Genomic DNA, 119,728 nt, shown 5'->3' with positions numbered 1-119,728 from the left:
CAATCCTCTGTCTTCCCACTAATTTTTGCTTCCTTGTATACCCTCTCCTCTGCTTTAACTTTGGCTTTGACTTCTCTTGTCAACCACGGTTGCATGCTTTTTCCATTCGAAAATTTCTTCTTTTTTGGAATATACCTGTCTTGCACCATCCTCACTTATCGCATAAACTCCAGCCACTGCTGCTCTGCCGTCTTTCCCGCCAGTGTCCCTTTCTAGTCAACTTTGGCCAGTTCCTCTCTTATGCCACTGTAATTTCCTTTACTCCACTGAAATACTGACACATCAGGTTTTGGCTTCTCTTTTTCTAATTTCATAGTGAACTCAATCATGTTATGATCACTGCCTCCTAAGGGTTCCTTCACCTCAATCTCTCCAATCACCTCCGGTTCATTACACAATACCCAATCCAGTACAGCCGATCCCCTAGTGGGCTCAACAACAAGCTATTCTAAAAAGCCATCTCGCAGACATTCTGCAAATTCTCTCCCTTGAGATTCAGTGCCGACCTGATTTTCCCAATCCACTTGCATGTTAAAATCCCCCACAATTATCATAACACTGCCCTTCTGACAAGCCTTTTCTATTTCCTGTTGTAATTTGTAGTCCACATCACTGCAGCTGTTTGGAGGCCTGTATATAACTGCCATCAGGGTCCTTTTACCCCTGCAATTTCTTAGCTCAACCCATAAAGATGCTGCACCTTCCGATCCTATATCACCTCTTTCTAATGATTTAATATCATTTCTTACCAATAAAGCCACGCCTCCCCCTCTGCCTACCTTCCTATACACTGTGTATCCTTGGACGTTCAGCTCCCAGAGACATGCATCCTTTAGCCACGTCTCATTGATGGCCACAATATCTGTAGCTGTACGACAAGATCATCCACCTTATTCCTTATGCTGCATGCATTTAAGTATAACACCTTTAGACCAGTATTTGGCACTTTTCGCTTTGATTTCACTGCAACTCATCCCAATGGCTACAAATTTGCCCCGTCACTGCCTGTCTTTCCTAATATCTTTACTGCTCACTATACAGAGCCAATCAGTGATCTACTGATTCCGAGAGTTTTTAATTTTAATTTAGGCCCGTTAATGATGGATAAATATATACGGCGCGATCTCTATGAGTCTGAAGGCGATCAAGCTATGAATTCTAATCCTGCAAAGAAACAGAAACTACTGAAAGTGCGTCAATACAATGTTACATACCTGAAATATTCCACGTGGAGATACCTAGCCAATCTGTTTGACAAAATGAACACTCTAAATATGAAACTGCAGGGTGAGAATTTCAATTTAATCCGGGCAAAAAATGCAGTGTCCTCTTTTATTGGAAAATTGGAAATATATTAGCAAAAGATTGGGAGAAGACAGTTTTCAGTTTCCCTGCAAGGAAAGTATGGCACTCTCTTTCACAGATGGTGATTTGCAAGTGAACTGCTTACATCTGCAGTCACTGAAGGAGGATTTTCAGGATTGATTCAATGATTTGAAAGATCTGGAGATTCCAGACTGGGTAATTAACCCATTTCTTTCCAAGGTGGAAGAACAGGAAGAGAGCTTGCAAGAAGAAATTATGAAATTTCAGAATGATGAAGAAGCAAAAATGCTTTTCAAAAACGTTAGCTTTTGTGGTATTTGAGTGCACCCTCATATGAAGTTTCCTGGTCTTCATTGCATTTCCATCCTCCAACCTTGTTGAAAGAGGTTTCACTGCAGTGAATGAACCGCATACTCAAAAAACAGAACCCACTTGGACATTGCTGTCAAAACTTGAACCAAAGAAACCTCTTGCTAAAAACCATTAAGCTCAGGGATCATATTGATATCAAAGTTGTTGTACAGCTCACAGGTACTGTGTAAGCTAGGTTTAAAGACAAATAAAAATTTAAAGCAGAATCATTTTAGCATATGGTAGACATGTTTTTACACTATGGGGGCGTCAGAAAGTATATTGTGCCTACAAGAGGCATGGCAAGTATGAAGATGTTTTAGGGGGGCATTGGGCTAAAAAATGTTGGGAAGCACTGGTCTATATGTTACTAAAACCCTCCATGTTTCCAAACTATGTACCCATAATGGTTAATCATTCTCTTCTTTTAATAGCTTCCCTTGATCCACAAATTTTACCCCATCACTTACCCATAAATGCACAGGCCCATTGCTTCTGTTCATATCAGTATACAATGTGATCTGCAGCACTACTCTTCTTAACAGTATAGAATTTCTTTTTGCCTAAGTCATTAGTCCCTTCTTTCCACCACTGATTTTTTTGATAGTAGTTTACAACTTCATGATAAAATTATAATGTAAGATTTTGGTATCATTTTTAGCAAAGTTTTAGAAGCTGAATTCTGTACCTATCAATGCTTCTGGAAAAAAAAAGTAAATCAGGGATAATATTTATCCTTAGTATTTACATTTTCATCTCTTACATCATGTTGATTGAAGTTAAAAGTATTTGTGGCTGATACAATAGAAAAATCTGAATGTTTTCAGGGTTTTATTTTCACAATCATTTACAAGGTGAGAACCAAAATAGATATGGTCAATAGATTGATTCATTTGAATGAAAATACAAAATTATCTTGCTTAAGGTAACAAACAATTTGCAGGCAAAACCATGTCTCTGCACTGTACTGCAAACTGTCTTGGTTTGAATTTAATTTATATGTCACTTCTACCAAGCTTAACTAAAGCAGCTTTGTCATCTTATAGCACAGTTGTTCCAGAAGCAAATTCCTGAAATATTTACCTCATGGAGCAAATTTCACATTCACAGCAGTGAAGAACGAGGGCAGGCAAAACTCATAAATATTGATGAGCTCAAACTGCCCACCCGGAGAATTAGCAGCCTACAACCATCAACTCCATTAATTATCATAATTTGCTTATTAGTTTCTGGATATCCTGCACTGTACTGCTTCTTACTATGAACTTGGAAGCATTTCAAAACCTCAAAATTCAGACTGTTTTTATATCCAATGAAATAATGGGAAGTACCATCAATATTATGGGTGCAAGAACCACAGCAGTCAATTATACTGTTAGATCTCTAACTTAGTGGGCAAATGTGGTGGGGAAAGGGGTTTTTAATTATCACTGCATTCAAAAGATGGCACCAAAGTCTATCACTGTAGACTCTGTTCCTTAGAGTGGGGTTTGAACGCAAAACCTTCTAGAAAAAAAGTGTGGTATAATTGAGCCATGCTTGACATTATTACGGGACTAACTTGATGCGAGTAAAGGCAAGTTAAAATTCCTTTCTTCCTACAACTATAATAACTTGATAAAACCACTCTGGCAAATATATTCTCAATAGCTGCACTTCATTGATTATGATCAGCTACACAATAATAAATTGGGCAAGAATCAAGGTACAGAGGGTAGGGCAGGGCAGGACAAGGCAGGATTGGTGGGGTGGGAAAATATTAAAATTATGTTTCATACCTGAGTCAATATAAATTAGTGTGTGGTGTGGTGAACTCACTTTCCTTGCTCACGCTGTAAACAGGGTGCAGACTCATTGCTGCCTGCAATCCACAGCATAAGTGTTAAAAAGAAAAAAAAAAAATCCTTGCATGCTCTATTTATCTTTTAGGCTGGTACAACTGCCTGCATTTCTAAAACAGCTCAATTTATTAAACATCCGTGGTACTGATATGGCAAGTGGATTTACTTGTCGAGAGCAATGTTCTATTTGTTGGCCTAATAGTGCAATTCTCTCCTACAGTACAATCTCCTTGGTTTAGGGAGGACACAAGCTCTTTAATGTTACTGCAGCAGGAAACATTTAACCTTCTCTACTTTAAGAAACAATCAGAAATAAGTTATGAATCCACTCTTTTGGATGTAAACAAAAGAAAATCAATTACATTTCTGTGACAAAATAAAACACAGTTATTGTCAAAACCAATAACAGTTTTTTGTTTTACAAAAAATCTGTTTAATAGTAGTAATTTAAGCGATTGCATATAATCTGCAAATTAAATGTCATTTTCAGATGATAAATTAATTTTATACAGACATTGCTAATTACATTGAATCAATTTTAAGCCTCTTCATAGATTCGTCACCATTGTATGGCTCGCTGCACAGAAATACATTCAGATCTCAATAAAATACTTTGGTCAGTCTCTGGGGTCAAGATTTGCAAGTTGTCCTTGATTGGGGACATTGGATCAAACTTTTCACTGGGTTGAAACATCTTAGATTTCCTGTGGAAAACAAAATAGCCAAATCGTTAGTAGCCAAAAGTCAAATGTACATATAACTTTCTCCTCTGAATTAATCTACATCCTTGACAAGGTATAGAGTTGAACATTTCTTGGTATCAAATTCAGAAGATTGTAAGCTATCAAAATCTAATGCACAATGTAGGTGTAAGCACAACACACATACAGGAAACACCTTTGAAATTATGCGAGTCTTTAATTCTCCCCTTCCTCACGGCTTTTCCTTTGTACATACAGTCAGCCCTCCGTATCCGCGGGTTCCGCATCTGCGGATTCAACCAACCGCGGATCGGGAAAACCTGGAAGTTCTCTCTCCAGCACTCGTTTGAGCATTGTTCGCCTCACGTCTTGTTCGGTCGCTACTTGTGTTGTGTGTTTCAGTGAAAAAATGGCTCCTAAAGAGCAATTAACTAACCGCAGATCAAAAATACTGTACAAGTATCCCCCACTATCCGAAAGTAGAGCGTTCCTATGAAACCTTTCATAAGCCGAAATGGCGTAAAGTGAAGAAGCAATTACCATTAATTTATATAGGAAAAATTTTTGAGCGCTCCCAGACCCAAAAAATAACCTACTAAATCATACCAAATAACACATAAAACCTAAAATAACACTATCATATAGTAAAAGCAGGAATGATATGCTACTAGCAGAACCAATAGTAACATAGACAGCTTTCAAGATTCTTTCTCTCGGCGCGTAAGTAGTATGAATGGTGGACGCAGGCAAGTTCAATGCACGCACAATGTCTTATTTTGTTCACCACGATCAAAACGTTTAATTATGTCCAGTTTTACGCCAAGTGTTACACCCTTATGAGCTCTCTTAGGCTTTTCTGATATATTAGGACACATCTTGCTAACAGATGCACAAAATAAATGGAGATAAAGCACTCTGGCTGCTCCGGGTGCGCACTGCCTCTATAACGGCTTGCTGCAAAACAACTGTTGAACGCTATTTTCGCTTTTTGTAACACCCTTATGAGCTCTCTTAGGCTTTTACATAAGGGACTTGAGCATCCGCGAACTTTGGTATCTGCGGGGCGTGGTGGGTGGGGGAAGAGTCCTGGAACCAATCCCCCATGGATACGGAGGGCCGACTGTACTGGAAGTTTCATAAGCAAACACACTAATGTGTACCCCAGTATATGTAAAATGCAAAAAAAAGCCTCAAATATCATAATCATGAAAACAGGCAGTTGCCAAGCAGACCATCACCTTCTCAGCATTCTAATTAACCATACTTACCGCTTATACTCAAATTTCTTCCATAAGTCATTGATTGTGGCCTGTATTTCAGGCTTGTTCTCATTGTTTGGAGCAGATTTCAGTGATCTTTTCGTTAATCCACTGGCTTTAGCTGGTCCTGGAAGCTTCAGTTTAGTGTACTTTCTAGCTGATCCAGAGTTCAGTCTTTGTAATCCAGGAACCTGAACAGCAAGTGCATTTGGTAATTCCACCAAATCCCTGTCTATAATTCTGTGTTAAAACTATTAATACTGCTCAACACTAAAAAAAATTCTTGATTTAACAACAGTCATCTTTGAAGACAATTTATTTACTTGAGAATATTAAGCACATTTTCCATCCCAACGTAATTGGATCAATTCCCATTTGTTGTTTGAATTAGCTTAGACAGCTGACACTCTCACTAACTCAGCGGATGAAGATAATGGATTACAGACGCTGGGTTTGACAACCGAAACCAAATCATATGAAATAAGAACAAAAAACACCTGGGACTAAAGAGAAGAAATGGGCTTCCAATGCACATGTATTAAGATCTTTAATGTATTCGTCGCTGTTAACTTCAATCTGGAGTTTTTGCCAATACTTCTTTTCTAAGAGGTTAATACCTTGCTACGCCACAGATCTCCAGTAACATTCCTTCATAAAGTGACCATTGAGAGCCATGATTGTGAGAAAAGACATCAGCTGTATTGTCAGTCAATCCCATTCCCACTAATGACTAGATATTTCCAGTTAAGATAGAGACACAAGAGACCCCAGATACTGGAAAGTGAAGTAACAAATAATTTGCTGGAGGAATTCAGAGGGCCAAGCAGCATTTGTGGGACGAAAGTAACTGTCAACATTTTGTATAATCAGTCCTGATGCAGTATTTTGACCAGAAATGCCAACAATTCCTTTCCTCCCTTCGATGCATTGCAACCCATGAAGGCCTCCAGTAGATTGCTTAATACTAGTGAAATGTTGTTAAATAAATAAGTTAAGAATTCAGATTTACAAATTTTAATTTTAAATTAATTGGAAATAAGCTGCCTCTACAGAAAATGAATATCTAGCCAGGAAAAGCAACAAGTATATCAACTTACCCTATGCTTAGCAGTTATGGCAGTTTTCTCAGGTAAAGATAGCAGAGCGAGGGGACCGGAACTTTGATCATTAGATGTTGCATCATCACTTGCTTCCTTGCATCAAAAGAATTAAAAGATATTAATAAACAACCTAAAGCTATTTGCCAGTTCAGAAAATGCCTTGAAAGCATTTCAACATTAATAAAATTCAACTTACATCTAATTCAGAACTTGTGAATAATTGAGATGAATCCAAGGAATTTAAAGTGCCAAGAGAAGTCCGGATTTTGAGAGGTGATTGTGGGGAGTCCATTAGTTCGGAGTTGTCATCCTGGGATTTTTCAGATTGTTTTGGAAGGTTTGGTTGCTGCTGGTTTACATTCTGGTCAGTTTCTGTTACTATTTTACCGTCAGTACATTTATTTTGAGATGAGTGTGCCACCTTTCTGTGGAACTGCTGTAATACAGATAAACCAGAAGCAGGGCTCGAAATACTGGCTTTGGCTCTCATTCCTCCAGACCAACTGAAAGCACTTAAGCTTCTCCTGGGATCTGAATGAAAACCTGCAGGAACTGCATTTGCATTGGAGTTCAGATTTTCAAGTGGCTTTTCATCCTGTTCTCCTTCATTGCTGCATATACTCGACAAAATATCATTCTTCTCACTCTTAAAGGAGCCTATTGGGCTTGCTTCCTTCAACTCCTCTGTTGCATTAGATACTACACTGGTTTCAGTGTTCTGATCGGGAATACAGACTTCTTTGTGTGTACAGAAGAACCTATAAAAGTAGTACAAATAAAGTATGCAGAATAGTAAACATCAAGAAAAGCACTGCACAGCTCAAATTACATCTCTTCAGCATAAAATGTTCTCTTTGCGGTTAACTACATTTGTTAAATGCTAGTTGTTTTTTTTAAGTAATTGTTTTATTCCAGTTTTTAAATTCAGGGTTAGAGTGCAAACTGCATTTAAGTCATCTGCTGGGATGTTAACATCAGACGTTGTCAGTACAGGTAATGGAAAATTGTGATAATGTTAAGTTTACTGCAAGTTATTCACAAAGCCAAGGCACAGGCAAAGTGTCTATCTGCTAGCATGGCCCACTATGCTAACAATTTTCCTGGTAATCATGCGAGCTTGTACGGAATTAAGCAAAAAAAAAAACATTCTCTTATGTTTATACCCAGACAAGCTTAGGTTTTGAGTGCTTATGTTTATTTCACAAGATTCTTACAGGCTACTTCATTTCTATTCATAATGCTAGAGGCAAGCCCAGGGAACTTAGCCACTTTTAAATCCCTAGAACCTCGCAATTTAACATCATTTCTTTCAACTACAAAAACTTTATCTTCCAAGTTAAGACTTCCCAGGGTTGCTTCAAATTACTAATCAGAAAACTGAAGATGAACAAGAAATATGTTGTACATTCTAACTCTGGCAGTGCTCAGGAGCAGAGGAAGTTAAAATAAGATGAATGAAGGGGAGAGGATCAAAAAGTCTTCCAAATTTTGAAGGAATAACAGCCATATTATGCAAATAGAGAATCAGTGCAAAGAAATTGACTGTTACTATGTGTGACAGACTTCAGGAATCGATGATTTGCATGACTGCTGGTGTTTAAAGCCAAAAGAAAGACAATGTCCTTAAGAATGAAATGCTCAATAGCAAGACAGAAAAAACTTTCTGCAATAGATAACAATGTACAAATTTGATCAGAACTGATATGAGATGCCACAGTTTACACTGGAGGAAGTGGTTTCCAAACATTTTTGGGTTACCTCCCCCTTGGCTGCCAAACCACATCCACAGTGTCCCTTCTCTCTTTCCAGGTGTTATATAAAACTATACAGAATCCTGATTTACAATGCACAGTGAAAGAGAATAGGAGCTGCAAATTCAAAACAGTGACAAATAATTGCAAAACAAATTCAAATCCATTTAAAGCTACAAATAAAATGTTCAACAATTTTAGAGTGTACATCAGTAGTAAACTATTGACTTCATTGCTTTTTCACCTTTCAATGACATGGATGGGCTTGGTGCAGACTGAATATCACTCAGAAGAATCTGAGATCCCAACATTGAGTAATTTGCAGTCTGCTTCATTGCTTTGAAAGAAGTTGAGAACTGCATTCCACTAAATATGATGGGAAGACAATAAAGAACATATTGACCACTTTCCACAATGCAGGATAACATTCAGAGATTTCTTTCTGCAATCAGAAGTTTTGATGTTTTTTTTAAACAAACCTCTGCTTCAGCTCAGTCATTTTGTAGCAAGATCAATTCTTCTTCTATCCTTCCTGTTAATTCCTCATTACAAATGTTCAGCAATGAATTTATTACCCAATCTGGAACTTGGATTAAGAGAAGATCCTGAAATCTCTCTGATGTGTCTTTATGCAGTTCGCCCATGTGGCAACAGTATACTTGAAAATCATCATCTGCTATTCTCTCTTTCTCTTCCAATTCAGGGAGGCTCGGAAACAGGAAAACGTCATGGCGATCAGTGTTGCAGTTAAATAGGGATAGAAATATGGAGATGCCTGGTTTGACTCAGATAAGATTCACTGATTATTGATTTAATTAAACCTTGCAAATAATTCTGACAAATAAATAATGTCATGCCTAATATTCTTGAGATGATTACTGAATGAAACATTCGAGTCTTCAAAGAATTTCATCAGTTTCACAAGGTACATAACAGCATCTCAGACAGTTTCCTTTTGAAAGCTATTTGACCTCTGTGAGCAACAGCAAACATTCTAACTGTTCATCAATCTGACTACAAAGTTCTTGAAATAGTCAAGAATTAAGAGCATGGTATCTGATTTTATTTATCACTGTTATAACAGTATTTAATTACCTGCGCAGCCAATTTCTTAGGGGGTTTTTTTGCGACAAGATGTTGTCTGTGAATCACACAGTGAATGGTGAATATGTTAGGTACAGCTTTTTCTTCCTAAGAAAGTACTAACCTACGGTGTGTCCTATCATTTATGGTGCTGTCTTTTGCACAAGCAGGAATGATGGTGAGCAGAATGTCCTTCTCTTTGAAAAGTTGCTCAACAACCTGAAATATTGTCTTCCCCTTTGTATGTTTCTAGTCCGCTTGTAAATAACAACTCTTGAACCATGCTTTCATCTTTTATGAAGTGAACATAGCCAAGAAGCAAAGATTGACTCATCCAACTGCATAACAAATTCTATTGTCCAAGTATGCTGCATGTGTCTTCCATATTTTCAAACGTTTCATCAAATCGGCTTTGAAGAGAGTTATCGCTGAGTGGAATTGCTTTAATTATTTGGTCCGGTGACATGTGCAAAACTATTCTCAGAACCTCCCTTACTGCTGGCAGAATCAATTCTTCTCCAATTGCATGGGGCTTCCCAGATTTAGAAATGAGTAATGAAATGTTGTATGAAGCAGGAAGACCATCACTGTTTTGTTGTGAAGTGATGGCAAACACATTTTGAAGTGTTTTAAATTTCTGAAGGTTTTCGCAAAGAAACTGAAAATACACCAAGTTCTTGTTTTCTTTATCAGAGTGCATCTTTTCAAATGCTCAAGGAGCCTGTGCGGTTCACAGGAATTGCATTATTGCGTGATTTATAGGAATTGTGTCACTGCATGATTAGAGTACGGGTATCGTACCAGCTCACACTGTACCATAGTAGTAAATGGAAGTAATGCGTGGGCCAGGACCGAAAATAACGCGATTTCTTCAGTCCAGATTTCTCATGATGTGCCAAATACAGAAGTGTCACATTGTTTTTCAACAACTATAATGTGCTTCAAGCAAAGTCTAAGAGAACAGTGGGATAACAAAGATAAGGTGATTACCTGATCATTATAATCAATTATGAGGCATTGAGGATGAAATGCTTATAAGTAATTCATTTCTTGAATTAAGCTGCTCCCCTTGCTTTTAAGCACCTCCCTACTGCCCCATCATCTCCCTTAGAAACTCCCACTACCCTCACTTTGGGAACCACCACTCTTAGAGTATCAGCAGAAATAGATGAATGGGATCAAGATTTCAAAATAAGCACAGAGAAACTGATATATTCTACATGGGATGATAAACAAAACAAAGGTAATAAAAAGAAGGCATCACCCAACTTAACACAATCTGAGAAAAGGAAAGGCCTTGTTGTGGACAACTTTAATGCAGGTGTTCAAGATAAATTTTAAATCCACAGAATCTATCCCAGCCCCTTTATTGACATCAGGCTGGGAAAAGGAACAAGTACCATCTGAATGGACCAAAGGGTTAAGAAAAAGAATGCTTAATAATTGCAAAAAAACAGCCAATTTTTACATTTTTGCCTGTACTGAGCAAAGTACTGCACAGGATTATATTTCAGCATATAAAGATCTTTCTCATAAAGATCAAGGCAGTTTTTACTTTCATGGGCTCGAAACTAGATCTTTGCTGTGTTTTTAAAAAATTACACAGTGTTGCAGGTGCCTGGAACGCACTGCCAGGGGGGTGGTAGGGACATTCAAGTGACTCTTAGATAGGCACATGGATGAAAGAAAAATGAAGGCTATGTGAGAGGGAGAGGTTAGATTGATCTTGGAGTCGGTTAAAAGTTCAGCACAACATCATGAGCCGAAGTGCCTGTACTGTTCAATGTAATATGTTCTAAATATTCAAAGAACTACATGTTTTGTAAAGGTAACTACCAAAACTTCAGTGTCCAAGAAGCCTTTTGACATCATTCATGGGTAGTACATTCTGGAAGCATATGGAATCGCCTTCCGTATAACTAGCATCACCAAAAGCTTTATTCTTATTTCACACACAGTGTTGAACAAAGTAAACTCAAAACTGAAGTCAAAACAAGAATGTGTAAGGGTGTGTCATGTTTGTAGTTTTATTCAGTACTGCCACTGACTCGTTAATATGATGGTTAATAGCCACGAGATATTAAACACCCTTCTTATCATTTGAAGACTCGGCCCTAATTCTCTATCACATGTACAAAGTGAAGTGAAAATTTAAAGCAGTATGACAGATATTACTACCTTCTGAAAACAGAAAGCGAGTCAGAAAGTGAAGCGGTGCAGCTAATCGGAGGGCAAATTGGCAATTTAATCTTGGGAGCAGATGGCAAGGCCAACATACTATAAGAGAACTTTGCAACATTTTTTATTAAGGTAGATGCTGTTGTTGGAATCTTGAGTTACAGGATCAGAGCTGTACAGCATAGAGACAAGATCATGACCCACCGCATCTTTGCTGAGCAACATGCCTATCTACGCTAATCCCACACCTTCCGTATCCCTTTATACCCTGCTTATTTGAGTAGTTGCCCGGAGGCCTCTTAATTCAACTGTCATTCAACCATACATGTAGACACAGCCAAACAAAACAGTGGTCCTCCAGGCCCAAAGTGCAAAACACTGTACCAACAGCACAAAGTACATATAAGTAGTCATAGAGTCACAGAACACAACAGCACAGAAAAAGGCCTTTCAGCCCATTAGTCGATACTAGATAATTAATCTGGTTAGTCCCATCGACCTGCATCTGACCTTCATACCCCTCCCATCGATGTAGCTATCCAAATTTCTCTTAAATGTTGCAATTGACGCAGCATACACCACTTGCTCTGGCAGCTCATTCCATACTCACCACCCTGAGTGAAGATGTTACTCCTCTTAAACTTTTCCCCCAAAACTTTTCACCTTTCACCCTTAACACATGACCCTTAGTTGTAGTTTCACCCAACCTCAGTGGAAAAAGCCCGTTTGCATTTACACTACCTATACCCCTCAATTTTGTATACCTCTATCAAATTTACCCTTAATCTTCTATGTTCTAGGAAATAAAGTCCTAACCTATTCAACCTTTCCCTATAACTCAGGTCATCATGTCCCAGCAACATCCTTGTAAATTTTCTCTGTACTCTTTCAATCTTATTTACATCTTTAATGTAAGTAGGTGACCAAAACTGCACACAATACTCCAAATTAGGCCTCACCAAAGACTTATACAATTTCAACATAACACCCCAACTCCTGTACTCAATACATTAATATATGAAGGCCAAAAGCTTTCTTTACAGCCCTACCTGTGACACTGCTTTCAAGGAATTATGGATCTGTACTCCATGATCCCTCAGTTTTACTGCACTCCTCAGTGCCCTACCATTCACTTTGTAAGTCCTACCCCGGTTTGTCCTCCAAAAATGCAACACCTCACTTGTCTGCATTAGATTCTACCATTTTTCAGCTCATTTTTCCAGATCTCAATACAAACTTTGATAGTCTTTCTCACTGTCCACTACATCCCCAATCTTAGTGCCATTTGCTAATTTGCTGATCCAGTTAACCATATTATCATCCAGATCGTTAATATAGATGACGAACAATGGATCCAGCACTGATCCCTGAGTCACACGACTAATCACAGGCTTCCAGTCAGAGAGGCAACCATCTACTACCACTCTCTAGCTTCTCCTGTGAAGCAAACCTCTAATCCAATTTATTACTTCATCTTGAATGCTGAGTGACTGAACCTTTTTGACCAGCCTCCCATGCGGGACCTTGTCAAATGCATTACTAAAGTCCAATTCCATAGATTCACCACCCTCTGGCTAAAGAAATTCCTCCTCACCTCTGTTCTAAATGAATGTCCCTCTATTCTGAGGGTGTGCCCTCTGGTCGTAGACTCCCCCATTATAGGAAACAAACTGTCCACAGCAACTCTATCTTGGCCTTTCAACATTTGATAGGTTTCAATGAGATCACCCTTCATTCTTCCAAATTCCAGTGAGTACAGGTCCAGAGCCATCAAACGTTCTTCATACGTGAAGCCTTTCATTCCTGGAATCATTTTCGTGAACCTCCTCTGAACCTTCTCCAATATCAGCACAGCCTTTCTTAGATAAGTGGCCCAAAAAATATTCCAAGTGAGGCCTCACCAGTGCCTTATAAAATCTCAGCATTACATCCTTATTTTTACGTTCTCATCCTCTCAAAATGAATGCTAGCATTACATTTGCCTTCCTTACCATCAACACATCCTACAAGTTAACCTTTAGAGAATCCTGCAATAGGACCCCAAAGTCCCATTGCACCTCAGAATTTAACCATACACTCTCCAACACTATATTCCATTTGCCACTCTTTGCCCTTTCTCCTAATCTCTCCAAGTCCTTCTGTAGCCTCCCTGCTTCAACACTAACTGCCCCTCCCCCTATCTTCATATCACCTGCAAACTTGGCTACAAAGCCATCACTGTCAGCCAAACCATTGACATATACGGTAATGTAAAAAAAGCAGTCCCAAAACCGAACCCTGTGGAACACCACTAGTTACCAGCAGCCAATCAGTAAAGGTTCCTTTATTTCCCACTCTATGCCTCCTGACAATCAACCAATCCCCTAACCATTCTAGTATCTTTTCTGTATTACCTCTCAAAGTGCAGTGATATTATGGTCACTGTCTCATAAGGGTTTCTTTACCTTAAGCACCCAAATCAAATCTGGTTCATTACACAACACCCGATACAGAATAGCCTTTCCCCTCGTGGGCTCAACCACAAGCTGCTCTGAAAATCCACCTGACAGGCATTCTACAAATTCTCTCCTTTGGGATCCAGCCCCAACCTGATTTTCCCCAATATACCTGCATACGGAAACCCCCAAATGACTATTTTAATATTGCCCTTTGGATTTGCGTTTCCTATCCCCTGTTGTAATCTATAGCCCACTCCCTAGCTACTATTCGGAGGCCTGTACACAACTCCTATCGGCGTCTTTTTACTTTTCCATTTTCTTAACTCTATCCCCAAGGATTCTACATTTTCCGACCAGATTTTGCCTCTTTCGGAGGATTTGATTTCAATTTTACCAACGGAGCCACAACGCCCCCTCTGCCTATCTGCCTGTCCTTTCAATACAACATGTATCCTTAAGCTCCCAACTATAATCTTCTTTCAGCCATGACTCAATCTCTAACTGTGCTATAAGATCACTTACCTTATTCTATACATTGTGCACTTTCAAATATAACACCTTTAGTCCTGTATTCATTTATTTTCAATTTTATCCCCATGCTACACCACAACTCATCCCACTGACTGCAATTTTGCCCTATCATCTACCACATTCCTCAGTCTCGCTACACACTGCATCTACTTGTATACCAACTGCCCCATCCTCAGCCCTATCACTCTGGTTCCTAGCCCTCTGCTAAATTAGCTTAAACCCTCTCCAACAGCTCTAGCAAACCGGCCTGCAAGGATACTGGTCCTCCCTGGGTTCAAGTGTAACCTGTCCCTTTTGTACAGGTTGTACCTTCCCCAGAAGAGATCTTAATGATCCAGAAATCTGAACCCCTCTCTCCTACACCAGTTCCTCAGTCACACAATCATCTGCCAAATGCTGTTTCTTCCCCTCACTGTCACGTGGCATGGGCAACAATCCAGAGCTGGAGGTCCTGCTTTACAGCTTTCTGCCTAACTCCCTAAATTTTCTCTTCATGACCTCCTCAGTTTTCCTACCTTTGTCATTGGTGCCATTATGCAACAAGACATCTGGCTGTTCGCCTTTCCCCTTTAGAATACCGTGAACCCGGTGCAAGATGTCTCTGACCCTGACATCTAGAAGGTAACATACCATCCGGGTGACTTTTTCCACATTCAGAGAATCTCATGCCCACCCCTCTAACTACGAAATCCCTATCATGACTGTACTCCTCTTTGTCCCCTTTCCCATTACTGATTTCAGGGTCAGTAGCCCATAACTTACTGGCTTATTCTTGGAGCCTTTCTTTAACAATGGAACAGCACTAGCTTTCCTCCATTCCTTTGGCACCTCCACCGTGGCTAAAGATGTTTTAAATGACTCTGCTAGAGTCCCTGCAATTTCTGCAATTTCATCTCACAGGATCTAAGGGAACACAGTTACCTACTTCAATTTGCCTCAAGACAGCAAACACCGGACAGGCTGAGTCAAGATGGCGCCAAGTGGCCGCCTCTTAGTTCATCTGCGAAAAACAACTTAATTCCTCTCTTTAATGTCTTTTTTTTTATCCTTTTCAAGGTGGTTGGGGTTCTATCGAGGTCCTGATCTGAAAGTGACACTCAAACTGCGTTTTCTTTTTATATGGTTGATGAGTTCCTGTTCTTGGGTGGCGCCTCTGGAGCACGGCCCTGCATGGTCCTGTGGACGACCGAATTCAGGCCAGTGTTGTCGACTGAGGCATTGCGGGAGATAGAACATCGGGATTTTGCTGAGGCAGATATATTGAAAAACAACGCGGAAGACTGTAATATCATAACAACGACTGTCATTCTCCCCTTTCGCTGTGAAAATGGGTGATATCTCTCTGTGCCTTGTCAGTCCTGCCCCTCTTGCAATCAAGTCTCACGAATGGCTACAATGCCATTATTCCACGTGCTGATCCATGTCCTAAGCTCATCCGCCATTCCTACAATATTTCTTGCATTACAGTATATGCAGCTCTGAACACTAGGCCCACCATGCTTGACCTTTCATCTTTTGACTTTGTATGTTGGCTTAACGATATTTTTTCCCCCACAGCCATTCCACTATCCGATCTGGTACTCTGGTTCCCATCACCCTGCAGCTCTAGTTTGAACTCCCGTCTCCCCACACCACCCCCTCCTGTGCAGCACTAGAATAGTTTTACTATGATAGCAGTGAAACACATGGTCACTAAAAAATATATAACCCAAGTCCCTGAATATCATGACCTGAAGATTGATAGTGTATTGGATGTTGTCCTACATGTCACGTCATGTTCTGCTGTAAGGTTTGAGACCTAAAATACAAGTTGTTTTTCTCTCTTTGCTACAGGTATCTGAAACATTTCATGTTTTTATTTAAGACACATTCGTGAATATGAATGAACTAAAAAACATCGATAACATTGAGGTAAATGAAGATGATATGACAAGCATGCTGGCTGGCATATATGGTTGGCTTGTTTCTATGCTAAAAAACAATGGCTAGATGACAATACCAGGAAAATAGGCCAATAATGTTTCAGTGGGTTTATTCAGATGCATCAGATCTTTCAATACTGTATTGAAGCAAGGCCTTTGGCTCAGTGAGTCTACACCAACCGTCAAGCGTCTATTAACAAGAATCACATTTTTTTCTCCCCATATTACAAATAAAATGCCGCCAGATTCTCCCACTACCTTCATACAACTTACTGTGGGCTATTATCCAATGAACCCACACATTGCTGGCAGGTGGGAAGAAACAGGAAGAGGTAAAGGAATCCAACATAAAGGCAGGGAGAATGTGCACACACCTACAGTGACAGCACCAGAGTTCAGGATTGCACCAGGGTCACTGGAGTTCTACTACTTGTTTTGCTCTATGTAAGACATTATCCAAGTTGCTACTGATAGCAACCAAGAAAATAATTGTAGTAAGTGTCCTGTTGGGAAAATTAGATTAAGGTTAATTTTATCCTGCCATAAGAATATTGTAGCAGAAATGCAGTAGCACTCCAACTTAGCATTACTTAACAGCATCTAATTTTAAAAAATCACCAATGATACTTTACCGGCTTCTGGTTCCAGGAACAACGACAGTGCCCAAATCTTCTTTTCGTTTTTGTAAAATAGTAGCAAATCGGTTCCGGATCTTGGAGTGTGATCTTGGGCTTTCCTCAGTGACTGAGCGGTCCGAGGGCACCTCCAGTTCAGGAGGAGATGGTCGATCCAGGCACTCTGAAACATCTTTTTTCGTTTTCTTATCATTTGGAAATGTGTACTGACTTAACAAGTCTCCATCTGACAGACTTTCATCTGGTGGTTCAAAGCAAAAATTTTTAAGCTAGCAGTATTTGTATACAACAATAGAATTACTCAGTTTTGTTTTAATTTCATCAAACCCTCCTGAAAATCAGTTGGTTAGATACAAGCTATTGATGATTTCCCACCAAAGAATATTTCTATTACTCTATCTAGACAAGGACTGTTTGAAGAAAGTATTCTGATCAGAACACTCTTTCCCCCCCACAGAAAAATCCATTACAATGCATAAGAGACCTATTTAATGCAAGTGAGATTAAGAGGAAAATCAATAAATCAATGATTTAAAATTACTTATCAGGTAACCCATATTCCTTTAAAGGAAGAAAATTTTGAGAACTTCTGACATCTTCAGAAATACAAGACTGTAACATTAAAAAATGCAGAGGCAAGAACTATGAACAAAACCAGAAAATGCTGGAAACTAAAATTTAGAGTTCAGATGGCATCTGTAGAAAGTTAAACAGAGTTAGTGTTTCTGAACAAAGGTCTTCAATAACTAGGCCAGTTATGTTCCTGAGGAAATCAAACTTTTGCTTTACAGTACAACCTTACAGTACGGGATAGCTTTGTTGATGGATAATTAATAAAAAAATTAATAAAAGATCCAAAACTGGTTTGGTATTGTCACAATTACTGCAATACAGTGAAAAATTTGTCTTGCATGCTACCATTACAGATCAATTCATTATGATAGTGCACTGAATTGAAACAAGAGTACAGAATAAATTATTACAATTACAGAGAAAGGAGGTGGAGCTTAGGAGGGATGATGGCACTAAACAGCAACTCCTTTGCTTGCATCTTCGGAAGCAGCTCTATTTCCACCATTAGTATCTTTATTTTTCCCTTTCAGGGTTCTTTTGAAGACCCTGACCTGGAGTTACATGCAGGCTTTGGTTCTTTGCGGGAATGGGACCTGTTCTTGGGGTTCCACGACTGGTCATTATTCGACATGCCAACGATTTGGCCCAAGAGTCTCGATCGTGTTCGGAAGCCTAAGATCTCGGGGCTCTGGAGATGGGCGGATCTTGGGTTGGTGTCACGGCAGGAGATTCGTGTTGTCGGGGAGGCCAGAAAATCTTTCGCTGTGGGCCCAAAGACACGAGGTCTTTGCGATATTCAGACACAGAGCTCGAAAAAGTGACGAAATGGTCTTTTAACATTGTAAACCAGTGGGTTGTTATGTCTCCCGCTCGCTGTGAAAATGGGGGACACCTTCTTCTCCCTTGCCAGGGAGAGAGAGAACTTGTGGGTTGTCGAATGTCGGATGAGATGTGAAGCCCTGTGTCTGTGTCTTTGCTATCGCTTAGCTCACGCTTATGCTCGGTAGCGGTGGGGGGAGGGGGGATTGTTGCTCGCCACGGCTTACGCATGGGAGGGGGGAGCTGGGGGGACTTTGGGGTTCTCGTGTTTAACTGTCGTTCATTCTTTGGGGCACTTCTCTTTTCGTGGATGTTTGCAAAGAGAAAGTATTTCAGGTTGTATATTGTATGCATTTCTCTGACATTAAATTTGACCTTTGAACCTTTGAGAGTGCAGTGCAGGTACACAAAAAAGGTGGAAAGTCACAAGGAGGGGAATGGGAAATCAAGAATCCATCTTATTGTACTAAGGAACCATTTAAAAGTCTTATAGCAGTGGGATAGAAGCTGTCCCTAAGCCTCATGAAACATATCTTCAGGCTTTTTTATCTTCTGTCTGACAGGAGAAGGAAGAAGACAGAGTGTCTGGGTGGGTGGAATATTTGATTATGCTGGCTGCTTTACTAAGGTAGTGAGAAGTGTAGACAGAGTCCATGGAGGGGAGGATGGTTTCTGTGATGAACTGAGTGGTGTCCACAGCTCTCTGTGGTTTCTTGCAGTCGTGGGCAGAGCAGTTGCCATTATGCATACAGATTGGATGTTTTCTACGGTGCATTGATTAAAAATTGGTGAGGTTCGAAGGAAACATGCCCAATCTTTTTTACCACCCGGAAGTAGTACAGACACTGATGAGCTATCTTGTCTGTGGCTGATACATGTTTGAGCCAGGACAGGCTATTAATGATGTCCACTTCTAGGAACTTTGAACTCTCAAACCTCTTGACATTGGCACTGTTGGTGGAAACAGGAGCATGTGCACTGTCCACATTCCTAAAGTCAATAACTAGCTCACTCAATTTGCTGACATTGACGGAAAAATTGTTGCCATACACCATGTCACTAAGGTCTCCATTTCCTTCTTGTACCGACTCACTGTTATTTGAGATATGGAGTATTAGAACCATAGAACACTACAGCACAGAAAACAGGCCATTCGGCCCTTCTAGTCTGTGCCGAAACATTATTCCGCTAGTCCCATTGACCTGTATCCAGCCCATAACCCTCCAGACCTCTCCCATCCATGTACCTATCCAATTTATTCTTAAAACTTAAGAGTGAGCCCGCATTTACCGCGTCAGATGGCAGCTCGTTCCACACTCCCACCACTCTGAGTGAAGTAGTTCCCCCAAACCTTTCCCCTTTCACCCTAAAGCCATGTCCTCTCATATTTATCTCTCCTAATCTAAGTGGAAAGAGCCTATTCACATTTATTCTGTCTATACCCCCCATAATTTTGTAAACCTCTATCAAGTCTCCCCTCATTCTTCTACGCTCCAAGGAATAAAGTCCTAACCCGTTCAATCTTTCCCTGTAACTCAACTCTTGAAGACCCGGCAACATCCTAGTAAATCTTCTCTGCACTCTTTCAATCTTACTGATATCCTTCTTATAGTTAGGTGACCAGAACTGTACATAATACTCCAAATTTGGCCTCACCAATGTCTTATACAGGGAACGTCGACTCAGACCATGAGAGGCCTGCGTCGGGCATTTTCATGCCTTACAAGGTGCAGATTGGAAGTCTGTGTGGGGCGCCACTCCTCGCACAGACTAGAGCAATGTGTGATTAAGTGCCTTGCTCAAGGGCACAAACACACTGCCACAGCTGAGGCTCGAACTAGCGACCTTGAGTTCACCAGACAAACGCCTTAACCACTTGGTCATGTGCCCAACACAACCTCCCAATAACATCCCAATTCCTATACTCAATACTTTTGATTTATGAATGCCAGGAAGCCAAATGACTTCTTTACAACCCTGTCTACCTGTGACGCCACTTTCAGGGAATTATGTATCTGAAACTGTGCTATCATGTAGATAGGGTGGTGAAGAAAGCTTTTGGTATGCTGGCCTTTATTAATCAGAGCATCGAGTATAGGAGTTGGGATGTAATGTTGAAATTGTATAGGGCATTGGTAAGGCCAAATTTGGGGTATTGTGTTCATTTCTGGTCACCGAATTATAGGAAAGATGTCAATAAAATTGAGAGAGTACAGAGGAGGTTTACTAAAATGTTGTCTGGGTTTCATCTCCTAAGTTACAGAGAAAGGCTGAACAAGTTGGGTCTTTATTCTTTGGAGTGTAGAAGGTTGAGGGGTTACTTGATAGAGGTGTTTAAAATTATGAGGGGGATTGATAGAGTTGACATGGTTAGACTTTTTCCATTGAGATTGGGGAAGATTCAAACAAGAGGGCATGGGTTGAGAATTAGAGGACAAAAGTTTAGGGGTAACATGAGGGGGAACTTCTTTACTCAGAGAGTGGTAGCTGTGTGGAACGAGCTTCCAGCTGAAGTGGTTGAGGCAGGTTCGATGTCGTTCAAAGTTAAATTGGATAGATATATGGACAGGAAAGGAATGGAGGGTTATGGGCTGAGTGCAGGTCGGTGGGACTAGGTGAGAGTAAGAGTTCGGCACGGACTAGAAGGGCCGAGATGGCCTGCTTCCGTGCTGTAATTGTTACATGGTTATATGGTTATATCATCTGCAAACTTGTAGATGGAGTTAGACCCAAATCAGGCCCTACAGTGATGAGTGTACAAGGAAGCAGATGCAGCCTCGTAGGTTGCTAGTGTTGTGAATAATTTTGGCAAAAGTGTTGCTGTCTATCCTTACTGATTGCAGTCTGTTGGTAAGGAAGTCAAAAGTTTTGTTGTAAAGGGAGGTGTTGAGTTCCAGGTTTAGGAGTTAGGAGATGAGTTTGCTTGGAATTATAGTATTCTGCAGATCTATAGTCATGAAACAACAGTCTAACATAGGTACCTTTACAGTCCAGATGTTCCAGAGATGGATATAAGACCAAGGAGACCAAGTCTGTTGTTGACTTGTTTCAGCACCGGGCAAATTGCAGAGGGTCAAGGTTGTCTGGGAGGCTGAAGTTAGTGTATGCTTTGACCAGCCTCTCAAAACACTTCAAGATGGTGGATGTCAGAGCAACCAAATGGTAGACATTAAGGCACATTATCTTGTTTTTCCTCAGGTACTGGAATGATAATGGTATTCTTAAAGCAGGTAGAATCCTCAGATCGAAGTAGGACGAGGTTAAATACGTCTGCTAATACACCAGCCAGCTGATAAGCACAAGATCTAAGGACACTCTATAAGATTTGCAATAGTGACTGAGAGCTCAGGTGCATTGGAGCCTATTGGGATGGATGGTGACATTCCATAAGACCATAAGACAAAGGAACAGAAGTAGGCCATTCGGCCCATCGAGTCTGCTCCGCCATTTTATCATGAGCTGATCCATTCTCCTATTTAGTCCCACTCCCCCGCCTTCTCACCATAACCTTTGATGCCCTGGCTACTCAGATACCTATCAATCTCTGCCTTAAATACACCCAATGACTTGGCCTCCACTGCTGCCCGTGGCAACAAACTCCATAGATTCACCACCCTCTGACTAAAAAAATTTCTTCACATTTCTGTTCTGAAAGGGCGCCCTTCAATCCTTAAGTCATGCCCTCTCGTACTAGACTCCCCCATCATGGGAAACAACTTTGCCACATCCAATGCCCTTCTATTTAAAAGTTGCATAGAACACTTTAAGTTCATTGAAGAGACGCTGGCAATGCTGCCTGACTTCGTTTTAGAGGTTGCCTATATATATACCTCTGTAAGTCCAAAGTAGAGTCCCAATCCAGCCATCAGTTGTGGCAAGGCGTATATATGAATATATAAGCCTTGCCACAACTGATGGCTGGATTGGGACTCTACTTTGGACTTACAGAGGTAAAGACACACTCAGGATAAAATAATACAAGATTTTGAAGGGGGAAGAGGTATCCAAAGTGAAATCCAATGGGGGGGGAGGGGGGCGAAGGTAGGAAAAACAGCCTCTACAGAGGCGCTATGATAAATTAAGTGGCCAAGTGTTGGGTATTTGAAATTGCAACATTACGTGAGCTATTTCAAAGGAATAAATGAAAGGTTTGTATGGGATTGGGAGATGCAGAAGCAGGCAATGCAGTGAATATGCTTGTAATCAAGATGATAGAAGTAGGAGGATACAATTACTAACAAAGCGAGTCACAAATTAAGCTGAAATTATTACCATGTAGTAACAAAGTGGCCAAGTTTCTGCATTGTTTGAATACTAACAAGAGTTATGTCATTTGTTTTCCAGTATTTAAACTTTAAATTACTTGGTGTTATCATTTCAGAGGATCTGTCCTGGGTTAGGCAGATGTGCCATTATGAAGAAAGCACCACAGCACCTCTACTTTCTTAGAAGTTTGCAAAGGTTTGGTATGTCATCAAAAAGTTTGACAAAATTCTATAGATGTGTGGTGGAGAGTATATTGACTGGTTGCATCACAGCCTCATATGGAAACACTAATGCCTTAAATGGAAAAGCCTACAAAAATGCAATGGATATGGCCCAGTCCATTACAGGTAAAGCCCTTCCCACCACTGAACCCAGTTACATGCAGGAAAGCAACATCCATCAAGGGCCTCCAACATCCAGGCAATGCTCTCTTCTTACTGCTGCCATCAGGAATGTGGTACAGAAGCCTCAGTAGCCACACCACCAGATTAAGGAACATTTGTTTCCCCTTAAGCATCAGGGTCTAGAACTAGAGGGGATAACTTCACTCACCCTATTACTGAACTGTTCAAACCACCTATGGATTCACTTTCAAGAACTCTTCATCTCATGTTCTTGATATTTATTGCTTTTTTCCCCCTTTATTTTTGTATTTGCACTGTTCGTAGTCTTTCGCACATTGGTTGTTTGTCTGTACTGTTGGGTGCAGTCCTTTTTTGATTCTATAATGGTTTCTCTGAAGCTCTGATGCCTTCAAGTTTTTCACCATTTGATAGTATTCGGGTTATTTTCTAAGATCAAATTGAACAATCTCACATTTGAGAGCAATTCTTGGACTGCAATTCTTAGACAGCATGAACTTTCTCAGGGTATCATTTGAACAATGGGAACTAGCAACTTTCAGGCTAACGAACGGTCAGAAAGAGGGGAAGTGTAGCTACAGGCGCGATGAGATTAATTTTAATGAGCCTGAACATTATAGTTTTTTGTAATCCATTAGCTGTGTCATCTTTGGTAAGAATGTTATCATAAATTCTGACAATTGTATTACACATTGAAATCTATTTGCCAGTCACACAACTCTTGATTATAATGCCATTTTTTGGCTTTCTATCCCATGATCCAAGCCATTAAAAATAGTGAACAGTCATTGCCCCAACAGATGGTGCTAGTCACCATTAGTCACATTGTCAACTTAAGATCCTGAGGTTTCTACCGATTCTGTCTACTTCCACTCTAGCCATCATATTCATCATACAGGTCAATAAATTTTCCTTAAATCTCACAAGGAATAATCAGTGAGGATGTAGGATAAGTATTCAGAATATATGAACTGGGTTGTTTCGTTAACTAGCTATTTTTAAAAAGAAAGCTTACCTTCCCTTACTCTTTTAGCCAGTACCACTCTGTTGAGATGTTTTAAATTTTTAATATTGATCACTCGTTCCATATCTCGGGTGCATGGTTTTTCTGGTGATAGTTCTGCTTTTGGGACTGTAAGTTCATTTCCATATGGTCTATATTCTTTGTTCCATATACTCAGCATATGCAGAGCTTTCTTATTTGTCTCATTGTCATTCCACCCACTGGACCTTCTTGGCAGAATCTAATAAAAGGAAAATAATAAGTAGCCGAACTTCTCTATTGGACCGAAGCAGAGAAACATACATCATAATTTCTCCTTTCAAAACATTAGGACTTCAGAAGCACTCCACTGACTGCAATACGTTCACAGTTATAAAAGGGATACCCTTTCATCAATTTTCCAGTAAGACTCCACAAACACCAAAGTTATGTTTTAATTAATTTGATTGTGGTTCAGTAGAAATCAAGAAAAAAAAAGTGCGTACTTTTAAGTTCAAGTTAAACGTATTAGAAATTCTGAATGGAAACCAAGTAGTAAAATTGGAATCCAAAAATAGGACTGCTTTTGCAGCAAGAAAATTTCATTTATGCACGTTGTTTTTTAGAAGCTATTTATAATGCCTATTTCACATGCATTTCAGAATAGCTTGACATATTAACTCAGAAAATGACAATTTGAGATTGATGCAAGCTGAAGGCAGTATCTGTCAGTCACTGTTACGCATTTGGCAGTATTTTTCTCGCAAGCCCCATGCCCATCTTACAGAAGCAATTACTATCTGCTCCAGGATAGAAGCAAAACAAATTACATTATAGTAGATGATATCACAAATGGATGTATGACAAAATAATTTAATAAATTGAACAGAATATGCAGGTTACTTATCCATACACCAGTCTCATATAATATCCATGAGATTGAGAAGTATTGCAGAAAGCTTTAAAAATAACTTCAGTTGACTTAATACTGAAAGGTGCAAAACAAAATGATAAAATTTGCACTTATAATTTAGAATCATTGAATATACAGTACCTGTGAAGTGTATGGATTAAAGTTGTCTATGAATTCTGAAGTCTTAATATCTGTATTTCCAAGAGCAATATGAAGAGCTTTCTCATCACCAAAGTGACTAAAGACGACAAGTTAAGGAACAAGCACAAATGGAAAATACTATTCAGGAAAATTAAATAGAGTGGACACCATTCATACTAAACAGGATTGATAGACAATGAAGTTCAAAACCAAACGTGCCAAAGATCAAAAAATATCAATCAGAATAAATCAAAACATATTATGTTAATACCAATTTAAAAAAACATGACCCAACATAATCCCACCTCCCAACCTTGGTCTGTGCCTCTGCAGGTCTTCAAGTACCCACCCAAGGATTAATTAAATGCGATGAAGATGTCCTTCTCTACCTTAAGTTTAGGCAGCAAATTTTGTAAAGATGTTTACTCCTCATGTTTATGAAAGATGCAAGTAATAAAGTCATTTCAATTCAATTTCAGACTGCTAATGCCCTATACTTTCTCTACAATTATGTATGGCATTGTCCTGATGCCACAAAGTCAACAAATTTCACAACATATGCTGGTGATATTAAATCTGATTCTGATCCTTTCATTATCCACTCTTTGTTGGGATGCAAAGATGAAGTTCTCCTGGTACTTGCCTTCCACCCTACCTGCCTTGGGAAATTGATAAATTATGTCCACTGGTATGAAGTTGCATTTTGCAACTACAGCATCATTTGGTCCTTACCCTCAGTCTAATTGCTCCCACTCATTAACTAGATAACTTTGATTGCATCCTATTGCTATGGTGACCCTGGTTTTACCCTAACAAAGATATCCTACTCCCCCACATTCTCTGCAGCTTACAGATATATTTAGACTTTTTTCCAGTTCTGATGAAGGATTTTACATCCTCATCTCAGACAGAGTGCTGAGTATTTCATAGATTATCTAGGCTTTCTACAATTTCCCAGTCTTGACAACATTCTTATAATTCTCTGCATCATCTGAAACCACATTTTACTATGTCATTATCAGGACTGTGCACAGTTATCTGTGGCCTACCTAAAGTTGTAGACGGTTCTAGCACACTATTTCTGTTTTTGTATTCGATGTTTATTTAACAAATTAACATTGAGAAGTGGCAGATGGAGTTCAACCCAGAAGAGTGAGAAGTTATTCACTTTGGAAGGCCGAACATGAAGATATAGTAGATTTAATAGCAAGATTCTTAGCAGTGGGGAGAAACAGAAATCTTGAGGTCCACATCTATGGATCCCTCAAAAGTTGGTGCACAAGTTGATAGGGTGTTTAAGAAGGTGTATGGTGTGGTGGCCTTCATTAGTCAGGGAATTGAGTTCCAGAGACTCGAAGTAATATTGCAGTTCTATAAAACTTGGAGTATTGTGTTCAGTTCTGATCATTTCATTATAGGAAAGATGTGGAAGTTTAGAGAGAGAACTGAGATTTTCCAGAATGCTGCTTAGATGAGAAAGCATGTCTTATGAAGAAGGTTGAGCGAGCTAGGGCTTCTCACTTTAGAAGAGAAGTGACTTAACAGAAGTGCAAAGAAATGATAAAAGACAGTGATAGAGTTGACAGCTAGAGACCTTTCTCAAGGCCTGTACTTTCTATATTCTACAGTATGTTTAATTGATTTGTCCTGCTCTTTGTTACACTTCAAGGTCCTTTGTTGTTCCACAACATTAACATCCTCCCATTTAGTGAATATTATTTTGCCTTGAACAACTCCCATGTGAATTACCTCAGATTTCCCTGAATTTGTAATTTTTCTTCCAATTGACAGACTATCATGCTCTGTAGTCTAACACTCAAGGCTGTGGATCAAAATTGTCACTTTCCTTTGGACTTCATTGAAAAGCCTGCCCTGTGGCAACTCATCATAAGCTTTACGAAAATCAAAGCAGACAATCAACACACAGCCCTTGTTAACTCTTCTTGTTACTCCTCAAGTAAAATTAAAACAAATTGGTCAGATACGATATTCCCCTAAAAGAGATAGGTCAAATGGATTTGTTAAGTCTGCACTTTCCCCATGTGCAGGCTTATACTGATCCTCGAGAATTCAGTACAATTCCAACTACTAAAATTAAGCCAACAGCCCAATTATTACAAACAAGAGAAAATCTGCAGATGCTGGAAATCAAAACAATACACACTAAATGCTGGAGGAACTCAGCAAGCCTGGCAGCACCTATGGAAAAGTCCCGATGAAGGGTCTCAGCTCGAAACATCGACTCTTCTCCATCGATGCTGCCTGGCCTGCTCAGCCCAATTATTTCTCCCTTTTGAACAATGACACATTAACAGGTTTTTCAATTCTCTGACACAACTTGTGTAACCAGAAGGGAATAAAAAAATTATCAGAGGTTCCGCATTAAAAAAAACAGATGGACACTTCACAGTAGAACTGGCCATTTCTCACATAAACAGAATTCTACACTTTGACATGACTTACGTTTTTAGAATTTGTATCAGAACTAGCTGGTCTTGTTATTGATTGCCCATATATGATATTTAACTCAGTTTTTCTTTTCCAACCTACAGTGCCTGATCTGCTGGGTAACTCACATAACTGGGACCAGCATTTGACAACCTTTTACATATCCCTTTGTGTTCTCAAACTGCCCCCGTGACCTTCCCATGTAGATGGCTTCATCAACATCTTATCACCAACGGCAACCCTGGCTCACCTCAGTGATATTCTTTGTTCTTGACTTAATTTAATGGCACCACAGATACAAGGGGCCAAGTGGCCCATTCCAAATCCCATTTCTAATGGTTTTGTGCACCTAGACATATACCCATTTTGACAGATGGTAAGCCTCTTAATGCTTCTTGTTTAACTATGTTTCCCTCATACAATAATTTCTTCATGCATTGACATGGTTCTTTTTCTTTTGTGCTGACAGGTGCAAGAAGTCCGTTAAGAATCATATCCGTGTCCTGCAATTACACATATGGGTTCGCTGTATGATCTCTAATAGGCTCTTTTTCTTTAGTTACTCCTTCATTCTACATGTTCACATAAATCATTGTATTTTCTTAGATTTTAGCCTACCAATATTTTAATTGATTTCCCAATTCGTATTTAGCTCCTAAATATTCTACACATTTCCAAGCTTTCAGCTATCTTAATCTGAGTGTTCAACATAAACTTCAACAAAATTGTTCTGCAACCTGTAACACTGAATTTAGTACTTATTCTTTTGCTTTGTGGGAAATGCTTACTTTGAAACTCAATGAATCTCATTCCTAAATGGAATTTCCAATCCCACTGCTCCAAGAGTGATTTACCTTTGAATTACTAGAAAATAAACTAAATTAATATGACGCATACAAATATATGACAATATCTGCTTCTTTTAAATTTGCATAAGAATGGTTAAAAAAACACAGACTGCATATGCAGAAAGACGTCATATCATACCACTGTAGCATAGTGGTTAGCACAACTTTTACAGCGCCAGCTATGAGACTGGGGTTCAACTCTTGCTGCTGTATATAAAGAGTTTTTATGTTCTCCCCGTAACCTCCATGTGGCCCGGTTTCCTCCCAGATTCCAAATATGTACGAGTTAGGGTTAGTTACAATAATTGACGAGGGTTAATGTGCAAAATTGCAATGGCATGTACAGTGCTTTCATATAAAAAATTACAATTCATCTTCTTTTATCCAGAAATGACCTTCCTTTCTCTGGTAACCATGGAATCAAAATTGGTAACATTGTTGAACTGACTGCTAACATAACTTAAGCTCAGTAACCACAATACACAAATAATGATTCTTCTGCAACATAGATTACTTTCTTTTTCTGAGTTCAAGTTTGGTGAAGCTGCAAGCAATACCAAATACTGTGGGGTGGTTCACCCTCAAGCAGCTGCAGCACCTTGCAAATGTTATTCTAGAAACAAGTCATTTCAAGAATGGTGTAAGTAAACGATATTGATAACGAGGCCAGGATATTGCACTCCAAAGCAACTTTGTACAAATGTTTCTCCACCTACGCTTTCCTCCTTCAGCTTTATTCACTATTTTTAAATCGAAATTTTAGGCACTGACATCCAAATAGTGCAAGAGGGCCGAAGTGTTCAAATGATAAAGAATGTGGTATGAGGAACACCAGACTATATTTTATCACTATCATACCACTTCAACATATTGCCAGGGCAGGCTTGCAAGCTTTAGCTATCTGCTTAACTTCTGCAGCTGCTTACTTCCTCCACACCCCCACACCTGTTTCTTCAGAGCCACTCCAAACATTAATATTGTACAAGCGACCATTTTCTTTGCATTCACATAAATGCACTTTTTAAAAAATTTTTTAAAAATCTGGTTAAACCAATTGGTACTAGGTAATTAAAACAATAATGTAAAGGATACTGCCCAGCATAGTCAAGAGATTTTGGATCAACACCATCAGAATAATCATTTAAAGGAACAAGCTTCCGCTTCAATGGATCGAACACTAATTGATATAGAAATGTGTTATTTGCCCTGATGAAGCCATCTATATATTCATCTGGTACAATCACATTTGTCTTCAAATATTGTCCCATTTTCTTGATCACCTATAAAAGAGACAAAAAGAATAAGCAGTAGTTAGATAAACAATTTATGCCATCCAAAACACACTGCACAATTTTGATAAAACTTTCCATTAAAGTAGCAAAATTAAGCCAAATTGGGCAAAATCTCAGGGTCAAATGGACCTACCGTTATGATATCTGGATTGTTAGCAATCCGCAGCAATTTGCATGCTTTGGCCAAACCAATTCCATGGATAGATGGCAAATAATCGCACCCTGATAAAATGCACATGTATCTAAACTTCTCTTCAGTGAAGACATCTCCCAGTTGCTTGCATTTGCCAAAACGAGCCTTGTCAATTTCCATGCCATTCCCACACTTGTCCACTTTTAGTACAACCTAAAAGCACAGTAAGAAAAAACGCTTACAAATTATTCAGCTGATTTGATATCACAATTTTTCTTGACTTCTGTTAATACTCTTATTCATATAGTGTGCAGAATGTTTTTAAAAAAAGATTGATTCTTCATCTGGCCCTTGACAAATCAGACAGACATGCAAAGAATAATCAAGAGCAATAAATTATCAGCCACAAGAAATAAGAAATAGTTAAGGTGGTCGGCCTCATTTCCCCATCTAACTGTAAAGGCAAGGGAACATCAATGCATACAGATTTCTCCTTCACACCACTATCTTCCTCTTGCCAACAAATCTAAGTCCTGGATAATAGTATATTATAACATGATAGAATAGAATGGTTCAAGAAGGAGGCTCACTACTATCTTCAAGGCAAATAAATCCAAATTCTAAACTGATTTTCTTAAAATCCCATATATGCTCAAGTAGTTAATATCTGCTGGGGAGAAAAAGTCTGTATAACAATCTACTCCTTTCCAATTATTAACTGTAATAATACTAATAATATCAAGAAGCACTGCTGTTAGCTACCACTCTTTTTCAAGTTTCTTGATTTGACTTTGTATGACTAACATTAGGACAAAGTAGTTATCTTATCCCTTTATACTAAAACTGTTTAAGGTTTTCCACTTACCTTTTTACATCCAAATGCCAACAGGTCAGAATCTTCTGTGATTACTGCTTGAGCTATGCCAATCTTGTTTAAATAAGCCAACTGAGCATCAGCTTCATAAGGTGCAACAATACAATCCATTCCTTTCGCTCTTGCAGCCTGTATCCATATCAAAAAAGAATGCTGTTAAACATGCTTGTGTTGTTTCTGTACCAACACATTGACACCAGTGAAATCATGCAAGCACTAGCCAGGCATTCTTCCACAAGGGAAAAGGAAATCATTATTTGATGAAGCTGAACCTTGGTCAAATATTTGTATTAGTTATTTGCCTTGCATAGCTATCTGTAGAGGTTGTGTGATAAGGGAATTGAAAATACAGGCTACATCTGCATACTCCAAAAATGACAAGTAATGATGTGCCAGGGTCATGAATTTGTAACTTAAATATCTGATATTATCACAAACCTCTACTATAAGTAAATATTTTAAACAATTTTAAAGCCTTTCCTTCCAAATTGTGTTTTCTTTATTTATAGATTCTTTCAATTTATTTCATTTATTCCTGGGAATTGCCAATGGCTTTTTTGTTTTGATGTTGCTCTTCCTCTTTCTGAGAAAGAGTACATCAAAATCTGAAAGGTGCATTTTATAAACATCCATGTGTCATAGAGTTAGAGTCTTACAGCATGGAAACAGGACTTTTGGTCCAATGCCCATTCAACTGAGACAATTTGCCTGCATTTGGCTGATATCTTTCTAAACCTTCCCTGTCCACGTACCTGTCCAATCACCTCTTAAAAATTGTTATTGTACCTGCCCCAAACTTTTCAGCTGGCAGCTCATTCCATATACACACCATCCTCTGTGTAAAAAATGTTGCCACTCCAGTTCCTATTAAATCTTTCCCTTCTCACCTTAAACAAATACCTTCCAGTTCTTGATTCCCCAACCCTGAGATAGGGGCATTTCATCCTATCTTTATCTATCATGATTTTTTATATCTCCATAAGATCACCAATGAATCTCTTATGCTTCAAGGAAATAGAAAAGCCCTTGCCTGTTCAACCTCTCTCAATAATCAGAATCAGGTTTATTGTCACCTGACCCAAGTTGTGCAGTTTGTTATTTAATGACAGCAGTACATAACAAATTGCTAAAACTTACAATAAAGATAAATAACTAAGAAGTGCAAAAGAAGAATAGTGAGATGGTATTTTAGATGAATAAATTCATCTTGGGCTTCCAGCTGGGCACAGGTATTGATTTTAACCTACGTTTCGATGACAAACCCTGCCACCTTCATCAGGGATGTTACCTCAGCATGTCTAGTCTGGTGGTATATATACCCCGTTATCTATACTTCCTGGTTGGTTAGTCCTCATCCAATCAGGTTTCTGCTGTCCTACCTCGTTTACAATTGAATTCCAGCTCTTACTCAGAGCAAGACCTTCGTCTTTGATAAAATTCTTTTTCTCTAGTTTTATTTCCCAAAAGCACTGAGTTTTGTGCCTTCGAAGTCAATCCTAAGGCCATTTGAAACGCAATGTTCCATTTCCACCAATTTCTCCAGGTATCCCAAACTGATACACCTCCTGTGCTCCTTGATGCAGGTTTCCATCACGTAACCTGTCTGTCCGATATGCTCTGCTCCGCATTCACAGGGAATCCTGCAAATGGCAGCCGTCCTGAGTCCCAAGTCATCTTTGACCTGCATAAGCTGTGATTTGAGTTTCCTTATGGGTTTGTGGATGGTATTAATCTGGTATTTCTTCAGGATTCTGGTAATCCTCCCAGAAACCATGGCAATATCAGGGAGGCCAGCAGTAGCGACGGGTTCCTCCTCATTGCTAGGTTTCCTAGTTGTTAGGTATTTAGAAACATAGAAAATAGGTGCAGGAGTAGGCCATTCGGCCCTTCGAGCCTGCACCGCCATTTATTATGATCATGGCTGATCATCCAACTCAGAACACCGCCCCAGCCTTCCCTCCATACCCCCTGACCCCCGTAGCCACAAGGGCCATATCTAACTCCCTCTTAAATATAGCCAATGAACTGGCCTCAACTGTTTCCTGTGGCAGAGAATTCCACAGATTCACCACTCTCTGTGTGAAGAAGTGTTTCCTAATCTCAGTCCTAAAAGGCTTCCCCTCTATCCTCAAACTGTGACCCCTCGTTCTGGACTTCCCCAACATCGGGAACAATCTTCCTGCATCTAGCCTGTCCAATCCCTTTAGGATCTTATATGTTTCAATCAGATCCCCCCTCAATCTTCTAAATTCCAACGAGTACAAGCCCAGTTCATCCAGTCTTTCTTCATATGAAAGTCCTGCCATCCCAGGAATCAATCTGGTGAACCTTCTCTGTACTCCCTCTATGACAAGGATGTCTTTCCTCAGAATAGGGGACCAAAACTGCACACAATACTCCAGGTGCGGTCTCACCAAGGCCTTGTACAACTGCAGTAGTACCTCCCTGCTCCTGTACTCAAATCCTCTCGCTATAAATGCCAGCATACCATTCGCCTTTTTCACCGCCTGCTGTACCTGCATGCCCACTTTCAATGACTGGTGTATAATGACACCCAGGTCACGTTGCACCTCCCCTTTTCCTAATCGGCCACCATTCAGATAATAATCTGTTTTCCTATTTTTGCCACCAAAGTGGATAACTTCACATTTATCCACATTAAATTGCATCTGCCATGAATTTGCCCACTCACCCAACCTATCCAAGTCACCCTGCATCCTCTTAGCATCCTCCTCACAGCTAACACTGCCACCCAGCTTCGTGTCATCCGCAAACTTGGAGATGCTGCATTTAATTCCCTCATCCAAGTCATTAATATATATTGTAAACAACTGGGGTCCCAGCACTGAGCCTTGCGGTACCCCACTAGTCACCGCCTGCCATTCTGAAAAGGTCCCGTTTATTCCCACTCTTTGCTTCCTGTCTGCTAACCAACTCTCCACCCACACCAATACCTTACCCCCAATACAGTGTGCTTTAAGTTTGCACACTAATCTCCTGTGTGGGACCTTGTCAAAAGCCTTCTGAAAATCCAAATATACCACATCCACTGGTTCTCCCCTATCCACTTTACTAGTTACATCCTCAAAAAATTCTATGAGATTCGTCAGACATGATTTTCCTTTCACAAATCCATGCTGACTTTGTCCGATCATTTCACCACTTTCCAAATGTGCTGTTATCACATCCTTGATAACTGACTCCAGCAGTTTCCCCACCACCGACGTTAGGCTAACCGGTCTTTGTTGTGTATGTGGCCGGTTTACACAACAAAGCTATAAATAAAACGCTGGAGATGGGAGCTAAATCAACAGGGTTCTTTACTAACTAAAACCGAACTGAACACACACGTACAGATCAATACGCGCCTAATAGCACATGCTCAATACCATGTATTACTACAACATAAAGTAGTCCTATATTATACAGTAGACTATATGGTATAATCCTCCCCTTTTATTTTAATAGTGTATCAACTGTTTTTCTTTACTGGGGGCACTACGCTAAACAAATACGTGTACCCTTAACATACAATGCTTACTAATTGTTTACTTAGTAACTTAATAATATCAAATTATAATAAAGTAACGTAATAATAATAATTATAACTCAAGTCTCTGGCGGGGTCTTCTCTGCCTCTCCGGGTAACGTCTGCCCTGAAACGTTTGCTTCGGGGAAATAGTCTCCACAGGTACATCAGGTGGGTCCTCAGCACTGATGACAGGCTTATCTGTGCATGAGGCTGATGTGGTCACATCAGGTGTGTTTGTTTCTATGTCCAGGGAGTCCGGGCAAGATTTTGTTGAGTTTTTCACCTGAGCATCCAGGATTTGGTCCACATGACGTCTACATACGTTCTCTCCCATCTGTACTCTATACATCAGTGGTCTGTCTATGGCGGAAATTGTACCCGGTGGCCACTTTTCAGTCCGGTAATCACATGCAAGAACTGACTATCCCACACTGAACCTCCGTGTTGACTTAGCATTCAAGTGTTTGAACTGTCTGTTCTCCACATCACGCCGTACATCTGGTTTAAGAAGATCCATGTGGGACCTCAGGTTCCTGTTCAGAAACATCATCACTGGAGTCTGATTAGTGGTTGCATATACTGCATTACGATAGGCAGGGAGGAAGTTGTCTATCTTGTGTTGCAGTGGTCGATTTTTGTTATCCATTGCCTAGATGGCTTTCTTGAATGTCTGTACAAATCCTTCTGCCAAGGCATTTGTGGATGGATGATAAGCGGCAGATGTAAAGTGCTTGATTCCACTGTTCTTCATAAAATTTTGGAATTCTTCAGAGACAAATTGTCATCCATTGTCTGTGCAGATTTGTTCTGGTATGCCATTCCTGGCGAACGTGGTCCTCAGAACTGTAATGGTCTTTTCTGATGTGATTGACTTCATTCTGATGAACTCTGGCCATTTGGAATGTGCATCGACAGTGATTAAAAAAAATAGAGTCCATGAATGGTCCAGCAAAGTCGATGTGCACTTGTTGCCATGGTGATGAGGGCCACTCCCATGGATGGAGGGGCGCTTGTGGTGGTGTGTTCTGGATCTTTTGACATCCAGAGCAGTTCTTGGTCAAGTCCTCAATCTGTTTATCGATTCCTGGCCACCACACATAGGCACGAGCTAGATTTTTCATTTACATGTTACCCAGGTGCCCCTCGTGCAGTTCCTCCAGCACTCTGATGCGTAGCTTGGGAGGAATCACAACTCGTGAGCCACACATTAGTGCTGCTTGACACACTGACAACTGCTCCTTCCTCGCTGAGAAGGCTGGAAACAGTGTGTTACCCCGCGCTGGCCATCCCTTTACCGTGATGTCATACACTTTTAACAACATAGGGTCATTGCATGTTTCTCTTTCAATGAGGCTGTTTGTTACTGGTATTTGTTCAACTATTGTGTGAAAGACCTCTGCTGAATGTATTTGCATAGTTATCTCAGAAATGGGCAGTGGTAAACGTGACAAACCATCTGTGTTGCTTGGTCCCCTTGTGTTCAATGTCATACCTGTGACCTCCTAAGAAAAGGGACCATCGTTGTAGACTTCGTGCTGTCATCACTGGAAAGCCTTTTCTTGGGTTGAAGATTGAGGCTGATGGTCAGTCAACAGAGTAAAATTTTGGCCATACAGGTAGTGACTGAATTTCTAAACTCCCCACATGAGGCTTAGGGCCTCTCTGTCAATCTGTGCGTAGTTGCGTTCAGCTGAAGTTAGCGTTCTTGAGGCAAAGGCTATTGGTCTTTTGGAGCCATCTGGAAATTTGTGCAATAACAGAGCTCCTATCCCATGGGCGAGATATCACAAGCTAGCTGGATAGGTAAGGAGGGGTCAAAGTGCACGAGCACTCCTTCCGAAGTTATGAGTCTTTTAGTATCTTGAAACGCTTTCTCACAGCTCTCAGTCCACTTCCATTGTGCCCCTGTCTGTAATAATGCATTTAGTGGGTGTAGGACTGTGGATAGGTTAGGCAAGAACTTGTGGTAGTAGTTCACTAGACCAAGATATGCTCTCAGCCGAGACACATTTTCAGGTGGTGGTGCCTTAAGGACCACTTCTATCTTGTCTTGAGACATGTGTAAGCCATCCTTATTGATCACATGCCCACAGTATGAGGTTTCCTTTTTGAAAAATTCACATTTCTGTCGATTAGCTCTGAGCCCATATTCTCGTAACCTGGTGAGCACTTGTTTTAGGTTAGAAAGATGTTTGTCGTCATCCTCGCCAGTGACAATGATGTCATCCAGGTAACACTGAGTCCCTGGAATCCCCTGTAGGCGCTGATGCTATCCCAAACACCAACCTGTTGTACTGGTAAAGGCCTCTGTATGTATTTATTGTCAGGTGCTTCTTGGATGTTTCCTTGATTTCCATTTGGAGGTAAGCCTGGGTCAAGTCAATTTTTGTGAAATGTTCCCCTCCCGACAGGGAAGCAAAAATATCCTCAATACAGGGTAGGGGATATTGTACTGTGCGAAGCACTGGGTTGACAGTCACTTCAAAGTCACTACGTATGCTCACCTTGCTTGGTTTTCCTGGTTTTGTGCTGGAGGTTTTCTTCATCACTGGAACAATGGCGTGGCCCATTCACTTCAATCCACCTTTGATAGGACCCCAGTCTGCTCCAGATTTTTCGGCTCTGCCTCTACTGTTGGACGGATTGCATATGGCACTGGTCTGGCTTTGTAAAATTTTGGACATGCATTTTCCTGAATCTCAATCTTTGCCTTCATGCCCTGAAGTTTTCCTATTCCTTTCATGAACACTTCTTCAGAGTTAGCAATTATTTGTGACAGTCTCTCAGAGGTAGCCTTGCTGCCTGCCTTTGCTGACACATCTAGTGCTTTGATGGTGTGCCGATCCAACTGAATTTTCCTGAGCCATTCACGTCCCAGCAATGGTGGTCCTCCATTTTCCAGTACATAGAAATTCAGCTGCTGTGTTTTGTCTCCGTAGGTCACTGTCACATTAATTTTACCTTTGGGACGCACTTTCTGTTCTGTGTAAGTCTTCAGCAGTAGTTCAGTTCGTTTCAGAGGTATGTGAGAAAACAGTCGATTGAGGCCATATACAGAGATTACTGTTAAAGCTGAGCCTGTGTCCATCTCCATTTTCAGTCTCACACCTGCCACTTGAGGAGTGATCCATCAGTCAGGTCACTCGTCTGAGTGCTACTGGTACCATGTAACCCAGTACTACCTGTCATGACTAAACCGGCTCCCCCACCAGGCTTGCCTGGTGAGGAGGGTGGTTAGACACCCTGCAGGACAAAAAACAAGACCCGTGAAAGGGCAGATGAGCCCTCTCGTAGGGTCAACTACCATCTAGCAAATACATGCTGTGAAGCACGGAAAGGGCATCCCTTGCATCGAAGCTTGGTCCGTCTTGGACCCCACCATGCCACTGGATCCGGGAGGGGATGTCGATAGGGTGGGTCTGGATCTATGCAACCCCTTACTCACCTAAAATCCATTCACGCACGTGCTATTCCTTTCTGAGGAGTAACTGAAAGGAACCATCATCATCCTATGGGATGGATAGCCAGAGAGAAAGATCCATATTACTCTTCGATCATCTGTGTCTTTCACGCTGTGAGGTTGCAGACAAGACAATTCACTTTTGTCTGAGTAGTTTTCATCAGCATTGTTTTCTTTCATTTTGTGCACATTGTTGTATTTTCCTTTCTGGGGTTTCTTTGTTTCTCTGTATTTTGTCCTTTTTCTACTGTTTACTAGCTTTGCATATTCTGCCAATGTGGCCCTGTTTGCCACAGTTTCTGCATTCTTTATCTTTAAACCAATCATCAGGGTCGTGTGACCTGTTCCCACAATGGCAACATTTCTTTCCTTCACTTCTGTTCAGTGACATTTTATCTGTGGCATATTCCGTAGATTTTTGTTGTATCTCGGAAGCACCTCGTGCAGCTGTTTCTAATGATATTGAGATGTTTAGCACTTCCTCGAATGTAAGGTCTCTTTCAGACAGAAGCTTCTTCTGTGTGGTTTCACAGTGCATGCCACACACTAACCTGTCCCTCAATGCGTCTGACAGACCAGCTCCAAATTGACAATGTTCTGATAATTTGCGCAATTCAGCACAATATTCAGAATTGCTTTCAGTTTTGCTCTGTTCCAAAAATGTTGACTGTGGGTCTTCAGGCACCTGTACCTCCTCCCTGATGGAAGTATAAAAGGAGAGCATGTGCTGGACAGTGAAGGTGCTTCATGATGGATGTTGAATTTTAAAGATGTCTTCCATGATGGGGAAGCTTGTGCGCATGATTGGGCTGGCCAAGCCTTCAACCCGCTGAAGTCTGTTACGATCCTATATGCACTGGTGCTTCCATACGAAACAGTGATGCCGTCTATGGTACATATGTAGAAATTTGCTTGAGTTGTTGGTGACATACCAAATCTCTCAAACTCCTAATGAGATATTGTCACTGGTGTGCCTTCGCCATGATTGCATCAATATGTTGGACCCAGGGCAGATCCTCTGAGATGTTCAAAGTAAGATTTATTATCAGAGTACATACATGTCACCACATACAATTCTTTTTTCATTTTAAATCTTTTTATTAATTATTATTGAAAATCAACAACAGAGAAAAATACATCAAAATAATCAAGACAACATACCCATATGTAGAATAAGAGTTAAACTATCAACCAAGCTGAACAGTATATCAATAATAATAAAAAAATGTTAAAGCTTTTTTTATGGAAAAAAGAAAGAAAAAAAGAACCCCTACTAACTAAAACAGAAAAAAACCCCTAATAACAGAAAAAGGGGGGAAAAAACCCATTTGGAGCACAAACTTGGAGCTATACGCCATACCAGCTTCCAAAAAAAAAACGACATCAATCCGCCAACCAAATCCATATACCCAAGCATCAGAAAAGGACCATCTTTACTAACTCAAATCAAATGATAATAACGGGCAAAAGAACCCCACCTTTTCTCAAAGTCAAATCTAGGATCAAAAGTTTGACTTCTAATTTTTTCCAAACTAAGACATAACATCACCTGAGAGAATCACTGTATCAAAGTGGGAGCAGAGGCATCGTACCATTTTAATAAAATAGCCCTTCTAGCCAATAATGTGACAAATGCAGTCACATATTGGTCTGATATAGAAATACCGTGAATATATTGAGGAATTATACCAAACAAAACTGTCAGTTTATTAGGTTGTAAATTGGATTTTTAAAGCTTTAGAAATTGTAGAGAAAAGAGATTTCCAAAATCGTTTCAATACAGAACACGACCAAAACATATGTGTCAATGTAGCTATCTCAGTTTTGCATCTATCACACTGACTATTTACATTAGGAAATATTTTAGACAATCTCTCCTTTGTCAAATAATAACGATGTACAATTTTAAATTGAATTAGAGAATGACTGGCACAAATCGAAGAAGAGTTAACCAGCTTCAAAATTCGCAACCAATCCTCTGTTATCGAGGTCATGTTAAGCTCTCTTTCCCAATCTTGCTTAATCTTAAGTAAAGGATAGTTATCCTGTTGTAATAGTAAATTATAAATTTTCCCAATGAAACCTTTCACTAGAGGGTTCATTTTTAAAATAATGTCTAACCACATACAATTCTGAGATTCTTTTTCGGTGGGCAGACTTAGCAAATTTATAGAACAGTAACTGTAAACTGTAAACATCTGGAACTGTTAACAAACTGTGCCAATGCAGATACAAATAAATAGCAATAAATAACAAGCATGGAATAACAATATAACTGAGTCCTTAAATGAGTGCAGCTATCACCTTTTGTTCAAGAGCCTGATGGTTGAGGGGTTGTAACTGTTGTTGAACCTGGCGCTGAGAGTCCAGAGGCACCTGTACCTTCTACCTGATGGCAGCAGTGAGAAAAGAGCATGGCCTGGGAGGTGAGGATCTTTGATGATGGATGCTGCTTTCTTATGGCAACATTTCATCTAGATGTGCTTAATGGCTCAAGAACATGAAACTGCTCACCCATTCTACGCTGATCTCTCAATTAGGATTGGCGTAAGTTCTCCTGTCATCCCCCTTTCTGAACTCATTCTGTCAAGTCCTGTCAACATTATTTTAAATCTTTTTCTGCACTCTTTCCAGTTTAATAATATTTTTTCCTACAGCAAAGTGACCAAAAATGTATGTCATAATCAACATCTTGTATGAGCACACCATGACCTAAATCTTATACAATCATGCCAGCTTTGATATTCAATGCCTTGACTTGTGAAGGACAGTGTGCCAAAATCCTTCTGCACTACCTTGTCATTTTCAGGGAATCATTTGCCTGAACTCTAAGGCCCCGCTGTGGTACAACACTCCCTTACCATTCACTGTGAAAGCTCTACCTTGACTTGACTTTCCAAAACGCAACACATGCATGCATATGAACTAAACGCCAGTTGTATCCCTTGGCGCACTTACTCAGCTGATCAAGATCCCCTTGTAATTTTTGATAACCTTCTTCACTGTTCACGTCACCATCTATTTTAATGTCATCTGAAAACTTACTAAACCATACGTTAGGCACATGGGTTATGACCAAAGGAAAAATGGCTGGAGTCACTTAGCAATTTAGAGCAAGGGTGTTTATTCAGTACGTCAAAAATCAAACTTGCAAAAATTAGCAAAAATAGTGGAAAGAAAACTGCCAATGTTTACAAAAAGGCAGAAAACACAATAATTGCTCTCTCAGTGTGAACTCCTGGTAGCCCCCATCTCTCTCTGCTACTGAGGACAAAGAGCCCCGTTTTATTACATACCAGGACATACCTTTATTTACCCACAAAGTTAACTTAAAACTACACATGAATTAGAATATGATGCACCTCACAATGTAGTTACAATCATATTACAAAATAAACAGAAGCATCTACCTTAAGTACAGTACATAAACAACATACACACATTCCCATTACTAAAGAAATGGAATATTCTGCCGTGTATGGTGGGAAAGGCACCATAAACCCAACCCGAGCGTATCAGCTCAGTTTAGGACCCATTATGAAAATATACTGGGGGAAGGCATTGAAGGGTGTACACTCAGTGCAATGACAGCAGAATGACGGGGGGGGGGGTGTGTGTGTGTGTGTGTGTGTGTGTGTGTGTGTGTTTTAACATAAGGAGTGCATTTACTGAGTGCTCTCCATCATTTGTACATTCTTATCCAAAGGCCCAGCACTAGTCATGGTCTCCAATCTAAGAAACAACCTTCCACTATCATTCATAAAAGTTGCTGGTGAATGCAGCAGGCCAGGCAGCATTTCTAGGAAGAGGTATAGTTGACGTTTCGGGCCGAGACCCTTTGTTAGGACTAACTGAAAGAAGAGCTAGTAAGAGATTCTTGCTAGTAAGTCTCTTACTAGCTCTTTCAGTTAGTCCTGACGAAGGGTCTCGGCCCGAAACGTCAACTGTACCTCTTCCTTCAGATGCTGCCTGGCCTGCTGCGTTCAGCATCAACTTTTATGAGTGTTGCTTGAAATTCCAGCATCTGCAGATTTCCTCGTGTTTGCGCTTCCACTATCATTCTCTGCTTCTTACCATCAAAATTGGTGGAGGGGCAGATAGTGTTGAGGAAACAGGGAGGCTGCAGGACTTAGATTAGGAGAATGGGCAAGAGAGTGGCAAATGAAATACGATGTTGGAAAATACATGGTCATGCACTTTGGTAGTAGAAATAAATATGCTGACTATTTTCTAAACAGGGAAAATCCAAAAAATCTGAGATGCAAAGGGACTTGGGAGTCCTGGTGCAGAACAACCTAAAGGTTAACTTGCAGGCAGAGTCAGTGGTGAGGAAGGCAAATGCAATGTTAGCATTCATTTCAAGAGGTCTACAATACAAGAACAGAGATGTGATGCTGAGGTTACATAAGGCACTGGTGAGGCTTTACCTTGAGTATTATGAACAGTTTTGGGCTCCTCATCTAAGAAAAGGTGTGCTGGCGTTGGTGAGGGTTTACAGGATGATTTGGGAACAAAAGGGTTATCATATGAAGAATGTTTAGTAGTGCTGGGTCTGTACTCGCTGGAATTTAGAAGCATGAGGGGAGATCTCATAGAAACTCTTTGAATGTTGAAAGGCCTGGACAGAGTGGATGTGGAAAGGATGTTTTCCATGGTGGGAGAGTCTAAGACAAGAGGGCACAGCCTCAGGATAGAGGGACGTGCATTTAAAACAGAGATGCAGAGAACTTTCTTTAGCCAGAGGGTGGTGAATTTGCTATCACAGGCAGCGGAGGAGGCCAGGTCATTGGGTGTATTTAAGGCACAGCTTGATAGGTTCTTGATTGGACATGGCATCAAAGGCTACAGTGAGAAGGCCGGGGAGTGGGGCTGAGGAGGGAAGAAAAGATCAGCCATGATTGAATGGAGGAGAAGACTCAATGGGCCAAATGGCCTAATTCTGCTCCTGCATCTTATGGTTTAAGTCAATTGTGCATCTAATTAGCCAACTCTCCCTAGATTTTGTGTGATTTAACCTTCCAGACTAGCTTACAATGAGGAATCTTAAAGGCCTTACTGAAGTTGATATCAACTCCCCTCCCCTTATTGACCTCTTGTTCAAAAAACTCAGTCAAGTTCCTGATGCATGACCTTCCCCAGCCAAAGCTGTCCTGACTACCTCCATCAAACCACCTTTCCAGATGCATTCCTCAAAATCCTCTCCAGTAAGTTATCTTCCACAGATGTTAGGCTTACTAGTTTATGGTTCCCAACAGTACAAAATAAAATCATAGCAACATTAAGCTCTACCTATGTTTCTGAACTCCAGACTAAAAGCAAGATTAGAAAGCACCTGAGAGGGCAAATACCAGAATGGTCAGGTAAGATTGAATGGCCATTGCTCTAAAACAAAGGGCTGAAAAGGGATCCAATGCAAGTATCTAAAATCAAGAAGGGGCTTGTTATTTTTGCAGAGAAGATCCGTTTGTGTTTCCAAAACTAGAAGACAAATTTCATTGGTCACCCTTAACCTAATAAAGAAATGAGGAGCAATCTGAACATGAAACTTGTCACTATTTACAGTAAGCAGATAGCTTAAAGAGAAACTAAAGGAGGGAAGAGAAGGATATGTAGATGTAATTGAGTCAAAAGGCTTTTCTCTATGTAGCAAATTTCATGTAATGAGTACAGCTGCACACATCTTCTATTCTCCCCCTGTCGGGCCAGAAATCCAACCCCCACCCATCCAATTTATTATCTTAAGCAACACACACAAGATGCTGGTGGAACACAGCAGGCCAGACAACATCCATAGGAAGAAGCATAGTCAACGTTTTGGGCCGAGATCCTTCGTCAGGACTAACTGAAAGAAGGGATAGTGAGAGATTTGAAAGGTCTGACAAAGGATCTCGGTCCGAAACGTCAACTGTGCTTCTTCCTGTGGATGCTGTCTGGGCTGCTGCGTTCCACCAGCATTTTGTGTGTGTTGCTTGAATTTCCAGCATCTGCAGATTTCCTCATGTTTGCAATTTATTATTTAAACATTTTTAAAGGTAAGAAAATCAGTAGGATATAAAGATAATTCGGAAACAACTTGTTTTCTGCACAAACCACAGGCAAAATAAAATGGAGGTCACTTACCTTTATAACCTCACGAGCCATTGCAGGTGTTATACTGACAGAGCGAGTAAAGCACTCTCTGGCTTCTGCTGTCTTGCCTTCACGTAGGAGCTGCTTCCCTTTCTGCAAGTTTGTTTGCCTACGTCTGTAATGCAGAAAATCACCAAAGCATAATGTTTCTAAACCACATGGACAAACAGCTGTTCAGTTTAAAAAATAATCTGTATCTTCTAGATGTTAATATTCAGACTGAATTATACTTACATGCTTCGGGCTTTTTCTACCTCTTTTTTGGAAGGTAATGTGCATCCATCAAAAACCAGGATTGGTTTAACACCAAAGGAATCCAACATTTCAACAAATTTCATACAATAACTAACGTATCTGGAACAAAACAAATTAACATTTGGGAAAAAAAAATTAAAAATGCCACTCATGTATGCAGTTAGATGGAATTTTCTAGATCGTGTTATATCTAAGGCTGAAAGTGACGATCACTACTAATGCTGCAACTTCATTGGAAAATGTGATGAAACTGAACATTATTTAATTAGAGACTGCAGTTTTCGTCAATGACATTTACCATGCACAAGAAAACAGTCATACAGTGTGTAGAAAGGGCACTTAAGCCTACCAGATTCACATTGACGATCAAGCACCCATTTACACCATTTTACCTCCTTGTAGCATTTTCATCAGCTGTTCTTCTGTGACCCATTTTAATAATTCATATTGGCCTATTAACCTGGTAACAAGTTTACCTCTGGCATGTGGAAGGGAACAAGGATACCCAGAAGCAAATCACAGACATCCCACCTCTCCCGGAAGTTCCAGAAGTCTCCCGCAAATTAATGTGGCTCCCTGATGCCCGCAAATTATATACAATGTCCCGAAAATTGATTTTTTTGAGAGCGAGCGTGAGAGAACGCGCGAGAGAGAGCGAGCGACCACGAGCGAGACAGCGCATACATGCACACGATAGAGAGCAAGAGCGAGAGAGTTCCAAAAAAAGTCAGCGTGGCAGGGTGTTCCAAAAAAAAGAAAATATAAAACGTACGTCACCCCAGACTACACTAAAGTGTACCCCTGCCTAATAGGGGTCAAAAATAATGACAGTGTTGCTCGCTGCACTGTTTGCAACAGTGACTTTTCTATTGGCCATGGTGGGTTAAGACTGTAAAAGACATGTTGAGGTGAGTTTAACAGGTGTCATTTGTTCATCAGCATAGCTAACGTTATTTAAACTAGCTGGCTAGCTGCTAAGGTGCTACTCTATTGCAGACATCCCACCTCTCCCGGAAGTTCCGGGAGTCTCCAGCAAATTGATGGTGCTACCTCCCTGAAATGAGTTTTTGCAGGGTGGGATGTCTGAAACCAACAGAAATAATTTGTTAACTCCACATGGAGGGCACTCTAGATCAAGATTTTTGCTTAACAGTGGGACAAACATCAAGACAAGCAAAAGAGACTTACTGGTCAGTTGGTTCCCCCTTTGCTAATTTATCAGCACATGCAAAGGCACCTTTATGAAGCCAGCAATACATATCCAGTGCTACAGTCTGTCCTTTGTATTTTTTGATGTGAATTGGTTCTGATGCTTCCTTAACAAACTGTAGCAATCCTTGAATCCCCATGGTGTGACTTTTCTCTTCTCAAAATCTTTCATTAGTGTTCTCAGGTTAAAATGGATGAGCTGTGATTCAGAAAGTAAATGTTTTTTTGTTAGTTTTAAATCAAGGAGACTTTAAAATGTCATGAGTGACAGATGAAATCACCGAGGTATTATTCATGAATTCAAAAGGGCTGCAGCACAAACAAGTGGTTAAACTGTGAAGAGACTCTGAAGCATAGATGTAAAAATCACAAAATTTATTGGGACAGAGTGTAAGCCGAAGGAGACGCAGATGCATGATTCACAGTGAATAATAAACTAAATGACAGTTTTACTTAATAAAGTCTAAACGTAGAGAAGAGTAAACAAACTACAGCAACTCCTCCAGGTAAGAGTAAGACAACTTCTCCAATGTAAACATACAATAAGTAAAGGATGCCTGCTCTTCAAATATACCTATACATTCAATCTCAAAAATAATTGCAATGCAGAGATCAAACTTGATTGCTAGGATAATAGCGCAGCCATCTGCATTCTTGCTTGCAGGAATATTGCAACTATGTGGAAATAAAACTCAGATGTTAAAATGGTGTTTAGTTACAAAATTAAAAGTATGAATTAAGGGACGATTCTCAAACAAGCAAAAGTAGGAACTCACCACTTATGAACCCTTTGCAATTACCTGGTTTTCTGCATTAATTACTCATGAAAAGTGGTCTGATCTTCATCCAAGTCACAATAATAGACAAACACAATCTGCCTAAACTAATAACATACAAACAATTGTACTTTTTCTCATCAATGCTGAGTACACCATTTAAATAATCACAGTCTCAAGTTTGCAAAAAAACATCTGGATGTTCCACGATGCTTCGGAAACAATGTTCTGTGGACAGATGAAACAAAAGTTGAACTGTTTGGAGGAAAAGGAGCACTGCATACCAACACCAAAACCTCATCGCAACTGCAAAGCATGGTGGAAGGAGCATCGTGGTTTGGGGCTGCTTTGCTGTCTCAGGGCCTGGACAGCTTGCAATCATTGAGGGAACAATGAATTCAAAATTGTATCAAGACATTCTACAGGAGAATGTAGAGTAGTGGTCTGTCACCTGAAGCTTAATAGAAGTTGGATAATGCAGCAAGACAAAGATCTGTGACAAGAGTAAATCAGCATCAGAACTGTTTAAAAAGAAAATTTGTGTTTTGGAATGGCCAAGTCAGAGTCCAGACCTTAACCAATTGAGATGCAGTGGTATGACCTGAAGAGGGCTGTTCATACAAGATAATCCAGAAACGTTGATGAACTGAACAGTTTTATATGGAAGAATGGTCTAAAATTCCTCCTTGCCATTGTGCAAGTTTGATCAGCAGCTACAGGAAACATTTGATGAAAGTTATTGCTGCTAAAGCATGTTCTACCAGTTATTAAATACAAGGGTTCACATACTGTTTTCCAGCCTGGATTGTTAAAGGTTGAACAATGTTTTCAATAAAGACATGAAAAGTACATACAATTTTTGTGTGTTATTAGTTTAGGTAGATTATGTTTGTCTATTATTGTGACTCAGATGAAGATCAGACCACATTTTATGAGTAATTTATGCAGGAAAACAGGTAATTACAAAAGGTTCTGAAGCTTTGTCTTCAATTATGGTGCAATAGGTACATAAATGGCCAAAACTTATGGAAATATATACACACACAAAACGGCAATAAAACTAGAGTTTTTAATTCACATATACCAGTAATATTAAAGAAGTAATTTATGTCGGTTCAATTTTAAATCGGATTCCCCCTTCATTAATGAACGTTGAAATTCGTTCCCACTCAGATCTGACGAAGCCTTCAGAAACTTCGCTTTAAGGTAGAAAAGCTTCCACTCTTATTCAGCCCCGGACCCCTCTTCCATGCCCCTGCAGCTGCCCGCCATAATCTTACCCTTGTCCGGAGCTCGGGCCGAAAACAAGATGATTTAGCAGTTTAAACTGACAGCAAATATTTTACCCAGCCTCATTTCTACGCCTAGCCCTAGTCTCTTAGGCATTTATTCCACTCTCTAGCAGCCCGGGGCGAGAAGGGTAATTTTTTGATATGAAAAACTCACCTGAAAGCCAGGCAGACATTTAAAAAGCCATCACCATTTACCGCCAAATTTGGGGGAGTCAAATTTGATGAAGGTCGATTCCGATAGGCCAAGGCAGCGCCCAACCAGAATGCTCTCTGGCTCCTTTTTTTCCCCCCCCGTTGGGGGCGGGGTTTGTACTTTTCCCGGCGTGCTTAGTGGCCCCGGCAATGACGGCGGGTCGGGAGCGCTGGGCAGTTGAGTGACGTTGGCGGAGTCGGTGGGTGCACGGGCATCGAGTGGGGGGGAGGCGGTGAACGGCGGGTGCTCGCGCCACTCCGGAGTCCCGGCCCTCGCAGTCAGCAGCGCTCAAGCCGAGCCGGCGCCATGAGCGGCCTGCAGCGGCAGCACTTCGCTGCCAACAACGGGGATTTCACCTTCGTCTCTTCGGCCGACGGTGAAGGTAGGCCGTAAAGTTTGAGATGTTGTTTTGGGTACTTGGGCGAGATGACAGTGCGGGGGACGGCTGATTGAGCTCGATCCATGCCCGGGCCAGGAGGGTGAGATGGTTTCTCAGCTGCTAGTTTTGTTGTTTAATCGTTCCAACATCGCCAAAGTCTGGGCCTTGAAAATAAACTCAAAAATGGTGGAATAACACATCAGACAACACTTGTGGAGAGGGGAAGGTAAATACTGTGGATCCATGGCCTCTGAGCTAAGATGTTCCAAGCCCATTTCCCGTGGAATATTATGGATTCTCTCTGTACCTGCTCTTATATGCCCTAATAATTAACTCGCAAATCTCAGCTGTGCTCGTTAGGAAGCATACTAGTCACTGAAGCAGAAGGTAGTATGTTTCAGAGACTATTGGTTGATGGTATACGTAAGTACTCCAACACAGTATGTTAGGAATGAGATGCTATCAGTTACATACATAAATAAAATGCTAGAGGAATTCAGGTCAGGCAGCATCCATGAAAATGAACAGTCGACGTTTTGGGCTAAGATCTGTGTCCTGAAGAACGGTCTCTGCCTGAAATGTCGACTATGTGTTCAGTTCCATTGATGCTGCCGGACCTGCTGAGTTCTTCCAGCATTTTGTGTGCGTGTTGCTTTGGATTTCCAGCATCTGCAGGGGTTCTTGTTTGCTAGCAGAGTTGCTGGCTTTCCAACCAGGGGTTAAATTGTGGTGCCATCTCTTCCCTTGGATAGAAGAGTCCATGATGTTAATTTGACAATGAGTAATGCATTTGACAAGGTTTCATGCAATAGACCTGTAATTAAGATTGGAGTCTATGCGATGAAAAATGATAATATTGGCAGTTGCAATAAAATGTTTGCTTTTTCAGATGGGAGGGGAGAGCATAGAGAAGTTTCTTAGAGATCAGTGCTAGGGTTGCTGCTTTTTATAATGTACCTGTGATTTGGACTTGGAAATTATCTCCTGAACCCCCAAATTTGCAGGTGCTATAAAACTTGGGGGTGTCATGTGCTGTGAGAAAGATGACAGACTTAAAAGAGATTGAAAGTGGTGGAAAGGGAGGATTGGTGACAGATTAAGTTTACTATGACCAAATGTGTTTTATATTTCAGTAATGAAAAATGATACAATATGATTTCCTCGTATTTACAATATCAGTTTACAGTTTTAAATAAAGGATAGAAGAATAGGGAGATTGATGGAAAGTTTAGATTAGAGCTCACAGCAGGTTGAGGAAGTTTTGCTTTAAATTGAAGCATATGAGATCCTGGCCTTTATAAATAAAAGTATGTAGTATATGATTAGGGCAGTCAGAATGAACTTCTATGATATACTGGTTTGACTATATAATAGGAGAATGTGTACTGTTCCTTTCAGGAAAGACAAAGGCTTTGGAGAAGGTGCAGATGTGCAGATACTGAAATGATCTTCAGGGTGGGGGCTTAATTTGTGTGGATATACTGGAGAAACTGGGACTGTTGTCCCTGAATCTGATTACTTTTAGGGAGGGGGGCTTCAGTGATGTGTATATACTGGAGAAAATGAGATTGTTCTCCCTGAAACCAGAAAAGTTGCAAGAATGTATTTAAAAATCACGAAGATAGACAAAATAACAGGGAACTGTTCCCATCATTGGTGGGATCATAACTGGGGGTAAAAATCTGAAGATGATGGGCTGAGGAACTAAAAGTGACATGGAGACAATTCTTTTGATGCTGTGAATGATAAAAGTCTGGTGTAAACTACCCAGGGTATTTATTAAGGAAAGCAGATTCAATTATAGCATTCAGCAGAAAGGTGGGAAAGTATCTGAATAGAAAGTCATGACTTAGCTCAGGGTAGAGAAGCCAGCTGGATTGCTGCTGTATTCATTAAGAAATGCAACACACATCAAAGTTGCTGGTGAACGCAGCAGGCCAAGCAGCATATGTAGGAAGAGGTGCAGTCGACGTTTCAGGCCGAGACCCTTCGTCAGGACTAACTGAAGGAAGAGTGAGTAAGGGATTTGAAAGTTGGAGGGGAAGGGGGAGATCCAAAATGATAGGAGAAGACAGGAGGGGGAGGGATAGAGCCAAGAGCTGGACAGGTGATAGGCAAAAGGGGATACTAGAGGGTCATGGGACAGGAGGTCCGGGAAGAAAGGCCGGGGGGGGGGGGGACCCAGAAGATGGGCAAGAGGTATATTCGGAGGGACAGAGGGAGAAAAAGGAGAGTGAGAGAAAGAAAGTGTGCATAAAAATAAGTAACAGATGGGGTACGAGGGGGAGGTGGGGCCTTAGCGGAAGTTAGAGAAGTCGATGTTCATGCCATCAGGTTGGAGGCTACCCACACGGAATATAAGGTGTTGTTCCTCCAACCTGAGTGTGGCTTCATCTTTACAGTAGAGGAGGCCGTGGATAGACATGTCAGAATGGGAATGGGATGTGGAATTAAAATGTGTGGCCACTGGGAGATCCTGCTTTCTCTGGCGGACAGAGCGTAGATGTTCAGCAAAGCGGTCTCCCAGTCTGCGTCGGGTCTCGCCAATATATAAAAGGCCACATCCGGAGCACCGGATGCAATATATCACCCCAGTTGACTCACAGGTGAAGTGTTGCCTCACCTGCAAGGACTGTTTGGGGCCCTGAATGGTGGTAAGGGAGGAAGTGTAAGGGCATGTGTAGCACTTGTTCCGCTTACACGGATGAGTGCCAGGAGGGAGATCAGTGGGGAGGGATGGGGGGGACGAATGGACAAGGGAGTTGTGTAGGGAGCGATCCCTGCGGAATGCAGAGAGAGGGGGGGAGGGAAAGATCCACTCCCATCCACTGCTACCAACCTTATAGTTCCCACACCCCGCACTTCCCGTTTCTACCTCCTACCCAAGATCCACAAACCTGCCTGTCCTGGCCGACCTATTGTCTCAGCTTGCTCCTGCCCCACCGAACTCATTTCTGCATACCTCGACACTGTTTTATCACCCCTTGTTCAATCCCTTCCGACCTATGTTTGTGACACTTCTCACGCTCTTAAACTTTTCAATGATTTTAAGTTCCCTGGCCCCCACTGCTTTATTTTCACCATGGATGTCCAGTCCTTATATACTTCCATCCCCCATCAGGAAGGTCTCAAAGCTCTACGCTTCTTTTTGGATTCCAGACCTAATCAGTTCCCCTCTACCACCACTCTGCTCCGTCTAGCGGAATTAGTCCTTACTCTTAATAATTTCTCCTTTGGCACCTCCCACTTCCTCCAAACTAGCTATGGGCACCCGTATGGGTCCTAGCTATGCCTGCCTTTTTTTTGGGTTTGTGGAACAATCTATGTTCCGTGCCTATTCTGGTATCTGTCCCCCACTTTTCCTTCGCTACATCGACGACTGCATTGGCGCTGCTTCCTGCACACATGCAGAACTCGTTGACTTTATTAACTTTGCCTCCAACTTTCACCCTGCCCTCAAGTTTACCTGGTCCATTTCCGACACCTCCCTCCCCTTTCTAGATCTTTCTGTCTCTGTCTCTGGAGACAGCTTATCCACTGATGTCTACTATAAGCCTACTGACTCTCACAGTTATCTGGACTATTCCTCTTCTCACCCTGTCTCTTGCAAAAACGCCATCCCCTTCTCGCAATTCCTCCGTCTCCGCCGCATCTGCTCTCAAGATGAGGCTTTTCATTCTAGGATGAGGGAGATGTCTTCCTTTTTTAAAGAAAGGGGCTTCCCTTCCTCCACTATCAACTCTGCCCTTAAACGCATCTCCCCCATTTCACGTACATCTGCTGTCACTCCATCCTTCTGCCACCCCACTAGGAATAGGGTTCCCCTGGACCTCACCTACCACCCCACCAGCCTCCGGGTCCAACATATTATTCTCCGTAACTTCCGCCACCTCCAACGGGATCCCACTACTAAGCACATCTTTCCCGCCCCCCCCCCCTTCTCTCTGCATTCCGCAGGGATCGCTCCCTACACAACTCCCTTGTCCATTCGTCCCCCCCATCCCTCCCCACTGATCTCCCTCCTGGCACTTATCCGTGTAAGCGGAACAAGTGCTACACATGCCCTTACACTGCCTCCCTTACCACCATTCAGGGCCCCAAACAGTCCGTGCAGGTGAGGGAACACTTCACCTGTGAGTCGACTATGGTGATATACTGCGTCCAGTGCTCCCGATGTGGCCTTTTATATATTGGCGAGATCCGATGCAGACTGGGAGACCGCTTTGCTGAACATCTACGCTCTGTCCGTCAGAGAAAGCAGGATCTCCCAGTGGCCACACATTTTAATTCCACATCCCATTCCCATTCTGACATGTCTATCCACGGCCTCCTCTTCTGTAAAGATGAAGCCACACTCAGGTTGGAGGAACAACACCTTATATTCCGTGTGGGTAGCCTCCAACCTGATGGCATGAACATCGACTTCTCTAACTTCCGCTAAGGCCCCACCTCCCCCTCGTACCCCATCTGTTACTTATTTTTATGCACACATTCTTTCTCTCACTCTCCTTTTTCTTCCTCTGTCCCTCTGAATATACCTCTTGCCCATCCTCTGGGTCCCCCCCCCCCCCGGTCTTTCTTCCCGGACCTCCTGTCCCATGATCCTCTCGTATCCCCTTTTGCCTATCACCTGTCCAGCTCTTGGCTCTATCCCTCCCCCTCCTGTCTTCTATCATTTTGGATCTCCCCCTCCCCCTCCAACTTTCAAATCCCTTACTCACTCTTCCTTCAGTTAGTCCTGACGAAGGGTCTCGGCCTGAAACATCGACTGCACCTCTTCCTACATATGCTGCTTGGCCTGCTGCGTTCACCAGCAACTTTGGTGTGTGTTGCTTGAATTTCCAGCATCTGCAGAATTCTTGTTGTTTGCGTTTAAATTCACTACTGTGAAGCCTCTTCCGGTGATGCCTACACCGAAGAAGTTTAGATCCTCTCTTCGACGGGAGTTCAGTGAAACCATCTCTCACTGCTCCCCATCTGTAATTTCTTCGGCTCTTCAACTTTTCGACCACACTTTGACTCAGACTCGCTATCACAGCCATATATCCTTTCTTGGAACGTGCCTCCGTCGCCAACTTACTCCAGTTGGCTTTAGGATTCGTGAGAAAAAGGACCGCAAAGGTAGTAATGTCGGGATTACTGCCTGTGCCACACGACAGTGAGAGTAAGAATGCGATGAGGTGGAGGATAAATGCGTGGCTGAGGGATTGGAGCAGGGGGCAGGGATTCAAGTTTTTGGATCATTGGGACCTCTTTTGGCGCAGGCGTGACCTGTACAAAAAGGACGGGTTACACTTGAATCCTAGGGGGAGCAATATCCTGGCAGGGAGATTAGCGAGGGCTACTGAGGTGACTTTAAACTAGAATGGTTGGGGGGGTGGGAATCAAATTAAAGAGGCTAGGCGTGAGGAGGTTAGTTCACAACAGGGGGATGGGAACCAGTGCAGGGAGACAGGGGGGTGTAAAGTGAGGGTAGAAGCAAAAAGTACTAAGGAGAAGAGTAAAAGTGGCAGGCCGACAAATCCAGGGCAAGCATTAAAATGGGCCACTTTTCAACATAATTGTATAAGGGCTAAGAGAGTTGTAAAAGAGCGCCTGAAGGCTTTGTGTGCCAATGCAAGGAGCATTTGTAATAAGGTGGATGAATTGAAAGTGCAGATTGTTATTAATGATTATGATATAGTTGGGATCACAGAGACATGGCTCCAGGGTGACCAAGGATGGGAGCTCAACATTCAGGGATATTCAATATTCAGGAGGGATAGGCATGAAGGGAGGGGAGGTGGGGTGGCGTTGCTGGTTAAAGAAGAGACTAACGCAATAGAAAGGAAGGACATAAGCCGGGAAGATGTGGAATCGATATGGGTAGAGCTGCGTAACACTAAGGGGCAGAAGACGCTGGTGGGAGTTGTGTACAGGCCACCTAACAGTAGTAGTGAGGTCGGAGATGGTATTAAACAGGAAATTAGAAATGTGTGCAATAAAGGAACAGCAGTTATAATGGGTGACTTCTATCTACATGTAGATTGGGTGAACCAAATTGGTAAAGGTGCTGAGGAAGAGGATTCCTTGGAATGTATGCGGGATGGTTTTTTGAACCAACATGTCGAGGAACCGACTAGACAGCAGGCTATTCTGGACTGGGTTTTGAGCAATGAAGAAGGGTTAATTAGCAATCTTGTCGTGAGAGGCCCTTTGGGTAAGAGTTACCATAATATGGTGGAATTCTTCATTAAGATGGAGAGTGACATAGTTAATTCAGAAACAAAGGTTCTGAACTTAAAGAGGGGTAACTTTGAAGGTATGAGACGTGAATTAGCTGAGATAGACTGGCAAATGACACTTAAAGGATTGACGGTGGATATGCAATGGCAAGCATTTAAAGGTTGCGTGGATGAACTACAACAATTGTTCATTCCAGTTTGGCAAAAGAATAAATCAAGGAAAGTAGTGCACCCGTGGCTGACAAGAGAAATTAGGGATAGTATCAATTCCAAAGAAGCAGCATACAAATTAGCCAGAGAAAGTGGCTCACCTGAGGACTGGGAGAAATTCAGAGTTCAGCAGAGGAGGACAAAGGGCTTAATTAGGAAGGGGAAAAAAGATTATGAGAGAAAACTGGCAGGGAACATAAAAACTGACTGTAAAAGCTTTTATAGGTATGTAAAAAGGAAAAGACTGGTAAAGACAAATGTAGGTCCCCTACAGACAGAAACAGGTGAATTGATTATGGGGAGCAAGGACATGGCAGACCAATTGAATAATTACTTTGGTTCTGTCTTCACTAAGGAGGACATAAATAATCTTCCAGAAATAGTAGGGGACAGAGGGTCCAGTGAGATGGAGGAACTGAGCAAAATACTTGTTAGTTAGGGAAGTGGTGTTAGGTAAATTGAAGGCAGATAAATCCCCAGGGCCAGATGGTCTGCATCCTGGAGTGCTTAAGGAAGTAGCCCAAGAAATAGTGGATGCATTAGTGATAATTTTTCAAAACTCGTTAGATTCTGGACTAGTTCCTGAGGATTGGAGGGTGGCTAATGTAACCCCACTTTTTAAAAAAGGAGGGAGAGAGAGAAACCGGGGAATTATAGACCGGTTAGCCTAATGTCGGTGGTGGGGAAACTGCTGGAGTCAGTTATCAAAGATGTGATAACAGCACATTTGGAAAGCGGTGAAATCATCGGACAAAGTCAGCATGGATTTGTGAAGGGAAAATCTTGTCTGACGAATCTCATTGAATTTTTTGAGGATATAACTAGTAGAGTGGATAGGGGAGAACCAGTGGATGTGGTATATTTGGATTTTCAAAAGGCTTTTGACAAGGCCCCACACAGGAGATTAGTGTGCAAACTTAAAGCACATGGTATTGGGGGTAAGGTATTGATGTGGATGGAGAATTGGTTAGCAGACAGGAAGCAAAGAGTGGGAATAAACGGGACCTCTTCAGAATGGCAGGCGGTGACTAGTGGGGTACCGCAAGGCTCAGTGCTGGGACCCCAGTTGTTTACAATATATATTAATGACTTGGATGAGGGAATTAAATGCAGCATCTCCCAAGTTTGCGGATGACATGAAGCTGGGTGGCAGTGTTAGCTGTGAGGAGGATGCTAAGAGGATGCAGGGTGACTTGGATAGGTTGGGTGAGTGGGCAAATTCATGGCAGATGCAATTTAATGTGGATAAATGTGAAGTTATCCACTTTGGTAGCAAAAATAGGAAAACAGATTATTATCTAAATGGTGGCTGATTAGGAAAAGGGGAGGTGCAACGAGACCTGGGTGTCATTATACACCAGTCATTGAAAGTGGGCATGCAAGTACAGCAGGCGGTGAAAAAGGCGAATGGTATGCTGGCATTTATAGCGAGAGGATTTGAGTACAGGAGCAGGGAGGTACTACTGCAGTTGTACAAGGCCTTGGTGAGACCACACCTGGAGTATTGTGTGCAGTTTTGGTCCCCTAATCTGAGGAAAGACATCCTTGCGATAGAGGGAGTACAAAGAAGGTTCACCAGATTGATTCCTGGGATGGCAGGACTTTCATATGAAGAAGGACTGGATGAACTGGGCTTGTACTCGTTGGAATTTAGAAGATTGAGGGGGGATCTGATTGAAACATATAAAATCCTAAAGGGATTGGACAGGCTAGATGCAGGAAGATTGTTCCCGATGTTGGGGAAGTCCAGAACAAGGGGTCACAGTTTGAGGATAAAGGGGAAGCCTTTTAGGACCGAGATTAGGAAAAACTTCTTCACTCAGAGAGTGGTGAATCTGTGGAATTCTCTGCCACAGGAAGCAGTTGAGGCCAGTACATTGGCTATATTTAAGAGGGAGTTAGATATGGCCCTTGTGGCTACGGGGATCAGGGGGTATGGAGGGAAGGCTGGGGCGGTGTTCTGAGTTGGATGATCAGCCATGATCATAATAAATGGTGATGCAGGCTCGAAGGGCCGAATGGCCTACTCCTGCACCTATTTTCTATGTTTCCAAGCCTCTCAATTTGGACCTTCTGAGAATCCCAGGTACTCACATTTTATTGACTCTGCCTCTCGCCACTTCTCCCGTCAAGCTTTGAAGGCGACTCTCTCCGCCATGAGGAGGTACTTGGTGTCCCTATCCCAGACCCTTCCACACCTTCGGGACACTTTCTTCGCCGTCTGTAATGGTCCTACCGGTTATTTCATCCTCCGTCGGATTCACGCCTGCAATCGCCATTTTTTTGACTTTGTCATGTTAGGCAAAGATCGCAAGATCCGACATCTATGGACTCCAGAGCCTGCCGACCCCGACACTAGCAGGCACGAACTTCAGATTGCGGCTCCTGCCATTGATCTTGGCGGCTCCAACACCTCAGGACATATTCAAAACCCGGACTCCAGCAACAACCATGGACACCTTCACAGCGATTGCGCAACCACCAACTGCGACGCCAGCCTTGAACTCCAGGCCGGGTCTTTATGTGCTGCTGTTGTGACTCCCGTCTCCCCTTCCCCCACCACCACTCCGCAGCCCCGTCCTCCTCAGATCCCACCGTCAACTCCTGGGCCCTCAGAGGCTCCATCTTCCTCTCACCCCAACCCTCCTCTCTCCATTGACACCCCCAGCCTCCCCCCCTTTCCCCTCTGATCCCAGCTCTCATCCGTGCCGGGTCTTTACCATCCCCTCCGACCTTCAACTGTTGGAGGCAGAACGCTCTGTTCTCAGTAAGGGCCTCACCTTTGTCCCCCTTCGCCCACACCTCAGCGAGTTCCGTGTTCGCCACGATGCGGAACTTTTCTTCCGCCGTCTCCGTCTCCGAGCCTACTTCTTCGGCAAGGACTCTTCCACCCCCACCGATGACCCCTTCTCCTGTCTTCAACCCTCCTCTTCTTCATGGACACCCCGCTCTGGTCTTCTGCCTGCTCTGGATCTCTTTATCACTAACTGCCGACGGGACATCAACCGTCTCGACTTTACCGCACCTTGTCCCCATTCCAACCTCACTCCTTCGGAACGCTCTGCTCCCCACTCCCTCCGCACTAATCCTAACCTTATTATTAAACCCGGCGATAAGGGGGGTGCTGTTGTAGTCTGGCGTACTGACCTCTACCTTGCCGAGGCACAGCGACAACTCGCGGATACCTCCTCTTATTTACCCCTCGATCGTGACCCCACTAAGGAGCACCAGGCCATTGTCTCCCACACCATCACCGGCTTTATCCGCTCAGGGGATCTCCCATCCACTGCTACCAACCTTATAGTTCCCACACCCCGCACTTCCCGTTTCTACCTCCTACCCAAGATCCACAAACCTGCCTGTCCTGGCCGACCTATTGTCTTAGCTTGCTCCTGCCCCACCGAACTCATTTCTGCATACCTCGACACTGTTTTATCACCCCTTGTTCAATCCCTTCCGACCTATGTTCGTGACATTTCTCACGCTCTTAAACTTTTCAATGATTTTAAGTTCCCTGGCCCCCACCGCTTTATTTTCAACATGGATGTCCAGTCCTTATATACTTCCATCCCCCAACAGGAAGGTCTCAAAGCTCTACGCTTCTTTTTGGATTCCAGACCTAATCAGTTCCCCTCTACCACCACTCTGCTCCGTCTAGCGGAATTAGTCCTTACTCTTAATAATTTCTCCTTTGGCTCCTCCCACTTCCTCCAAACTAAAGGTGTAGCTATGGGCACCCGTATGGGTCCTAGCTATGCCTGCCTTTTTGTTGGGTTTGTGGAACAATCTATGTTCCATGCCTATTCTGGTATCTGTCCCCCACTTTTCCGTCGCTACATCGACGACTGCATTGGCGCTGCTTCCTGCACGCATGCAGAACTCGTTGACTTTATTAACTTTGCCTCCAACTTTCACCCTGCCCTCAAGTTTACCTGGTCCATTTCCGACACCTCCCTCCCCTTTCTAGATCTTTCTGTCTCTGTCTCTGGAGACAGCTTATCCACTGATGTCTACTATAAGCCTACTGACTCTCACAGCTATCTGGACTATTCCTCTTCTCACCCTGTCTCTTACAGAAACGCCATCCCCTTCTCGCAATTCCTCCGTCTCCGCCGCATCTGCTCTCAGGATGAGGCTTTTCATTCTAGGACGAGGGAGATGTCTTCCTTTTTTAAAGAAAGGGGCTTCCCTTCCTCCACTATCAACTCTGCTCTTAAACGCATCTCCCCCATTTCACGTACATCTGCTGTCACTCCATCCTCCCGCCACCCCACTAGGAATAGGGTTCCCCTGGTCCTCACCTACCACCCCACCAGCCTCCGGGTCCAACGTATTATTCTCCGTAACTTCCGCCACCTCCAACGGGATCCCACCACTAAGCACATCTTTCCCTCCTCCCCCCCCCCTCTGCATTCTGCAGGGATCGCTCCCTACACAACTCCCTTGTCCATTCGTTCCCCCCATCCCTCCCCACTGATCTCCCTCCTGGCACTTATCCGTGTAAGCGGAACAAGTGCTACACATGCCCTTACACTTCCTCCCTTACCACCATTCAGGGCCCCAAACAGTCCTTGCAGGTGAGGCAACACTTCACCTGTGAGTCGACTGGGGTGATATACTGCATCCGGTGCTCCGGATGTGGCCTTTTATATATTGGCGAGACCCGACACAGACTGGGAGACCGCTTTGCTGAACATCTACGCTCTGTCTGCCAGAGAAAGCAGGATCTCCCAGTGGCCACACATTTTAATTCTACGTCCCATTCCCATTCTGACATGTCTATCCACGGCCTCCTCTACTGTAAAGATGAAGCCACACTCAGGTTGGAGGAACAACACCTTATATTCCGTGTGGGTAGCCTCCAACCTGATGGCATGAACATCGACTTCTCTAACTTCTGCTAAGGTCCCACCTCCCCCTCGTACCCCATCTGTTACTTATTTTTATGCACACTTTCTTTCTCTCACTCTCCTTTTTCTTCCTCTGTCCTTCTGAATATACCTCTTACCCATCCTCTGGGTCCCCCCCCCCCCCCCCCCCGGTCTTTCTTCCCGGACCTCCTATCCCATGATCCTCTCGTGTCCCCTTTTGCCTATCACCTGTCCAGCTCGTGGCTCTATCCCTCCCCCTCCTGTCTTCTCCTATCATTTTGGATCTCCCCCTCCCCCTCCAACTTTCAAATCCCTTCCTCACTCCTCCTTCAGTTAGTCCTGACGAAGGGTCTCCGCCTGAAACGTCGACTGCACCTCTTCCTACATATGCTGCTTGGCCTGCTGCGTTCACCAGCAACTTTGATGTGTGTTGCTTGAATTTCCAGCATCTGCAGAATTCCTGTTGTTTGTCATGAAGAAATGGATGGTGCAGGTTTTCCCCGCTATCCGAATGTAGAGCATTCCCATGAAACAGTTCGTAAACCGGAATGTCGTAAAATGAATAATCAATTACCATTTACTAATATGGGAAAAATATTTGAGCTTCCCAGACCCAAAAAATAACCTGCAAAATCATGCCAAATAACACAAAACCTAAAATAGCAATAACATATATTAAAAGCAGGAATGATATAAATACACAGCCTATATAAAGTAGAAATACTTTTCTGCAGCACTGGCTCGGGCAGTGAAAATCTCGCAGAATCGCTCTCGGCAGAAACACTCTCTCCAGTAACCTTTAAGCTATGAAGCTGCCAAATCATACCAAGTAACACACAAAAATACACAGCCTATATAAAGTAGAAATAATGTATGTACAGTGTAGTTTCAGTTACCGGAATCGGGAAGACTCCAATAAATTGCAGTTTCGTCACAGTTAAACACTTGCTTATACGAATAACCACCTGACGCAATCGGCAATCGCCTCTGATCTGGGCTGACATTTACGTGCCGGGCGGCACCTAATTAATTAGCTTGTTTATTTCGGCTTTTTTCTTAAAGATGTGCTGGGTGCGTTCTGACTACCGCTGCACCGTTGCATTCTTCACGGCAATGTATCGGTCCGCGGCCCGGAGGTTGGGGACCACTGTTTAAACTATGAAGCTGCCCTCGCCTCAGAAACTGATCAAGCCACCCATGACTACCTCTAAATTCCACTTTCGCAACACTTTCATCACCGTCGTCCAGTGCTTTCTGTTTCAGCTTATTAAAAAGACTGACTGATTTCTCCTTAAGTATGAGAAAACTTAACGGAACACCACGTTTTGTACACCCATCAATGCACTCAAGCAATAGACTTTCTATTTTATCCATTATTGGGTGCCGACGAAGAGAGACCACTTTGCTATGAGCAGAACCAACAGTAACATTGGCAGCTTTCAAAATTCTTTATCTCCGCATATAAATAGTGCAAATAGTGGACTCAGGCAAGTTCACCGCACGGGCAATGTCCTTACTTCGTTCACCAGGATCGAAACGCTTAATTATGTCTAGTTTTATGCTAAGTGTAACACCCTTACGAGCTCTTTTAGGCTTTTCTGATACCTTAGAACTCATCTTGCTAATGGATGCACAAAATAAATCGAGATAAAGCACATGTTTAAGCAATGCTGGCTAGAATGCAGTTCTGGGGGAGGAGCTCGTCTGTTCAGGCACGTGCTGCCTTTTTTCGCATGCTGTCTTTTTTCACGTGCTGCCATTTTTCGTAACAGTGAAAACACCTGTTAGCAAAGCAGGTAACTAATGTAGGTCTTTCGTAACAGCGAGGTGTGGTAAACAGAACGTTCAGAAAACGGGGGCCGCCTGTACTTAAGTAGCATCCTCCCATAACAATTCTGATTCTGCACAAGTTACCTTCAAACCTGAGGGAATAAACTCCGAGATCTGGGCCTCAATACCCCCTTTTGCAATTGGATCCTGGATTTCCTCACTTGTAAACCCCAACCCAAGTGGATTGGCAAAAACATCTCCTTCACAATCTCCATCAGCACAGGGTTGTCTGCTTGGCCTCCTGCTCTACTTGATTTATACCTATGACTGTGTGGCTAAACGTAGCTCCAATACCATATTCAGGTTTGCTGATGACACTGTTGTGGGCTGTATCAAAGGTGGTGATGAATCATCACGCAGAAGGGAGACTGAAAAATTGGCTGAGTGGCGTCATACTAGCAACTTTTCACTCTAGGTCAGCAAGACCATGGAACTGATTGTAGACTTCAGGAGAGGGAAACCAGAGGTACATGAGCCATTAATCATGGAAAGATCCGAAGTGGAAAGGATCAGCAACTTTAAGTTCCTGGATGTTACTATTTAAGAGGATCTGTCCTGGACCTAGCATGTAAAGAAAGCACGGCAGCGCTTCTACTTCCTTAGGAGTCTACGGAGAATATGCATGACATCAAGAACTTTGACAAGTTTTTATAGATGCGTGTTGACTGGCTGCAGCATGGCCTGTTAAGGAAACACCAATGCCTTTGAAAAGAGAATCCTACAAAATATAGTGGATTCAGCCCAGTACATCACAGGTAAAGCCCTCCCAACCACTGAGCATATCAACATGAAATGCTGTTATAGAAAAGCAGCATCCATCATCAGAGATGCCCAACACCCTGGCCATGCTCTTTTCTTGCGGCTGGCATCAGATAGAAGGTAGAAGTGCGTCAGGACTCGCACCACTAGGTTTAAGAACAGTTACGACCCCTCAACCACACTCACTTGCCCATTCACTGAGATGTTCCTACGATCAATAATCTCACTTTACGGACTCTTCACCTTGTTATTTCATGTTCTTGTTGTTTATTGCTATTTATTTATATTTGCATTTGCGGAGTTGTTGTCTTCTGTACTCTGGTTGATCTTTCATTGATCCTGTTATAGTTACCATTCTATAGATTTACTGAGTATATTTGCAGGAAAATGAATCTCAGGGTTCTATGCAGTGACAAGTATGTACTCTGATACTGAAAATTACTTTGAATGTTGAACTTTGTTTACTCTTCATTGCACAATATTGAAAGAATGATTGTTATCACGTTGCTCTTTCAGAGGTGCTGTCTTTATTGTATGAGTCTGAGGCCTCAGTTGGTCAGGGTTGACTGTGGATATTGTGTCCCAGCTGTCTAGATGTGCAGGTTTGGGCAGTATAATATGGAGAGCAAGCTGGTGCCCAGGCAGTAAGCTTCCCCTCTCCACACATCTGATAAACTCAAAGGAACAGTAGAGACCCATACAGTTTAGTACCAGCAATGTTGCAGGAGTTGCCAAGTAGCATTGAACACAATGTAGGACTGCCTTAGGGACTGCAGCTCCGGATTTTTGCCTTGGGGTTTACACCTGAACCCTCCCCCATGAGTAGGTAAAGCGCAAGGCAGCAGGGGTTTGAGATCAGAGTTTTCCTTCTGGATGAGCTGCCAACCACTGCTGATGAGCCCCCTCTGCCTGAAGCAAATAGTTTTAAGGCACCAGTAAGCCTCCTTTGTGTCTCCTTTTGTCAGTAGAAACAGTTTTACTGGGTTTAGTAGCTAAGCCACTTGAAGGCCAGGAGCTGGACTTAGTTGTCAGAGGCTGTTTGAGGCGCACACCATTAGGAGCATTTAATAGGTAGTGGGAGTTTGTCCCTATGACCAACCCCGGCTATAACTGCCTTCAGCTTATCCCCATTACCAGTCCCAGCTTTCATTATGTTATGAATATGACTTCAGTCGGCCCTCCTTATCCGCGAGGGATTGGTTCTGGGACCCCTCGCGGATACCAAAAAACGCGGATGCTCGAGTTCCTTATTCAACCTGTCTCAATGCAGTGGACCTGGACCCGGCGGCAGAGCTCTGAATCCGCAGTGTTTCTGTTCACGAAAATAGTCACAATTGCGGTTTAAAATATAGTGGAAATAATAAAGCAATCAGAAAGAGGTGAAACACCATCGGTCATTGAAAAAGCATTAGGCTGCAGTTGGTCAACGGCCGGAACAATTTTAAAGGATAAAACTAGAAAGGCCCTGCCCGATTAAAGCTACAATTATTACTAAGCAACGCAGTGGTTTAATTATTGGGTTTTGGGATTTTGGGTTTTTGAACCTCCACATCAACCCGGCAGGGATGGACAGTGCACTCGGGAACGATCTGTCACTAGATCGAACTCGGGAACTTCTGTTCCCGAGCCCAGCGCTGAAACATACATTTCTTAAGTATTTTATATGCATAGAAAGGTAAAATATATACTATATACTAAGACAAACGTTTGACTAGCTGACACTAAATAATACCAGATGTACCTGTTCCAACTTACTTAGTAAGAGAACTCCCATTTTTTTTTTCGATCCAGATCCACGATAACCTACGCACATCCTCCCGTATACTTTAAATCATCTCTAGATTACTTATAATACTTAATACAATGTAAATGTTATGTAAAATAGTTGTTATACTACATTGTTTAGGGAATAATGACAAGAAAAATAAGTTTGTAATGCTCGAACAGCAAGTGCTGGAAGAGCACTTCTGGGTTTTCTCAGTTCGCGGTTGGTTGAATTCGCGCATGCGGTACTGGTGGATAAGGAGGGCCAACTGTACATTCAAAAGTTCAACTAACTGCAAAGCTCTATGGAAAATACACATCACTTTTTTCTGCTATTCTAATGGGTGTAGTACTTCTGTTTTGGAATAATATGTCAAATTGCTCTTGCAAATACAGTAAACACTGCTGGTAATTCAATAGATTGTATTCTTATAGAGTAACAACTGCAGGGAGGGGTAGCACCTCTGGTGGCGGGCTTGCCATGCTCTGCCCAGGGGCAGCTTGTCCACCTTTGGTTCTCACCTAAGCCTCCAAGTAACTGTTTGCATGCGACAGTGGCCACGCCCCGGTACATTGCTTCGACAGGTGGACTAAACCAGGTGAGGGTAGCTGGGAACCTCCAACCCCAGTGAGATAGGGATATGCCTGCCGCAGCATGCGAAGCCAGTTCAAGCAGATTGGGCGGATGAGATAAACCGGAAGATCCAACAGCTAAGGTGGTGGTGCTGCAACACTTCGTGGAGAGCGAAGAGCATGACAAGGCACAGTAGATGTCATGGCTATCCACTGCAGCCGAGGAAGTCTGTAGACGTGATAATTTTGGACCATTGGACAGATATTTTTAAGGCTGAGAGAGTGGTATGGCACCAGTGCAATGGCTTTTTTACTGTAAAACTCCTCCCGGACAGGTTTTTCTCCGTGCAGCTCTTTGAGCTGCACAGGCAAACATCATTGTCAAAGACGACAGGAACCAACGCTGCAGGCACTTCACAATTGTGCAAGTCAGTGAAAAACAAAGTCCTAATAAAATGAGTGGTTTAAGTGTGAAGGGTTGACTTAAAGGACAGGGAAAGTAAAAAGCATACATTTGCAACTTATTTAGAACATATGGTTGGCTGTGATTAGGCAAAGGAAATGAAAGAGGCCAAAGATGGGAACTAAAGTGTTTGATAACACATTTTTAAAAAAAAAGATGGGGATATTAAATTTCAGAACATTGGGAATCATTCTGAAGAATGAATGTGAATAATACAGGTTTATTAAAAATGATGTAAAATTGCTTTTGGCAGCAGTACAATGCAAGACTAAGATTTGCTATAGTTTACAATAATGCAGTAGAGGGAAAAATGAATAACAGGACTGTTATTTGTGGACTGTTCAGAAATCTGATAGTGGAGGGGAAGAAGCTGTCCTTAAAATGCTTCAGTTGCCTGTACCTCCTCCCCAATGCAAAGAAGACATGTCCTGGATGGTAAGGGTCTTTAATGATGACCACTGCTGCTTTGGGGGCACTGCCTCCAGAAGATGTCCTCAGTGGTGGGGAGGCTTGTACCCAAGATGGAACTGGCTGATGCTACAACTTTGCATTCTCTTGCAGTTCTGTACATTTGAGCCTCCACATCAGGTTGTGATGCAACTGGTCAGAATGCTCTGCTCTGTACATCTGTAGAAATTTGTGACAATATATGGTGACGTATGAAATCTTCTCAGACTCCTAATGAAGCAGCACAGCTGCAAGCTTTTTATGATTGCATCAATGTATTGGGCTCAAGATAGATCCCCTGAGTGTTGATGCTTAAGGAGTTGAAGCTACTCACCTTTCCACCAGTGAGCCCTCAACAAGCATGTGTTCCATCAGTTTTTCCCTTTCTGAATTCCTTGGTCTTGCTGCTGTTGCAAGTTTGTTGTTGTGACATCACTGAACTAGCCTCATCACTATCTGACATTCTGCCAACAACAGATTTTGTAATTTGTGTTGCAAATATGGAGCTAGAAATTAGGCGCCAGTTCAAATTATGTAATTTAATCAAATTGTTAAATTGCTAGATTGGGTTTTTATTGTCAAATGTACCAAGGATTAGTGAAAAGCTTGTCTCAAATATGTTCAAACAGATCAATTCACTGCAACAGTGCATTGCTGTAGTGCAAGGTTGAACAATAAGAGTACTGAATATTGTTACAGAGGAAGTGCAGTACAGGTAGTCAGGGGTGCAATGTCATAATGAGATAGATTGTGAGGTCAAGATTCAATTTTATAAGGGTATCGAGAGCTGTGACAGGAGTGCCAGATTTCTGAATGTCTGCAAACAATGGCTTTGATCTGGCTAGTTTTTGACTGAAGGAAATAGTAGTTTTTGAGAATCGGGTTTATTATCACTGATTTACATGATGCAACACTTGTTTTTTTGCCGGGGGGGAGGACATTAACTGTGGACTGAAAACATGCACTGGAGGGACGGTACACTTGCAGATGAAGTTAATCATATTTTGAGAGGTCTCTGTGGGGAGGCAGACCACTGAGGCATGAATCTTTAGGGGCAGGGTTTTAAGAAGTAACAATGAGGAAGCAAAGCCATCACTAGTTGGATAGATAGCAATGCATACACAGCTGAGTGCTCAGGCTAGACAACTGAAGTAAAAGTTTTTGGGGGAGCAAGATGTACTGAACAGAACAAGAGGCCAGAATTAATGAAGAAGAGTGCACAAATTACTGTGGAGAAGGACATAGAAGCTAGTGTTTTCAGGGAATGGAGTAGTGATAATTTAGAGGATAGCAACATTACAAAGGAGGAGGTGTTAGAGGTCCTGAATTGCATTTAAAAATAGATGTTCCAAGGATCTGGCCAGATGTGTTCTAGTACATTATAAGAAGCAAGGAAGCTGACTGGTAGGGCTCTGGTAAAGACTTTTGTAATTTTGTCAGCCACAGAAGTCTGGTGGATAGTTGGCGTGGTATCTTTATTTAAGAAAAGCAGCAGGGCTAAGCCAGATGCCTGCAGGCTTGTGAGCCTTGCATCAACAATGGAAAAGATAATGGAAGGGATTCTGAGGGGCAGTATTTATTTGCATTTGATGATTTGGAATAACTAGTAATAGTCAGCATGGCTTTTCGTGCAGGAAATCCTGTCTCACAAATTTTTTTTTTTTTTTTTTTTTGAAGAGATGATAAAGGCAGGGCTGTAGGTCTTGTCTACATGGACTTCGACACTGATGATGTCCAGTGAGAACTACTAGCCAACTGGATACAAAATTGGCTGGTGATAGGAGGCAAAGGGTGATAATTGATGGTTATTTTTCAGATTAGGCCTTTGATCGGTAGTGTGCTGCAGGGATTGGTGATTTGTTTGTCATGTCATGATTAGTAAATCTGCAGGTGACAACCAACATTGATGGTATTCTGGACAGTGAAGATGGTTGTCTTAGGTTATAACAGAATATTGATCAACTGGGAAAGTGACCAAAGGTTTGGAATTTGACTTATTTTGGGAAGTTAAATCAGGGCAGGGCATACACAATGAATGGCACATTATTGGGGAGTGTTGTTGAACATTGACTTGGGTGTACAAGTACATGGTTCCCTGAATGTGGCAAAATAGATAGAATAGTGAAGAAGGCGTATAGCATACACGTCTTCATCAGCCAAGGCTTTGGGTACAAGTTTTCAGATTTCCATGTTACAGTTGTACAAAATGTTGCTTAATCTACACTTGTATGTTTGCACGCAGTCTGTCTTTACTAAGGGAAATGTACTGTATGATTAAGAGTAGGTGCAGAAAAGTTTCTCAAGCATGTTGTTCAGAGTTCGGAGTTCAATTCTGGCATGACCTGCAAAGAGTCTGTACGTCCTTGCCGTGGAATGCATGGGCTTTCTTCGAGTCCTCCAGTTTCCTCCCACAGTCAAAAGATGTACTGGTTTAGTAGATTAATCGGTCATTGTAAATTGCTTCATGATTAGGCTAGGGTTAAATCGACTGTTGCTGGGTGGCGGAAGTCAAAGGGCCTGAAGGGCCTATTCTATGCTGTATCTCAATAAATATACAAAGAATAAATGATAGATACTTCATTGATTCCAAAGGAAATTAACATGTCACAGTAGCATTGCAAGTGCATAGATATACAAATATTAGAAGAGAAGTAAGAAAGAAAAAAAAAAAGCCACCTCAAACAATCTTACAGGAGGGGTCATCACTTCCCAGGCTATAAGTTGACTCATTGTAGAGCCTAATGACCAAGGGTAAGAATGACATCGTATAGTGCTCTTTGGAGCAGTGCAGTTGTCTTAGTCTATTACTAAAAGTACTCCTCTATTCAGCCAAGGTGGCATGCAGAGGGTAAAAAGCATTGTCTAGAATTGTCTGGCTTTTCCGTGGGGTCCTTTGTTCTTCCACAGCCTCCAGTGTGTTCAGTTTGACTCTGCTAATAGAGCCCAGCCTTTCTAATCAGTTTATTGAGCCTGTTGGTATCACCCATGTTGATGCCATTGCCACAACACACCACCATATAGAAGATTGTACTGGTGACAACAGACTGGTAGAACATGTGAAGGAGAGAGCTGCATACTCCAAAGGACCTCAGTCCCCTCAGAAAGTGCAAGCGACTCTGGCCCTTGTACACAGGCTTTGTGTTGGTACTCTACGACTCTGGCCCTTGTACACAGGCTTTGTGTTGGTACTCTACGACTCTGGCCCTTGTACACGGGCTTTGTGTTGGTACTCTACGACTCTGGCCCTTGTGCACAGGCTTTGTGTTGGTACTGTACGACTCTGGCCCTTGTACACGGGCTTTGTGTTGGTACTGTACAACTCTGGCCCTTGTACACGGGCTTTGTGTTGGTACTCTACTCATTCTGCTGCCTGGATTGGGGGGCTTGAGTTACATGAGAGACTAGATAGACTGGCTCTGTTTTTCTTAGATAAAAAGAGCCTAAGAGATGACATGATGGAAGTGTATAAAATATCAGAGACATTAGGGTGATTGCCAGAACCTGTTTCCTATGGTAAGAGGTTTCCAAAACAAGAGAGTATAGGTGTAACATGAAATGAGAAAGTTCAAAGAGAATTTGAACAGTAAATTTTTCACACAGTAGAATTTCTGACAGAGCTGACAGAATTCGGTGGAGGAGGCAGGGACAGTAACAATAATGAAGTCTCAGCTTGAATGAGAAGGACATAGCTAGGAAGTTAATGTAGGCAAGTGGGATTGGTATAGCTAGGCATGACGGCTGGCACAGACACCCTAGGCACAAAGACCTGTATCTCTGCTGTGCAAATCTCTGACACCACTGCCACAATCATAAAAATGTCATCTGTGACTCGTCTGGCTGATAACTGTTATACAAGAAACTATGCATGTGCATGGTACACACGCAGATTGAGGGAATTAATTTAAATTTATAGAAAAGATGGGAATTCTAAGTTTCATTTGGAATTTTTGCCTGAATGATTTTTATTTTAAACATACTACTGTTCCTATAATTTATTAATGTCCTTTTTAGTTATTGAAGCTTTTACTGTGAAATTTACCCTGAGTGGGCTATGCTGAAATTCGAGTGCCAGGTGGCGATGCGTCTCTGCCAAAGAAGGTGTAAGCACTCTTACCCTCTGCTAGCCTGCAAGTCACCCTTGGGCAAGGTGTAGCACCTGCTTAGAACCCCCACCCCCACCCCCAATCACTGATCAGCGTCATATGAAGCTATGGGAGCAGGTGGTGGATGGTCGAATGAGCCGCTGGGGCATATCACAAGTCCTGGTTGTGCGACCACTGACACCAGCCGGATAATCTCTGAACAGTATTGATAATGGCTGGGGTCACCTATCTTGTAAAGACACTGCTCAGAAGAAGGCAATGGCAAACAACTTCTGCAGAAAAATTTGTTAAGAACAATCATTACCAAAGATCATGATCTCCTCATCATACAACACAGCATATTATGATGAAACTCTAAATGCTTAAAACACTGACATGCTGAATTCAAATAGTTAAGATGGCTGTCTCCACTTTAACCGAGGTGATGCAATCCTGGTTTGTGTTACACTATGCATTTTGTGTGCTGCTGTGTATTTAGTGATGTATACTTACGTACATTGATAATAAAATTTGCTTTGAACTTTGAAATCAGTTTCCATTCCATAATAATACCTCCACATGGTGGCATCACTTTATGACAAACTTTACTGATATTGTAACAGAGGGAGAAACAATTGTAGATACTTTTGGCACTATGATAACATTGAGCAGTAGTGTAGCAATTTTGTTTCTAGTGATACAAAGAATGCCTTACTTTTGGATATCCCTACATATGAGCTCACACAATATTATTAAAGATGAATGTCTGACATATCTATGTGCAATAATTCCTACAAAATGCAGAACTGGGTTTTGCTTGTGCTCTAATCTTCGTGCTATTTCCTTGTTACTTCTAAATAGCTTGTTCTTCCAGTGTTCCTCTTGGGATAGTCATTTAATTTGGGTGTAGAGGATAACGAGATTGAGATCTAAAATTATTACACCTTCCTTCAAGTGTGCTGTTTTCCTGAGTAGATTCTCAGAAACACTAGATCTGCCTCATCCATTGTTGTATTGGAAGTAAAGGCTGCCAGTGTTCACGAGCTTTAGTACTTGAGCTATAACATTTCTTTTTTTTGTGGGCTATTGTTAGATTTAACCCATGAGCAAAGAGGTCATTGTGAAATGTGTGCAATCTGATTTCATGGGGATTGATTATGCTGGTGAGGGAGGGTAGGGGGACAGGAGTGGTCATGGTTAAAGGAAACAAATTGTTATGAATTGTGAAGAAGTGAAAATTAATTCAATTCATTGTGTTTTATAATTTAAAATTACATTTTCTTTAATGGCTTCTTAGATAAGCAAGTAGCAAAAACTGAATGAAATAATAGCCACACGCAAAGTTGTTTTGATCAGTTCCCAGATGAATTTGGGCATTCCCGAAGTAAGTTCATATTAATTGAAACTGATGGGGAAGTCTCCCAATACCAAAATAAAATAACTACTTATACTGTTGTGTAAGTGTCATTAACGTATTTCAAATACTATACTATAATCCTGATCAGATAGAAAGATTAACACAAGATGAAAATTGACTATTACTAAACAACGTTATCTGAAGTAAGACGGATGCAACTCTTACCACATACAGTGGGGGCAATAGCTCTTCAATTTTCACTTTAAATTATGTTGTCACTTGAAAAAAACAGTTGTAATACATCAGGGAAATTTATGATCAACTTGAGTCTAACTTTGTTTGGACCACACTAGAGTCTTGCATACTGTTGCGGTCACCACTTGGAAAAGCTTCAGTGAATGACCAGAGACGATTTGCAATGATAATATCTGAAATGCAGAAGCGCAAATTAGAGAAACATGATGAGCAGACAAGTAGGTGAAGAATAAAGTATTTTGGATCCGGGTTGCCTCACCAGGTTCGTTTTGGCAGGACTAATATTCACCAATGTTGCTAATACACCAGCTTTACTTGCAAGCCTCTATTTTGCAAATTAAATTAGATAGAATATCTGAATAAACAAGCAAACCATAATTGTATCATAAGTTAAACTTCCTGAATTTTGTAGTTGTGCAAAGATAAGAGAACAGGTGAATATGGGACTGAAATTGTGAAATTTGAATGCACATGGTGTACAAACAGAGTAAATGAGCTTTTATAGCATATTTTGAAATTGGCAATATGACATTGTGGGCTTCAGTCATTGCTGAAAGATCAGATCTGGGAATTAAGCATCCAAGTCTACACATCCGATCAAAATGACAGCCAGGTGGACAGCGAGGGTGTGGTGGGTCTGTTGGTTTAAAAAAAAGAAATCAAATCCTTAGCAAGAAGTAGCACAGGATTGGAAGATTATAGATTTCTTTTAGGTAGGTTAAGAAACTGCAAGGGTGAAAACTCTCCCTGAATGTAAGGTACAAATTATAACAGGAAAGGCAATGTTGTGGTGATCATGGGGACTTCAGTATCTAAGACGACTAGGGAAATTAGATTGGCACTAGATCCTAAGGGAGGTATTTATTTGCAGAATGCCTATGGGATGCCTTTTTAGAGCAGCTTGTGATCGAGCCCACTAAGGAAAAGGCAATCCTGGATTTGGTGTTATACAATAATCATATTTGATTAGGGAGCTTAAGGTGTAAAGGAATGCCGAGGAAGCTAAAATCAGGTGTATCAGTATTACAGAGGAAGAGAAGCAAGAGTGTATGTTGGACTGTTGGAAAAATAATAATGGGGAAACAAAGAGTGGCAGACGAACTGAATTAGTATTTTGTATCAATCTTTACTGTAGCAGACCAGCCAGAAAATCAGGAGATTTGGAGCAGAAGTGAGTGTAGTCACTACTAATAAGGAGAAAGTGCTTGGGAAGCAAAGGTCTCAAGGGAGACTATACCCTTGTGTTTTGAAAGAGATATCTGAAAAGATTGTGGAGGCACCAGAGTCAGAAATGGTTCAGAAGGACTGGGAAATTGTTAATGTCAATCGACTCTTTCAGAAGATAGGGGGGCAAAAGATTATAGGCCAATTAATCTGACTTCAGTGATTGGTAAGATTTGTCAGTCCATTATTAGGATGAAGTTTCAGGATACTTGGAAACATATTTGGAAGATCTAATAGGCCAAAGTCAGCATGATTTCCTTAAATTTAAACAAAGTTTCAGGTCATTTCTTTGGCAGTTTGAACAGGGCACGACTGCACAAGCGTGTGAAGGTCAGCCTGTGAGAACAGCGGGTGAGTTAAAAAAGCGAGCAGATTAATGGAACGAGCGACGGTGTAGTGGGAGACAGAGTAGGAAGGCTTTGGCTCGAGAGGCTGAGGACGAGCTTGCTGCTAGTGAGGTAAGGCCATGTAAGCTCCTTTAATTAATCTAATTAACTTAGAAGTAGGTAATGGAGGCAGCAGTTAGGGCAGTCGAGTGCTCCATTTGCAGTATGCGGGAAGTCAGGGCGAGCACAATTTTCCCTGATGACTACACCTGTGAAAGGCGCATCCAGCTGCAGCTCCTGACAAACTGAGTTAGGGAGCTGGAGCTGGAGCTGGATGAACTTCGGATCATTTGTGAGGCAGAGGCAGAAATAGACAGGAGTTTCAGGGAGATAATTGTCCCTAAAAGTCAGGAGACAGGGAGAAAGCAACACTCACAACACGCTGGAGGAACTCAGGAGATCGGGCAGCATCCGTGGATACGATGAGTCGACGTTTCGGGCCGGAACCCTTCGTCAGGACTGAAGAGGGAAGGGACAGAGGCCCTATAAAGAAGGTGGGGGAGGGTGGGAAGGAGAAGGCTGGTAGGTTCAGTTGAAAAACCAGTAATTTGAAAGACAAAGGGGTGGTGGAGGGGAAACGGGAGGTGTTAGGCAGGAAAGGTGAAGAAGGAATAGGGGAAAACACAATGGATGGTAGAAAGAGGGGGAACTATGAGGGAGGTGATAGGCAGCTGGGGGAGGAGGCAGAGTGAAATAGGGATAGAGGAAGAGAGGGGGAGGGAATTACCGGAAGTTGGAGAATTCTATGTTCATACCAAAGGACTGAAGACCACCTAGACGGTATATGAGGTGTTGCTCCTCCAACCTGAGTTTAGCCTCATCATGGCGGTAGAGGAGGCCATGTATGGACATATCTGAATGGGAATGGGAAGCAGAGTTGAAGTGGGTGGCTACCGGGAGATCCTGTCTATTGTGGCGGACGGAGTGAGGTGCTCAACGAAGCGGTCCCCCAATCTGCGTCGGGTTTCACCGATGTAGAGGAGGCCGCACCAAGAGCACCGAATGCAATAGATGACCCCAACAGACTCACAAGTGAAGTGTTGCCTCACCTGGAAGGACTGTTTGGGGCCCTGAATGGTGGCAAGAGAGGAGGTGTAGGGACAAGTGTAGCACTTGCGCTTACAGGGATAAGTGCCGGGTGGGAGATTGGTAGGGAGGGACATGTGGATAAGGGAGTGGCGGAGGGACCAATCCCTCCGGAAAGCGGAGAGGGGTGGAGAGGGAAAGATGTGCTTAGTGGTGGGGTCCTGTTGAAGGTGGTGGAAGTTGCGGAGGATGATGTACTGGATCCGGAGGCTGGTGGGGTGGTAGGTGAGGACAAGGGGAACCCTTCCCTGTTGTGGCGGGAGGATGGGGTGAGGGCCGAAGTGCAGGAAATGGAGGAGATGCGAGTGAGGGTGTCATTGATGATGGTAGAAGGGAAACCACAATCCTTAAAGAAAGAGGACATTTGAGATGTCCTGGAACGGAAAACCTCATCCTGGGAGCAGATGTGGTGGAGATGGAGGAACTGGGAATAGGGAATGGCATTTTTGCATGTGGCGGGGTGGGAAGAAGTATAGTCTATAGTGTGTATATGTGTATGTGTGTGTGTGTGTGTGTATGTATGTGTGTATATATATATATATATGTATATACTGATAGTGATACTGACAGTTTGGATACTGATGGTGGGGACGACCTACCAGGGACAAGTTGCAGTGGTCGAGTCTCTGGCATGGAGACTGGACCCTCAGCTCAGAAGGGAAGGAGGGAAAAGAGGAGAGCAGTAGTGATAGGGGATTCGATAGTTAAGGGGATAGATAAGAGGTTCTGTGGGAGAGATCGAGAATCCTGGATGGTCTGTTGCCTCTCTGGTGACAAGGTCTGCAATATCTCGGATCGAATTCTCTGTATTCTCAAGAGGGAGTGTGAGCAGCCAGATATCGTGATCCATGTAGGGACCAATGACGTGGATAGGAAGGAGGAGGTCCTGCAAAGAGAGTTTAGGGAGTTAGGTGCAAAGTTGAAGGACAGGACCTCCAGAGTTGCAATCTCAGGATTGCTACCTGTGCCACATGCTAGTGAGGCTAGAAGTAGGAAGATAATGCAGCTAAATACGTGGCTAAGGAGTTGGTGCAGGAGGGAGGGCTTCATGTCTCTGGACAATTGGGTCTTGTTCCAGGGAAGGTGGAACCTGTTCCAATGAGGCCGGTTGCACCTGAACTGGAGGGGAGCTAATATCCTTCCGGGAAGGTTTGCTTGTGCTGCTCTGGGGAGTTTAAACTAGATTTGCAGGGGGAGGGGAACCAGTGTTAGAGCAGATAGTAAGGTGGAGGAGGATAAAGGTCATGCAAGAACTGCAAGTATAGTACATGGAGTAAAGCCAGATTTAACATATAAAGAGGCTTTGAGGAAAGAGAAGCAGAGTAAAGGGTGTAAAAATAGTAAGGTAGAAGGGCTAAAGTGCATGTACTTCAATGCAAGAAGCATCAGGAACAAAGGTGATGAACTGAGTGCTTGGATACATACATGCAATTATGATGTAGTGGCCATTACAGAGACTTGGCTGGCACCAGGGTAGGAATGGATTCTCAATATTCCTGGATTTCAGTGCTGTAAAAGGGATAGAGAGGGGGGAAAAGGGGAGGAGGGGTGGCATTACTGGTCAGGGATACTATTACAGCTACAGAAAGGGTGGGGAATGTAGCAGGATCCTCTTCTGAGTCAGCATGGGTGGAAATCAGGAACAGGAAGGGAGCAGTTACTCTATTGGGAGTATTCTGCAGGCCCCCTGATAGCAGCAGAGATAGAGGAGCAGATTAGGAGGCAGGTTCTGGAAAAATGCTAAAATAACAGGGTTGTTATCATGGGTGACTTCAACTTCCCTAATAGTGATTGGCACCTGATTAGTTCCAATGGTTTAGACGGGGCAGAGTTTGTTAAGTGTGTCCAGGACAGATTTCTGTCACAGTATGTTGACAGACCAACTGGGGGAATGCCATACTAGATCCAGTATTAGGTAATGAACCGGGTCAGGTCACAGATCTCTCAGTGGGTGAGCATCTGGGGGACAGTGACCACCACTCCCTGGCCTTTAGCATTATCATGGAAAAGGATAGAAGCAGAGAGGACAGGAAAATTTTTAATTGGGGAAGGGCAAATTATGAGGGGTATAAGGTTAGAACTTGCAGGTGTGAATTGGGATGATGTTTTTGCAGGGAAATGTACTATGGACATGTGGTCGATGTTTAGGGATCTCTTGCAGGATGTTAGGGATAAATTTGTCCTGGTGAGGAAGATAAAGGATGGTAGGGTGAAGGAGCCAAGGGTGACAAGTGAGGTGGAAAATCTAGTCAGGTGGAAGAAGGCAGCATACATGAGGTTTAGGAAGCAAAGATCAGATGGGTCTATTGAGGAATATAGGGTAGCAAGAAAGGAGCTTAAGAAGGGACTGGGGAGAGCAAGAAGGGGGCATGAGAAGGCCTTGGTGAGTAGGGTAAAAGAAAACCCCAAGACATTCTTCAGTTATGTGAAGAACAAAAGGATGATAGGAGTGAAGGTAGGACTGATTAGAGATTAAAGGTGGGAAGATGTGCCTGGAGGCTATGGAAGTGAACGAAGTCCTCAATGAATACTTCTTTTTGGTATTCACCAATGAGAGGGAACTTGATGGTGAGGACAATATGAGTGAGGTTGATGTCCTGGAGCATGTTGATATTAAGGGAGAGGAGGTGTTGGAGTTGTTAAAGTCCATTAGGACGGATAAGTCCCCGGGGCCTGACGGTATATTCCTCAGGCTGCTCCACGAGGCGAGAGAAGATATTGCTGAGCCTCTGGCTAGGATCTTTATGTCCTTGTTATCCATGGGAATGGTACTGGAGGATTGGAGGGAGGCAAATGATGTCCCTTTGTTCAAAAAAGGTAGTGGGGTTAGTCCGGGTAATCATAGACCAGTGAGCCTTACGTCTGTGGTGGGAAAGCTATTGGAAAAGATTGTTAGAGATAGCATCTATAGGCATTTAGAGAATCATGGTCTGATCAGGGACAGTCAGCATGGCTTTGTGAAGGGCAGATGTTGTGTAACAAGCCTGATAGAGTTCTTTTAGGAGGTGACCAGGTAGTGCAGTGGATGTGATCTACATGGATTTTAGTAAGGCATTTGACAAGGTTTCACACGGTTGGCTTATTCAGAAAGTCAGAAGGCATGGGATGCAGGGAAGTTTGGCCAGGTGGATTCAGGATTGGCTTGCCTGCAGAAGGCAGAAGGTCGTGGTGGAAGGAGTACATTCGGATTGGAGAGTTGTGACTAGTGGGGTCCCACAAGGATCTGTTCTGGGACCTCTACTTTTCGTGATTTTTATTAATGACCTGGATGTGGGGGTAGAAGGGTAGGTTGGCAAGTTTGCAGATGACACAAAGGTTGGTGGTGTTGTAGATAGTGTAGAAGATTGTCGAAGATTGCAGAGAGACATTGATAGGATGCAGAAGTGGGCTGAGAAGTAGCAGATGGAGTTCAACCCGGAGAAGTGTCAGGTGGTACACTTTGGAAGGACAAACTCCCAAGGCAGGGTACAAAGTAAATGGCAGGATACTTGGTAGTGTGAAGGAGCAGAGGGATCTGGGGGTACATGTCCACAGATACCTGAAAGTTGCCTCACAGGTGGATAGGGTAGTTAAGGCTTATGGGGTGTTAGCTTTCATAAGTCGAGGGGTAGAGTTTAAGAGTCGCGATGTAATGATGCAGCTCTATAGAACTCTGGTTAGGCCACACCTGGAGTACTGTGTCCAGTTCTGGTCACCTCACTAAAGGAAGGATGTGGAAGCATTGATAAGGGTACAGAGGAGATTTACCAGGATGCTGTCTGGTTTAGAGAGTATGCATTATGATCAGAGATGAAGTGACCGAGGGCTTTACTCTTTGGAGACATGATAGAGGTATGCAAGATAATAAGAGGAATAGATAGAGTGGATAGCCAGTGCCTCTTCCCCAGGGCACCACTGCTCAATACAAGAGGACATGGCTTTAAGGTAAAGGGTGGGAAGTTCAAGGGCGATATTGGAGGAATGTTTTTTACTCAGAGAGTGGTTGGTGCGTGGAATGCACTGCCTGAGTCAGTGATGGAGGCAGATACACTAGTGAAATTTAAGAGACTACTTGACAGGTATATGGAGGAATTTCAGGCGGGGGGTTATATGGGAGGCAGGGTTTAAGGGTGGACACAACGTTGTGGGCCGAAGGACCTGTACTGTGCTTTGCTATTGTATGTTCTTTGTTCTCTGTGTTCTATAAATCTGTTTAAACAAGGCATGACCAATCTGTTGGAATTCTTTGAGGAGGAAACCAGCAGAACAGACAAAGGAGAGTCAGAGGATGCTGTTTGCATGGATTTCAGAAGACCTTTGACAAGGTGCTGCACATGATGCTGCTAAACAAGATAGGAGCCAGTGGGATTGCAGGAGAAGTACTATCATGGATAGAAGATTTTGCTGGCAAAGAGGACCTCTTCTGGTTGGCTGCCGCTAACCAGTGGTGTTCTGCAAGTATCGGTTTTGCACCGCTACTTTTCATGTTATGTATGATCTGGATTATGGAATTGACAGCTTAGTGGCCATGCTGCGTTCACCACTCTGCCTACTTGTATGGCCAATTTCCACAAACTGCACTCTCAGGTCCTTCTGTTCCACAATGCTCGTCTGTCTGTTATCATTCATAGACCCTGGTTTGACTGTCCAAAATTTAAGTTGCAAGACATAATGAATACTGAATCAAAGTTCAAAGTAAATTTATTATCAACTACATTTATGCCCCTATGTCCCTATACAACCCTGAGATTCACATTGGTTTGTGGGTTTATTCAGTAAGGCCATATTGGAATAATAACCATAATAGAATCAATGAAAGACCTTGCCAGGTTTGGCTTTCAACTCGTGTGCAAATAAATAGCTTGCTATATTTGCTAAAACACAAAGATAGGTTGGAAAATTTTTAAGAGAACATAAGGTGGCTACAAGGAAGAAAAATAAAGGATAAAGTATACTGGTCAAAGATCTATCAAATGTATAACAAGCAAAATGTGCTTGGTTTTTGTTGGTAGGGAAGTTTAAAAACAAGGTATTATTTAAGAGATTTCAAGGTTGTGGATGTCCAACTACAGTATTTATTGAAAGGCAAGTTTGCTTGTACAACAACTAATTAGGAAAGCTAACAAAATTTTGTTTCTTATTGGTATTAAATAGAAAAATACATATGGGAGTTTTGCTTCAGATACATTGGGTACTGGTGTCAAGTTGTGTGTACGATTTTGATTTCCTTTCCTGAGGAAGGATGTTAATCCATTGGAAGCAGTCCACAGAAAGTTTACTGCAGCACTTGGTTGCCTTATGAGAAAGACTAAGGGAGAAAGGAGATATTGTGAAACAGGATGCTGTGAGGAATTTTGACAAGGAGTCTTGGATGTGTGAAGAATATTTTTAATTTAGGAGAAACTGTAACCAAGGATCACTGTTTAAAAAAAAATAACATCTTGCTGATTAAAGGTGGGCTGAAATTATTTCTCAATCGATCACAAGTTGTTGGAGTTCCATTTTTAATGAGTAGGTTCACTGAGTAGGTTTTTTGGATACTTAAGGCAGGGGTAGATAAATTCTTGAAAAGCAAGAGAATGAAAAGTTATTTGGGGCAGGTGGAATGTGGAACTGAAGCTACATTTGGAGCAACCATGATCTATTGAATTATTTGAAATACTCAACCATCATTAAGGATTCTCAATACCTGGAACATGCCCTCTTCTCATTTCTATCAGGGAGGAGGTAAAGGAGCCTGAAGACCCACACTCAACATTTTAGGAACAGCCTTTTCCCCTCTGCCATGAGATTTCTAAGCAATTTATGACCTCACTGTTCCTTATTTGCACTGTTTAATTATATATTGTATCTTATGGGTTTTTTTTGTCTTGTTCTACACTGCCCCAAAACAACAAATTTTACAATGTTTCACAAGAAATAACACTATTTCTGACTCTGAATGGTATGAGATTGCTTGTTGATATGGATTTGACAAATAGTTTATAGCTTTTAAAAGATTAGATTGTCAACTGTGCTATCATAGCACTGAATCAAAACCAAGGTACACTATCTCCTCTGAAAGCTTCATGTGTCCTACCCTGCCATCCCTCTGCTGGCTAACTGAATAGATGATAATTGAGTTGTAACCAGTAAATTTTGTAAATCAACTATTTCTCACCATATTTGTAGAGTAGTGGATTTAATTTTGGTCTATGTTTTTTAAGAACTCCTGTGAGAGTGCATATAGATGATGACATCAACCCGTTACCTATTCATTCCCTGCTTCCCCTCTTCAGAACTCGCTCCCCCCTCCCGCCACCGCAACATCCAGTCACTTGAATGCTATGGTCTGGAATTTCTTCACAATAAATTTGTCTTCAATTCTCCATTTACCACAGGGATTAAAATTAAAATGAAAAACAACAAGAATCCGGCAATGGCGAGGTAACTTGGGTTGACAGGGTAGTGTAGCGGCTAGTGCCGGCAATTGGGGTTCAATTTCTGCCACTGTCTGTAAGGAGTTTGCATGTTCTTGTGACTGCATGGTGTTCATCAAGGTGCTTCAGTTTCCTCCCACATTCCAAAGACACACGGGTTAGTAGGTTGTGGGCATGTTATGTTGGTGCCAGAAGCATAGCGACACTTGCCGGCTACCCCAAGCACGTCCTCAGACTGTTGGTCATTGACATGAACAATGTATTTCACTGTATATTTTAATTAAAGCTAATCTTTAATCCACTTAAGATGCCCCTCAAAGCTTACCTCTTGCTAATAAATGTCAGGCAGCTCTTCCATTTAATAAAGTAAATCAATATCCAATGCTAGATGAAACATCTATTGGGTGCTTCAGGACGTTTTAAATGAATGAAAATATTGTTTAAATGCAGCTAGTATTACTAGTAACTGGTAAACCTTGTTAGGCATGTCAGGTATGCTTGAGCAGGATAAGGATTCGCAGATTCTCTCTGGTCTATGAAAATTAAGTTAAAAATTATACTGTAATGTGGTAAAGATTAATGAACAAAATTATTATTTTCTATAATGTTTTACTTTAAATGCAAACTGTAGATTTTTTTTTCTGTGCCACATTGAAAATGCATTGAAGAGTGGTTTAAATACATTCGTATTCTTCATGGAGCATGGTGACCGGTGGTGTTCCACAGAGATCTGTTCTGGGACCCCTCTTCTTTGTGATTTTTATAAATGACCTGGATGAGGAAGTAGAAGGGTGGATTAGTGAGTTTGCTGGTGACACAAAAGTTGGGGGTGTTGTGGATAGTCTGCAGGTTTGTCTGTGGTTACAGTGAGGCATCGATAGAATGCAGAACTGTGCTGAGAAGTGGCAGATGGAGTTCAACCCAGGGAAGTGTGAAATGGTTCATTTCAGTAGTTCAAACTTGAAGGCAGAATATAATATTAATAGTAAGACTCTTGGCAGTGTGGAAGATCAGAGAGATCTTGGGGTCCATGTCCATAGGACATTCAAAACTGCTGCATAAGTTGACAGTGTTGTTAAGAAGGCGTAAGGCCTTCATCAATCATGGGATTGAGTTCAAGAGCAGTGAGGTAATGTTAAAGCTATATAAAGAACTAAGACCCCACTTGGAGTACTGTCTTCAGTTCTGGTCACCTCACTACAGGAAGGATGTGGATACTATAGAGAGAGTACAGAGGAGATTTACAAGGATGTTGCCTGGATTGGAGAGCATGCCTTATGAGAATAGGTTGAGTGAACTTGGCCTTTTCTCCTTGGAACAACGGAGGATGGGAGGTGACCTAATAGAGGTGTATAAGATGATGAGAGGCATCGATCATGTGGGTAGCCAGAGGCTTTTTCTCAGGGCTGAAGTAGCTAACACAAGGGGGTATAGTTTTAAGGTGCTTGGAGGTAGGTACAAAGGGGATGTTAGAGGTAAAGTTTTCACACAGAGCGGTGGGTGCAGGGAATGCACTACCAGCAACGGTGTTAGAGGCAGATATAATAGGGTCCTTTAAGGGACATGGAGCTTAGAGAAATAGAGGGCTATGTGTTAGGGAAATTCTAGGCAGTTTCTACAGTAGGCTACATAGTCGGCACAACATTGTGGGCTGAAGGGCCTGTAATGTGCTGTAGATTTCTGTGTTCCAAAGAAAGAACATAAAATTTGTTACTCATTAAGATGAGAGAAGGAATGTGAAATGGAGTGAATACGTTTGTAGAACTGTGGAAGTTATTTCTGGAAAATTCATGAATATTTACAACCCAAGACTACAGAATAAACTGCAAGTAGTTGATATGATGCTAAAGGCTACAGAATTAGTCAATTTGGTTGATATAAAATGTCATCCTTTTCACATAATCTGGAATTCTGAAATACAATTTAAGTTCCACAACTTTGAAAGGAATTATGTACTGAATCATTAGCAGAGCTATCATCATATCTTCTACTATTATGTTTTGAGTATGTATACCTTACTGCAGATCAATAAGGGAGTTAAGATTAGTGATTGTGGAAATAATCTTGTGAAAATAGTGATAAGATTTTTCTGTAGAGCTGGATGGTGTTTATCAATCAATTTCTGATCTGGAGAAAATGTCTGTAGTCAATAGTAACTTGTAGGAAGTTTATATGAAACTGGACTTCAAAATGCTGTGACATTTTAAAAGAATTCCATCTGTTTTGACATGTTGATTTTTTTTCAAACCTTTATGTAGATCTGACTGGTTCTATGGACTCCCCAGATGTAAAAGTTAATGTGGATAATGACTATACAACAGATTCTTCAGCAACTGCATTTCTCAGGAAAAGGGGATATGGATGGCTTCTAGAAGTGGAGGAAGAAGATTCTGCTGACACAAAACCACTCTTGTATGTCTCTCTTTGAATTTTGAGTTGTGCATGTTGAATATAATTATATTTTAAGAGGTGAATACTTCAAGCAGAAATTAAGATGGTAACCGAATGGGAACCTCTTCACTGGATAAGATGTTTACTATAAAGTTTTTAAGAGTAGAATCATGTTAATATAGAAACATAGAAAATAGGTGCAGGAGTAGGCCATTCGGCCCTTCGAGCCTGCACTGCCATTTATTATGATCATGGCTGATCATCCAACTCAGAACCCCTTCCCAGCCTTCCCTCCATACCCCCTGACCCCCGTAGCCACAAGGGTGTCTGAATGTCTGAATGCTGGATGTCTGAAATGAAACAAAATATATGAAACATTTGGAATTACTCGAATTGAACAAGTGGCTGTGAAATCAAACAGAATTGTAATGGGGTAAGAATTTAAAATAGGATTTGTTACAATTCTACAGGGTGCTGGTGAGGTCGCATCTAGTACTGTAAACATTTTTAGTTCCCTACAAAAAAAAATTATAGTAACATTGGAGGAAGTGCAAAGGAAACACACCAAGCGAATGTCTAGGTTGAGAGAATTGTCCTACGAAGAGTTTTAAATGATTTGGCTGTTTACTCCTTGAATTTTAGGCAAATGAGGAGTTCAAAAGTTCAAAGTAAATATATTATCGAAGTACATATATGTCACAATATACTACTTTGAGAGTTATTAGGATTCGCTCAGAATAAGGAGGGACCTTATCTAAACGTATGATCCTAAGGTGGCTGATAGGACATATTTTAGGATGTTTTACTTTATTGGGAGAGATGCTAATAAGGGAACATAAATGCAAGATAAAATATTGATCACTTAAAATTGAGGTAGAGGAATTTCTTCTTGCAGAAGGTGGCAAATCTCTGGAATTTTCTGTCCTGGGAGGAGATGAAAGTTGGATCATTTTAAGTATTTATAGAGTGGAGATCGAAATTATTTGACAGTCAAGAAATAGAGGGGTATGGAAAATGGCATGGATGAGGAGTTGAGGCCAGCATAAATCAGCCAGGATTAAACTAAATTGCTTACATTTTCTTGTGTTCTTAAAAACACTCAGATAATAGTCAGATAATTTCAAGAACTATTAATAAACTAAAAATTGAGTGTAATTCCCATCCCACAGTGTTATAGATACAGTAGATCAGCAGTCCCCAACCACCGGGCCGCAAAGCATATGCTACCGGGCCGTGAGGAAACGATATGAGTCAGCTGCACCTTTCCTCATTCCCTGTCACACACTGTTGAACTTGAACACAGGGTTGCCAACTGTCCCGTATTTGCCGGGACATCCCTTATATTGGGTTAAATTAGTTTGTCCCGATTTCCCCTGCTAAGGTAGAGCGTTCCTATGAAACCTTTCGTGCCGAAATGGCATGAAGCGAAGAAGCAATTACCATTAATTTGTATGGGAAAAATTTTTGAGCGTTCCCAGACCTAAAAAATAACCTAACAAATCATACCAAATAACACATAACACCAAAAATAAATAACACTAACATATAGTAAAAGCAGGAATGATATGATAAATACACAGCCCATATAAAGTAGAAATAATGTATGTACAGTATAGTTGGGAAGATGAAGGCAAAACCAATTTGTGGGGAAAAAATTGGCACGTACACGTATGCACAGATCACATGCGCACACAGGTGCCCGCGCAAGGCTTCATGGTCATGGTAGTCTTTCCTGAGGTAAAGTGTCCCGGGATTTGACTGCTACTTTTGTCCCTTATTTGGGAGTGAGAAAGTTGGCAACCCTAACTGTAAAAGACATGTTGAGGTGAGTTTAACCCTACTTGAACACACCCCCCCAGTCAACCAGTCCGCAAGAATATTGTCAATATTAAACCGGTCCGCGGTGCAAAAAAGGTTGGGGACCCCTGCAGTAGAGTAACAGGCTCTTCTGGCTCAATGAGTTGCACCAGCCAAGAACACCCATGAGATTGATTAACCCTACTAATGCATACCTCTTTAGGATCTGGGAAAAAACGAGCACCAGGAGGAAACCACAAGGTCACATGAAGAACGTACAGTCTCCTTACAGGCAGTGGTGGGAATTGAACCCTAGTCGTTGGTGCTGTAAAGCATTGTACTAACTGCTATGCTGCTGTGCTACCTTCAATGTTAGTGTTGAATTTTTTAAGCAGGCTGTTAAATGGAAAGGAAATCCTAAAGAATGTGTTCATAAAAGCTAAGTCTTTTCCCCGATCCCTTTAATGTAACAATGTTACTGAGTGACAACTATTTATCTAAATAACAAGGCGTTTATAGGGCATGTGGCTTTCTGCTCAAATGTTTCTCCATCAAAGCACCTTTGTGGTCATCATTAGCGATTTATACCTCTATATCAGACAAACAAAAGTGGGGGCGAGGGGAGGGGGGAGGGTTGATGCTGCTTGTGTGTGGGAGGGGGCTTTGGGGTTTTTAAATTTTTTCTGTCTTTCATCCTTCGGGGTTTTCTTCTGTTTCGAAGCTGTCTGTCAAGAGTAAGAATTTCAGGTTGGATATTGTAAAAGTTCTCTGATATTAAATGGAACCACTGAAACAGGATTGAAGATGGAATCAACACAAAGGATGGTTATGTCAAAAAGTCGTGTGTGATTATTGGATTTTCAACATAGACTTAGCATCCCCAGTGATGCAAGAAAGCAAAGCAGCGATTTGATCAGGTGTTATGCTGCTTCTTGAGTCTTTGCTAGTTTTCTGGTCCAGATGGATTCTGGCTAAATTCAATTCAAAAGTTTCAAAGGTACATTTAATGTCAGAGGAAGATGTACAATAGTGGTCGCCAACCTTTTTAAGCCCAAGATTCCCTACCTCGGCTGTAGTGAAAGGCAAGATCTACATACTAAATGGTTTAGAGAAAAAACAACTCAGATTGTACTTCCAACTTGAGGCCATTTATTTGGGCTAATTGTGTTTGAATTACATAAGATGCTTTTGTCAAACTTGCAAATTAATTCAACCAAGAAAACACTGTAACTAGCATATCAAACAGGCCACAGCTGTCTTTCTTTAAGAATATTACAGTACTTCATACCTTTTGTAGTAACTTCTACTTTGAAAAAGGACCACTTGACAACTTCATGTCCAAAGGAATAACTTTATCTGGGATGGCAAAACCAATGCAGCGGAGGGGCTTATACACACATGCACAGAAAAGACCGGAAATAAAACATCGCAACCCCGGAAACAGCCTCTGTTTACAAACAGCTTTCCGTACCGGGAGTATTGCTATATTAACATTATCCTAATTGATGTTAACTTATCTTTATAATGCTCACATTACAGCACATCTCCCCCTTTAAATTCCAACCTGAAACTTAATACTAGTGTCTCGGTAACAGCTTACCAATACAAAACACTGGAAAAACGTGGCAGATTCAACATTCAGTCTAACAAAGGAAACTGTCCATTTGAATATCCAGTCTGTCAGGAGGTTTGCGAGGGCACTGTGCTGCAACGGTTTGTTGACTTGCTGCCTGAGGTAAAGAAATGAGGCCACGAGGAACTGTCAGATGATGCGTGACTACTGGATTTTGGGTTTCTGACAGACCTAAAGGCTAAATTAAACGCACTTAACAGCGAGCTCATGGGAAAAGACCAACACCTGCCCCACATGATAAGTGCAGTAAATGCGTTTAAGGCCAAGCTCGGTGTTTGGATTTCAAATTTAAAGAACGGGAGGCTGACACACTTTCCCAACTTGGAGAAACTGTTATAGGCCATCAAGGAAAAAAATGCTTTTGGCCCTGAGCAGTATTGTGCTTACCTAGACAAACTGGCAATGGAGTTCGATCGGCATTTTGGGGAGTCGTGAAAGATATTGCTGCATTTATTTCAAACCCATTTCTGCCGATCGATATAGAACAGATAGCCATCAAATTTCGGCAAGTAATTGGTATGCCAAGTGATATTGAAATGGAAATAATTGATTTGCAAAATGACATCGAGCTTAAAGCAAGATCAAAGGACGGTGACTTTTGGGGGCTTGTCAGGGAGTCTTTCCTCATCTCACCACACGTGCACTAAAAGTTAGTGCCTACTTCGGGTCAACTTATCTGTGTGAAATTGCATTTTCACAGAAGAAAATTATTAAATCTAAGTACAGGAGCTGTCTTACTGACAGACTGTCTCAGACTGGCTGTCTGTAGTTAGGAGCCAAATTTCAGGGAACTAGGAGAAAGTATTCAGCCCCAGTCATCACACTGAGTGCAACAGTCAATTTTTATTCATTTATTTTTCGTGTTGAAATAAAATTAAATAATAAAACTTAGAATTAAAAGTGTTATAATGTGAGCATTATAAAGATAATACCAATTAGGATAATGGTAATATAGCAATATTCCCGCTACAGAAAGCTGTTTGTAAACAGAGGCTGTTTCCGGGGTTGTGGGGTTTTACTTCCGGTCTTTTCTGCGCATGTGTGTATAAGCCTCTCTGCTGCATTGGTTTTGCCGTCCCAGATAAAGTTGTTCCTTTGGACATGAAGTTGTCGAGTGGTCCGTTTCCAAAGTAGAAGTTACTATATATGACTCACATATGCGCTGCAGGGGTAAAATTTGCTTTTCATCAAAAGGTTTGTCAGGCATAATGTATTTGTGTATTTATTTTTCTTTTTTTTTTGGGATCTATTGGGAAAGTCTCAAAGATCGACTGACCGGTTGGCAACCACTAGTATACAATATACACCCTGAAATGCTTTTTCTTCGCAACCATCCACGAAAACGGAGTACCCCCAAAGAATGAATGACAGTTAAATGTTAGAACCCCAAAGTCCCTCCCAGCTCCCCCCTCCCGTGTGTAAGCGGCAGCAAGCAACAATTCCCCCCTCCCCCCACCAGCAAAAAAAAGCATCGGCACTCAGGTGTGAGCAAAGTAACAGCAAAGACGCCGATTTAGCCCCAGTGACTACTTGTTCACCTGGTATGTGACAAACCACAGGCTCTCTCTTTCCCTTATAAGGGAGAAAGAGGTGTCTCCGTTTCACAGCGAGAGGGGAGACATAACAAGCAACTCACTGGTTTACGATGTTAAAAGTCCATTGCGTCACTTTTTTCTGAGCTCTGTGCCCAAAGATCTCTGCTCTCTGGGCACACAGCCAGAGATCTTCTGAGAGGCACTGCCCTCCGATTTCTCTTCTCCCCCCCCCCCCCCACCTTCGTCTCCAGAGCCATAAGTCGCAGTCCTCTAGAGGTTCATGTGTGATCACTAATGGTCCATAAAATGATGCCTTGCCAGCTATGCCCAGACTCAAAGATGAATAAGAAGGCTTTCAAGTTAAGAGGCAGTCTGCTGAGTAGCAAAAAGATCATGACAAATGTCATAAGAAAATATCAGAGAAAGCACCTGCTCTGATTCGCCCTCCAAGATAAAAACAAGCAACAGGACAAAGTACATCACAAATTAAAGCACATTCCATAATGTGTTCAGAAGAGAGATAGGGCAATGTTTGCCATTAACTACTCTGTGAGAACTCTTATCTCTCCATAGATGCTGCCTGACATGTTGAATATTTCCAACATTTTTCATTATTTTTTCAGATAATCTCCACAACAATCCTTAACAATGTTAATATGCTTCCCCTCTTCTGATTATCCATTGAACAAGCCTAAGAATCGCACTGAATAGACGTTTATAACTAAATACAAGCAAATCTTAAAACTTGAGATTTCAGCAGCACACTGTGCCCTTAAAATGCAGACCCATGTTTTGTACACATTGAAGTTGCTGAACTATTATACAATTTACGTATGCTGGATTGCCAGAGCCTTCAGTCTAGTATTGGGTAGTAGGAAACTCGAAAATTTTCAATTAAAGACCACTACTTATGTATATGACACATGGCAAATTACTATGTTTACTTGATCAGTAAAACTTTGATCTGCACAATTTTCAGGTCCATTCCACTACTAATCAAGTATGACTAATACTTGATTACTGGATTTACAACAAAAAGTATGGAGTATTGAGCAAGTAATATAACTTCTGTAGTGAGAGAAATAGTTATTACTTGAGAGTTTTTTGAAATCAGAACTAGCGGAAAAAAGAAGTAAAACCTTAAAACAAAAGAGAGGCAACAAAAGGGTGTCTGTGATGGAATTGAGGACAGGAAAGATTACATGCTGAAAGGTCTGAAATTAAATGGAAAAAGCCATTTCAGAAATAACACAGTAGGTCTGGAGAAGATGTGAATTGAAGACAAAATTATCTGCAAAAAAAAAATAATTAAAACTGGGAATGTGAGATGCAAAGGCTGAATTTGCTAGTTATCTGAAATTTAGAAAATGCTAAATCATGTGACTATTTGAAGATGAGTTGTTCTTCAAGCATTTATTGACTCCCCTGGAAAAGTATTGGAGGCAGGTCAGAATGGCAACTGCAAGTGGAAGACAACCAATTAGAATCATACTTAAGACTGAAAAAAGGTGTCCTGCAAAACAGGTACTCAACCATCATTGGAAACCACATGGTGAAGAAGTACAGAATGTTAAATTGCAAGAAATAAACAGATTGGATTTGCAGAGTATGATGTCTGAACAGTAAGAGGAAGGCAGCAAATGGGGATTTGCTGTCACCTGTTTGCAGCTCGCTCATTGTGCTTCACCCGGTGGAGGGGGAGGGGGGGTCGGCACAGTGTCCAGAACGGAGTCGGAGCTGCCCTCCTAGGATTTCGCTCAGCAGAAGACAAGCTCTGTTGTGGCCGACTGCAGATTTTTTTAGCTGCACTCAGTGGACTCGGGTCTGAAGCTACAGGGTCGCTTGCTTTTCAGCCGCTGAAGGAGAGGCATACAAGCCATCGCTCTCTACTGGGGGCAACATAGCACATTTGTGGTGACGTAAGATTTTAAATGGACTGAAGCACCTGGACTATATACATATATATTTGTCTGATGGAGTTTTTGCTAATATTCTATGTGTTCGACTGAGCCTCAAAGCCACGGATTTGCCTAGTGGGCATCAGGGGCCAGTCGGCATAATGTTGGTGGTCGGGTGGATCTGGACTCGTGTATGCTGCGTCATTGTATTTTTTACTGATATTCTATATGGGTTTGCTGTCTTGCATACATCAAGCCACGGCTTCGCGGGGGGAAGGGGTGGTGTTGGAAGTGGGCCTCTGGACTTACTACATGATTGTGATCTTGTGTGTGCTTACTGTGTGTAACTGTTGGTAATGTGTTAAATGACAATTAAACTTGAATTGAATTGAAATCGCTCTGTGCTTTACTCACTTGCAGTTTCCCTTCATTATGATTTGATACTAAATTCCATTTGCCAGCATTCTGCCTACTTGCTATCTCCTGCAGCAGAATCATAGTACTTTTCATCACAATGTGTCTTTCCACTGATTTTTGCATCATGAGTAAATTTGGAAATCTTCCACACTATTCCAGGTCATTAATGTAAATTGTGGGCCATTACCTGATCCCTGTGCTGCACTACTAGTTTACTTCCTTCTACCCTCCAAAGGACCCACTTTTCCAACACCAAGCTGGCCATTGTTCAGTCCATTTTAAAACTGAGTCTATATCTGATTCCAGTTTCTCCAAAGTAGTTAAGCTGCATATTTTCTCCCATGAAGGATGTCAGAGAATTAGTTGAGATTTTGAAATTATATCATAGTTTCATGGTAATCATTGCTAGTGGAATTGTTTTTAAATTTGTGATTATTAATAAAATGTTAACTTAACACTATTTAGATTTGAATATGGGTCTCTGGATTATTAGTTTGCAACTTCACTATATTGCCCAACTGAGCATTCAGTTACATGCTGTCTTTATAAAACTAAATAGTTTTTATAAACTCATTCTTGTGGTTGCAACAAAATATTTAAATGGTTAGGAGATGCCCTTTTGTGGCCTGGCTCCTGATGGTGTTGGAATCTTTCTTTTTAATAAATGAAGCATTACATACTTGAACTATCTTTTATAAAATATGTTTTAATGTACCTCCTCTCTCAATCGTTTAGGGAGGAATTGGACATTGATCTGAAGGATATTTACTACAAAATCCGATGTGTGCTGATGCCAATGCCTTCGCTGGGATTTAATAGGCAGGTCGTGAGAGATAATCCTGACTTCTGGGGCCCACTTGCTGTGGTTCTTTTCTTTTCAATGATTTCACTATATGGACAATTTCGAGTAAGTGTTTTGGAGAGGAGGTAACAGATAAGATCGATGCAAACTTTCTGGATCCGCAAATAATGGGGATATTGATAAGATGGATAAAATGCATGTGCTTCCCGAGTGGAGGAATTCAGAATAACTGGACAATATATATTAATTGGAACTAAGTTTTTTGCAAGTAAGATCTAGAATTTTTTTTATTCTTCCTCCAAAAAACTGTTTATGCCGTTAGAACTGAATTTTCAATACTGATAAATTTCCTGATACATGGGAGTTTAAGTACAAATCTCAATATCCAATTAATGAAAAGAATAGGTGAAATTGCACCCCATCTTTCTTCACAAATTTTTGCTGTTCCTGAAGCTATTTTTTCAGCGGTTATTCCTGAAGCATAATGCACATCATTCAGTAATGGGAGTCTGAGTTAGATGTAGATATACTTTGTTAGCACCATAAAAATATGCTGAGTTATTGCAGATTTTGTTGAATCTTTCAGCTAAACAAAGTGATTAATTTCCTTATTACCAAAAGCTTTCTACCTATAAGAAGCAAGTTGGTAGTATGAAGGTACATGATGCTCTTGCCTGGATGGATGCAGCTGTAATAATTGTCATCCAGCACAAAGCAGTCCATTTGATTGGCAGTTCATCAGCAGATGTTATGGGTAGATGCTCTTTGACAGCACTTGCAAAACCTGCAGCCTCCACACCCAAGTTCTCCAAGTGGAACACTAATTTTGACACATACTGCCAATCCTTTGTTATTGGGCAGATGCCATAGCATTCTGACTGTCCCTTAACACCAGAAATTGCAGTTATTTTAGATGAAATCCTGTGACATCTTCCTAAGCAAGAAGAGCTGGGCAATAAATGCAGCCTTGCAGTAATGTCTATCTTTTTAAGAATGAATTAAAATACTGACCTACATTTTATTACTGCACCTTTGATAATAAACTAGAATTTTTGCAATTACTGCTTTCATGGTATGGATCAAACTGAGAATTCGATGTTTAACCAGGCCAGCTTGAAGTCTCTGACCAACTACCACCAACATACCATCCGTGGAACCAGCAGAGCCAACCCACTTGACTGCTGTTACACCGCCATCAAGAACACTTAACGTGCCATCCCACATCTGTGCTTTGGGCAAGTCTGATCACCTGGCTGTTCTACTTCCAGCGTAGAGGCAGAGACTGAGAACTGCAGCACCAGTGGTGAAGACCACGAAGCTATGGACAAGGGAGGCAGAGGAGTGCTTACAGGAATGTTTTGAATCGGTGGACTAGTCAATATATAGGGATTCATAGTCAAATCTAAATGAATATGCCACAGTTGTCACTGACTTCATCAAGACTTACGTGGATGTGTGTGTGCCTTCAAGAACATACCGGACAGACACAAACCAAAACCCCTTAATGAAGCAGGTGATTTGCAGTCTGCTGTGGACTAGAACTGTTAGCATTCAACACCAGTGATCCAGAACTATACAAGAAGTCAAGTCTATGGAAATCTATTTTAAGAGCAAAAACACAATTTTAATTGAGTTTAGAGGTAGAATCAGTTCTGGAAGGGTTTGCAGGCAAAACCTAACTTGAATGGCTGTGATGCTTCACTGCTTAATGAGCTCAATACCTTTTGTGAAGCTTTGAAAGGGAGAATCCCTGCAGCATCTGGTAACCCTGTGATCTCTGTCTTGGAGGCTGATATCAGAACATCTTTCTAGTGGGTAAACCCTTGCAAGGCATCAGACCCTGGTGGGTCACTGAAAACTTGTGCCAACTAAATGATGGGATTATTCAAGGATATCTTCAACTTCTCATTGCTACTGTCAGCTTCTAAAGAGTGGCAGTCATACCAGTGCCTAAGAAGAGCAGGGTGAATTGCCCATTTGCACTCACATCTACTCTGATGAAGTGCTTTGAGAAGTTGGTCATGATGGGCCGGCTGGTGGCACAACGACATCGGCGCCAGACCCGGGAGCGGAGGTTCCTGAGTTCGAAACTAGTTGGGTCCGCCCCCGAGTATGCTTTCCATCCCTGCCGGGTTGAGTATCGAGATCGCAACTCGACCTCATAAAACAAAGGGAAAAATGCTGCGAAAAATGTCTGTGTGGGAAGTGGCGCGCCATGCAGTCTCTCTCTCTCTCGCTCCGCGTCTTGTAAGAAAGCCATGAAAAATCCATCATCACAGACGCACGTACAGACACGCAGACGCACACGCATAGACTCGCACACAGGCACACGCCAAAAAAAAAGAGAAGTTGGTCATGGACCTGGACCTGCTACAATAGGTCAACAGCAGATGTAATTTCACTGGCTCAAAACCTGGACAATAGGAATATCTACATCAGACTGCTATTATATTGATTATAGCTCAGTGATCAACACCATCTCCTCAGTATGAATCAACCAGCTCTAAAACTTGGGCCTCTGTATCTCCCTTTCCAAATGAATCTTTGATTTCTCCATCAAGAGACTACAGACAGTGTGGATTGGAAGTAACAACTCTTTGCTGACAATTAACACCAGCGCAGCTCAAGGTTGCGTGCTTAGCCCACTGCTCTACTCTCTCTACACCCACAACTGTGTGGCTAGGCACAGCTCAAATGCCATCTGTAACTTTGCCGATGACAGCTATTGTTGGCAGATTCTCAAATGGTGACAAGGAGGCATACAGGAGTGAGATAGATCAGCTGGTTGAGTGGTGTCATAACAACAGCAAGCTTACACACAATATCAGTAAGACTAAGGAATGTGGACTTCAAGAAGGGGAAGTCAAGGAAACAACACCGGTCCTCATCAAGGAATCAGCAGTGGAAAGGGTGAGCAATGTCATGTTCCTGGCTATCAGCATCTCTGAGACCTGTCCTGGGCTCAACATAGTGACGCAATTACAAAGAAGGCATGAAAAGGGGGTATATTTCATTAGGAGTTCGAGGAGACTTGGTATGTCAAGAAAGAATCTAGCAAATTTCTATAGATCTTCTGAGAAGAGCATTCTAACTGGTTGCATTGCTGCCTAGTATGGAGGGACCACTGCATAGGATTGGAAATGGCTGCAGAAAGTTGCCAACTCCACCAACTCCATCTTGGATACTTTCCTCCTCAGTATCGAGGAAATCTTCAAGGGGGCATAATCAAATGGCTAATAAAAGGGGGGCAAATCAAACACATCCCCAGTACTCAGGACATGGGTTGCCAACCTGGGGTCTGCAGACCCCTCGGTTAATGGTTGGGGTCCATGGCATAAAATAGATTGGGAACCTCTGATCGAGATCAAAAAAACTGCATCCATCATTAAGGACCCCCATCACCCAGGACAAGCGGTCTTCTCATTGTTACCATCAAGGAGGAGGTATGGGAGCTTGAAGACACACATTCAACGTTTTAGGAACAGCTTCTTCCTCTCTGCCATCAGATTTCTGAATGGACAATGAATCCATGTATTGTACTGTGCTACTGCCACAAAACAAATTTCATGACATTTCACAGTGATATTAAATCTGATTCTGATTCTTCCTAGAATTTTTGTTCTGTTTCCAATCTTTATAATCTTCCTTTACATCAATTGTTCAAAAAAGTTAATTTGTTGGTAGAATGAAAATATTGTCTTGAACTAAACATACAGTTGTTATTATTTATAGGTTGTTTCGTGGATTATAACAATCTGGATATTTGGATCACTAACCATCTTCTTACTGGCTCGTGTTCTTGGTGGTGAGGTAGGGATGCTTAGTGGCTCACTAAGTCTGGAGAATAATTTTACTGGTTCAGTGCTGTTGTCAGTCTGTCATGTGGAATCTGGCTGTCTTGTTTTACAGGTTGCATATGGTCAGGTTCTTGGGGTCATTGGATATTCACTACTCCCATTGATTGCAATTGTTCCGGTCCTTTTTGTTGTTCGATCCTTTGAGGTTTTATCGACAGTTATAAAGGTAGGTACCTCCAAATGAAAATTATATCCTTGCTAGTTAAAAAAGATGTGATTGTTGTGCAGAGATTTAGCCCGGGAGTCTGTGCTGTTCAGTGAACCATGACGATTTGCTATTAAATAATGTTAGTCCTTCCCTGTCAGAGAATAGCACCAAATAATTCCTTGTTATCCATGAGGGAAAGGGGCACAAATATCCAGAAACAAAAATCCTTACAACCATTACGCCTCCAAATAAAAATGCAATTGCCTTTTGAAAGAACTTGGCGTGTTGAGCAGCATCAGCAGGAAGTGAGGGAAGGGGAAGAATTGTTGACATGTTTGTCAATCCTGCCTGAGGACCCTGTCTCCACTGTAACGTTCAAGAAGCTTTAGCATGCATTAATATGTATGTTAAATTCTTCAAATATATAAAGGAAATATTAGCTAACAAAATTATTTCCTTTGGAAGTTGCAAACAGTGATTGATTTTTGAAATATTAAGTTACCTATGTGTATAAAAGCCGCTCTGTAATGAATACAGAAGAAAGTCATTTGGCATGTGCCTGGAAGCTGATCATTGCATTTGTATAAACAACGGTTGTTTCCTCAGTGGGTACATTAACATTGATATATTTGAACAGAAATTGAGATGGGGCCTGAGGCTGACCTTGTAAATACACAGATCTACAGACAGCGAATCTGTGGATAATAATGACAGAGTGCGGTTATTTGTGGATCAGAACTGGCACGATCTGTCACTGTGAGGTGCTGGACCTGGCTTAGTGGGGTTGTATGGGTTGCAAATATGGCAAAATATGTGCCTTGCCTCCAAAAATATAAAAATTAAATCTTCAGCAGCCAGGTAAATTGCTTGCCTCGATTCAAAAATATTCAAACTTTGAAGTACTGTTGAAAATATTTAAAGTTGATAGTTTTTATATTTAAAATCTGAAGCACTACAAACAAAATGTGATTTAACAAATTGCAACAGTTCCTCTCCATTGAAATCAATAAAGACTTTTGCCACACCTAGCAGTGGAGACGCTGTAGTAACATCCTGCGCCCAATCCAACCTAATATAGGTTCTCCACAAAGTGGCGATGAATTGTCAAAGCCTTGCATTTTGTGGAAAATCCAGCATCAAGGTGTGTAACTTCAGCATATTTTCCTTGATCCTCATTGTCTTTGATTTTACTGGAAGCTTTTGATGCTGCACTCAGCACGATGCTAGTGGCAGCCACCTGTACTGTCTTTGCAGTTCGGGTTTCTTTGTCCATGCTTGGACTTAATTTACATTGAGATCTGGAACTGACCAAGTGATCCTAACAGAGTCTGAAATGAGCATGATTGAGCAGGTGATTCACACTGACAAATCTTGTTTTTCAGCTGTTTGGCGTGTTCTGGGCTGCTTACAGTGCTGCTTCCCTACTGGTTGGAGAAGAATTTAAAACAAAGAAACCTCTTCTTATATACCCAATATTTCTTCTGTATATCTATTTTTTGTCTTTGTATACCGGTGTGTGAGATTCCAAGGATCTGACTGTTGGATAAGGACTGTGACAAGGCAATTGTTTTGGAAGAAGTGCTAATGACTCTACCTAAAAGAGAAAATGAATTTCTTCCTCTTCAGCAAGTGGTTATTTTGGGGTCTAAAAGCTTAGTTCTAAGGTTTAAACACCTTCTGGTGTTTAGCAGCTACATAAATGTGTATTTAATTCGTATTTTAAAGCTGTTTTGGTTTGTGTGGAAATGGCTTCTAAAGGAGACGGCTGCAATCAATTTAATATGGAATGGAATATGGACAGTGCTGAGTCTCTGTGCCAAAGTATCAAGAAAGATATAACCAAGGAAAAGCATTTCTGACAAATTCTGAAACATCCTAAAGAAAAGAAAAATTAAAGTTAAGGCATTATTATTTTGAAATTGTACTTTTTAAAATGTGCAGTTTTATGAGATTAAAATAAGTGTAATTGATTCTGTAGATACATTTTATCTATTTAATGCAAACGGATATATTCCAGGCATTTTAAAACTTCAATTTGTGTAGATGAGTTCAAATTCTTAATGAAATTTAAGTTGGGTGCCTTCGCTTGGATTATCTTTAGCTGCTGACTGGCTGTTGTATAGGAAAAAATAGTAACATAGGCATTTGTAAAATAAACTGCAAATAAGATGTTTGTAGTTACATTTTCTTTAATATTCTTACCTAGATGTATTGGCTATAACTTTAGGATGCACCTTTTTCATAGTATTGAGGTTATTTGCACAATTTCATTTGATTTCAAATTATTTTTAAATACTTGGTTAAATTTGGGTGGTGGAGTAAATATGTACAATTGAAGAAAATGGCCAAACGTCTTGGATTCTATGTGAAAATGGATAAAAAACTGCTGCAGTATTTAGTTTCTTTTCATTCCACTAATTAAGCCTAGTATACTCCTGAAATATTTATGAACAAACTTGTTTAACGTTTGGGGTAAGTTATGAGGCACACCACCATTTCTTCATTAATGATGATTTATCACGAAAGAAAATTCAATGTTTAAGTTCCTGAGGTGCAAAAGTGATACTCATTGTTAAAAATTACTTACAAGTATAGGCCCTCCACGGGCTACAGCAGAATTCCATTCCTGTTAACTATTTGTTAAAGATTACTGCAGCAGCTGGCAGATCCATCCCACTGCCCTCCCAAATGTTTGTCCATATGTATGTATTCTCCAAAGTCAAGCATTCTTAAACTGGGAGGACCTTGCATATTGAAGTAGTGGGTGTGTTTATAAATCTGAATTACAAGAGAAAATGAAGTAATGAAAAAGAACATTTTCTTGAAGCTCTGGCAAGTGACCATTCCAGGCTTTTAAATTTTAAGTTATTTAAACAAAAAAAAATTTTGCAATTAAACTCACATCAATTTTTGATATGCTTTACACTGTGCAGAGTGGCCTGCTTTAGTGAATTTGATTACATTGAAAATAGAACATTATAACACAATACAGGCTCTTTGGCCCATAAAGCTGTACTGACTGCTTAAAATCCATTTAATCCTTCCCACCTACATAACACACCATTTTTTATATTATTCAGAGTTTCTTAAATGCCACTAATGTAACTGCCCCCATGGCAGTGTGTTCCGCACATCCACCACTATCTGTGTAAAGAACCTTTGACATTCCTTCCTTTCTTTTCCTCCAATTACCTTAAAATTATGTCCCCTTGTATTCCCCTAGATTATGCACCTTTGTATTAGTCAGAATTGGGTTCAGTATCTCTACATGTGTCATGGAAATTTTAGTTGTTTTGCGACAGCACTACATAATAAATAACAAATTACATTTTTTAAACTAGGTAGTGCAAAAAGAGGGGGGTGAGAATAAAGAAAATAGTGAAATTGTGTGTATGAGTTCAGTTCAGAAATCTGATGGCAGAGGGAAGAAGCTGATCCAAAACGTTTCATTTGGGTCTTTAGGCTCCTGTACTTCCTCCCTGATGGTAACAATGAGAAGAGGGCAAGTCTTGGGTGATCGAGTTATTAATGATGGATGCTGCCTTTTTGATGCGTTGCTTTTTGAAGATGTCCCCGATGCTGGGGATGCATTTGATTATGCCTCCTTGGATTAGCAATTTGATTAGATTCATATGATCCTGAAGGACAGCAGAAAATCCTCTATGGAGGGAATGAATTGCTCGTAAATTAAGATACAAATGCAGAAAACTAGTTTGGCGTTCAAGAATGTTGCAATGATTACAATGTAATCTTCCATTATGGTTCTCAATTTAAATAATTGCTTAAGCTAGGCTATCCTTCAAACAATCTATTTGTTCATTTTAACTTCAGAGATTTTCCCTTTTACAAGTTTGAACATGTGTCTTTGTTCTTTAATATTTGTATTATATTTGCAATCCAAATCTGTAATTATTAAGTCATTCCATATTCATCTTTCTTCCAAGATCATCTTGTATTTCACTCCTCTGACAATGGACTATAATGTAGTTCTTCTGAAGAACCTCCACTGTAACACAGTGGTTCTTTGATTTTGTCTTGTTTTACTTAGATCAGGGGTTCCCAACCTGAGATTCATGGACCCCTTGCTTAATGATATTGGTCCGTGGCATTAAAAAAGATTGGGAACCCCTGCCTTGGATAAATACTCCTTTGCTTTACTACATACTGTCCTGCAGTAATTGTACATATTAAAGTTTAAGTCTCTAACTTTGATTCTTGGGTATTTTGGTACATTCGAATACTTATTCTACTTTGAGCAAACGTTTCTCTTTTTCAGATAGCACATTCAGCAGCCTGCTGTTATTGGGCATTTACAATGGGATACAGGATATAGTGTCATTTTCTAATTTAGTTATAACTGGAGTTATATTTACCACATGGTCTTGTTTGCCTGTCATTGCTCATGCACAGAAATCATGATTAATTTTTTTTAAATGCTTGGTCTGTACATCAGCTATATTTAAGTTAACATTTGCATCCAGAGGAAGTAAATTTTCTATTTGGCAGTTTTCTTTCGGAAAGAAGTCAGTTAATATCCTAAAAGGCACTGTAATTAAAACGTTGAACTGGTGATCAGTAATAGACATGAATACTATGTCCAATAAATGGGAGGGTGATCTCAGGCCTCATAATCTTCTGAGGCTTTGCGTGAATTTTGGAAGATAAAGTAAGAAACGGGCTGAGAGGGATGGGGAAAATTTTGCCTTAAGGTGATTTAGATGCTGTAGCGCAACTCAATTCGTCTTCCTTTCTAAATTAATATCGTGCTAATATCAGTTGCTTACAGAAACAACCCTTCTACTGTCAGCTTAAAATATAAAAGCTTCTGATTTATTTGATTCAAAATGGTCAATGAAGAACATCAAAGACAGACCACCAATTGGTGGACTAGAAAATTGCAAACTAGGAAATTCCACTTTTGGGGGGTGGAGTGGAAGCGCTCAGTAGAGCAGTCCGCTAATTTATGTTGGTTCTCACCAATGTGAGGGGGCCGCATTGGGAGTATCGGATACAATAGATGACCCCAAACATTTGCAGGTGAAGTGTTGCCTCACCTAGACAGACTGTATGGGGCCCCGAGTGGAGGTGAACAGGCAGGTGTAGCATTTCTGTCACTTGCAGCTACCGATGAAGTCAGAAGTTTGCATACATCTTAGCCAAATACATTTAAACTCAGTTTTTCACAATTCCTGACATTTAATCCTAGAAAACATTCCCTGTCTTAGGTCAGTTAGGATCACTATTTTAAGAATGTGAGATGTTGGAATAATAGGGAGATTGATTTATTTAAGCTTTTATTTCTTTCATCACTTTCCCAGTGGGTCAAAAGTTTACATACACTGTTAGTATTTGGTAGTATTGCCTTTAAATTGTTCAACTTGCGTCAAACGTTTTGGGTAGCCTTCTACAAGCTTCTCACAGTAAGTTGCTGGAATTTTGTTCCATTCCTCCAGACAGAACTGGTGTAACTGAGTCAGGTTTGTAGGCCTCCTTGCTCACACATGCCTTTTCAGTTCTGCCCACAAACTTTCTATCGGATTGACGTCAAGGCTTTGTAATGGCCACTCCAATACCTTGACTTTGTTGTCCTTAAGTAATTTTGCCACAACTTTGGAGGTATGCTTGGGGTCATTGTCCATTTGGAAGGCCCATTTGCGACCGAGCTTTAACTTCCTGGCTGATGTCTTGAGATGTTGCTTCAATATATCCACATAATTTTCCTTCCTCATGATGCCATCTATTTTGTGAAGTGCTCCTCCTGCATCAAAGCACCTCCACAACATGATGCTGCCACCCACATGCTTCGCAGTTGGGATGGTGTTCTTCGGCTTGCAAGCCTTACCCTTTTTCCTCCAAATATTACAATGGTCATTATGGCCAAACAGTTCAACTTTTGTTTCATCAGACCAGAGGACATTTCTCCAGAAAGTAAGATCCTTGTCCCAATGTGCAATTGCAAACTGTAGTCTGGCTTTTTAATGGCAGCTTTGGAGCAGTGGCTTCTTCCTTGCTGAGCAGCCTTTCAGGTTATGTCTATATAGGACTCGTTTTACTGTGGATATAGATACTTGTCTACCTGTTTCCTCCAGCATCTTCACAAGGTCCTTTGCTGTTGTTCTGGGATTGATTTGCACTTTTTGCGCCAAAGTACATTCATCTCTAGGAGGCAAAATGCGTCTCCTTCCTGAGCGGTATGACGGCTACGTGGTCCCATGGTGTTTATACTTGTGTACTATTATTTGTACAGCTGAACATGGTACCTTCAGGTGTTTGGAAATTGCTCCCAAGGATGAACCAGACTTGACATCATTTTCTGACCTCAATCTGATAGAAAATTAGTGGGCAGAACTGAAAAAGCATGTGCGAGCAAGGAGGCCTACAAACCTGACTCAGTTACACCAGTTCTGTCTGGAAGAATGGAACAAACTTCCAGCAACTTACTGTGAGAAGCTTGTGGAAGGCTACCCTAAACGTTTGACCCAAGTTAAACAATTTAATGGCAATGCTACCAAATACTAACAAAGTGTATGTAAATTTCTGGCCCACTGGGAAAGTGATGAAAGAAATAAAAGCTGAAATAATCATTCTCTCTACTATTATTCTGACATTTCACATTCTTAAAATAATGTAGTTATCCTAACTGACCTAAGACAGGGAATGTTTTCTAGGATTAAATGTTAGGAATTATGAAAAACTGAGTTTAAATGTATTTGGCTAAGGTGTATGTAAACTTCTGACTTCAACTGTATATGTGCCAGGATGGACATTAGTGGGGAGGGATGAATGGACAAGGGAATCATGAAAGGAACGATCCCCATGGGAAGTGGAGAATGGAGGAGAGGTAATGATATGTTCAGTTGTAGGATCCTATTGAAGATGGCGGAAGTTGCAGAGAATGATGTGTTGTATGTGGAGGCACATGGAGTGGTAGATGAGGACAAGAAGAACTCTATTCCCGTTAAGGTGGCGGGAAGTTGTGAGCATGGATGTCCAGGAAATGGAGATGATGTGGGTGAAGGCAACATCAATGGTGAAGGAAGGTAAACCCCGTTCTTTGAAGGAGGAGGACCTCTCAAATGTCCTTGAAAGGAACCCCTCATCCTGGGAACAGATGCGGCAAAGATGAAGGAACTGAGAAAATAGCATTGTTACAGGAGGCAGGGTGGGAAGAGGTATACTCAAGATAGCCTTGGGAATTGGTAGGTTTATAAAAGATGTTCATAGACAGTTTTTCTCCAGAGATCAAGAAAAGGGAGAGAAGTGTCAGGAAATGGACCAAATAAATCTAAGGGCAAGGTGAAAGTTGGAGGCTAAGTTGAACTCAGCATTGGTACATGAAGCAGCACCAATGCAGATGTCAATGGAGTGCAGAAAGTGTTGGGCAGCATTACCAGGGAAGGCTTGAAACATGGACTGTCAACCCACTTTCTCCAAACTCGAGGGGTAGACATGGGCCTCAGTTATGCCTGCCTTTTTCGTTGGCTACGTAGAACAGTTCATGTTTGGATTATATTTTCAAGAACAATGAAAATATAACAAGAACAAAGTACTTATTATGTCCTCTATTCCCTCTCAGTTGCGCAGTAACTGAAATGCTCCCATGCACATAGCCTTTGCTGCCGCACAGCTGGAATTTTCTTTTATATAATGTTATATTAAAGAGCTGCACAGTTTTCAGGCTGTGTTAAATAAATAAATGTTTTAAAAATTCCTGCTCTGAGCAATGGTTGGTCCGTGTAGCTGTTTTTTTGTTAAAGAGTGAATATTAAACAATGTCTTACAAGATCTCGGCATATTTGACAACCAATGTGGTTAATAGAAAGAAAAGGAGAGAGAGAATTCTTTTTCATGCTGCCAATCCTGCTCAATAATGTAAATGCATTACTATGACTACAATGCATTTAATGACCTACCCACTGCTGAAATAAAAGTAGCTCAGGAGAAAACACTGGGGAAAATGATTCTCAATCACTCAAGAGATCTTCCCATCGCTGTCTTTTGTAGGCTTCTGAAAGAGTTGCAAGTTGACTGAACTGCACTTTCTCTAGAGCTGAAGTATGATATTCTGCATTTTAAAAAAACTTTGTACTGATTCAATGGCATGATCTGCCTGAATAGCATGGAAACAATGTTCACCATCTCAGTGCATGTGATGATAATACCACACTACCAGGAAGAGAAAGCCTTCTTTCACATGAAGATGTCAGATTTAGGAACCATGTTGCCTCTTATTACCAAACCAAGCTGGAGAGCAGTGCTGGAATGTTGCTTTTTCTCACTGGAAGGCAGACCTGTGGAATATGGCAGGAGGCTGTACTAGGACCCTTGTTTGTGATATATATTCAAGTCATTATGAGAGAAGATCTGTAAATTTGCCAATGACATCACAATTGTTGGTGCAATGGGTAGCAAGAGTCATCAATAAAGATAGAAAATTGTGTGGCGTATTGGCAAATAGAATTTAAATACAAGGAAGTCAAATTTGGGGTTAGATGTATGCGATAAATGGTAGGGCAGTAAGAAATATTGATGAGCAGGAGGAACTAGGGGGTTTTAAGTTGCAGTTTAGTACAGAGGTGATTCACTAAGTTTTTGCCTAGATTGGAGGACTGTAGTTTTGGTGAGAGAGGCTGAGCTTGTATTCTCCTGCAGCAGAGGAGGTTGGGTGTCCTGATAGAGGCATATAAGATTATAAGAGCTATAAATAGAATCTCTCCCCCTGTACTAGGGGTATCAAAAACGTGGGCATAGGTTTAAGGTGAAAAGTCATTTGAAGGAAAAATTTTTCATATGTTATCTTCCTGCTAGCAAAGGAATCTCTTCATTTAATCAGGGATATGAACTGAAATAGGCATGTTACAGACCTAAGTTGGACCAATAGCATTAGTGTGGATGGGGAAACAGCATGATGTGGTGGGTTGAAAAGGCCTGTTTCTATGCTGTACAACTCTTCACAGCTGACCTGAGGAACAGTTTTTTATATACCACCTTAATCTGAATGCTTTGTTTTTTCAAAAGAAATCTAACACCAGGGTGGTTAAGAATGCACACTTGGCCTTAGTGGCAGTTAGTTACTCTGAAACAGTTATAAGATTGTATTTGTAACCACTTTTAGATGGAAAACATGCCTGCCATCAATAATTAATCGGTTGGAGCCATCTGTATATACCTGGCTAAACCAAGCCATAACATATCAGTGTGCTCGTAACAAAAAAGGTTGTTCCTCCTTTAGAGTCTCGGACTGCTATCTCACTCTCAACTCCATTTCACGTAAAAATTTGGCCTACATAGAATATCAAGTGAGAAAAAAATCTACCAAAAAATAATTGGATAATTCTGACATCTTCATACCTTTTGTCATTAAGTTCATTGTTATTTGTTCTGTGAAGATGTGCTATTTTCTGCAGCTGTGCCTATGTATGTATGTAAAATCATTTTTTTTCTCTGTTGCTAGGCAACGGGTATATCTGCGCAAGCTATCTCAGCAGCTTTCAACTTGGCCACTATGTTCCACCAGCATTCCTCTAGGTAGTCTCCATGTTCACTTAACGTGCATATTCTTACAATCACCTCAACGTTCATAGTGGATGAGCATCAACGTTGTTTGGACACCCTATACTAATGCTTTGGACTAAATTAGTTTATTAATTGTGACTTGTACTGAGATACAGTGAAAAGTTTTTGTTTGTGTGCCATCCAAACAGATAATTTCATAAATAACTACATTGAGGTGGTACAGAAAGGGGAAAAAAATGCAGAATATAACACTATTTTAACAAAATGTGCTGCAGGTAGATACAGTGAAAGATCAGTGACAAGGTAGAGCCATCTTTATCATACAAGAAATCTGTTCAAGAGTCTTGTGAAAATAGGATAGAAGTTGCCCTTAACTCTGGTATATGTTCTCAATCTCTTGTACCTTCTATCTGAAGGGAGGGAGGAAAAGAGAATGATTGGGGTGGGAGGGGTCCTTGGTTATGTTGCCAGCTTTCCTGAAAAAGAGGGAAGTGTAGACAGAGCCAATGGAGGGAAGGCTAGTTTATGTGATGGATTGGGCTCATTTCATGGCTCTGCAATTTATTGGGGTCTTGGGTGGAGCAATTCCTATACGAAGCTCTGATGAATTTGGATAAGATTCTTTCTATGGTGCATCTGAAAATAAGTGAGTCATTGGGGACATGTTGAGATCCTTAGGCTCCTGGAAAAACTAGAGATACTGGTGTGCATTCTTGGCCATTGTGTTCATGTCAGAATCAGAACCAGATTTAATACTACTAGCATATATCGTGAAACTTGCTAACTAAATGGCAGCAGTACAATGAAATACATGATAAATAGAGAAAAAACAGTTATATTAAGTATGTACATATTTATTATCTATTAAATAGTTAAGTTAAAATAAGTACTGCAAAAAGACAGAAATAAAAAAAGTATTGAGATAATGTTCATGGGTTCAATGTCCCTTTAGAAATCGGATGGTAGAGAGGAAAAAGCTGTTCCTGAATCGCTGAATGTGTGCCTTCAGGCTCTGTACCTCCTTCCCAATAGTAACAGTATGAAAAGACATGTCCCAGGTGGTGGGGATCCTTAAAGATGGACAGCGCCTTCCTAACGCACCACTCCTTGAAGACATCTTAGATACTACAGAGGCTAGTACCCATGATGGAGCTTTTACAAGTTCCTGAGGTTCTTTTACAAGCTTTCTGCAACTTATTTTGATCTTGTGCAGTAGCCCCCCCCCCCCCACCATACCAGACAGTGATACAGCCAGTTAGAATGCTCTCCATGCTATATTTGTAGAAGTTTTCAAGTGCTTTAGCTACAAACCAAATTTCCTCAAGCTCCTAATGAAATATAGCCATTGTCTTGCTTTCTTTGCCTGGGGTGTATGGGGTGTCAGGGAGGAGTAGCATCTCTGGTGGGGAAACATGTGGAGTCCTTTTCAGGGCAGTTTGTCCACCTTTGGTCCCCACCTGGCACTCAGCTCTCACCTGTGGCTCCCCGTAGCTGTTTGCATGTGACAGCGGCCACACCCCGGGCAATGGCTTCGACAAGCTGGCTAAACCATGTAAGGGTAGCTGACGGGTCTCAAACCCTCGGTGAGATAGGGAGTTGTCTATCCCAGCATGTGAAGACAGACTGGCGGATTGAGTGGACGAGACCAGTGAAAGGTCCAAATGTCAAGAAGGCGGTCTCTACAAGCGCCATGGAATGCGTAGAGCACGACTAGACACAGAAGGCGTCCTGGTCATCCACTGTGCCTAGTCCCGTCTCCAGCCATCTCGACTCATCTTGCCACTGGATCCAGATGGGAATTGGGAAGAGAGAGAGTGACGCTGATACTGTGCAACTTTCCCTCACTTAAATCCAAATCAAGCGCTAGTCTCGTCACCATCAGCCCGCTGGTGGCGCAGTGACATCAGCGCCGGATTCCTGAGTGAAGGTTCCCGAGTTCGAAGCCAGTCGGACCGCTCCCGGGCACGCTTTCCATCTGTGCCGGGTTGAGCGTCGAGCTAGCAACTCGACCTCGTAAAAAGTACTAATGGTGTCAAGGTCTTTATCAATAACGATGGACAAACCTACTTATAGCTGCATCAATATGTTGCATACAGGTTAGGTCCTCAGAGATATTGACAACCAGGAACTTGAAATTGCTCACTTTTTCCAATTCTGATCCCTCTACGAGGATTGCTTTGTCTTCCCTTGTCTTACCCTTTCTGAAGTCCACGATTAGCTCTTTGACTTGCTGATGTTGAGTGCAAGGTTTTTGATTCAATACCACTCAACTAGCTGATATATTTCACTTCTGTACTCCCTTTTGTAACCATCTGAAATTCTGCCAATAATGGTTATATCATCAGTCATCAACAAATTGATAAATGGCATTCAAGCTCTGCCAAGCCACACAGTCTCAGGTGTAGAGAGAGTAGAGCAGTGGGCTAAGCACACATTCCTGTGGAACACCAGTGTTGACTGTCAGCAAGGTGGATTGGCCTATGGATCCCTGGTTTTCCGCTCCTGAAGTCAATAGTCAGCTCCTTGGTCTTGCTGACACTGAGTAAGAGGTTGTTGTTATGGCAACACTCAGCCAGATTTTCAATCTCCTTCCTATACGAGGGGTGATTGATAAGTTCGTGGCCTAAGGTAGAAGGAGATGGGTTATTAACTTCAAACTTTCTGCATAATCACTCAAAGAGTTGAACTGCATGTGCATGTAACGAGAGCTGTATAGCTCATCTCCTACCTTAGGCACGAACTTATCAATCACCCCTACTGTGGACCACTTCTGGAGGTCCAAGATGCCAACTTCTACAAAGAAGGGATCCGTATGCTCCACGACCACTGGACTAAGTGTGTAAATGTAGGAGAGGACTCTGTTGAAAAATAAATGTGCTAAGTTTTCTAAAATTGACTGCTTCTACCTTAGGCCACAAATTTATCAATCACCCCTCGTATGTTGATTTGTCACCACCTTTGAGTGGTCAATGGCAGTGTTGTCAGCAAACTTAAATATGCCATTGGACTGTGCCTAGCCACGCGGTCATAAGTGTAAAGCAAGTAGAGCAGGGGCTTAAGCACACAGCCTTGTAGTATACTTGTGCTGATGGAGTTCATGGACGGGATGTTGCCAATTGTACAAGGAGGTATTGAGACCAGGGTGTAGGAACATATTGATTAGTTTTGAGGGAATGATGGTACTGAATGCTGAGCTGTAGTTGATAAGAGCATCCTGATGTATGCATCATTGCTGTCCAGATGTTGCAGGGTTGACTGAAGAGCCAATGAAATGGCATCTGCTGTGGACCTGTTGCCCCAGTAAGCAGATAGAAGCAGATCCAAGTTGCTTCTCAGGCAAGAGTTGATATGTTTCATTACCAATCCCTCAAAACACTTCATCACTGTGGATGCAACTTGGAAATGATGCCAGCATACTGCAGAAATAAATAAAATACCTAAAAGAACTGGAACCAAAGCACACTCAAACGTCTCAAGTGTTCTTTTTATTTTACTTGTGCACAAGGAAAACAGCCTGGTCTTGTCACTCACACACTGTTCTCAAGTCTAAACAGAAAAGATTTATTTTCTGAAATACAGAATTGGGCTATCAGTTACAGCTATTGACCATTTGGTAAATTGGATTTGTTTGAATTCCTTGCTTGCAGTCCAACATCATTGCTACCACTCACAAGTAAGTACCTGAAAATCTGCATGCTATTTTACAAGCTTCAAGGCTTTGAGACAGACAGTAACCCTGAAACAGTTCTAAGCATGGTGGACAATTATTTCGGTCACAAATTCAATCTCATTAAGGGTCAAAGTAATTTTTTAAATCAAAATACGTATATGTCTCCATGTGCAACCATGAGATTGATTTTCTTGCAGGTATTCACAGTAGAACAAAGAAATGCAATAGAATCAATGAAAAACTACACACAAAGACGGACAAACAGCCAATGTACAAAAGACAAACTCTGCAAATACAAAATCGAATAATAATAAATAAATAATATTGAGAACATGAGTTGCAGAGTCCTTGATTGTGAATCCATGGGTCTCATGTCTCCTGTATGGGTACACCATGTAACAGGTAACCTCCGAGATGACCATTTTCAGGACTCAGTCACAGGATTCTCCATTCCGGAACCAGGATCGGCCCAGCCTCAGTCACAAAGCTTTTATATACAAGTCTGTGAATGCGTGGAACTGGAATGGATGCAAATCATCCTCCTGCCCTAGAGATTACCTAATGGGAGAAAATCACAACTTTACAGCTGAGTTAATGATTATGAAAATTTGTGGTAGGCTTGTCAATACTGTCACATTTGATAGGGTTATTGCCAATTTTTAAAAAAACACATCCTAGGAACCTAAATAACAGTACTTGAGATTCCCAACGTTGTGTTATTATTGCTACTTTGTCATAATCTCTAGCCATTGGTGTGTTCTTCAAAATAAAAAAAACAAAGCTACAGGTAAAAACAGAAATTGCCAGAAACACTTTGGCAGTACAGTGATGGTAAGAATTGGAGAAGATGGCAGTTGAATGCGTGGCTGAGGAGTTGGTGCAGGGAGCAGGGTTTTAGTATTTTGGATCATTGGGATCTCTTCTGGGGAAGGTGAGACCTGTACAGATTGGATGGGTTGCACCTGAACTCGAGGGGGAGCAATATCCTTGCAGGTAGGTTTGCTAGCATGGTTTGGGAGGGTTTAAACTAATTTGCAAGGGGGATGGGACCCGGAGCAATAGAGCAGTGAAAGAAGTGCATGGAGTAAAGCCAGATCTAACATATAGAGAGGCTTTGAGGAAAGAGAAGCAGAATAAAAGGTATAAAGGTAGTAAGGTGGAAGGGCTAAAGTGTGTGTACCTCAATGCAAGAAGCATCAGGAACATAGGTGATGAACTGAGAGCTTGGATACATGCATGGAATTATGATGTAGTGGCCATTACAGAGACTTGGCTGGCATCAGGGCAGGAATGGATTCTCAATATTCCTGGATTTCAGTGCTTTAAAAGGGATGAGGGGGGAAAGGGGAGGAGGGGTGGCATTACTGGTCAGGGATACTATTACAGCTACAGAAAGAGTGGGTAATGTAGCAGGATCCTCTTTTGAGTCGGTATGGGTGGAAGTCAGGAACAGGGAGCAGTTACTCTACTGGGGGTATTCTATAGGCCCGCTGGTAGCAGCAGAGATACCGAGGAGCAGATTAGGAGGCAGATTTTGGAAAAGCGCAAAATTGCCAGGGTTGTTATCATGGGTGACTTTAACTTCCCTAATATTGATTGGCACCTGATTACTTCCAAGGGTTTAGATGGGGCATAGTTTGTTAAGTGTGTCCAGGATGGATTCCTGTCACAGTATGCTCTCAGGCCGACTAGGGGGAATGCCATACTAGATCTAGTACTAGGTAACGAACCGGGTCAGGTCGCAGATCTCTCAGTGGGTGAGCATCTGGGGGACAGTGACCACTGCTCCCTGGCCTTTAGCATTATCATGGAAAAGGATAGAATCAGAGTGGACAGGAAAAATTTTAATTGGGGAAATTATGAGGCTACAAGGCTAGAACTTGTGGGTGTGAATTGGGATGATGTTTTTGCAGGGAAATGTACTATGGACATGTGGTCGATGTTTAGAGATCTCTTGCAGGATGTTAGGGCTAAATTTGTCCCGGTGAGGAAGATAAAGAATGGTACGGTGAAGGAACCATGGGTGACAAGTGAGGTGGAAAATCTAGTCAGGTGGAAGAAGGCAGCATACATGAGGTTTAGGAAGCAAGGATCAGATGGGTCTATTGAGGAATATAGGGAAGCAAGAAAGAAGCTTAAGAAGGGGCTGAGAAGAGCAAGGGGGCATGAGAAGGGTAAAGGAAAACCCCAAGGCATTCTTCAATTATGTGAAGAACAAAAGGATGACAGGAGTGAAGGTAGGACCGATTAGAGATAAAGGTGGGAAGATGTGCCTGGAGGCTGTGGAAGTGAGCGAGGTCCTCAAAGAATACTTCTCTTCGGTATTCACCAATGAGAGGGAACCTGATGACGGTGAGGACAACATGAGTGTGATTGATGTTCTGGAGCATGCTGATATTAAGGGAGAGGAGGTGTTGGAGTTGTTAAAATACATTAGGACGGATAAGTCCCCGGGGCCTGACAGAATATTCCCCAAGCTGCTCCATGATGCGAGAGAAGAGATTGCTGAGCCTCTGGCTAGGATCTTTATGTCCTCGTTATACACGGGAATGGTACCGGAGGATTGGAGGGAAGCGAACGTTGTCCCCTTGTTCAAAAAAGGTAGTAGGGATAGTCCGGGTAATTATAAACCAGTGAGCCTTACGTCTGTGGTGGGAAAGCTGTTGGAAAAGATTCTTAGAGATAGGATCTGTGGTCATTTAGATTAGATGAGATTAGATTCAACTTTATTGTCATTGTGCCGAGTACAGATACAAAGCCAATGAAGTGCATTTAGCATCTGACCAGAGATGCAAAGAGCAGTGTTATTTACAAAATAACTGCAAATAAAAAAAGTGCTACAGCACACAAATATAAAAGTACTGAGACAGTACAATACGGATGCAATACTGCTTAGCACTGTGATGAGAGGTTCAGCGGTGTCACAGCCTCGGAAGAAGCTCTTCCTGTGCCTGCTGGTGTGGGAGTGGAGGCTCCTGTAGCGCCTACCGGATGGGATGCCTACCAGATTTAGAGAATCATGGTCTGATCAGGGACAGTCAGCATGGTGAAGGGCAGATCGTGTCTAACAAGACTGATAGAGTTCTTTGAGGAGGTGACCAGGCATATAGATGAGGGTAGTGCAGTGGATGTGATCTATATGGATTTTAGTAAGGCATTTGACAAGGTTCCACACGGTAGGCTTATTCAGAAAGTCAGAAGGCATGGGATCCAGGGAAGTTTGGCCAGGTGGATTCAGGATTGGCTTGCCTGCAGAAGTTAGAGGGTCGTGGTGGAGGGAGTACATTCAGATTGGAGGATTGTGACTAGTGGTGTTCCACAAGGATCTGTTCTGGGACCTCTACTTTTCGTGATTTTTATTAACGACGTGGATGTTGAGGTAGAAGGGTGGGTTGGCAAGTTTGCAGACGACACAAAGGTTGGTGGTGTTGTAGACAGTGTAGAGGATTGTCAAAGATTGCAGAGAGACATTGATAGGATGCAGAAGTGGGCTGAGAAGTGGCAGGGAGTTCAACCCGGAGAAGTGTGAGGTGGTACACTTTGGAGGGATAAACTCCAAGGCAGAGTACAAAGTAAATGGCAGGATACTTGGTAGTGTGGAGGAGCAGAGGGATCTGGGGGTACATGTACAAGTTGCCTCACAGGTAGATAGGGTAGCTAAGAAAGCTTATGGGGTGTTAGCTTTCATAAGTCGAGGGACAGAGTTTAAGAGTCACGATGTAATGATGCAGCTCTATAAAACTCTGGTTAGGCCACACTTGGAGTGCTGTGTCCAGTTCTGGTCGCCTCACTATAGGAAGGATGTGGAAGCATTGGAAAGGGTACAGAGGAGATTTATCAGGATGCTGCCTGGTTTAGAGAGTATGCATTATGATCAGAGATTAAGGGAGCTAGGGCTTTACTCTTTGGAGAGAAGGAGGATGAGAGGAGACATGATAGAGGTGTACAAGATATTAAGAGGAACAGATAGAGTGGATAAGCCAGTGTCTCTTCCCCAGGGCACCACTGCTCAATACAAGAGGACATGGCTTTAAGGTAAGGGGTGGGAAGTTCAAGGGGGATATTAGAGGAAGGTTTTTTACTCAGAGAGTGGTTTGTGCGTGGAATGCACTGCCTGAGTCAGTGGTGGAGGCAGATACACTAGTGAAGTTTAAGAGACTACTGGACAGGTATATGGAGGAATCTAAGGTGGGGGCTTATATGGGAGGCAGGGTTTGAGGGTCGGCACAACATTGTGGGCCGAAGAGCCTGTAATGTGCTGTACTATTCTATGTTCTATGTATCAGTTGAAAGAGAAATGTGATATTTTGGAACAGTTTTTTGCCTAAACATTCAATTATTTCTTATTCAGTGCTGGCCTTCTGACGTGTAAGCAAAAATAGTGGAGGAAAAGAAAATATTAAAAGTGAAAAAAAATCACTGGATAGTGAATGCTGTTTAAAACTGTACTGGAGAATGCACATGTAAGTCATATTTCATTGTTGCAACCACTTTAACAGGAGTAAGTGATAAAATAACTGTATTTTATGCATGATAAGGGTCATTGCTGTTTTGTTTTCTCAGGTTTCCTGCTGTTCACTCGGGAGCAGAAAACAAATCAGAAATTGGGGAATAGTGAAATCTCAGTTTTTTTGCTAATAATATTCTGCAATGCCTCAGTGGGTAAATGTGATGTCATCAGCGAACTAAAATATGGTGTTCAAAGTAAATTTATTATTAAAGTACGTATATGTCACCATATATTGCTCTGAGATTCATTTTGTTACAGGCATTTGCGGTAGAACAAAGAAATACAATAGAATTAATGAAACACCACACTCAAAGACCAACAAACAACATGCAAATGACAAACTGAGCAAAGATAAGTAAATAAATAGACAAACAACAATGAGAACATGAGTTGTAGAGTCCTTGAAAGTGAGCCCATAGCTTCAAAGCAACACACGCAAAATGTTTGGAGGAACTCAGCAGACCTGGCAGCATCTGTGGAAAGGAGTAAAGAGCTGACATTTTGGGCCGAGACCCTTCATCAGGACGGAGCGGGGGATAAGCTCACAGTTTTATGGAGCACGTATCCTGATGGCGAGTATGGAAGAGATGTCATCGCTAATCCATATTAACTGGGGTCTACCAGGGAGGAAATCCAGGATCCAAGATCAAGAAGCTTAGTTTTGTGGAGGTGATAGTGTTGAATGCCGAGCTGTAGTCAGTGAAGATGTTACTTGACATATGCACCTCCATTGTCCATGAGTTCTGGAGCCCAGTGAAGAATGAATGAGGGTGTTTACTTTTAACCTGTTGTGATGGCAAATTACTAGTCTAGTTCATTTCTCAGGTAGGAGTTAATATGCTTCATGACGAACCTCTTGAAGCACCTCTTCTCAGTAGATTTAAGTGCTACTGGATGATAGTCAATGGGAGGAGTTACCACAGTCTTCTTGACTTGATTGATTCCTGTGGAAGCGGGTGGGAACCTTAAAATAACAAAACATTGGTTGAGGTTGTTTATGAATACTCCACCAAGTTGATTAGCACGTCTTCAGTATGCCGTCTTGCCCAGATGACTTCCATGGATTCACCCTCTTGAAGGATGCTCTCATCTCAAACTCAGTGACTGAGATCACAAGATTGTTGTGGGCTGTAGAGGTTGATGAAGGTGCCTCCATGTTCTGTCAGTCAAAGCAAGCGTAAAAAAGGCATTGAGCTTTCCTGAGAGCAAAACCTCATTGCTGGTTATGTTGGTTGGTTTTGCTTTGTCAGAGGTGATGGCATTCGAGCCCCGCCAGAGTTGTCAATCATCCTTCTGTGGTTCAAGTTTAGATCAGAATTGCCATTTTGCATGTGAGATGGCTTTCTGGAAGTCACGCTTGCTTATACTTTCCTGGATCACCAATCCTAAAAGCTACCGATCTAGCCTTCAGCAGATTTTGGATTTCTTGTTTCATCTAGGGTTTCTGGTTGAAGAAGGTTGAATGATTTTGTGGTGATATATTTGTCCACTAGTGTCTTTATAAAGTCCATGACAACTGTGGCATACTCATTCAGGTCCTCTGATGAGCCTTTGAATGTGGTCTTGTGCCCTGACTTGAAGCAGTTAAGTAGCCTCCTCCACTGCCTCCGTAACCATTTCTTTGATGTCTTTACCTATGATGTCTTTCTTGCTAGCCTCTGCCCAATATGCAAGTAGGAGGAGGACAACCAGATGGTCAGATTTCTTGAAATACAATCAAAGAAGGAATGGAACAGTAGACATTCTTGCTGGTAGTATAACAGTGGCCGTGTGTGCTGGGTCCTCTGGTGCTGCTGGTAGTTGGGCAGAGATTTCTTTCAGCTGGATTGATTGAAGTCTCTGGCTTTATGCACGTGCACATCTTTCTTCTTCTGAGGGCTGTCAAAATGGAATTAGATCATCACTTGAGGGAAAATAATTTCAAGAGCAAGGCAATGAGACCCGACAAATGGCTCTACAGAGAGCCAGCTTGGACTTGTTGGGCCAAGTAGCTACCTTCTGAGTTCTAACTATTGTGATTTATATGATTCTAATTCTGAAAAAAACATGGACTGGACTGAACTGAAATTGACTGAACTCTGTCAATTAGTGTTTTATATTCTATGTTTTTCACTCATTTATTTTGTCATTTACATAATTAGTTTTTTTTTGCCCGTTGGTGGTGGAGGGTCTGATGTTTTTCTTTAAACAGGTTCCATGGTTTTCTTTGTTTCATGGCAGTCTGTGGGAAGATGAAACTCAAGGTTGTATACTGCTTAAGTACTTTGAATCTTTGAATGGTATTGTGTTGTCATTTTATTTTAGTAGTGGATTTTTAATCTGCATTGTAATTTGGAGGATGGTTGTCAATTGAATTTAACTTCCCTAATTCATTGCTCTGTTACACATGATAAATTACTCTTCAGATTTGTTTAAATAGTTCCAAAATAGCTTTGAATTGAAGGGACAATGGTTGACTTGCTCCAAATTTCCATTATGCTCATCACTTTCCACAGAAAACCAATAAGTAAAGAACAGCTGAAACAATTCAAACTATATATCATACATCACTGATTGTTTTTGCTACAAAAAAAATCTAAGCTATTCTTTTGTAACACATGTAAATGTTGGAAATTCCAAATTATCAGTTAATTTCCATTAATAATAAATTAATGTTTCCATATAATATCCAAAATATACAAAAATGCTTATCTTATAAATTCTTATTGTGATAGAAAGTACAATTATTATGTCAGAATTATTTGTTCGATCTACTTTTATCTGATAACATAAGGACATAAGAAATAGGAGCAGGAGTAGGCCATTTGGCCCGTCGAGCCTGCTCCACATTTAATAAGATCATGACTGATCTGACCATGGACTCATCTCCACCTACCTGCTTTTTTCCCATAACCCTTAATTCCCCTACTATGCAAAAATGTATCCAACCTTGTCTTAAATATATTTACTGAGGTAGCCTCCATTGCTTCATTGGGCAGAGAATTCCGCAGATTCACCACTCTTTGGGAAAGGCAGTTCCTCCGCATCTCCATCCTAAATTTACTCCTCTGAATCTTGAGGCTATGTCCCCCAGTTCTAGTCTCACCTACCAGTGGAAACAACTTTCCTGCCTCTATCTTATCTATCCCTTTCATAATTTTATTTTCTATGAAATCTCCTCTCATTCTTCTGAATTCCAGCGAATACAGTCCCAGCTAACTCAATCTCTCCTTGTAGTCTAACCCCTCATCACCGGTAATCTGTAGTAATAATAATAATAATAATAAGTATTTTATTGCTCATGAATGAGAAAATATTTTGTTATAGCAGCAATATCTAAAAACACTCTTAGCAATAATAATAACTATAATTATTAACTAATAATAAAGTGCAGAATGATAATATACACAATAATAATTTACCAATCTGCAATAATAATGTACGGAATAATAAAACAGAGACTATTGTACTATGATGTGTGTTCTCCTGTCGCGCAGAGATGAACTGTTGTATATGCTTATTGCATTTGGTAGTAAATATTTTCTGTAACGATCCTTGTGACAGCGGAGCTGAATGAATCTGTTCGAAAGGGTGCTCTGCTGCTTATTCAGTAGCTCATGGAGAGGATGTGCCTGATTGTCTATGATGGATAACGGTTTGTGTAGTGACCTCCTGTCCACCACTAACTCAAAAGAGCCCAGGTCGTAGCCAAGGACAGATCCAGCCTTTTTGATGAGTTTATTTAGTCGTTTTGCATCACGAGCACTGATACTGCTCCCCCAACATAAAGCCACAAAGAGGATTGCACTTGCTACAACAGTCTGGTAAAAGATCTCCAACATTCTGCTGCACACATTGAAGGATCTCGGCTTCCTTAGAAAATAGAGTCTGCTCATCCTCTTTTTGTAAACAGCTTTGGTATTGGTTTTCCAGTCAAGTCTGTTGTCTAGGTGAATACCCAAGTATCTGTACTCCTCCACCACCACAACTTCTTTTCTCAGAATGTATATAGGACTCATCACAGTCCTCTTCCACCTAAAATCAATCTCCATCTCCCTGGTTTTGGCCACATTCAGGAGCAGGTGATTCCTCCTGTACCACTCCACAAACTTGTCCACCAGTCCTCTGTACCGCGACTCCTGCCCATCTCTGATACACCCACCACCGCAGAGGCATCAGATACAAAGATTCATCATCTTTCCTAAAATGCCAAACAGGAAATAAGTTACAGTTGATTGAAAATGGAGTAAAGGCATGCTTAATGTATTATAATAATGTATACATGAATACTAATTTACTAATCAATCAGTCAGGGTGTCCAGGGAGGGGTAGCCCCTCTGGCTGTCCTGTCCAATCTGGGGCAGCTTGCTTGCCTTTGGTCCCCACTGGATACTCAGCTCCCACCCTGTGTTCTCAAGTAGCTGTTTGCACGTGACAGCGGCCACACCCCAGTACACAACTTCGACAGGCAGCCTAAACCAAGTGAGGGTAGTGGGCAGCCTAGTACCTCAGTGAAATAGGGCCATGTTTCTCCTGGTATGTAAAGCCAGCTCCAGCTGACTGGGTGGATGAGATCGACAGTGAGATCCAACGGTTAAGAAGGGGATACTGCAACGCTCCATGGAGAGCAAAGGGTATGACAAGGCACAGACATCATGGTCGTTCGCTGCAGACAAGGAGGACACCAGTTTGTGATGCTTGTTTGTACCACAGGACCCAGGCTTCAGAGGGTGAGAAGTGGACAAGTTTCCTACATTGTTGGACACATGGACAACCATTAATCAATCCATACTTCCTCTTCAATTCAATCAAAGGTAAACTTTGCAATTTAACACGTGAAGGGAAAACATTTCATTGCTATGATCCATAAAAGAAATGAAAAAAATTGCAAAAGAAGACAAATTCTAAAATCTCCATGTTATTCACACAAAATGCTGGAGGAACTCAGCAGGTCAGGCAGCATCTATGGAAATGAATAGACAGGCAATATTTTGACCCAAGATCATTCTTTTCTGATTATTCTGACAGTGATACTGTGACTGAGAATATATATATATAAAAGAAATTAGTAGAATTCAACAACAGAGCCCAGCTAAAAGTCCACTGTTGAAACTCACACATAAAATGTTGGAAGTCAGGCAGCGTCTAGGGAGGGGAATAAACAGTCAATGTTTCGGGCTGCAAACATGAGGAATTCTGCAGATGCTGGAATTTCAAGCAACACACATCAAAGTTGCTGGTGAACACAGCAGGCCAGGCAGCATCTCTAGGAAGAGGTACAGTTGACGTTTCGGACCGAGACCCTTTGTCAGGACCAACTGAAAGAAGAGCTAGTAAGAGATTTTTTGGGCTGAGTCCCTTTTATCAGAACTGGAAAGGGGGCAGAAGCCAGAGTAAGAAAGTGGGGAAGAGGAAGTAGTACAAGCTGGTAGATAATTGGTGGCATTGTAGTAGCAGACTGACTGAAGTACAATATCTGCCCTGAGGGCCAAAGGTTAACTCAAAAGTAATTCAAAGAATCTGTTAAATGTAGAAGATTTACTAAAATCAGGCTTGTACCTTGTTAATTTAAAAACAGATATCAAATGGTATAGAGCACTGATATCTGTACAATCCTTACGGGAAAGCGACTTGTCAATTTTACTGTACTGTAAATTGAAGTAATTTTGTTATTTCTTCATGCTTAGAATATATTTCGCTGGATTTTTTTTCCAGGATATTTGTAATTTCTCACCTTATATCTGTCATTTGCTTATGCACCTCTGAAGGTCCCAGTTGTATTTCAACCCTTTTTATTAAAATTACAGCACAGAAGAACATACTAAGGGACTGATCAAAAGCTGGATCATTATTAACTGGAGCCTGATACCTCAGTCAATTTTGCTTCTGTTTCTTTTGACTCCATTTTCTCTTCTTCGGCTGGATGGTTAGCAGCTCATCTAGGAGAAGGAAAACTCTGATCTTAAACATCTGCTGCTTTGCGGCTATACCCACCCATGGGGAAGGCTTCGGGAGTAAACCCCAAGGAAAAATCTGGAGCTGGAGTCCCTAAGGCTGTCTTACATTGAGTTCAATGCTGACTGGCGACTCCTGCGATGCGGCTGGTGCCAAACCATATTGGTCTCTGCCATTCCTTTTGATTCATCAGTTGCATGGAGAGCGGGAGCCTGCTCCATGGGCAAAAGCTTGCTCTCCATGCTGAACCGCCCTGGCTTACATCTCATATAGAGAGATGGAACACAATATCCATGGTCAACTCTGACCAACGGAGGGCCTCATCGTTACTCCCCAATTCCTTTAAACTGTGACACCTTCAGCTAGTACAAACACGAGAGGATCTGCAGATGTTGGAAGTTCGAGCAGCACACACAAAATGCTGGAGGAACTCACAGGCCAGGCAGCATCTATGCAAAAGAATAAACTGTCAACTGTTCGGGCTGAGACCCTTCATCAGGATTGGAGAAAAAGATGAGAAGTCAGAGCAAGAAGGTGGGGGAGGGGGAGGAGGGGAGGAAATAGTACAAGGTGGTAGGTGATAGATGTAACCGGGAAATGGGGACGGGTGAAGTAAAGAGCTGGGAAATTGATTGGTGGAAGGGGTAAAGGGCTGGAGAAGGGGGACTCTGATAGGAGAGGGTAGAAGACCATGGAAGGAGGGGAAGGGGAAGGAGCACCAGAGGGGGCAGGTTAAGTTGATAAAGGGAGAGAGGAAATGGGAATGGGAAATGTTGAAGGGAGGGCAACTACAGGAAATTTTCTGAAATCGATGTTCATGCCATCAGATTGGAGGCTACCCAGATGAAATATAAAAAGTTGCTCCTCCAACCTGAGTGTGGACTCATTGTGGCAGTAGAGGAGGCTGTGGACTGATGTGTCGGAATGGGAACGGCAAGTAGACCCGAGATAGGTGGCTGCCAGGAGATCCTGCCTTTTCTGGTAGACAGAGCTTAGGTGCTCGCCACATCCGGAGCACCGGATACAGTAGATGACCTCCACAGACTCACAGGTGAAATGTCACCTCATCTGGAAGCACTGTTTGGAGGTGTGACACATGTTCCACTTGCAAAGGGAAGTACCAGGAGGGAGATCCATGGGGATGGACGAATGGACAAGGGAGTCGCATGGGGAGTGATCCCTGTGGAAAGCAGGAGGTGGGAGGAGGGAAGATGTGGGATCCTATTGGTGATGGTGGAAGTTTTGGAGAATTATGTGCTAGATGCAGAGGCTGGTGGGGTGGTCGGTGAGAACAAGAGGAACCCTATCCCTGGTGGGGTTGCAGGAGAATGGAGTAGGGGCAAATGTGCGTGAAATGTAAGAGATGTATTTGAGAGCAGCCTTGATGTCAGAGGAAGGAGAGCCCCTTCCTTTGAAGGAGGAGGACACATTAGTTCTGAAATGAAAAGCCTCATCCTGAGAGCAGATGCAACGGAGACCCAGGAGCTGAGAGAAGGGGGATAGATTTTTACAAGATACAGGGTGGGAAGAAGTATAGTCCAGATAGCTGTGAGAATCAGTGGGTTTATAAAAGATTGTAAGTGGATAGACTGTCTCCAGAGATAGAGACAGAGAGATCAAGAAAGGGGAGGGAAATGATCAAGGTAAATTTGAGGCCAGGGTGGAAGCTGGAGGCAGAATCTACCCTCAGGTAGATTTT

At 41.7% G+C, this 119,728-nt stretch overlaps 2 protein-coding genes across 2 annotated transcripts; one reads left to right on the top strand and one right to left on the bottom strand.

The window, feature by feature from the left end:
• Positions 1-3,914: 3,914 nt before the first annotated feature.
• On the bottom strand, positions 3,915-47,630 carry exo1 (exonuclease 1). Its single transcript, XM_072267022.1, has 14 exons — positions 47,575-47,630; positions 45,332-45,551; positions 44,123-44,242; positions 43,880-44,003; positions 30,759-30,896; positions 29,894-30,106; positions 29,561-29,748; positions 25,173-25,269; positions 24,152-24,380; positions 17,114-17,357; positions 6,775-7,336; positions 6,576-6,671; positions 5,488-5,669; positions 3,915-4,222 (listed from the first exon to the last, which is right to left on the bottom strand). The coding sequence occupies exons 2-14, from the start codon at positions 45,490-45,492 to the stop codon at positions 4,078-4,080; spliced, it is 2,499 nt and encodes an 832-aa protein (XP_072123123.1). The 5' UTR covers positions 45,493-45,551; positions 47,575-47,630; the 3' UTR covers positions 3,915-4,077.
• A 115-nt stretch (positions 47,631-47,745) lies between these two features.
• yipf4 (Yip1 domain family, member 4) lies at positions 47,746-96,568 on the top strand. Its single transcript, XM_072264880.1, has 6 exons — positions 47,746-47,995; positions 82,180-82,333; positions 90,328-90,499; positions 94,127-94,204; positions 94,304-94,417; positions 95,782-96,568. The coding sequence occupies exons 1-6, from the start codon at positions 47,920-47,922 to the stop codon at positions 95,917-95,919; spliced, it is 732 nt and encodes a 243-aa protein (XP_072120981.1). The 5' UTR covers positions 47,746-47,919; the 3' UTR covers positions 95,920-96,568.
• Positions 96,569-119,728: the final 23,160 nt, after the last annotated feature.

Source organism: Mobula birostris, chromosome 8 (assembly GCF_030028105.1).
Source record: "Mobula birostris isolate sMobBir1 chromosome 8, sMobBir1.hap1, whole genome shotgun sequence".
NCBI lineage: Eukaryota > Metazoa > Chordata > Chondrichthyes > Myliobatiformes > Myliobatidae > Mobula > Mobula birostris.
Note: the sequence above shows the minus strand (reverse complement) of the source record. Positions and strands in the feature narration are given on the sequence as shown.

What these genes read in the sequence shown, in the direction of transcription:
- exo1 (XM_072267022.1), bottom strand. Translation starts at nt 45,492, where the DNA reads ATGGGGATTCAAGGATTGCTACAGTTTGTTAAGGAAGCATCAGAACCA. An exon ending in AAGGGGGAACCAACTGACCA is followed by an intron (nt 44,243 to 45,331) that starts GTAAGTCTCTTT and finishes GTTTTGTTCCAG; the next exon opens with ATACGTTAGTTATTGTATGA. An exon ending in CCATAACTGCTAAGCATAGG is followed by an intron (nt 5,670 to 6,575) that starts GTAAGTTGATAT and finishes CTTGCTGTTCAG; the next exon opens with GTTCCTGGATTACAAAGACT.
- yipf4 (XM_072264880.1), top strand. Translation starts at nt 47,920, where the DNA reads ATGAGCGGCCTGCAGCGGCAGCACTTCGCTGCCAACAACGGGGATTTC. An exon ending in CTCTTCGGCCGACGGTGAAG is followed by an intron (nt 47,996 to 82,179) that starts GTAGGCCGTAAA and finishes ACCTTTATGTAG; the next exon opens with ATCTGACTGGTTCTATGGAC. An exon ending in GCTGACACAAAACCACTCTT is followed by an intron (nt 82,334 to 90,327) that starts GTATGTCTCTCT and finishes TCAATCGTTTAG; the next exon opens with GGAGGAATTGGACATTGATC.